This window comes from Schistocerca serialis, chromosome 6 (assembly GCF_023864345.2).
Source record: "Schistocerca serialis cubense isolate TAMUIC-IGC-003099 chromosome 6, iqSchSeri2.2, whole genome shotgun sequence".
NCBI classification, from domain to species: Eukaryota; Metazoa; Arthropoda; class Insecta; order Orthoptera; family Acrididae; genus Schistocerca; species Schistocerca serialis.
Window position 1 is genome coordinate 83855349 of NC_064643.1, and position 144179 is coordinate 83999527.

Here is a 144179-nt window from a genome sequence, read left to right on the forward strand (position 1 = left end):
TAATGTCTTTTCTGTCTTTGGATTCAGCATGGTAGGAAATGATTTGGAGGAGTTGTACATTCCTGTCTATACCAAAAACAGTGTTCAACAAATGATGAACATGAAAGCGGACACGAAGTTTATTCGTGCTTTCTTCCTAGTCGAAGAGACACTAATGGCTATATTTTTGAAAACTATTGAAGCTCTCTTTCGTGTGGTTAAAGATTAGCTAAATTTTGTCTATTCAACTTTCAAGCATAGTAATAAATCTTCTGAAGAATTTACGAAGGCAGCTGCAGTGAGCAGTTTTGTAGAAATTTTGGAAAACCAACTTCAAAGTTCAGAAGAATCAGAACAAACACAAAGACTGTGGATTCGCTTCACGGAAATGGTTGAACTTGTTCGAACGTATATTAGAGCCGAGAGGAGTGCGGACTTTCTCCTCCACCTTCACTGTGTCCATCAAATGCTCCCCATTTTCCACGCGTTTGGTCAGTTAAACTACGCTACATCTGCACAAGTTTACCTACAAGATTCGCTGGAACTTCTCAACTCAATGAGCCCAGAAACGATTTGTTCGTTAATTGTGGTTATTTGACCATCCGACGTTCTGAAAAGCATTGGTCTGGAGTCTGGGGTAACATTACCGTTGAACAGGTTTCGATGACATCCTTGAGTAGCATTGGTGTATTGACTGGAGGCAGAGGAATAACAGCGGCAACTATTGCAACTTGAATCAACTCCATGCCAGTTTGTCCTCAGGTGTGTGAAGCAATGGAAGAATACGCAGGTGTGTGCAGCGTCTCTTCAGAGCAGCACGTGGAGATACGAGAGGCAAGGAAGAAAAGAAGCTGCAAGGACTTGCAAACTTTTATTTCTTGGTTTGAGGAACACAATCTGTTTTCTGAAACACCCGAACTCTCCTCCTTGTCAGAAAGGGTTGAAGCAGATGAAAACATAAACTGTGATGAAGCGTTTGAAACTGGAACACTAGCCTTGAAACAAATTGAGAACAAATCATTCAATGAGATACACTTGAAAAGAACGTCAGCTGTTAAGTTTCTAGCCTCTGTAACCACGTCCATGACAATTAACAACAACACTGCATGTGTGAACCCTAACACTCTCTTACATCGGAGGGTGTGCACAGTACAGACTGATGAGAGGCTTGAAGAAATATTTGAAGTTGAATTATGTGCTCAACCTTCATCCTTGTTCGACGAATGAGGAACGGAAGGAAATCTTCAATGGAGACTGTATTGGTATCAGACTGAAATGAATCATCGATCATCCCAGATTCAGAGAAAGTGTTCTACATCATTGATGGAGTCACCTCCTTTATCCTGTTGTTTGGCAACGCCCAGCTGTCTTCTGATAGATTTGAGAGCTATACACACAAAACATAATTAGTCGTTATGGGCAAACAACTGTTGTTTTTGATGGATACAAGCAAGGAAATACAAAAGATGAAGAACTCGTACCCAGATCACGTTCTACCACTAACATTGAAGTGAAAGTAGAATACTCAGTCCATGTAAATATCAATTAAAGCGAATTTCTAGCTAACGCTAAGAACAAAATCAGCCTGATTTCTCTCCTTGCAGTGCACATGCAAAGAGGTGGCTCACAATTCATCAAGCATCGGGTGATGCTAACTTATTAAGTTTCAATAGCGATTGATGAAGCGAAGAAAGGAATTGAAGCTTGATAAGTTGGTGATGACATGGGCTTACTAGTCTTGTCTGCCAGGAAGTTTCAGTCTATACATTCATTGTTTATTGTTCATGTTTACTGCATCCCCCCCCCCCCCCCTCCAATCAGCGTACTGGCACCAGGGGCTGAATGAGAAGAAGAATGCGATCGAGTGCGGGTGAAAGAAGATTGGCAAACACCTCAGATCAATTACAACAGTACGTCCTGCAGCTCCCCATAGTGTCATGACCTACAGGAATCCCAGGAAAACAGACTGGGAGACGTATAGGAGGGACCTTGACTTAGGCTTATCGGAAATTAAAATCTCGATAAGGAATCCAGTAGAGTTTGAGGAAGTAGCAGAGGCTGTTACCTCTGCCATAGTGACCTCATATCAGGACAACTGCACAGTCACTAAGAAGTGCACAAATAGGAGTGTGCCTTGGTGGAATAACAACTTGGAAATTCAAAGAAAACAGATACAGACACTGTTTAACATTGCGAGACGCAAAGGACAATGGGCTATATATCGTGAGGCCCTTGTCAACTACAACCTTGAAATCAGACAAGCAAAGAAGACATCCTGGAAGGCATTCTGTGAAGATGTGGAAAGCACAGCTGCCCAAGCTAGACTTCACAGAATCCTCGCTAGAATACTAATCAACCCAGGAGGTACGATGAGGAAGGAGGATGGGGAATATACAAAGACAGAACATGATACTTACTGAAACTGCTCTCAAAACTCACTTTCCTCAATATGCTCTGCCGGACAACACAGACCAGAATGTGATCCCAGAGAGACAATGGTTCTCAGGCACTCGATGAGAGGACTGGGGATCGGCCAAGGAGTGTATGGACTTTAATAAAATCCAATTTTCAACCGTTCAAGTCACCTGGCACAGATGGAAATTTTCTAGCTCTCCTGAAACAGGTTATTCAGGGTTAGCTTAGCAGTAGGAATCATTCCCGATGTTTGGAGGGCAGTGAAGGTTGTCCCTACATTTTTATTCAATATTACTACTGAACTCAGTTTATGTAGTTCGAAAATTTTAATAAAATATAGTTACAACATCCAGCCAAATATGCCTGTTTTCTAAAGAAAAACCTCCAAAATTTGTAATTTTAAGGATAATATGATTAAAAATGATATAATTGTATATCATAGTTATTATACAGATAATATTTTTATAATTTAAAATTAAACATTAAAAATGTTGGATAGATATTCATTCTTGATGCGGCATTGTCCAGAGAAGGTTCAGAGTGGGTTTCTCCGTACCACAGGTTTATATGGCCTAGGCCTGTGGAAGCCTCTTTTCCCTTAAAAAGTAGCGCCCCTTGAGAAGGTGGTGAGGTTGTCGTTCCTTCAAGGGCTTATCACTAACGTACCACCGGCCACTAAAATCGCAATTTGCTTTTATAAAACACTATCCTGTATAGAAAAATTAGTTTCATTAGTGATAATGACATATTTATCCCACAAAATCTACCCCCCCCCCCCCCCCATAACTCTAAAACTGTTCACTTTAGCAAGATTATGCATGGGACCATTTTTGTTCGCATTTTGATGTAGATTATTTATCTATATGGTACTTCTTTACCAACTTCACTCCTCCCACCAAACCTGACGCTTAAAATGGTGTAACTTTTTTCCAAACAATGTGTGGACTGATTGGAACAATTTGGAGCTGGAGGGAGACTTTTACCTTGGGTGTTGGGGTTCGGCTCTAGTTGCACCGTACTGCTCTCGCGTACAGCCCTGGGTCTCTGTTAGGCCTACTACGAACACCTGCATGCAGTATATTCTTTACAAGTATCGATATCGTGAGTGGCGAAGGGTACCTTGTATACCTCTACTTACCATTTCCTTTCCCATTCAACTCGCAAATAGTGTGAAGGATAAAAGGCACTCTCTCATATGCGTGTGTACAAGCCCTCCTTCATCTTGTCTTTGTAGACTTTACGGGAAATGTACGTTGGCGGCAGTAGAATCGGTCTGCAGTCAGTTAGAAAATCCATTTCCCTAAATTTTCTCAGTCGCGTTCCCATTTGAGTTCAAGATGTACTTCAGTTAATCGAACTTACCGGTAGTAAATCTGGCGGCTCGCCTCGAAAATGCTTCGATGTATTCCTCTAATCCGACCTGTTGCAAATTCCAAACACTTGAGCATTATTGAAGAATGGATGGTACTAGTGTTCTGTACGTGGTCCCCTTTACAAATGAACCACTCTTTCCTAAAATCCTCCCAACAAACCTATTTCGATCCCTAGCCTTCCCTGCTATTGTCCTTTCGTTCTCGTTCCATTTCAGGTTTCCAATGTTACTTCTAGATATTTAATCGACGCAACTATGTGAGGCAGTCCACTACTAATGCTGTATTCGAACATTTCGAGATTGTTTCCCTTGTCATCTGGATTTCCTTATATTTTTCTATATCTAGAGCAAGCTGCCATTCATGGCGTCAACTGGAAATTTTGTCTAAGTCGTCTTGTACCTTCATACAGTCACTAAACGACGACAGCTTACCGTACACCACAGCATCATCAGCAAACAACCAGAGAATGCTGCCCACCCTGTCCGCCAAATCATTTATGTATATAGATAACAACAGCGATCCTGTCACGCTTCCCTCGAGCACTCCAAACTGTGCCCTTGTCTGTGATGAGCACTCGCCGTCGAGGACAACATACTTAGTTCTGTTATCTAAGAAGCCTTCGCGCCTTTGTCGCATTCTCCGTGTCTTCGCGCCTTCGTTAACGGTTTACTTTGGGACACTGCGTCAAACAGTCTCCAGAAATCTAGGAATAGGGAATCTGTCTGTCGCCCCTCATCCATGGTTTGCAGTATATCACGTGAGATGCTTTCTAAATTCGAGCAGATTTGTGAACAGAAGACGCTCCGTTTCAAGTAAATTTATCATATTCGACTCAGAATACGTTCAGCAATTCTGCAGAAAACCGATATTAAGGATTTTGGTCTGTAATTTTATTGGTCCGTTCTCTTACCCTTCATATATAAAGGAGTGACCGTTTCTTTCCAATCGCTTTGCACTTTGTACTGGGCGAGAAATTCGAGTGCAAGTTAAGTAACGGGCAAATGCCGTAGAATGGAATTCCGTTCAGACCTTGTGACTTCTGTTTTCAACCCTTTCGGTTGCTTCTGTACTCCAGTGAAACCTATTACCCTGTCCCCTATACGGGAACATGTGCAGCGGACAGACGACGATATGTTTGTACGAACCTCCTACATGAATGATTTCTTAAAAGCTAGGTTTAAAACTTCGGGTTTCCCTTTGTTGACTTCTGTTGACACACTAGACTGGTCACTAAGTTCCTGGATAGAAGTCATAGCCCCTGTGCGAGATGTTACATAGGACCAGAATTTTCTCGGATTCTCAGCAAGATCTTTCGCTCATATATGATGGTGGTAGCTGTGTGTCTCGCGCATCGGTGTTCTTACAGATGCACCATTTCAATGCCTGTCGTCATTTGCGAGTTCTGTTTCGTACCGATCGCGCAACAGTCTTTATCAGCAATTTCAGAATTAAATTGCTGCAGATTTCAGTGCCGAGCCATCAGTAAGTGTCAGCATGCGAACCATTAAACGAAACATCATCGATATGGGCTTTCGGAGCCGAAAGCCCACTCGTGTACCCTTGATGAATGCACGACACAAGCTTTACCCCTCGTCTGGGCCCATCAACACTGACATTGGACTGTCGATGACTGGAAACAGGTTGCCTGGTCGGACGAGTCTCGTTTCAAATTGTATCGACCAGATGGAGATGTTCGGGTATGGAGACAGCCACATGAATCCATGCACCCTGCATGTCAGCGGGGGACTGTTCAAGCTGGTGGAGGCTCTGTAATGGCGTGGGGCGTGTGCTTTTGGAGCGATAGCTCTAGATATGACTGACAAGTGACACACACGTAAGCATCCTGTCTGATCACCTGAGTCCATTCATGTCCATTGTGCATTCCGACTGACTTGAGGATTCCGGAAGGACAATGTGACACTCCATACGTTCAGAATTGCTACAGAGTGGCTCCAGGGCTACTCTTCTGAGTTTAAACACTTCTGCTGGCCACCAAACTCCCCAGAGATGAACGTTATTGAGCACATCTGTGATGCCTTACACCATGCTGCAACAACAACAGCAACAAAAACTAATTACATAAGTCACCGGTGATTACGTTGTTTTTCAGCTACTAGCATTGGCCCTTGACACAACATGGTGAAGGCTACAGCTGAAACGAATTTATGAACGTCATTGTCCTCACCTAGTCCATCCACTAGACTGCTACACACATATTTTGTGCTTTATACTATGCATCTACAACAGTGAAATTGAGATATATACATAAAATATGCTTACATAACTCATGAAAACCTTCCCTGAGTCGTCGGTAGTTGGCTCTGAGCACTATGGAACTTAACTGCTGACGTCATCAGTCCCCTAGAACTTAGAACTACTTAAACCTAACTAACCAAAGGACATCACACACATCCATGCCCGAGGCAGGATTCGAACCTACGACCTTAGCGGTCGCACGGTTCCAGACTGTAGCGTCTAGAACCGCTCGGTCACCCCGGCTGGCTGTCGTCGGTAATTCTGCAATAAATTGTAAACGGCTTTATTATTCACTTGGCAGCAGCTAAACGAACTAATTGACTACAGAGCAATAACTATGTGATGGCCATTATATTGCTGTAAGCCCTACACTGTTATTATTATTATTATTATTATTATTATTATTATTACTAAGCATTGGCAGCCTGAAGTCTTCTAATCACTTCCATTTCGGAAGTAAAGAGTCCAGCAATGAAGTGATTTACCAACTACGTATAGTACACATACATAGTTGATTTTAAATGGGGATGCAGTATGTGGATGCTGCTAGAGAGAGGACTGGTGCAGAGAAAACATGTCCTGTAACAATTAACTGCCCTCAATGCGAACAGTGAGCTTTCTTTTCTGAGGACTTAAAGTAACACTCGTGATACTCTGACAGTTGCTTCAAGATTCTATAAAAATGTTCTATCAATTATCTCATTGACTCACTGTTTTGTGGTTTATTAGAAAACCTACAAAATCTTGATACTGTTTATCCGTTATCATTTTAAAAATAAAACTGTTCAACGAAACTTCTATTTCATCCTAAATACATATGTTTTTTGGATGGGGTCCGCCTTTAGCAAATCACAACTATGTTTTTTATCCCAAACATGTTTCACTGCAGTTGCAGCATCATCAGTGGGCTTTTATTTTATGGTTTTTTACCACATGGTGTGGTTTTCCTGATGTGTTATGTTTTTACAGTGCTGCGGTTGGTAAACAGTGGAACACTGACAGTGGCAGCTCAATATATAGAACGTTACAGTGAAGAAGATACGGAAAAAAACATAACAAACTGTGAAAGAAATCGGTCACTGTAAAAATATAACACTTCATCAAAACCACACCATGTGGTAAAAGCCATAAAATAAAAGCTCACTGATGATGCTGCAAAATGTTTGGTATAAAAAACAAAGTTGTGGTTTGCTAAAGGTGAACACCATCCAAACACAAATGTATTGTTAAAGCGAACGCAGATAAAAGAGATTCAATCCCAAGATGATTATTTCGTCCTAAAATTTAGTTAGTTGCTAATGCTGATGGGTACTAGCAGATATGATTGCTCTCAGGGGGTACTGGTGTCGAAAAGGTTGGGAACCACTGCACTAAATAGACGCCCTATTGTAAAAACTGTGCTGCAGATCAGTATAAACGTTAGTATTCGTACTGATGTGAGACCGTATTCAGAGTATCGCTCGCTGGCCGCTTGGGGCGCTGCTATCGATATGGGTCACGAAAACGAGACAGAGTATGGCGACAACGAAATTAAAATCTTTGTTTATATCCCGGAATTTTTAATCAATGTGCTCTTTGAGTCAGATCTCTCATTCATATACTACCGGAGGAGCAAATGCGATGAAACTTAAGGAGGCTGTGTGACGTTATTTCTATGATTACAAAACAGAATCAGATTTATAAAGAAGTTGGCAATACGACTTGCACCATGTATGATCTTGATGCAACGGAGTTGGCGCCACAGCTGGGCCCACTTTTTTTCGATCACATATATTCTATCGGAGGCACATCTGGGACCTTTCTAGCCATGAGAGTACCTCAATATCAAGCAGACAGGCCATAGAGACACGTGCCATGTGTAGACAAGCATTGTCTTGTTGAAATATGATACGACTCTACTGTCCTATGAAATACCTGAGGATGGAGGATGTGGGTGATGTACTATTATGCAATAAGAGTTGTTTAAATCAACTACCATCCATAAACTGAAGTTATATCCGACGACCTTGAAGCCAAAGTAACACAACTGCACCTGCCTAAAACATCGGAAGAATGAGACCTCTTCCTGTGTCGCCACAATACTCATTGACAACGGCCATTCAAGGCAGTGCAGAACGTGATGAACTGTCAGTGTCGTCGTAACTGCCGTCTACTTCACGTCTGCTGTGCAGCGAGCTACGTTAATTTAAGTATTAACTGCATTTTTCTTACTTGTCACTTCCTCTTCCGTGTGTTTTTCCTTTTAGGAAGCTTTAATTTTCGAGTGCTAGTAATAGTGTTCCATAGATTTCGTGTTTGTTTTGAATAGAGTCAGAGAGAGAGCCTTTAGTCAGCCATAGTGCCAGTATTGCTAGTGTTTGTTTTCAATACAGTCCGGAGACAGGTAGTACTATTTTCATTGTTTTCTACAAGAAGTGTCTAGTAACCACAGTTTAGTCAACTATCAGCCGCCTTTAGTGAATTAGCAGTCTAGTTAAAAGTTGAGTAACTCTCTATACAGTAAATTGATTTTTTAGCATGGACAGCATGTGTGATTGCTGTGTACGGACGCAGAAGGAGCTGGCACTGTTCGCGAACAGCTAAACGTGTTGACGGCCGCGGTCAGCCGTCTTTAGGCTGCTGCCTCGGAATGTAGCGGCAGTGGGGAGTCTGGTGCGTCGCATGGTACACCCCAGGTGTTACACGCTTCACCCACGGTCCCTGCCGTCGAGACATCTTCGCGGGTACCGGGCGCGGTTGCTCATGTCGGCACCAATGACTCCTGCCGTCTGGGTTCAGAGGTCATCCTCAGTTCATACAGGCGGTTGGCGGAGTTGGTGAAGGCGGAAAGCCTCGCTCGCGGGGTGGAATCTGAGAACAATATGTAGTGTCGTTCCCAGAACCGATCGCGGTCCTCTGGTTTGGAGCCGAGTGGAAGGCTTAAACTAGAGGCTCAGACGATTCTGCGGAGATCTGGGGTCCAAATTTCTCGACCTCCGCGATCGGGTGGAGAAATGCAGGGTCCCCTTGAATAGGTCAGGCGTGCAATACACGCACGAAGCGGCTACAAGGGTAGCGGAGTACCTGTGGAGTGCACATGTGGGTTTTTTAGGTTAGAGAATTCCCTCCTTAGGCCCAACAAGATGCCTCCTGAGACGCGGCAAGGTAGGAGTAGGCAAAATACAACAGGGAATAACAATATTAATCTGCTAATAGTAAACTGCAGGAGCGTCTATAGAAACGTCCCAGAACTGCTCTCATTAATAAACGGTCACAATGCCCACATAGTACTAGGGACAGAAAGTTGGCTGGAACCAGATGTAAACAGTAATGAAATTCTAAACTCAGATTGGAATGTATACCGCAGAGACAGGCTGGACAGTGAAGGGGGAGGCGTGTTTATAGCGATACGAAGTGCAATAGTATCGAAGAAAATTGACGGAGATCCGAAATCTGAAATAATTTGGGTGAAGGTCATGGTTAAAGCAGGCTCAGACATTGTAATTGGATGTCTCTATAGGCCCCCTGGCTCAGCAGCTGTTGTGGCTGAGCACCCGAAGGATAATTTGGAAAATATTTCGAGTAGATTTCCCCACCACGTTATAGTTCTGGATGGAGATTTTAATTTACGAGATATAGACTAGAAGACTCAAACGTTCATAACGGGTGGCAGGGACAAAGAATCCAGTGAAATTTTTTAAGTGCTTTATCTGAAAACTACCTTGAGCAGTTAAACAGAGAACCGACTCGTGGCGATAACATCTTAGACCTTCTGGTGACAAACAGACCCGAACTATTTGAAACAGTTAACGCAGAACAGGGAATCAGCGATCATAAAGCGGTTACTGCATCGATGATTTCAGCCGTAAATACAAATATTAAAAAAGGTAGGAAGGTTTTTCTGTTTAGGAAAAGTGACAAAAAGCAGATTTCAGAATACCTGACGGCTCAACACAAAAGTTTTATCTCAAATACAGATAGTGTTGAGAATCAGTGGACAAAGTTCAAAACCATCGTACAATATGTGTTAGATGAGTATGTGCCAAGCAAGATCGTAAGAGATGGAAATGACCCACCGAGGTACAACAACCGCGCTAGAAAACTGCTGCGGAAGCAAAGGGAACTTCACAGCAAACAAAAACATAGCCAACGCCTTGCAGACAAACAAAAATTAGGCGAAGCGAAATGTAATGTGAGGAGGGCTATGCGAAGGGCGTTCAATGAATTCGAAAGTAAAGTTCTATGTACTGACTTGGCAGAAAATCCTAAGAAATTTCGGTCTTATGTCAAAGCGGTAGGTGGATCAAAACAAAATGTCCAGACACTCTGTGACCAAAATGGTACTGAAACAGAGGATGACAGACTAAAGGCCGAAATACTAAATGTCTTTTTCCAAAGCTGTTTCTCGGAGGAAAATGGCTCTGAGCACTATGGGACTTAACATCTGAGGTCATCAGTCCCCTAGAACTTAGAACTACTTAAACCTAACTAACCTAAGGACATCACACACATCCATGCCCGAGGCAAGATTCGAACCTGCGACCCTAGCAGTCGCGCGGTTCCAGACTCAAGCGCCTAGAACCGCTCTTCACAGAGGAAGACAGTACTGTAGTTCCTTCTCTAGATTTTCGCACAGATGACAAAATGGTAGATATAGAAATAGACGACAGAGGGATAGAAAAACAATTAAAATCGCTCAAAAGAGGAAAGGCCGCTGGACCTGAAGGGATAACAGTGCTATTTTACACAGAGTACGCGAAGAAACTTGCTCCCCTTCTTGCTGCGGTGTATCGTAGGTCTCTAGAAGAGCGTAGCGCTCGAAAGGATTGGAAAATGGCACAGTTCATCCCCGTTTTCAAGAAGGGACGTCGAACAGATGTGCAGAACTATAACCCTATATCTCTAACGTCGATCAGTTGTAGAATTTTGGAACACGGCTTATGTTCGAGCATAATGACTTTTCTGGAAGCTAGAAATCTACTCTGTAGGAATCAGCATGGGTTTCGAAAAAGACGATCGTGTGAAACCCAGCTCGCGCTATTCGTCCACGAGACTCAGAGGGCCATAGACACGGGTTCCCAGGAAGATGCCGTGTTTCTTGACTTCTGCAAGGCGTTCGATGCAGTTCCCCACAGTCGTTTAATGAACAAAGTAAAAGCATAAGAATTATTAGACCAATTTTGTGATTGGATTGAAGAGTTCCTAGATAACAGAACGCAGCATGTCATTCTCAATGGAGAGAAGTCTTCCGAAGTAAGAGTGATTTCAGGTGTGCCGCAGGGTTGTGTCGTAGGACCGTTGCTATTCACAATATACATAAATGACCTTGTGGATGACATCGGAAGTTCACTGAGGCTTTTTGCGGTTGATGCTGTGGTATATCGAGAGGTTTTAACAATGGAAAATTGTACTGAAATGCAGGAGGATCTGCAGCGAATTGACGCATGGTGCAGGGAATGGCAGTTAAATCTCAATGTAGACAATTCTAATGTGCTGCGAATACATAGAAAGAAAGATCCCATATCATTTAGCTACAATATAGCAGGTCAGCAACTGGAAGCAGTTAATTCCATAAATTATCTAGGAGTACGCATGAGGAGTGATTTAAAATGGAATGATCATATAAAGTTGATCGTCGGTAAAGCAGATGCCAGACTGAGATTCATTGGAAGAATCCTAAGGAAATGCAATCCGAAAACAAAGGAAGTAGGTTACAGTACGCTTGTTCGCCCACTGCTTAAATACTGCTCAGCAGTGTGGGATGCGTACCAGATAGGGTTGATAGAAGAGTTAGAGAAGATCCAACGGAGAGCAGCGCGCTTCGTTACAGGATCATTTAGTAATCGCGAAAGCGTTACGGAGATGATAGATAAACTCCAGTGGAAGACTCTGCAGGAGAGACGCTCAGTAGCTCGGTACGGGCTGTTGTTGAAGTTTCGAGAACATACCTTCACCGGGGAATCAAGCAGTATGTGGCTCCCTCCTACGTATATCTCGCGAAGAGACCATGAGGATAAAATCAGAGAGATTCGAGTCCACACAGAGGCATACCGACAATCCTTCTTTCCACGAACAATACGAGACTGGAATAGAAGCGAGAACCGATAGAAGTACTCAAGGTACCCTCCGCCACACACCGTCAGGTGGCTTGCGGAATATGGATGTAGATGTAGATTGCTGAGCAATATGCGTCGCTATTTATGAGCAGCCCATGCTTCCCAGTCACAGCAACACTCCCAGTGCATCCGTCGTCTCTGTTGTCTTAATGTTAGCCTACGCATGAGACGGTAATTGGGTAGTCAGGCTGATGACAGTCGCCGACCAGTAGTGTGGGATGATGGAGAACTTTGCAGAGAGCCCATTACTCGTTCTCGGGTGACAGGCACTGGTGTGAAAGGGTCACGATGTGGCTGGTCCACAGCACGGCGTTCCTCATTTGTCATGGTTAGACTTGGACAGCCAGAGCACTGACGACGATTAGTCCTGCCCTCATGTGTCACGAGTCCAAAATCAGGCCACTGTCACATCTAAACGGACCACAAATCTGAAAGTTGTACGATTCTGCTAGCTGCCCAAATAAAGACCCACCACGAGACTCTTTTCAAAATCTGTCAGTTGCTGATAACGCTGCCTGACACAACTAGGCGGTATCTCTGTGTCTTCATAGTGATCATTCAGTATCTGATGGTATTTACGCCCCTTGCGTACTTTATTAGGCCTGGTCAGAACGCTAAACGCGCTACCTGCCACAGAGAATTGCAAAGCTAATCATTTGCGTAATCGCCGATGGCGTATACATGTACGGACTTAATGTCTTTTGGTGCTTTACTTTCTCTGTCAGGTAATGTATATTAAGATACGTTAAACTCAGATTGTATTTCTGACTTCGTTATAATATGATAACACATTAATATTACAATAGTAAACGTAGTTATTACTACCGCAGACATATTCGTCTCGTGAGAATCAGCAACTGTATTGTTAATTAAGGTAATTCTCATTTATTGTTCACTCTCAGTAGCAAATTTTTTTAATATCCAAATGTTTCCATAATTCAGGATCATCTTCATCTACGTGCCTGCTCCGAAAATAACATTTAAGTGTCTGGCGGAAGATTCATTGAACCACCTTCACACTAATTCTCTATTATTGTACTCTCGAACACAGCGCGGAAAAAAAACTGCTGTATCTTTCCGTCCGAGCCTTGTGTTCCCTTATTTTATAATGACGATCGTTTCTCCCTTTGTACGTCGGCGCCAACAAAATATCTTCTAATTCGGAGGAGAAATTTGGTGATTGAAATTCCATGAAAAGATCCCATCGCAACGAAAAACGTCTGGTTTTAATGATGTCCAACCTACATCCTGTATTTGTCCGTGACACTCTCTCCCTAATTCTCGATAATACAAACGTGCTGTTCTTCTTGATCTTTCTCGATGCACTCCGTTAATCCTATCTGGTAACAATCCCGCATACTCCAAAAGAGGACAGACAAGCGTAGTTAGGCAGTCTCTTTGGCAGATCTGTTACATTTTTCTAAGTGTCCGCCCAATAAAACGCAGTCTTTGGTTTACCCTCTCCACAACATTTCCGATGCGTTCGTTCCAATTTAAGTTGCTCGTAGGAATTTAGCGCAATTTACGGCCTTTAGATTAGACTGATTTATCGTGGAACCGAAATTTAACGGATTCCTTTTAGCACTCATGTTAATGTCCTCACACTTTTCATTATTTAGAGTCAACTGCCAATTTTCGCACTATACCGATATCTTATCTAAATCGTTTTGCAATTTCCATTGATCTTCTGATGACTTTTCTCGGCGGTAAACGACAGAGTCATTTGCAAACAACTTAAGACTACTGCTCAGATTGTCTCCTAAAATTGTTTATGTAGATAAGGAACAACAGAGGCCCTATAACACTACCTTGGGGAACGTCAGAAATCACTTCTGTTTTTCTCGATGACTTTCCATCAATTACTACGAACTGTGACCTCTCTGACAGGAAACCACGAATCCAGTCATACAACTGAGAAGATATTCCATACCCATGCAATTTGATAACAAACCGCTAGTTTGTTACGATATCAAAAGCCTTCTGGAAATCTGGAAATAGAGCACCAATTCGAAATCCATTGTCGATAGCACTCAGTACTTGGTGTGAGTAAAGAGCCAGCTGTGTTTCCCAAGAACTTTTTCTAAACCCCTGTTGACTATGTATCAACAGACCGTTCTCTTCAAGGTAATTCATTATATTCGAAAGCAATATATGTTCCAAATCCTGCTGCATATCGACGTTAACGATATAGGCCCGCAATTTAGTGGATTACTCCTACTGCGTTTCTTGTGCATTAGTGTGACCTGTGCAACTTTCCAGTTTTTTGGTATACTCGTAGATCTCTCATCGAGCACGCGGTTGTAGACAATTAAGTGTGAAGCTATGCATCAGCATACTATGCTGGCAGCTGAAACAGCCAATCCAGATGATCAATGTGACAGGGCAGGTGTGACGTAAGCAGAACCACGTCACGACTGCAACACTGGTAAACATAGCGACTCTTTATGAAGTATAGATAAACCAACAATATAAACCCAAAAAAATTAATACCAGTTGTTAATAGTTCTCATTACAGAATCAATTAAAGAATGAAGTTATTAACATGATAATTTTAGAGAATTAATGAAATTAATAGACTGCATTGTAACTTGAAATTGTTTATTACATATTAATTATTTGAAAAGAATTCACTAATTCAAGAAGGTAGTAGATAATTAGAATTTTTGAATTTTGGCCACTTAGGCATAACCAGTATAGTTAGTTAGAAGAAACAATCCAGTCTCTGGGAAATGTAATTCATTATGTTGGTTCTAAAATACGTCTTTGTTTCATGTATCATGTCTTGATGATGGAAACATGGGGAATTCGAGCATACATTACTCAGATTAAGTGCACTGATAATCAAGCCTGATGGCCAGTCAGGAACCAGAGACGCTGTTGGCATACGTGCAAACTATGACTGCAATCATCCAGCAATGCAAACGGGTCACCTAAGACGAATAATTTCAGCCGGTGAATAATAGTGCTTCTTCCCAAATAAGAGTGTCAGTGCAGTGATTTATCAAAGAACGACCCTGAGCCGTAAGTGCTTCTTAAACTTCAATGGTGATCAGTCAAACACCATTGCGATGTAAAAAGAAAAAAATTTCTTATGTGGCCGGCCGAAGTGGCCGAGCGGTTTCAGGCGCTACAGTCTGGAACTTCGCGACCGCTAGGGTCGCAGCTTCGAATCCGGCCTGGGAATGGCTGTGTGTGATGTCCTTAGGTTGGTTGGGTTTAAGTAGTTTTAAGTTCTAGGGGACTGATGACCTCAGAAGTTAAGTCCCGTAGTGCTCAGAGCCATTTGAACCATTTTTTCTTATTTGGTTTTATGAAATGTGTAACTTTTGGTAAATTATGCTGCAGGACAGCTAACTAGCCGCTTGAAAACATGGGCTAAACGTTTGTAAAATTTTTCTAGACTTCAGTTAAACAATTTGTAGTACTACGATTTTCGCGAAATAAATTTTAGGTGCTTGATAAATGTTTCAAAAGCTAATGTTTGTTTGTGAGTATACTTGAAGTGTTTTCTGTTATATGTTTTGTTCATACATATTAATGCGATATTTGGAAAGAATTATGGTAGTAAAAATTTGATAAGCATGGTAGTCAAAACACAGACTATGTAAATAACTGGAAGCGAGGAGAGCTGTTTCAATGGGTACAAACGTGGTAAGATTTCATAAACCAGTAAATTTTGCATTTTGAAGATGTCTGTCAAACTAATAAAATTGTATTTGAAGAGAAAAAGGTTGTTTAAAGTAACTGGCATAAAATAAAATGGCTATGGTGTAAAGGCTGCTCCTAAGAATGAAGATACCACCTTTCTAAAGTTTCCAAAATTCCGATTTTGTCTGAACGAAAAAAAATGACAATTCTGAAAACAAAAAAAATGCCGAAGGGGATACGGTTATCTGCAGATAAGAGCGCATTTTATTTTACTTCCAGGTTTGCTACTTGACACAAATGAAGTGAACGTATCGGCGCTGCACTTCGTAAGGAGTAAGGAGAAGGAGCGGGCAGCAGGTTGCCACGCTGGCTAGCGAAGGCGGCTGGCCATCTGGCGCTTTCAGAACAGCAGCATGAGGTGCCGCGCGTTACGTCAGCCTTCTGCCACTCAGACATTAGCAGGAGTCTACAGGTCATAAATACTATCTTTCAGTAATTTTACAATGCCAGGAATCGTTGATATTAATAAATAAATCAATAACTTCGGCATAATCGAAGATATACGATCGTATCCGAACTAGACCGACTGTACGCTCAAGTTACAGACTGTGCGCCATAGTCGGCATTCGTCGATTGAGATGCCTTTTGATTTAATTGTGCGGTAGACCATGTTCTCGTACCGTTAATAGTAAGGTCGTGTACTTGTGAGCCTTACGAGTAATGTGGACGGAGGTAGGCTCCGAGGGCTCGCCGCGAAACAGGCTTGCGAGCCGCCCGAGCATATGGCTTGTCTGGCTCCGGCTGTTGTCGGTACATCAAAGGGATGCGCGGCGAGCTGCGCTAGTGGTGTGGGCGGCAACAAGCATTGACCAGTTGGCTCGCTGCACTCATACAGCTTGCTCTACGTATTATTCTTTTTCTCTGTAGTGGACGTCAGTTTTTCTTTTAAAATGGTGTGGACCGACAATTTTGTCCTTACATTCATAAATACTTATTAACAATATCCTGTGTTGTGGGATGCAACAGACTCCTAATATAAAGTAAAATTTAAAAAAGAAAAGCGAAGCGTGGGATTCGATTACGACAGAACGCCGCGTGGATGTGGCCGAATTAAAAAAAAAAAAATATATGACCAGCTTCTTAGCCACTTACAGGAAAGCCTGCCAGAAGAAAAATGAGCCTGAGAAGCCTGGCGCCAGGGTTGAGGAAGTGGACGCTCCGAACTGGTTCGCTTTCAAAGCCTTTCAATTTCTGCACTGCAAATATCAGCCGGAGAAGACAATCAACACAGATGTAAGTAAAGAACATTAATTTCTGGAAATGTATAAAAAACTATTTACAAACTTAATGGGGTTTGATCCCTTTTGGGTTCTGTCTCCACAGCTGCTTAACTTTTTGTCTTTCTGAGCTTACATTTCGGTCCCTGCTCATTTGTTATTTTTAAATTTTTTTGGTGTTGTTCCCTTATATACTACCAGTCATATCACACCTTACCTAAGATATTTTGCTTACTACCATTTCTGTAGGAATATACCTAGTAACTGCTTATAGTTTTCAAATTTAAGAAAAGTTCTAATTGTGATAAAATTATAGGGTTTGTGGGAAAATCAGTTCTGAACGCCACAGAGGGAAATGTGGCACAAGAAAGACCTCATGGAGCAGGATCCTCCTGTCGCTATGTCCTGTAGCAGCAATTTTTCGAAAGCTGGCACTCGGCAGCCGCTGAGGTGACACCCCTTCATTCCTCATCATGACTCTCCTCCAATGAAACGTTTGTGGCCTTCGATCGAACAAAGAGGATTTACGGATGATTTTAGAATTGTAGCATCCACTTGTACTCTGCCTTCAGGAAACAAAATTGCGACCTCATGACCGCTTTGAGCTCTCACATTTCTTCCCAGTCCATTTTGACATTCCCCCTGAGGTCGGCATTCCATCTTGTGGGGGAGTCATGCTGCTCATACAGGATGATGTTCATAGTCAACCCACATCCCTGACTATCCGTCCTCAAGCTGTTAGCTGTTGCAGTTCACCTTTTCCTTCCTCACCTAACGTTTTCCCTTTGTACCATTTACATCTGTCCATCATTCCATGTTACCAGGGCAGACTTGCTCCAGTTTATTGGGCAGCTACCTCACCCATTTCTGCAGCTTGGTGACTTCAATGCCCACCATCCCCTTTGGGGTTCTCCTAGAACCTGTCAGACAGATGTTCTCTCGGCTGACCTTCTTAATCAACTAAACCTCTTCTGCCTTAACACAGGAGCACCCACATTCCTTTCAGAGTCCTCACACACCTATTCCCATTTGGATCTATCCCTCTGCACTGCCCAACTTGCCCATCGTCTCGAGTGGTCCGTTTTTTCGTACACATACTCTAGCGAGCATTTCCCATGTCTACCCGTTTGGTAACTCCTACCCCACCTGTGTGCACACCCAAATGGCAGCTTACTAAGGCTGACTGGTTGGCTTACTCCTCTCTGGCGACCTTCGACAAATGCGATTTCCTCAGTTGTGATGACCTGGTGGACTATCTTAATAATGTTATCCTTACCACTGCAGAACGTTTCATTCCCCACACTTCCTCTTTATCACGCCATTCTCTGGTCTCTTGGTGGACTGAGGCATGCCACGGCGCAATTCGTGCGTGGAGGCAAGCTCTTCGCATTTTTAAACATCATCTAACGATGGCAAACTGCATTCAGTATAAACAGTGGAGGAGGCTCGGGCGATAACCTTATCGTCTTAGAAATGCCACCTTTACTATGAGGGAGTTAGATTATGCTCTCACTTCACCTCCATCCTCCGCCACCAAGGCCAGACAATGTTGTAGCACCTTTCTCTTGCAGGCAAGCATTTTCTGCTTAATACGTACAACTGCATCTGGTCAGAGGGGACGTTTCCCAGATACTGGCGTGAAGCCACTGTCATACCCATACCCAAGCCTGGTAAGGACAAATATCTTCCTTCTAGCTACCGCCCCATCTCTCTCACCAGCTGTGTTTGCAAGGTGATGGAACATATGACTCATGCCTGGCTGGATTTTGAGCACGCCTTTCTGCAGTTGACCATCTTGTCACTTTGTCCACTCATGTCATGAATGGCTTTCTGTGGAAATCTCAGACTGTGGCCTTGTTTTTCGGTTTGGAGAAAGCCTACAACACTTGCTGGAGGACTGGTATCCTCCATACTCTCTACACGTGGGGTTTATGTGGCTGCATGCCCCATTTCCTTGCGGAATTTTTAAAAGACTGAGTTTTCATGGTCTGTGTGGTTTCTGCCTTGTCAGACACCTTCTTCCAACAAAATGGTGTGCCTCAGGGTTCCATACTGAGCGTCGTCCTCTTTGCTGGCGCCATTAATCCTTCCAAAGGATGTCTCCCACTGGGCATCTCCAACTCCCTTCTTGTTGACGATTTCGCCCTCTATTGCTGATCTCCACGGACTTGTCTCATTGAGCAGCATCTTCAGCGATGTCTCGATCGTGTTCACTCATGGAGCATCGACAATGGCTTTCGTTTTTCCACTGACAAAAACGACTGCATGAATTTCTGGCGGCAAAATTGGTTTCTTCCACCATCTTTACATCGTGGGCCTGTTGCTCTTCCATTCGTTGAAACTACGAAATTCCCGGGGCTCATGCTCGATAGGAAACTCTCTTGGTCCTCTCATGGTCATACCTGGCGGCACACTGTACACGGTCTCTCAGTGTCCTTGGTGTCCTCAATGGTACTTCCTACAGTGCAGATCAAACCATCCTCCTCCATTTTCTACCGGTCCCTTGTTCATTCGAAAATAGATTATGGGTGCTTTGTTTATGCATCTGCGCATCCGTCTCTCTTATTCCATCTCAATACTATCCACCATCTTGGAATCCATTTGGCCACTGGTGCCTTTTACACTAGCCCAGTTGACAGTGTGTATGAAGAAGCTACTGAACTATTGCAGTCCTAATGCTATGACTTTGTCCTCAGCATGCCATATGTCTGCCAAACGTGGCTACCCACCCTCTGCCTCCTTCTTTGACGACTCCTTTGATCATCAGTATGGGGCACATCCCTCTTCTCAGCTACCCTATGGAATTCGCATTCAGATATTGTTCTGGCAGCTTAACTTGAAGCTGCCTGCAACTATCCCAGTGGATGTTAACCCTTCACCACCTTGGGTTCACGTGGCGGCCCTTGTTTACCTTGGCCTTCATTCCTTCCAAAGGATACTACTCCAGCCTCACTCTATCGCCTTCAGTTTCGCTACCTTCGGATAGAAGACACACTGACGTACACTGATGGCTTTCAGACTGTTCATGGTGTTGGGTGTGCCTTCGTCATTGGCGCCGACGATTTTCGGTTCAAAATGGCTCTGAGCACTATGGGACTCAACATCTGAGGTCATCAGCCACCTAGGACTTAGAACTACTTACATCTAACTAACCTAAGGACATCACACATATCCATGCCAGAGGCAGGATTCGAACCTGTGACCGTAGCGGTCGTGCGGTTCCAGACTGAAGCGCCTAGAACCGCTCGGTCACACCGGCCGGTGACGATTTTCGGTATCAGCTTCTGGCACACTGCTCACTATTTACAGCAGAGCTGTATCAGGCCACAGAGTACATCCAGTGACACAGGCTTTTCAATTGTCATCTGCTCAGACTCTCTCATTTATTTATTTATTTATTTATTTATTTATTTCGTATTCCATTAATCCGTATTGTGATAAATCACAAGGATGTGGAATGAGTCATGATTACATACAACAGATATAATACACATATATAAAATGACAAAAATGTACCATAAGATTATGAATAAGTTTGTAGGTTAAAATCAAATCAAAGGTATAGCTCAAGTAATATAAAACAATACCTAAAAAGGAAATATAGTACATTTTCCAAATTAAACAAATAATACACATATATAAAATGACAAAAATGTACCATAAGATTATGAATAAGTTTGTAGGTTAAAATCAAATCAAAGGTATAGCTCAAGTAATATAAAACAATACCTAAAAAGGAAATATAGTACATTTTCCAAATTAAACAGTTAATGTGATCTATAGCAAACAAATTTTTATCAGTATAAAAAATCATTGCTTTATCTGTAGATACTCATCAAGAGAATAGAAGGAATTTACCATTAGGTATTCTCTCAATTTACATTTAAAAGTAGGTAAGACATTAATGTGATCTTTAATACCTGATGGAAGGGAGTTGAAAATTTTTGTGGCTGAATAATGAACACCTTTCTGAACAAGACTTAAATGTTTCAGATCCCTGTGTAGATCATTTTTAGACCTAGTATTATGATCATGACATTCACTATTAGTTTTAAAAAGAGATAGGTTGTTAGAAACAAAAATCATCAAAGAAAATATGAATTGAGAGGTAAGTGTTAATATTTGTAACTTATGAAACAGACTTCTGCAAGAATATCTTGGATGAACACCACTCATGATTCTAACAGCTCTCTTCTGTGCAGTAAATATTTTTTTGGCTAAAGGCTTGTTGCCCCAAAATATTATGCCATACGACATGATAGAATGAAAATAACCAAAGTAGGCAGCTTTAGTAGCGTCCTCATCACCAATGGGGGTGATTACACGCAGAGCATAAGTTGCCACACTGAGCCTTCTATGTAGGTCTAAGATATGCTCAGACCAGTTCAGCTTGCCATCAATTAGAATGCCCAAGAACTTAGATGATTCACAGTGTAGTATATTTTGGTTACCACAGTTTAAGTGGCATACTTCGTTTTCTTGTTGAGATGTGTAAAATTGCATATACTGAGTTTTCTGAATGTTTAGAGTTAGTCCGTTGCACTTAAACCAGTGTAGGATGTCAACGAGTACAGCATTACATTTATTTTCTAGGTCACTGTTAGTTCGACTTTCAAGCAGAATAGTGGTGTCATCGGCAAAAAGAGTAAATTTACACTCGGTGTCTGTGCAAAGTGGGAGATCATTGATGAAGATAAGGAAAAGCAAAGGTCCTAGGATGGACCCCTGAGGCACACCACACTTTAATGTGCCCCAATCAGAAGAAATGGGACTATCATTGGCACCATTAATTATCACCTTCTGTTTTCTGTTTTGCAGATATGATTCTATCCATCTACCAATGCTACCTCGCAAGCCATAAAAATTAGCCTTATGTAAGAGAATGTTGTGGTCCACACAGTCAAAGGCCTTGGACAAGTCACAAAAAATTCCAATAGGTGACATTTTATTATTTATTGACTCTAAAATTTCATTTGTGAGAGAAAAAATAGCCTGCTCAGTTGATCTACCTTTTTGGAAACCAAACTGGTTTCTGTTGAGTATGTTGTGGCTGTTAAGATGTTCTACAATTCTTGTATACATTAGTTTCTCTAATACTTTTGAGAAACTACTTAGTAGTGATATTGGACGGTAATTAGATAAATTAGTTTTGTCACCCTTCTTGAAAAGTGGTTTCACAACAGCAAGCTTTAATCTCTCTGGGACAACACCTTGCTGGATAGACTCATTAAAAATGTGACACAGGACTTGACATATGTGGTCACTACAATGCTTCAGTATTTTTGGTGAAATGTTGTCAATACCAGTGGAACTTTTATTTTTTAAGGCCTTGATGGTATTTTTAACTTCAGTAATTGTAACTCGGGCAATACAAATTGGGTCATACGTGTTAGGGTTAGCTCTGTGTAATAAATGCGTAGCAGCATTTAAGGAACCGTTACAACCTACTTGTTCTGCTGCAGTTATGAAGTGATTGTTGAATATGTTGGAAACTGTTACAGGATTATGAATAACCTCATCCTTATAGCTTATCTCTGTGGTATTAACATTCTTGTTACTCTTGCCACACTCTCTCTTTATAACATTACAAACTGCTTTTATTTTGTTCTCAGATTTATCAATTTCAGACTTAATATACAGGCTCTTGGATTTGTTTATCACCCTTTTTAAAATTTTACAATATAACTTAAAATGAGACCTTTCAAGGGGATCATTTGATACTCTTAGTGAGGCATGTAACTCCCTCTTAGTCCTGCAAGAAATTTTTATACCTCCAGTAATCCATGGTTTACTGGAAGAAACCTCATTGTTCTTTCTGACAGTTTTTTTTGGGAAAGCCATTTCAAATACAGATATAAATTCATTTAAAAAAAGGTTAAATTTATCATTAACATCTGATGTGCTGTACACTGGCTCCCAATCTATCTGTGACAAATAGTCGTTAAAGGCAGACACAGTTTCAGTGTTTATACATCTATAGGACCTATAGGTGTGGGAGAGCAAGCCCCTGTGCGTTGTACACTGCCCATCACTTAGTGCAACGGGTTCAGGAAAACTGTCACTCTCCACGCGCACAGTAGGTGGGCCGCCGGGTCGCGCCTGCGCCACCATCACACACTGTACAGCACGACGTCGTGAGTTTTCTGCCGCCCCTCTTAACCGCCTAATTTACTTTCTCTTAGTCTCGACAGTACGCTTACAAAAACTTGTGCAAAATCAAAAGTAGCGCAAACTACTACAAGGAAACCGACCTTACATCTAGACCATGTGCACAATGCCGAAATCTCATACTGCCTTGAAGATTACGTTTCCTTACAGGAACCAGAGCCTTGTCAGTTCTCTTGAAGGTTTAACGTCAGTCGGAAATACCGTGTGAAAAAGTAATACTTTTCGTTGACTTTTTATGGTTCAAATGCCTCTGAGCACTATGGGACTTAACATCTGAGGTCATCAGTCCCCTAGAACTTAGAACTACTTAAACCTAACCAACCTTAGGACATCACACACATCCATGCCTGAGGCAGGATTCGAACCTGCGGCCGTAGCGGTCGCACTGTTCCAGACTGAAGCACCTAGAACCGCTCGGCCACAAGGCCGGCTGACTTTTTATATCATATATACCTGATGACATGGCAGAAACTGTCATAACAATTAGTAAAAATATTATTTAATTCTGCCCAAGCTGATTTTATTTACAATTGATACTGGTTACGACTGCAGTTTACACAATTCAGGCGTACCTAACATAATGATACTTCCCACACAGACATTCTAATCTGAATATGGATATTTAATTGAAATCGCTCACCACATACAGGTAAAAGTGACATGGGTTCTTTTAGGATCGATTTTGTTACCATCAGTCCTTATTTTCTACACTCAATGACAGAAACGGTCATATCTTTGGCAGAATAAGCCATAACAAAACTATTCCACCTGGGGTGCAAGATCTGTGAGTCTACATCTATGCCTACATCTACACAATTACTGCACAATTCACAACTGAGTGCCTGGTAGAGGGTTCACTGAACCACCTTCAAGCTATTTCTCTACTGTTTCTGTTGACCCATTGTGGATGGGGGACAGTGGCTAGTCAAATATTTACCAAGGAAAATCGCCGAACACCTGCACATTTTGAGAAGTTATTGTATTTCTACATCCAGTTTCGACACCTATCTTCAGGCTCCATATGCACTTCATATTGTCAAGTCTTCGAAGGAAACACTCAATTAATGAATTCAGAGTATCCAGATACTCATAGTGTGCTAGTATACATACATCTGATTGTCGATACATGAAGTGCATATGGGGCCTGAAGATGGCATTATTGAGATGCCGAAACTGCTTGTCTAAATAAAAAACTTTTCAAGACATATGGCTGTTGGCGAATTTTCCTTGTTAAAAATTTCTCTGTTTCACTCTCAAAAAGCACGCAGGAAAAATGAACACTTCAATCTTTCTCTGCGAGCTCTGATTTCTTTTATTTTATCACGATGGCCATTCCTCCCATTTAGGTGGGTGCTAAAAAAATTTGTTTACACGCCGAGGAGAAAGCTGGTGATTGAAATCTCTTCAGGACGTCCTGTCGCAACAAAAAACGCCTGTGTTTTAATGATTGGTGCCCCAATCCATGTATCATATCTGTTGTTGTTTGGCAACAATACGGAATGAGCTGCTCGCCTCCGAACTTTTCTATTTCCTCCATCGATCCTATCACATGCAGATCCCCCAACGTACAGCAATACTCCCGATGAGGACGTATAAGTGCAGTGTAGACAGTCTCGTAAGTAGGACTGTTATATTTTCATAGTGTTACGCCAATAATCGTAGACTTTGCTTTGCTTAACCAGCACCATTATCTATCACATTGTTCCAACTTACGTTATTCATATCTTTAATCCCTAGGTATTTAGTTGAGTTTACAGCCTTTAGAGTTCTGTGATTTGTCATGTAGCTGGAATAAATGGGAATTCTTTTAGTATTCATGTAGATGATTCAACATTTTTCATGATTTAGAGTCAATTGCACCATACAAATATATTGTCTAAAATAATTTTGTGATTCCATTTGATCATCTGATGACATTACATGAGAGTAAATTACAGCATCAGCTGCAAACAATCTAAGAGTGCTACTCAGAATGTCTCCTAAATCATTTATGTAGATCAGGAACAGCAGAAGGCTTGTAACATTTCCATGAGAAACGCCAGATTATATTTCTGTTTTACTCAATGACTTCCCATCAGTTACCATGAACTGTGACCTTCTGGAAGCTTTCTGGGAAAAAAATGGAACAATTTGATATCCCCTGGTAAATAGCACTCATTACTTCGTCAGAATAAAGAACTAGTTGTGCTGCACAAGAATGATATTTTCTGAATTCATGTTGGGTGTTTGTCAGTAAATTGTTTTCTTCGAGGTAACTCACAATTTTTGAACACAGTATGTGTTCTAAAATTCTACTACAAATTGCTGGAGTCTATTTCAGCAGATTAGTCCTGTTTCATTTCTTGGATATTGGTGTGAGGTGTGCAACTTTCTAGTCAGTCAACGAGTGATTGGTTGTATATGATTGCTAAATGTGCAGCTACTGTATCAGAATATGCTGACAGGAACGTGACTGGTATACAATCAGGACTGGAGGCCTTGGCTTGATTAATTGATTTAAGCTGAGATGCTGTACTTCTAAGTTACTCATGTTGGTGAAATACACTCGCACTTCAAGAAGAGTGTAATAATTCCAATTCCAAAGAAAGCAGTGCTAACAGGTGTCAATATCACTGAACTGTCAGTTTTATAAGTCATGATCGCAAAATACTGACACAAATCACTTTCAGAAGAATGGAAAAACTCGTAGAAGTCTACCTCAGGGAAGATGAGTTTGGATTTCTAACATACATAGCAACACGTGAGGTAATACTGATCCTGTGACTTCTCTTAGAAGATAAATTAAGGAAAGGCAATTATATGTGTATAGCATTTGTAGACTCAGAGAAAACTTTTGGTAATATTGACTGGAATACTTTATTTTAATTTGTGAAGGTAGCAGGGAGTAAAATACAGGACGCAAAAGATTATATACAACTTGTACTGAAACCAAATGGCAGTTGCAAGAGTCGAAGGGTTGGCAAGGAAGTGAGACTGGGTTGTAGCCTACCTGCAATGTTGTTCTGTCTGTACATTGAGCAAGCAGTAGAGGAAACCAAATAAGAATTTGGAGAAGGAATTAAAGTTCAGGGAGAAGAAATACAAAACTTTGAGGTTTGCCAACAACATCATAATTCTGTCAGAGACAGAAAAGGACTTTTACGAGCAGTTGCATGGAGTGGATAGTATCTTGAAAAGAGGTTGTAAGATGGACATCAACAACAGTAAAATAATACTACAGGAATGTAGGCAATTAGATCAGGCAATGCTGAGGGAATTAGATTACGGAATGATATACTGAAACAAATATATGAGTTTTGCTATTTAAGCAGTACAGTAATGGCTGAAGTAGAGGATATAAAATGTGGACTGACAATGGCAAGAAAAACATTTCTGAAGAAGAGACATTCGTTAATATTGAATATACATTCAAATGTTAGGAAGTCTTTTCTGAAGGTATTTGTCTGGAGTATAGCATTGTATGGAAGTGAAACAGACAGTACACAGTTCTGACAAGAAGGGAATAGAGGCTTTTGAAATGTGGTGTTACAGAAGAATGGATGTAAGTAGCAGCAGTTAGTTGCTCAAAGATGAAGAGCCTTACACATGATAGAGTAGAATATCAAGCTGTATCAAACCAGTCTTTGGACTGGAGACCTCAACACAACACAACACAACGTGTTCCTTAGATGCCATCTCTGAAATAAGTAGTTGTAAATGGTCCTCTAGACATTTAAAATGCTTCGAATGTTAGTCTAGAAATACAGTTGTCAGTGATTATTAGCTTTATGGAATGATACACTTGTACTTCTTAATGTATTATTTATAATTTTCACATTTCTCCTGTTCCAAATTTATAAATTTCCAGTTGCGCAGTGAAAATCCAAATTTGTGATCTCAAGCTGTTGTACAGTACTGCTTATCTGTGTATGCCTCTTTTGTGTCTTTCAGGGAGGTAGCATTCGCATCCTAAAAATTCATTTCAAGTCTCCACCTCTCTTTTGTTTACTTCTGCCATTAGCCAACTCTGTAAAAAAGAACTATTACTGTGTTTGGTCTGGAGGCTTGCGTGCCACAGCTATACAGATGGCCGTACCGTAGGTGCAACCACAATGGAGGGGTATCTGTTGAGAGGCCAGACAAACCTTGGTTCCTGAAGAGGGGCAGCAGCCTTTTCAGTAATTGCAGGGGCAACAGTCTGCATGATTGACTGATCTGGCCTTGTAACACTAACCAAACCGGCCTTGCTGTGCTGGTACTGCAAACGGCTGAAAGCAAGAGGAAACTACAGCCATAATTTTTCCCGAAGGCATGCAGCCTTACTGTATGGTTAAATGATGATGGCGTCCTCTTGGGTAAAATATTCCGGAGGTAAAATAGTCCCCCATTCGGATCTCCGGGCAGGGACTACTCAGGAGGACATTGTTATCAGGAAAAAGACAACTGGAATTCTACATATCAGAGTGTGGAATGTCAGATCCCTTAATCGGGCAGGTAGGTTAGAAAATTTAAAAAGGTAAATGGATAGGTTAAAGTTAGATATAGTGGGAATTAGTGAAGTTCAGTGGCATGAGGAACAAGGCTTCTGGTCAGGTGAATGCTTCTGGTCAGGTGAATACAGGGTAATAAATACAAAATCAAATAGGGGTAATGCAGGAGTAGGTTTAATAATGAATAAAAAATAGGAATGCAGGTAAGCTACTACAAACAGCATAGTGAACACATTATTGTGGCCAAGATAGATATGAAGCCCATGCCTACCACAGTAGTACAAGTTTATATGCCAACTAGCTCTGCAGATGACGAAGAGATTGATGAAATTTATTTTTTATTTATTTATTTATTTATTTATTGTTCCGTGGGACCAAATTAAGGAGAAGTCTCCATGGTCATGGAACGAGTCAATACATGAAATTATAACACAATATTAGAAACAGATAAAATGAAATATAAAAAAACATATTCAGGTGACAAGTCGTAAGTTTAAATAAAGAAAATCAACAATGTAACACTGGAATTTGCTTAATTTTTTAGCTCTTCCAGGAGCTCCTCGACAGAATAGAAGGAGTGAGCCATGAGGAAACTCTTCAGTTTAGACTTAAAAGAGTTTGGGCTACTGCTAAGATTTTTGAGTTCTTGTGGTAGCTTATTGAAAATGGATGCAGCAGAAAAGTGCACTCCTTTCTGCACAAGAGTCAAGGAAGTGCATTCCACATGCAGATTGGATTTCTGCCTAGTATTAACTGAGTGAAAGCTGCTAACTCTTCAGAATAGGCTAATATTGCTAACAACAAATGACATTAAAGAAAATATATACTGTGAGGGCAATGTCAGAATTCCCAGAATATTGAATAGGGGTCGACAAGAGGTTCTCGAACTTACACCACATATAACTCAAACAGCCCATTTTTGAGCCAAAAATACCCTTTTTGAATCAGAAGAATTAACCCAAAAAATAATACCATGCGACATAAGCATACGAAAATATGCGAAGTAGACTACTTTTCGTGTTGAAGTGTCACTTATTTCAGATACTGTTCTAATGGTAAATAAAGCAGCATTTAGTTTCTGAACAAGATCCTGGGCATGGGCTTTCCACAACAGCTTACTATCTATCCGAACGCCTAGGAACATGAACTGTTCCATCTCGCTTATAATATGCCCATTCTGTCTGATCAAAATATCGGTTCTTGTTGAATTGTGAGTTAGAAACTGTAAAAACTGAGTCTTACTGTGATTTAGCATCAAATTATTTTCCACAATCCACGAACTTATTTCATGAACTGCATTATTTGATATTGTTTCAATATTACACACAAGATCCTTCACTACCAAGCTGGTGTCATCAGCAAACAGAAATATTTTCGAATCACCTGTAATACTAGAAGGCATATCATTTATATAAATAAGAAACAGCAGTGGCCCCAGCACCAACCCTTGGGGAACGCCCCACTTAACAGTGCCCCATTGGGACTGAACATCACTACCACTCTCAATATTGCGGAGAATTGCCTTCTGCTTTCTGTTCTTAAAGTAAGAGGTGAACCAATTGTAAGCTACTCCCCTTACTCCATAATGTTCCAACTTCTGCAGTAATATTTTGTGGTCAACACAGTCAAAAGCCTTCGTTAAATCAAAGAAAACACCTAGTGATCGCAACCTTTTATTTAATCCATCCAAAACCTCACAGAGAAAAGAGAATATAGCATTTTCAGTTGTAAAACCATTTCTAAAATCAAACTGAACATTTGACAGCAAATTATGTGAATTTAAATGCTCCAGTAACCTTGTATATACAACCTTCTCGATAACTTTAGCAAACACCGATGGCATAGAAATAGGTCTAAAATTGTCAACATTATCAATGTCTCCCTTTTTATAAAGTGGCTTCACTACTGAGTACTTTAGTCGGTCAGGAAACCGACCACTTCTAAAGGAAAAGTTACAGATGTGGCTAAGTACTGGGCTAACATACATAGAACAATACTTCAGTATTCTGCTAGATACCCCGTCATATCCATGAGAGTTCTTGACCTTTAGTGATTTAATTATTAACTCAATCTCCCTCTTGTCAGTATCATGGAGGAGCATTTCAGGTAAAAGTCTCGGAACACTTTTTTCTAAGAGGGCTATATGATTCCCTGTTGGGACTAGGTTTCCATTTAGTTCACCTGCTATATTCAGAAAGTGGTTATTAAATACTGTACATATATGTGACTTATCAGTAACATGGACATTCCCACTACGCACTGATTCTACATCCTCGACCTGTCTCTGCAGACCAGCCACTTCCTTTATGACTGACCATATGGTTTTAATTTTATCCTGAGACTTAGCTATTCTATCTGCATACTACATACTTTTTGCCTTCCTAATAACATTTTTAAGCACCTTACAATACTGTTTGTAATGGGCTGCTGCATTTAGATTTTGGCTGTTTCTAACGTTTTGATATAATTGCCACTTTGTTCTACAAGATATTCTTATCCCTCTAGTCAGCCACACAGGCTGTCTGTTTTGAACGTTCTAATGGAAAGCAACTTTCAAAGAGCACGAGAAAATTCTTGAGGATGTAACACCGTAGCTCTAATACTCTACTGATTTATTTTGCTTTTGTTTTATTTAAAATTACATCGTTGAGTATCTGCAAATGTGTTTGATTGAATAGATAACACAAAATTATATACTTCTTTCTTTGTACAAACTTTGATGTCATGGTTTGGTTCTATGCAAAGTAGTGTATCTGTCATTTAAATTCTTTGTCCCATTTGGAGGGAACAAAACTTACTGTATATAATTCTAATTTCTGTGTGGATAATTTCTTGTAGAAATGGTGCAAATTTTCTGTTTTATGTAAAATGTTTGTTTGCTGTTATGTAAACTGCTGATCCTCACTTAGGGCTCATAGTATTCTGTGTATAAGAGGTGTAGTGGTTCCCCTTGGGAACGGTACTGTGTAGCACGTGCAAAATGTGGTTGGCTAGGTAGAAAAGGTGGAACAAGAGTCAGTCGGGGACAAGCTACGAGTCGGGGACAAACTACCATACCGTGCAATTCCATGTAAAAGATGCATATTGTGCTGGTTGCGAGAGAGGCTTTTTCTGCTACTTTTCAATGCCTCGGATGGATGGATAAATAGCTGGAACTATTCTGGAATTTGTATCTATCATCGCCACCAAGAAATGACAGAGTCCAGCAATTCTACCTGAAATTCCACCTACCAACATGCAGTTGCCACCACATTGCACAATCATTGCATCGGAATACTACAATGATGTACAGTGAAGGATCAGCTTAATGGATGTGTTAGTGTGCTCAAATATAAGGTAATTTATATCTGAATTTAAGTACCTACCTTGATTTTTTCCTTATCATAACACCTCTCAGGTTCCTCTCTGTTTGAACTAAAGTGATTACCGAGTGTCCGTACTGAAAGAACATTAAAGACCAGTTTTTTTATATTTTTTTTATTAATGCCTCTTGAACACAGTAAAGAGAAAGTTAAAGTTAATGTGGCAAGAGAGTGAGTTAAAGTTAATGATGCTTGCTGAAAATAATTTTCCTAGTAAAACTGCTTATTAATGTGTTGTTGCCAACTTCAAATTAAAAGTTCTTAAGACTGAGGCTTATAAAGTTTTGCTTAGTAAATGATCACATTACTGCTTGTAAATCGCAGAAGGTAAGTCAGTATTTTACATATATGTTAATTTTGTGTCTCACTGTAGTAAAAGTAGAAAGCTGCAGTTGTGAAACGTTATATACTCATTTTGCTAAGTGTTTGTCTCTCTTGTGTATTAGAAGTGCCTATTAATAGTATAAAAGGATCCACAGTTTGTCTATTGTGTTAATGCTTGGTAACAAGTAACGGAAAGACCACTAATTATAAAAACCATAATTTCTTTAAAGCCTGAAAGTAATAGTGTGTTTCGGTATCTCTTATAATTTTGCAATTAGTTTCTGCTGCTCTAACTGTTAGTTTCAATCTTACCGTAAACATATGTATGTGTCAGAGTTCATTGCACTCACGTGTGACAAAGTATAGGTTGTGTTTATTTGTTAAAATTACTAATAACTATTTTCTTAAACGAGAATGTTAATCATTCTCTTGCCTAGTTAGGCTGGCGACCATTTTCTTTATCAGTTGAACAGTGCAGATAGACAAAATTTGGTTCGTACTGTTCAAATATTTACGTAATTCTGATTTTCACTTACGATAAGACACCTCCATTAGGTACAACACGGTCAACATAACAAAATTCCTCTCAGGGGGTAACACTGGTCTGTTGCTTTATACCATTATTACTCCAAAAAAATAATTCTGATTTGCAAATTGCCTCCAGTCTTGAGGTTATGGTATAGCAGTGGCAGACAGGAGTGTTATAAGAAAAGCATTATATTTAACATCTACTGTATCAGCACTATAAACATCTTGCCACTCTTGTTCCTTGATAAGGTTTACAAAGGTCTCTACAGCAACTGGATCAGCTTTCCTAAACAGCTGATGACTATATTTAACACGTGTTGCAGCACAAAAATCTTTTAGAGTTAAAATTTGTGCATCATGATCTGAAAGGCCATTCACCTTTTTGCTAACAGAATGCCCTTCTAGTAATGAGGAATGAACAAAAATGTTGTCTATGGTTGTTCTGCTGTTCCCTTGCACTCTCGCTGGAAAAAATACGGTTTGCATAAGATTATATGAATTAAGCAGGTCTACCAGCATCCTCTTCCTTGCACAATCACTTATACTATTAATATTGAAGTCACCACATATAACAAACTTTTTGTATTTCCTATAAAGTGAACCAAGAACCTCCTCTAGCTTTAGCAAAAATGTTGTCTAATCAGAGTCTGGGGATCTATAAATAACAACAATTAGAAGTATAGCTCCATTAAATGTAACCACACCTGCACAACATTCAAACACCTTTTCAGTGCAATACTTTGAAACATCAATTGACTCAAATGGGATGCCGTTTTTCACATACATGGCTACTCCCCCACACCGCAAAGAGCTCCTCGAAAAGCTTCCAGCCAACCTGTATCCTGGTAAAGGAAGCCTCTGAATTATCTCCTTATTTAAGAAGTGTTCAGATATACCAATAATTTCAGAGTCAACATCTATAAGCAGTTCACTAACTTTATCTCTAATACCTTGTATATTTTGATGAAATATACTAATTCCCTCATTACTCGGATACCTAAGCTTTGTCAAAAGTGGTTTCTTTGTTAGAGAGACTTCCCTTAAGCAGGAATACCTATCAGCTGACTTCAATCTAAAAAAGGTGCAGCTCTAACACCCACTACCGCAGGAATTTTCCCATGAGTGGTCCCACCAAACTCACCTATGCTGTCACCTATAAGCTTTGCCAACCTCCCCTTCCCATACCTGTTGAGGTGCAGGCCATGTCTAGTGAAACCTGTCCTGCTGATAGACTCCACCGACACCACTGAAATGTGACCCATGCTTTCTGTCATCAGCGCACCCCCAACTCTCATGTTATTACGCCTGACGGCTGTATTAAGATGAGACCCATCGTGATGCTGAAACAGTTCCACGAAATGCACATTCGTGTTGCCAGTCTGAGTGGCTATCTTTTCCAGGTCACCATCTATCTCATACTCCCCATCTCTACCAATACTATTACCAGCCCCACCCACAATCACTACCTGATCCTCTTTAGTAAAATTCCTACATAACCCCCTATGTTAACAGTCACCTGAGCCAATCCTGCATTAGGCTTCACAATGCTGGTGACCTGGTACTCACTCCCCAGCACTTCCTGCAACTGCTGGCCTACACCTCTGCCACGAGAACTACCTAACAGCAGAACCTTCTTCTTCCTCTTCGACTTTGCAACTGTTCTATCCACCGTAACTACTGAGGTCTGCTGCATACTTCCTACATCTACAGCTACTAGAGATTCCTCTCCACTAGACTCTGACAGTTGGTCATATCTATTGTAAACACCAATAGTAAAACTATTTGAAAATCTTCTTCTCCTAGCAGATCTCTTGCCAACAGCCAGCTCCCATTCCCTAACCCCCTTCTCCCTCCTCATCCTATTTAGCTCCTCCTGTGTGTTTTTCAACTGCACCTGAAGGGCACAGATCTTACGCTCCTGCTCCTCTGTCAACTTATTCTTGCTACATAACCTGCAGTTCCAGGAAAGGATCTTACCAGAATGGCCACTGGCTTCCCCACTGCATTCCCCCCAGTGAAAATACTTCGAACTGAAAATATTTCGAATGTATGATGAGATAAAAGAAATTATTCAGATAGTGAAAGGAGACGAAAATTTAATAGTCATGGATGACTGGAACTCAACAGTAGGAAAAGGAAGAGAAGGAAATGTAGTAGGTGAATAAGGAATGGGGGAAAGAAATGAAAGAGGAAGCCGCCTGGTAGAATTTTGCACACAGCATAACTTAATCACAGCTAACACTTGGTTCAAGAATCATGAAAGAAGGTTGTATACATGGAAGAACCCTGGAGATACTACAAGGTATCAGATAGATTATACACTCCTGGAAATTGAAATAAGAACACCGTGAATTCATTGTCCCAGGAAGGGGAAACGTTATTGACACATTCCTGGGGTCAGATACATCACATGATCACACTGACAGAACCACAGGCACATAGGCACAGGCAACAGAGCATGCACAATGTCGGCACTAGTACAGTGTATATCCACCTTTCCCAGCAATGCAGGCTGCTATTCTCCCATGGACACGATCGTAGAGATGCTGGATGTAGTCCTGTGGAACGGCTTGCCATGCCATTTCCACCTGGCGCCTCAGTTGGACCAGCGTTCGTGCTGCACGTGCAGACCGCGTGAGACGACGCTTCATCCAGTCCCAAACATGCTCAATGGGGGACAGATCCGGAGATCTTGCTGGCCAAGGTAGTTGACTTACACCTTCTAGAGCACGTTGGGTGGCACAGGATACATGCGGTCGTGCATTGTCCTGTTGGAACAGCAAGTTCCCTTGCTGGTCTAGGAATGGTAGAACGATGGGTTCGATGACGGTTTGGATGTACCGTGCACTATTCAGTGTCCCCTCGACGATCACCAGTGGTGTACGGCCATGCAGGAGATCGCTCCCCACACCATGATGCTGGGTGTTGGCCCTGTGTGCCTCGGTCGTATGCAGTCCTGATTGTGGCGCTCACCTGCACGGCGCCAAACACGCATACGACCATCATTGGCACCAAGGCAGAAGCGACTCTCATCGCTGAAGACGACACGTCTCCATTCGTCCCTCCATTCACGCCTGTCACGACACCACTGGAGGCGGGCTGCACGATGTTGGGGCGTGAGCGGAAGACGGCCTAACGGTGTGCTGGACCGTAGCCCAGCTTCATGGAGACGGTTGCGAATGGTCCTCGCCGATACCCCAGGAGCAACAGTGTCCCTAATTTGCTGGGAAGTGGCGGTGCGGTCCCCTACGGCACTGCGTAGGATCCTACGGTCTTGGCGTACATCCGTGCGTCGCTGCGGTCCGGTCCCAGGTCGACGGGCACGTGCACCTTCCGCCGACCACTGGCGACAACATCGATGTACTGTGGAGACCTCACGCCCCACGTGTTGAGCAATTCAGCGGTACGTCCACCCGGCCTCCCGCATGCACACTATACGCCCTCGCTCAAAGTCCGTCAACTGCACATACGGTTCACGTCCACGCTGTCGCGGCATGCTACCAGTGTTAAAGACTGCGATGGAGCTCCATATGCCACGGCAAACTGGCTGACACTGACGGTGGCGGTGCACAAATGCTGCGCAGCTAGCGCCATTCGACGGCCAACACCGCGGTTCCTGGTGTGTCCGCTGTGCCGTGCGTGTGATCATTGCTTGTACAGCCCTCTCGCAGTGTCCGGAGCAAGTATGGTGGGTCTGACACACCGGTGTCAATGTGTTCTTTTTTCCATTTCCAGGAGTGTATAATGGTAAGACAGAGATTCAGGAACCAGGTTTTAAATTGTAAGACATTTCCAGGGGGAGATGTGGACTCTGACCACAATCTACTGATTGTGAACTGTAGATGAAAACTGAAAAAACTGCAAAAAGGTGGGAATTTGAGGAGATGGGACCTGGATAAACTGAAAGAACCAGAGGCTGTAGAGAGCTTCAGGGAGAGCATTAGGGAACGACTGACAAGAATGGGGGAAAGAAATACAGTAGAAGAAGAATGGGTAGCTTTGATAGGTGAAATAGTGAAGGTAGCAGAGGATCAAGTAGGTAAAAAGATGAGGGCTAATAGAAATCCTTGGGTAACAGAAAAGATATTGAATTTAATTGATGAAAGGAGAAAATATAAAAATGCAGTAAATGAAGCAGGCAAAAAGGAATACAAATGTCTCAAAAATGAGATCGACAGGAAGTGCAAAATGGCTAAGCAGGGGTAGCTAGAGTACAAATGTAAGGATGTAGAGGCACATATCACTAGTGATAAAATAGATACTGCCTACAGGAAAATTAAAGAGACCTTTGGAGAAAAGAGAACCACTTGCATGAATATCAAGAACTCAGATATAAACCCAGTTCTATGCAAAGAAGGGAAAGCAGAAAGGTGGAAGGAGTATATAGAGGGTCTAAACAAGGGTGATGTTCTTGAGGACAATATTGTAGACATGGAAGAGAATGTAGATGAAGATGAAATAGGAGATATGATACTGTGTGAAGAGTTTGACAGAGCACTGAAAGACCTAAGTAAAAACAAGGCCCCAGGAGTAGACAATATTCCATTAGAACTACTGACAGCCTTGGGAGAACCAGACCTAACAAAACTCTACCATCTAGTGAGCAAGATGTATGAGACCGGCGAAATACTGTCAGACTTCAAGAAGAATGTAATAATTTCAATCCCAAAGAAAGCAGTTATTGAACAGATGTGAAAATTACCGAACTATCAGTTTCATAAGCCACAGCTGCAAAATATTAACATGAATTCTTTACAGACGAATGGAAAAACTGGTAGAAACTGACCTCGGGGAAGATCAGTTTGGATTCCATAGAAATGTTGAAACACGTGAGGCAATACTGACCTTACGACTTATCTTCGAAAATAGATTAAGGAAAGGCAAACCCATGTTTCTAGCATTTGTAGACTTAGAGAAAGCTTTTGACAATATTGACTGGGATACTCTCTTTCAAATTCTGAAGGTGGCAGGGGTAAAACACAGGGAGGGAAAGGCTATTTACAATTTGTACAGAAACCAGATGGCAGTTATAAGAGTCGAGGGGCGTGAAAGGGAAGCAGTGGTTGGGAAGGGAGTAAGATAGGGTTGTAGCCTATCCCCGATGTTATTCAATCTGTATATTGAGCAAGCAGTAAAGGAAACAAAAGAAAAATTTGGAGTTGGAATTAAAATCCATGGAGAAGAAATAAAAACTTTGAGGTTCACCAATGACATTGTAATTCTGTCAGAGACAGCAAAGGACCTGGAAGAGCAGCTGAACGGATGGACTGTGTCTTGAAAGGAGAATATAAGATGAACATCAACAAAAGCAAAACAAGAATAATGGAATGAAGTCGAATTAAATTGGGTGATGCTGTGGGAATTAGATTAGGAAATGAGATGCTTAAAGTAGTAAATGAGTTATGCTATTTGGAGCAAAGTAACTGATGATGGTCGAAGTAGAGAGGATATAAAATGTAGACTGGCAATGGCAAGGAAAGCGTTTCTGAAGAAGAGAAATTTGTTAACATTGAGTATAGATTTAAGTGTCAGGATGTCTTTTCTGAAAGTATTTGTATGGAGTGTAGCCATGTATGGAAGTGAAATGTGGATGATAAATAGTTCTGACAAAAAGAGAATAGAAGCTTTTGAAATGTGGTGCTACAGAAGAATGCTGAAGATTAGATGAGCAGATCACATCACTAATGAGGTACTGAATAGAATTGGGGAGAAGAGGAGTTTGTGGCACAACTTGACTAGAAGAAGGAATTGGTTGGTAGGGCATATTCTGAGGCATCAAGGGATCACCAATTTAGTACTGGAGGCAGTGTGGAGGGTAAAAGTCATAGAGGGAGACCAAGTGAGGAATACACTAAACAGATTCAGAAGGATGTAGGTTGCAGTAGGTACTTTGAGATGAAGAAGCTTGCACAGGATAGAGTAGTATGGAGAGCTGCATCAAACCAGTCTCTGGACTGAACACCACAACAACAACAACAACAACAAATGTCCAAAGACCACTGATCTGTCTGTAAGGGTGAGTTATATTCATGATTTTTTATTGTAGAAAACACATTTTAAAATCAGAGGCATTGGCACATTTGAGTCTTCCTGCTCCCAATCTTGCACGTCATGGCAGACAAATTGTAGTCGAATTATGGGTTTTTTGTGCTGATTTTTTTGTATTGTCTTGTTTACTAATGCCACAGTAAGTGTCTAAGTGGGTCAGGTACTGGAATATTAGTTTAGTTTTTCATACCCTATTTTCTTTAATATTCCGATTTAATTGTGGTGGATGATATCTTGGGAACTGGCATTCTCAGCAGAGATTCTGAACAGCAATGGGTGTGAAACGATGGCTGGTAGCCATGGCGGAGAAACAGATCTGGCAAGTACACTCTTATCACCTATGGGATGCCATCTGGCCTCACTTAGGTGATGATGTTTTCGTTATAGGGTACAAAATTCCTTGTGTGTAAAAATGTTTACCTTGACACAGAAAGTTAATTAAGATCTGGACACTTCTTTCAGATGCATGCTGTAATTACTGTACAATATGGAATTGATAACATGAAGAACTTATGGGCCTACCTATGGATCCTGAACTTAAGAATTCCAAAGGATAATATGTCTGCTTGTGTCTGTGTATGTGCGGATGGATGTGTGTGCGCGCGCGAGAGTGTATACCTGTCCTTTTTTCGCCCTAAGGTAAATCTTTCCACTCCCAGGATTGGAATGACTCCTTACCCTCTCCCTTAAAACCCACATCCTTTCGTCTCTCCCTCTCCTTCCCTCTTTCCTGATGAAGCAACCGTTGGTTGCGAAAGCTTGAATTTTGTGTGTATGTTTGTGTGTCTATCGACCTGCCAGCGCTTTTGTTTGGTAAGTCACATCATCTTTGTTTTTAGATATATTTTTCCCACGTGTAATGTTTCCCTCTATTATATTCATATATAGCAAGTCATTTAGACTTGAATTTGTTGCACTTTAAAAATCACAGTTTAGTAAGCACATGTTAGTAAGGCACTGGTAATTTCATATTAATTGTGCTGCACGATTAGGGGCGTACTAAAACAAGCTGTTAACAGTGGTTGTGCTGGTTTTGGTTTGTTCATGGAGGCATTTTAAGCTGGCTATAATGTTGTTTGCTGGCAAATGATCGTGAGCCCAGCAGCAATTTCACCTTGCCGATCGCAGAAACAGCATTTCCAATCCTTCAGTCGAGCCCACAGTGGTTGAGGCACCAGCAGAGACCTGTGCCATGTCACTTTTTAAGAGTCAGGGGGCTGCTGCAAGATGTGGAGAGAGTAGTTTGCGCCTGTGATAGGGGTTGCTTTTTGACCACCAAAAAGTGAAGCTGTGCGTGCAGCTGATCAAACTCAAGAATCTCATTGTTAAGGTCATAGCCAAATTATGTTATAAAACTAAATCTGTTGCTCTGCCTTTCATTAAATGTGGTTCCCTGTTAATTCATTTCATTAAAGGATGAAAAGATTTGTGATATGAGATTGACTCATATGACATAACTAAAAAATATCTATATTAATTCAAATTATATGGACAATACATGTCATCCAGAAAATATGTAGATATTAGTCATGTTTTGCAAATACTGAAACATCTTATGGATGTCATGACCACACAAATTCACAAGAGCTGTTTATAAAAATACATTACTTTTATAATCAATGACACACAGAACACAAGTTGAGTAACATTGAAAAAACATAAAATATCAACCTTACAATGCTATGTTTAAATTTAGCCGTGTTTGTAAATACTTGAGTAGCTGCCTTGAAACTAAATGACATTTTGCACATTACAGCATAATATTTCAACTTACTAAATAGTTTCTGTGAAAATACGGTATGAGTACTGTGAGAATGCCAATCAAATTTAGAACAAATCTTTGTGTGAGCATGGCATTCTTAAGAACGAGTGTGTATAAACTTGTCAAATCAACAGTTAATTGGTAAGACACAAGACAGCAAAGAAATGGAACAAAATACATGACAATGAACACAAAAATCATTGACATCCAACATGAATGTTTATGTAATGAACACAAATCACTGAATATGAACCTGATATTGTGGTAGTATTATTTTGGGTCATCACATGTGCACTGAGTATAACTTTGTCACGAGTGTAATGGGGTTTCACTGATGCATAACATATCATGGAAGGTAACTGGATCAGTTCATTGCATCACCATCTGGTTGTCATTCACAGTGCTGGTTTCATGCATTAGGTAGATTCTGCCTTTAAAGTGCACAGCAGATCGGTCACCTTTCCAGTCCACCCAAGTATGGTCCACAGAGGGGTGACAGTCACACATCAACTCACTCAGTGATGATGCGGGTGGCATTTTCCCATTGAATCAGTCCATATAAACAGGTGGGTACAACATGCACTCTGTGTTGTTGCTAACATTCATGGTGCTGAGACTGACGCTGGCAATTTATTTGCCAACTCGACTGTAATGTGAAAGTGTGTTGCTAAACAGCTCCCTAGAGCTGAACAGTTGTGGAGACTTGGACAGTCGTTCCTCACTACCCAAGAGTTCATTTGAAAAGGTTGTGCTGATCGATATAGAGTGCAATGGTGGATAGCATCAGGATTTTATTGCTGCGGCAACAGAAATATTGTAAAGGGTAATAGTTATACAGCCCAATAACGTGTTGTGGAATAGACAGGCTAATGAATAAATATCACCAGCATGAGAAAAAGCTAGTTCCTATTGTGGTAATGAACACTCCGTTCATCATGAATTCTTGAAGTTAAATTATTCATATATTTTGCTACAGTGCCAGCATTAACAGTCCTTAGTTGGGATGGGAAAAACTGACCAGTTAAAACTGATATCATTATTTTAGTTCTGGGGAACTGGGGTATTTTACTGTTTGGGAGGTCTTGGTTATAACACGGCCTTTTTTCATTTCTTACTAATATCACAGTAAAGAATGATATACCAGTTTGCCACAGCAACAGTGCTAAATCAGTTGGTTTTTAATTTTTTTAATTGGGTAATGTTTATTTGTAAAACTTTGACTGCTTTGAAATGTTGGATTATTATAGAAATCAGTAAAAGTGACAGGCACAATTTTAATAACAACGCCTAAAGTTAGAAACTAGCAACAAACATAACATAAAAATAGGTACATCATTGCAGAGACAACAATGTACCTGTTGCCATGTGGTGTGGCCTATTAGCTGGCATGTGTGTGAACTACCTCTTGAAGCGGCATCTTTGAAGAAACAGGCACGACTGAGGGGAGGAGAACTGCAACCCCAGGTATGGAAGGCCTCCTCTGGTCGCAAGGTTGGAACGGTGGTGTGGCCAGCAGTGATGGTGGTGATGGTGTTGTCCACCTTCAACATTTTCTCGAGGCCAGAGGCCAGCTGCATGAGGGAGAAAAACGTCTGAGCATTAATGTGCAACCCAGGTGTTAGAGAGCTGTAACGGCAGTGTCAGTCTGGGATTGCAGATTTTCTCTTCTCAAAGTGAAGAATAGAATGTCATCAGCAAAGGCTGCAGCAGTGATTCTGCAGCTGAGTATCTGGGCTCAGATGTGTGACAGCAAAGGCCTAAAACAGTATCTACAGCCAAGTTAAATTGGAAGGGAGAGAAGGGATCACCCTGATGTACCCAACTGGAAACATGGACTCACCAGCACTGCCCACTATTTCCATTGCGCTGCTCTCATAGCTCCCATCAATGTGTTCTGTTAATCCTTCAGGCAGGTTGGTTGCTGGTTGGGACCAAACAGTGAGGTCATCGGTCCCTTCTGATTACGGAAGAATGGGGAAGGAAGTCAGTTGTGCCTTTTCAAAGGAACCATCCCGGTTGCCTGAAGCGATTTAGGGAAATCATGGAAAACCTAAGTCAGGATGGCCAGACATGGGTTTGAACCATATACTCCCAAATGGGAGTTCAGTGTGCTAACCACTGTGCCACCTCACTCGATCCTCATGCAGGCCATGCACTCTAAATTCTGGGTGATGGGTGACATGGTCCAGTGAGTCAAATGCTTCGGAAAAGTTCGGTGACAGATTGGCATTAACTGAGAGCATTGGAAAGAGCATGATCCAAGATAAATGTGTTCTCCATCATCCCATACCGAGCGACAAATGCCCGGTGACACTCATCCACAGCACATACATGCGTGCAAAAATACGAGTTGTCAGCGTCTTTTGAAAGACTGTAGCAAGCACAAAACAAACTGTACTGGGGTGAAAGTCAATGAAGTGATGTCGAGGCAGCCTTGTTGGGTAGCAGTGTTGTTTGGGCATGGAGGGGGGAGGCATCCTCTCTAGAAGGAATACATTTAAGCTCTGCTCCAGTATCTCATGTGGCAGGCAATGGAGCTGCATCAGTGTTACGCTATAAAGGCCAAAATGGCAAACCCTCTGGATGGCAAGGAAGCTGCAACCTCTTCAGTTGTGACTGGCTTCCAGATGTTGTCGAAGTTGACTGGCTTTGATTGCAGCAGGAGATGACCACTGATGGAGCCACTGATGGTGATGATTTATGACTGAGGGCACTAAATAGCAAGGTCATCAGCATCCTTGCATTAATAATACACTGATGAGCATGGCGAAAGTCTATTAAAAATGAGAGTAAAACAGGAAACAAAGTTGCATTCCCCCACAAGAATTGAAAGGCAACCTTGATAAGGTGAGCTTCAGAAAAGCCTGTAGTAAAATCTCAACGACACACAACACAATAACTAGATAAAATCATGGCTAAAATACCAGTAAAGACATGGTTAAAGGGGGGAATAGATGACTGTGGCTGGATGACATCTTGTAAATAGTGACTGACTGACCTGCTCTGTGGCATTAAAATATCACACCCGATATTTTGGCAAGAATTCCAAACACCACACAAAATCTTAAAACATGAACAACATTTGCCTCATTATCATTTAAAACAGAAGGCAAGTCCTGCAGGAGACCCACATAAACCACAATGTCATCATACAAAACACACTCATGTAAAATATGTCATATCAATAGTTGTGTCCTGCATCTATGATATATTGGCGGCTGCTTGTGATGTAAGAGGAAGCCACTTGTCCCACTGTAAAGCCATGTAAAGGCTACTACTTCACACCATCACACATGGAATGTATTTGATTATTCCTCACTTCCAGTCACTGTGCCTCAAACCAATGCATGTCCTCCCTGCGCAAAAATGAGATGACAGTCTGCATGGAGACTGAACAGTCAGCAGGAGGTGGAAGAGAGCAAGCCTCCTTGGCAGCTGCATCAGTGAGTTTTTTTTCCCCAGTAGTAGGGATCTGGTCTTGAGAACCCACATCAGGTGCCAGCAGGCTATGCACTCTAGTGTCTTTCCTCCATAGCTTATCAGGCTAATGCTATGATAATTACTGAGGTTGGCAATGTTAGGAGAGACCCCTGCACTTGCACTGCTGCTATTGGCCATCCTGAGTTGCGCCCTGAGATCCTTCTGATGGCATCCCATACTTTACTTGTGGATGTGGACCTACTGATGGAGTTCAGTGTGTGTGAATTTGGTGCTTATGGGCACTCAATGGCGAGGTCATCACCACCCTTGCACAAGTTAAGAGAAAAGAACACGGAAAAAAATTAAATAAATGTGATCATACACATTAGGACAGTGGGAAATAATAAAAGATGCTATACAGGAGACTTAAACATGAATAAAATGACAAAGGGGTTAAAAGGAAGGCACAGGGAAAAAGGCACAGGAAAATTTCACTGGCTGACCACTTAACAAAATATGGGTGAGACACTCACCCTGTAAACATATTGAAACCATCTCCATACAATTTTGGTAAAAATGTTGGACAATTAACAAAACTTTAAAAGTCTAACCACATTTGTTTGATTTTTACCTAAATTAGGCTGCCAATCTGTTGGCAAATCAGCCATGACCCACTGGTCAGAAAACAAAATGCAGTCTAATAAAATGTGGCTCACAGTGATCTGTACGCCACAAGCACCACACACTGCAGAGTCCTCTCACCGGAACAAGCAGTCATGCATCATAGGGCTGTGACCTGTGCAAAGGTGAGTGAGGGGAATCTCATCCCGTTGACATGGCTGGAAGGAGGTATGTCATTGCCTAGTTGTGAGCTTCAAGACATGGAGCTTATTGTCATTCACTTCCAGCCACTCATCCTCCCACTTGACACACAACTTTGGAACTTGAAAGCAAGGTCATAGCATGCAGAGGGATGGCACACTGAAATACCTGAGGAGCAAGGCATGTTTACTTGGCTGTTAGATCCCTTTGATTTCCCACAATGGCCAGGTGTCCTAGTACCCAGCAGAAAGACACCTCCTTGCCCAGTTGTTGTAGGTGGAGCAGGGCATCATGGATAGTGTGGACTACTTTATCTGCTGGGTACAAACATTTCAGAGAGTGAAGGGCACTCAGAGAATCAGAACAGCCAAGAAATTTAGCACTGGAAGAATATCGCGCCAGCTCCAGTTCCCGTAAGATTGCATAAAATTCTGCATAGTAAAGACTTAAGGTAGGCAGAGCTCGAGGACACCATCCAGGGAAACAACAGAGCAACCAACTGAATCCCCCTGTTTTGACTCATCTGTATGAACAGTGACATAGTCGTGGTGCTCAGATAAAATGTCAGAAAATATCGCATTGAAGAAAAAAAAAAAGGGGGGGGGGGGGGGGAAATGTTTCCCATACCGCATCAAATCTAAAATCACTCTGGGCCTCTCCGGTAACCCGGGCAGCAGATGGTTAAAACCCAGGATTTGGGGTCATACTGACTCCACACCGAGTGACTCCAGCACACACTGCACGTGTATCCCAAACAGTATTGTGGCTCGAGAACAGTTGGAGAAAAGGCAGTCCAGAGATGGATGAGCAACAGTATGGTGTGTGGGAGACGTCAGAGCTGCAAGAATCTTATATGCCTGATGCACTAGAGGGAGCTGCCACTGGATGATAAGTGGCAGTTCCCCCACCTCAGCACACAGCCTGTGTACGGGACTGCTCTTACAAGCACCTGTGGCCAGCCGAGTCCTCTCACAGTGGACAGCATCAATAATCTTCAAATAAGAGGGCCCCACTGACCCATACACCATGCACCAATAATGTAGCTGTGAATGCATGAAAACCCTACAAAACTGGAGGGGGCATGCCCTGTCCACTCCTCAAGACCTGTGGATAAGGCACTTTCAAGATATTCAGTGCCTTCAAGGTTCTGGCTTTCAGGTCTCTTAGGTATGGCTACCATGACAATTTGGAGTCCTAAATGAGGCCCAGAAACCTCACTGACACCAAGTAAATTAAAAATTTGATGAGAATGATTAAAATGAAACACACACACACTTGTCCACAGAAAACTGGAAACCAATCTTTGCAGCCCACTCTTCTAACCACTGGACTGTAAGTTGCAACTGGCAGCTTGCTGTTGCAACACTGTAGGAGGAAAAGAAAACAGCAAAATTGTCCATAAATAAGGAGTACAGTGCAGGACTCCTTACCTTAAACATTATACTGTTTATGGCTACGGCAAAGAGGGTAACACATAAAACATGCCCTGAGGGACATCAGTTGCCTGCTCAAATCAATCTGACAGTGTGTCAGCAAGTCAGGTCCTAAAAAACCGCTTAGACAGGAAAGACTGTATAAAAGATGGGGAGGTGGCCATGAAAGCCCCACTGATGCAGTTGTGTGAGAATACAGTGTCTCAAAGCAGTATCACACACCTTACTGATATCAAAGAATATGGCAATACAGTGATGCTTACGTAGGAAAGCCTGCTGAATAGCCATCTCTAGTAGCATCAGGTTGTCGACAGTGGACTGAAATCTCTGTACTTCACACTGAGAGTGGCTAACAAGTTGCCTGGTCTCTAACAACCAGACTAGACAACAGTTAACCATTCACTCCATGGTCTTTCCTAAGGCGATACTCCAATAAGTAGTGGGACATGTGCAGTTTTTTCCTGGTTCGAGGAGAGGTATCAGAATTGGCCCCCCTTCCACGAGTTGGGAAAGTTGCCTGTCCACCATAAGTGATTAAAACATGCTAGGAGGATTTCCTTTGTCATGCTGGCAGATGTTGAAGCATGCAGTACCAGATTTGGTTGTGACTGGGTGCAGTGTCTCAAGTATCAGTCAGTACCGATTTTAACTCCTACATGGAGAAAAAGGCATGTTGTAGGCCTCAGAACTGTTGGATCTGGAATCCTATTTACCCCTCTCTACAGTCACGTGGTTGAGACAAAATGCTGGATCCTGGCTTACATTGGCAGTAGTTTTTGCAAAATGCTTGGCCAGCATCTGAGCGATGTTTCCAGATATTGTTTGGAGACACCCCTCTTTCAGCACTGCTGTGATTGGTAAATGACTGTGTTCACACAAAATCGTCCAGATGGCTTCCCATACTTCTGTAGAGGAAGTGAAACAATTGATGGAGTTCAGGAACGCTTGCCATGACTGTTTCTTACCCTTCCTAATGGCGCATCAAGCTTTGGTCCTCGTGGCTCGAAAGGCCCTTAGGTTGTCTGCTGTTGATTGGCATTTAAAATGTCGAAGAATCACACACCTGTCCTGGATTGTAAGCAGCACTCATCTGTCCACCAAGGTTCAGGTTTCATTCTATGATGGCCTGAGGACTTCTGGATGGATAGGTCAGTGACATGATTGATCACTCGTGTGATGTGGTCCACTCACCCATGGATGCTGAATGTTTGAACACAGCCATCTGGCTGATGAGCTTCCATTTAGCCTTGCTGACTATCCATTTTGGTGGCTTCTCTTCAGGTAGTGCTCCATCAAGTAGGTGGATACAGAGTGAAAAATGGTCACTGGAATGAAGGTCATCAGTGACCTCCCACTGAACAGAGTCTCCAATGACGGGAGAGGAGAGAGGTCAGTGGCTGAGAATGACCCAGTAGCAGTACAGACATGATTGTGAGCACCTATGTTGAGGATCCACAGCTCATGAGACATCATGAGGCTCTCCGAGACCTGACCCCGAGGGCAAGTAGAGGTGAAGCCCCACAACACATGATGGGCACTGAAGTCTCCCAGGTGGAGAAATGGTTGTTCCAAGAGAGCTGTGAATGCCTCAGAGTGCACATCTAGTGGAAGCAAGTACAGCAAGCAAACAGTAATCCTCTGACAGGCACAAATTTCAACTGCAACTGCTTGTAGGTATGGAGCCAGGGGGAGAGCAGAGGAGCAGTGTGCATTATTGACAATCACTGCAACCCCTCCCTTGGCTCTTTCCCTCAATACATCATCCTTGTGTTATAGCGCATAACCCTGTAGCACAGGGTCATCTGTAATGTGTTTCTTGTGAACACAAGCACAAGGGGCACGTGTGTGCTATGAGTTTCAGTTCCTCCACATGAGTCCTGATCCCATTGCAGTATGGAAGCCATTTTAACAATGGAGGTTCACTCTGTCTGGCAGGGAGGGGGGGGGGGGGGGGATCACTTGAGGACTCAATGGTACCCTCAGGCAAACTTTGATGTCCTTACCAGTGATGGTATGATCTTCCTCAGATTCATCAGACAACAGCAAGGTTGCATGGTCCGACAGCTTCGAAGCGACCACTTCAGCCATTTGGCCTTCGTTCCCAGCTGAATCTCTTCCAATGTCAGCTGTTAAGGTTTGCTGACTATGCAGACATTATGTTCAGAAACATTCAATGCTTCAGCGATAGGGACCACCAGTGCAGACTGGCAGCAACATTTACAGTTACGAGTAGATGTGCACTGCTCAGCAGTCATAGTCTGGGTGCCAACACTGACCTGTACGGGCTGCACCAATACCGAGATGAAAGACTTGATGAAAATTGGTGGCTGAGTGGTCATAAATGCGTTCTTTGCATCAGAGTACGAGATACATTGGGTGACTTTTATTTCCTGAATCTTCTTTTCTTCAGCATAGACGGGACAATCCCTGCTCCCAACAGCATGGGTCTGGGAACAATTAACACACCTGGGTGGTGCAGTGCACTGGAAACCCTGTTCATGTGCTGGGCTGCCACATCAGCCACATGTAGCCTGACCATTACAACCAATAGTGGTGTGACCGAAGCATTGGCACTTCAAGTAGCACATTGGATTTGGGGCATATGATCATACTTTGAGGCAGAGAAATCCTGCTCCAATACAGTCTGGCAACTTTGAAAGATTGACTGTCAGAATAAATTATGCTGACTGATGGAGTTCAGGGAGTCTTACCAAGAGCATACTCTCCCAAATTACTTTCTTTGTCTTTGGATGTGCCATTTGAAAGGTTGCAAGATTCGCATCCATAGGACACAGACTGAATCTGCACATAGCTGCTCTCCTGTCCTTGATGCAGAACAACAATCATTCCATCAAGGCACACATTGTCTCCTAGACATCCCCTCTAACTTTGGGATGGATGCACCAGTGGCATGGTTCACAGCTGTAATGCGATCCACCCAGTTCTGGACACCGTTGCATTACTCAAAAACAACTAACTGCCTGTAAATCATCCAGTTGGCATTTCTAATGAACTGGGTCGGCAGCTTCCTTTCGGGATCTGCTCCATTGGGCAGATGAATCCAGACAGGGTAGTGGCCATGAAGGTTGTCGTCCACTCCCCATTGAGCAGTGTCTGCAAGGACAGGCAAGCAGGAGGAGAGGTCTATGGCTGTAGATAAACCTTTAGTGGTCTTAAAATGTATACCTTGACACCTGTTCATCAATGTAATACCTGCACTGCATGTTAGATCCTCAAGTATCTGACTCTTTAGGCAAGTGGTGTTAGAACCACATAGTGCACTGAGTGTTTTAAAATACCCTATAAGGAGAAGGGACAGACTAGTTCGTCAAGACGATGTGTGTGGATCTCACTGTCAATGGGCTCATGGAGCAGCAGGTACACAGAACACACCATGAGTGCAACATGGGCCAGTATCTAAACAGCAACCACTTGTAGTGTTGTGGTTAAGGGCACAGCTGAGGAGTGGAAAGCGACCTTGACAAATACTGCTACGCCATCTTTTGCCCTGTCACCAGTAAGCTCGTCTTTCCTGCATGGGTGATGGCATACAAGTACAGGTACATTGTAGCATCCAAGTACAGGTACATCAATCTGCTTAAAATGAGGGGTCTGAAGATGAGGCATCAAAATACACGATGTCCTCATCATGAGTCAGACACATGAGAATGATGTTTGATGATGCCCGGGACAGCTTTCGACCTGAATGCTGAGATCTTTTCCCTCAAAGGTGAGGGGGAAAGAGGGTATTGAGAGGCACTCTGCTTTGAGGAAAGTGGGAATTCTGAGGCATTTTCCTTTGGGATGCCTTCCTGATGCTCAATGCGAGAACATTGCTGGTCTCTTCTGTCGTAGCTGCCTATTTCTTGAATTTTGCGTTCCTCCAGACTGGATTTCTCTCAGAGCAGTTAAAACAGACAGCTGGAGACGGATAGTGAGTCCCAGCTTCATGGCCTTCCTCTCCACACTGCCACAGGTCACTTCACCAGTCTCAGTTTCTTCATTATTCCTATGTCCTTTGCTCCACGTCCATTATTCTCTTTAATACCCATTCTTGTTTCAGCTCTGTTACATCCGTTTCCCTAATGTCATGGTGTGTGACTACACCATTGCTGGAGTTAACTGAGTTATGCAACTCAACAATTATGTCACAATCAGCAAATTTTTATGACTTCCTAAGTAGTTCCACCTGCCTTGCACTGTTAGTTTACATCAGTAAATAACTATTTCACAATCACTTGATAGACTTTAAGGTGCCAACACACCCTTCTAAGCCTTTATGAATATAGACAGGGTTTTCAAACATCCCCTTCTTCCTCTTGATCGCTTAAAAAACATTCTGATTATGATTGCTTCAGCCCCATTACCAAACACATTTTGACTATCAGAAGGACTAGCCTCCCTCATTCGTTTGGATGAATAGGTGTGAGTACTCTGGTACAGCCATCATGCTGGGAGGAGGAGAAGATCTCAAGGATTCCATCTTGGTTTCATGAGCAGCTAGGGAAGTAAGGGTCTACTCAGAGAGACCCACTTGCCTCAGTAAGCCTTACACCATTGAGGTGTTGCACTTTCCCCAAATGTTGCCCACTAAATGACTGTTCAACCTCAACAGTGATGTGTATCATCAGTGAACAACATATCTCGAGACAGAGAGCTTTGTCCCATTCTCACAATCGGGGCAGTCAAGCCGAGATCTCTGTTCCCTGGGGTACACAATATTCCTCTGCCTTGCAAACAGAGCCTATGACAACAGAGGACTGGTGGCACTTACTGTTCCCCACTTCAGGAAACCTGGGTTCACAAAACTTGTACCCAGCAAACAAATGCTGATCTCCTGAGGGTCTGATGGAGCCAGAAATAGAGATTAGCTTCTTGGTGAAGAGGCCCACTTGGAAGTACACAAGCCCCAGAGTGTTGGGTGTTATCTAGAAGTCAATATACACAGCTCCCATGATTCCTCCTGAAGGCAACAACGACTCTGGTAAACTATGATCAGTACCACATCCACCTCTCATGGCAGCTTCGAGAACACTGAGGTGGCCAGGTCTTCACCTCCTTCCTCAAGCCTACTGCCTATAGCACATGTGGACTAGGCCTAAGAGGGTGAATGTGGGTCCCCAGCATAGACTGATAACGTTGTCCAAAGCTGAGAAACATGGGGCACAAGCAGGAAGCCCTGTTAGATGCTCCAAAAATGGCAGTGTCAGCAGGTTGTATAGGTTGTGTTATGCTATCCTCTGGTGGAAACACACTGTCCTCTGCCCCAAATGGTTGTAAATTCCTTCAGATGTTCAGAGATGATGCTCCACTGTGATGCCAAAGTCTTGCCGTGCCTACTGGGTGTCTCCTTTGTCTCTTCATCCCTTGAAGTCCCCTATTAGGAAACAAGAGCAGGAAGTGCTGATCCATGAACCTTTGCAAAGGAGCAGCTACACCTCAGGTAATGCACATGCCCTGTCTCTCTGTCTGGATGCCAGGTTGGCCACCACAGGATGGGTATGGTGGCAGATGGTCTAGTCCACTCTTGGTGAGAAGGAGCACAGGCACTCATCACATCTGTGCAAGTGATCTCACCAGCTGCCAAAAGTGGGTCGGTTGGCCAACCAGGATTTGAGATAATTAGGGTGGCACCTCAACAGATGAACCACTTAATGGGCTTTCTTGCCGATTTGTCGCAACCATAAGAGGATAATACGAGGGGTGGTAATCCCCCTAAGACCTGGAACAGTCTTCCATTTGATGTTAAGAAGCACAGAGCTTATCAGTGGGGCACGTGAAGGTGGGAAGACCACCAGAGAGTGAAGAGGCTAAATAGGCCAGGTCCTGTATTGCACATTACTCTGCAAGTAAACATGACATTACCAATGTACTACTATGTGACGCATACACAGAATTGTAGTTGATGTCTATTAGATTCTATACAGAATTTGAGGTTTAATTAGACCCTCTTTTGACCATAATACACCATAGATCACTCAAACAAACTATTATGATGAGTAGCTGGGAGAAATCACAGGTCAGCTTTTTTAGAACAAGGATAGGAGAAATGATCCACAAAATTACCATCCAATATCGCTGGTGTCAATACTTTTCCCATGTGACAACCTGAAATCCATAGATCAAGGAGATTAACTGAGTGTAATATTTCCTGATCTTCAAAAAGCACTTGTCTCACTACAACATTTGTTAAGTAAAGTATGAGCGAATGGGGAATCAAATAAATTTCATGACTTGGTTATTGATTGAGGACTTCTTGGTAGGGAGTGTCTAGCGTGTTATCTACATGTTCGTTTAATAGATACAGATGTAACTTCTGGTGTTTTGCAGATGATCATTTATCTACAGTGAAGTACTTACTGGAAGAAGCTGTGCAAGTATTCATTCTGATCTGGATAAGATTTCAAGGTTGTGCAAAGACTGTTCCTTGCTTTATACGAGCTAACATAAAATTGTACACTTCACTAAAGGCTGAAATAAACTACTTTTTTTTTCTTCTTCTTCTTTTTCTTCTTCTTTTTTTCTTTTTTTCTTTTTTTTTTCAGCTAACCTACATTATATTAATGTCTCTGTACAATAATACTTAACATTTATATCTCCTATCTTGATCAAAGTCAGATTTTAGATGATAATGTACATAGCTGTGCAACAGCTGAAGAAAAAAAAGAAAACAGAATCACCCTTCTCATAATAACTTATACTTTAATTTCATCTCACAGAATGTACAAAATATAAAAGCCACCTAATTGCTATTACACTAATTAAATTTTAATTTGTTACAATTGTTCAGACTTCTTCAGGCCCCATACGGGGGTAATCAGGTGTGGGTGTACGAACATCAGCAGGCTTATTGTCTGATAAGGAGGCAGCACTTTCTACAGAAAGTGTTTCCAACATTTTGCTTGCAACCTCAAGCATCTGTAAACAAAGAAGAATAATGAATTTCTTATCTCTCAGTCTTATCTAGGATTTAATCTATCCTTACACTACCATGCAGTAACCAAACATGTATGAAGCAGTGCAACTTACATACAAACTTTCCTAGTTAATGTTCCCAATGTCCCTCTTTTTCTCTGTTTCAGGACATACAAATGAAGAAAGATATAACTGCATAAGCTTCCACAGCCAGAATCAGTTAACATAAGCCTTTGGGCTATGGAATTGCCTTTTATCGTAAATAACTATCACCAACGTTTTGGTCATTTCTGGGTCAGCCAGTGTATTCTTGTTGTACAGCACCTTATATTTTGGCAAAAATAGTGTGTTGAACATAAAATAAGGTCACAGTCTTAAAAAAAACTAAGGTATTACATGATAGGTTGTGATAGAAGAAGTGCATATCTGCTGTTTTCTATTGTTCCTCACAAAGTGCGCTGTGATTGTTAAACGCTGACAACTGGCGTATGGACTCTCATTTTCCTCATGCTGGACAAAGGCCATGCAGTGGCAGTTAAGTGCTCATAATGATCTGTCTCAAGTTGTTAGTGCAGCCAGCTGAACTCTGATGTCTGACAGCTAGGATGGTGCATGTCTGAGTACATCCTCTCTGTTCATGTTGCTAGGGTGTTTCAATATCTCATTGGCCTCTCTGATCCTGTCTTTTACCATCCCAGAATGCAGCTTTCATTGAATTTTATTTTCGTGCCACAGTCTTCATGACGTTTGCTCACTGCAGATTTGTTGTGCTGCCCAAGTTGAATGTACTGCTCATGCTTCAGTGTATTGATACAGATCTTAAAGTACTGTCTATGTAGATTTCTCCACACTCATAGTCTACATTGTGCAGACCTGCAATCTGCAGACACTTTACCTTGTCCTTGATTGAGCCTAATACATTCTGAATCTTGCAGCTGTTGTAGAGGATGGCCTGGACACCAACTCATGCAGATGTTTACCAATTCTGTTGATGACATTCTTCACATATGGTAAGTGTGCTGCTAGCTTTAATTGGTTGATGTCCAGTCTTTTGTGCATTCTTTTGTTTGGACCAGTCTACATCAGTAAAACCAGTAAGCCTGCAGCAGCAAACATACAGAAGTATGAGTGGTACATTCAACTTTGGCAGCACAACAAATATGCAGTGGCCAAACAGTAGAAGACTGATGCAAGAAAATAAAATTCTTGAAACCTGTGTACTTATCACACACCCAGGGAGTGTGAAATATAGGATATGAGAGGCCATTGAGAAATTAAAACACCCCAGCATGAATAGAGAGGATAGACTCAAGCTTGCACCATCCTGACTGCCAGCAATCAGAGCCTAACAGGGTGCACTAATAACAAGAGATGTTTCCCGCCAGTAGCAACCAATAATATCTTTAGTTTTTAGAACTATGACACAATAGTTTTTAGAACTATGACACAATGTCATGCAAAGCAGAGCAATCTACACAAAATATACGTGACTTTACCATAAAAAATACACCAGCAGACCCAAGAGGAGGCCACTGCAACCATAGCTGAAACACAGGTGACGGTTATTTATAATACGGTGGAGTACCATACACAAAAGGCTTTATGACACAGTCCCATATGCAAAAGACTTTATGTTAAATGAAGATACAGTTTAATGGGAAACAAATGGAAGGGCTTTCATGACGCACGGAAGAAATGCCTTCCCCATTGTCAACAACAGAACATCGGAGCTTTTAAAGCATCACAGTTGAATTTTCCAGCTACAAGAATTTGTCTATAATGCATGGATACACCAAACACACTTTATTATCTGAGCCATTTAATTTTTGGCAACATCAAACATCACAACAGATACATACCAACACGCCAACACGCTCTCTCTCTCTCTCTCTCTCTCTCTCTCTCTCTCTCTCTCTCTCCCCCTCCCCCTCTCTCTCCCCCTCCCTGTCCTTGTCACTGACTGAGACCTACCACAAAACTAACAACCACCTGTCACTTATTAAAGGTTTCAATTGTTTTGTTGGAACAGAAAAATTGGCACCTGTGTCCTTTAACATGTTTTATACAACCACTACTTTCAACACTTATTTCCTCTCAATCAACAGCACCTTCTCATAATTTGTTGAACCACTTAATTTTTTTAAATTTTTTTTTCATTTTTCTTTTTTACAAACAACAGCTACTTGGTCTTTCACTCAGTCTCATATTATCTTACTCTACTATGATTAATACCTAAAATGCTTTACATTTGTGCATTTAAAAACAAAGCAGTAAAAGACAGCACACACACAACTTTTACACTAAAATATAGTACATATTACACCACCACCACCACCACCAACAACAACAACAACAACAACAAAAAACTGTGGCTATGCACACATGCACACATTCGCACACTCACTCACTCATTCACTCTTTGTACAGAAGCTGGGAAGACACAGGAGTGTCTTGGAAATTAAAATCTCATTCACTAAGGCAACCTGAAAAATTTAGCAATGAATTAACTTTTAATATTCATAGTAACTCCCAACACACAAAGTTAATACAGAGAATGCTGACTGAATACAAGCATTATAGTATCGTAGAAGGAGAACAAGAGATGAATACACTAAGATTCAGAAGGATGTAGGTTGCAGTAGTTATTTGGTGATGAAGAGGCTTGCACAGGATAGAGTAGCATGGAGAGCTGTATCATACCAGTCTTTGGACTGAAGACCACAACAACAACAATACAAGTATTATCCAAACAGTAAGTTCCCACACCACATGAGTGAAGGTGTAACATGTGGCTTTTGAGTGGATATTTTGTGTTTACAGTATTGCCACTATTCTGGGTGAATAGCATTCAAGTGTTGGTACATGACAACATTTTTCAGCTCACATAATACAATGGTTACCCGTACTAGGTACATATACAGTTTCATAGCCAAAGCAGTGTAAGTCATCAGCATGTCCACTACAATGAACCCAATGGCCAGTCATCCCCCTTCTTTATTCTGAATTCGGCCAACTGTGGACCTCATGGTAGGCTTCTTGGCTACTCTTATCCTATCTTCCTGGAACCTATTCAGTCTCTCACTTCTTCGCTTTTTCTCCTTCTTAAAAATGTAATGTGTGGACCTCTTTTTTAATGGTTTCTTCAAATGATTTCCCTCCCCCCCTGCATTTTGCTCCTGAATCCTTCTTAGTTTCAATCAGTTCTAGTATAATGCCACTTTCTTGTGGATCTCTTTACACCTCTCCCACCCACTTTGAAGCAGTGGCGGTTCATGCAAAATTTTACCAATTTACTACAATACTACAAAAATAAACAGACTGTGTTGAAATATGTCATGACTCAAAATTGTTGCAATATTAGTTTTACATAATGCAATAGATCAAGTATGTTGCTATGATTTCCATTATTTATTATTATTATTAGTATTATTAATGCTTTAATATGTCATAGATCTTTCACTTCCCCAGTACTACACATATCAGTGTTACTGAAAATAAACAAAGAAAACAAAAAAGTGTATTGCGAACATCAAACCCACATATACAACTCTTTCCATAGACTTAAAGACTAAATTTCCTCATATATTTGCTCTTTTTTACCACTCCCTATAATAGCCTTTTGACTTATAAGGGTAGTAATTGTAGCTAAATTGAACATGTTTATTTTGCACATATAAATTGAACTGTTGAAATATATTAAAATCTTATAATGATCATTTAACACCACAAGAAATTAAAAAAGTACATGATGGTAACACTGGGAATCGAACCTAACCCAGCAAATTGCCAGTTGGTGCCCTTAGCCACTGGGCTACAGTACCAATATGTCAGCTGCTCCTCTAAAATTGCTTGTACTCTATACTTTCACAATAATTTTCATGTATTTTCAACAAACAATATTGACCTGGTTCTGCGGGCAACACAGCACCCTCAGTGCCAGCGGGGATGATATAAGATCAGAGCATGTGTGACTGAAAACAGACATCTGCATCCCTTCTCTGACTATCATAGTGTGGCTGACCATCATTCCAGTACTCGATATTGGTTATACTGGTACTGGTCATCATGGAGGCAGCACCACAAATCATGGTTTTGCCCATTTTATTTGTATACCAACACGCATTGGAAGAGAAATGGCATAATTTTAGTGGGATGTCCAGCTCACATTCGAAACGAATTGGCATAATTTTACCATGATTTACAGCTTACACTTGAAGAGAAATGGCACAATTTTAGTGTGAAATTATAGTGTGCTGTAGCACATGATCACCAGCTGCCACTACTTAAAAGTGAACTTTTAAATGTGTGATATGACAAGGTCTGTTTAAAAAGTTGGTTTTTGTCCATTCTAGCTAGGGGTCGATGAAATTTCAACTGTTGTTTACACATTTAATCCACAATCCTTTTGATGTTCTCATGGATCTCTTCATTTTTTCCTATTCTTTGAAGTTCCACCAGTAGTCTTTTGGGGTCCTGGAATTTTCCTCAGACTCTTCCTTTCCTCCTTTTCAAGTACTTCCATGACTGTTCCTTATTCTAAATAAACAGACACATAAAAACATAAATGCCTTCTGAATTTATAATTGGATTACAGTGCCTGATTTTGGCCTTTAGGATATTGTTCATTTGTTGTACTTGTTCTGTGTTAGTGTCACGCAAGGTCTAATTTTCTGGCTCTTACTTTGACTTCTATCCAGTCCACTGGGTTGGATTCATTCTCTGAGGTATTTAAATTAATCTGTCTTTTAATCTTCCCATATTTTACCTCCAAGTATTTCTATCCTTGCTGTCTATGTTCCATACAATTCCACCTTTTCACATGAGACTTTTAGACCTATTTTTCCAGTGATTTCATGCAAGATTTCCAGTTTCCATCTAACAGGACCAGGTCACTGCTAAAAGCTAAATACCTGATTTCAAAGTTGTTTCCTTTCTACCCAAGGTGTATTTCACTCACTCCTCCCAACTTCAGAGTTCTTCCCAGATTTTCATTATTTTCTTCAGGATGATACTGAAGAGAATTGGGGGTTAATATTTCTCATGCCTGACCCCTGTCTTTATTTCAAAGGTTCTCAGATTTCTCAAAAAATACTTAACTTTTGGGAAGGTGTCTTTCAGGGTTTGTATTACAGTTTCCATCATTTTCCAATAGTCAGAATTCCTCTGAAACCCTAAAAAAGTTTGACCATCAACTGAGTCATACAATCTTTTGGAATCAAAAATTACTATTATATTCTTCCTTCTTATAGCTCAATTCTCAGAATGGACTTGAAGTTGAATATCTGTTCCACCCATGACCTGCCTTTTTGGAAACCAGGCTTTTAGTATCTTTTCAGTTTTCCATGTTTCTTCTATAAGGCGATGTATTCCATCTGCAGCGACTTCCTTTCCAATTTTCCACATTTTTGCTGCAATGCTGTCTTCACCTTGTGCTTTATTATTTTTTAGTTCCGTGATTACATGCTTAATTTTACCAAGGTTTGGAGTCTAAATTACAGTGGATTTGTTTCTGAGAATCCCATCTTTACAGAGGCTCTTCACAGTTTGGCAGCACTATGAAACAGTCAAGAGCTAACTGTTCTCATAATATGCTAACACTCATTTGCCTAAAACACAGACATGGTGGCTGGTTTCTTTGTAGTATCTCTCTGGAGGTCCTGTAAAAGTCACTCGCATTCTTCTTTTTGAACTCTTCCTCCACCTTTTACACATTACTCTTTTAAGGTTGAATAATAAGTACACAGTTTATCCTCCACTCATTTTTGTTTTTCGAACTAACATCTGAAAAGGACAGATGTTCCAGGTAATAGAACATTGTAGATGAAGATACAATTTCTTGCATATAGTGTTGTGTATTAAACTAGATTCTTAACCCGAGATACCGTTAAATGGAGTACTCTTCATTTATGTTATGCAACAGACATGTTTTTCAACACTGTAAATTAAACTCTAGGCAATGGACAATATTATACACAATAATTGGAATAAATAATCTTACATTACTATAGGATATATGGCTACAATGCCATAGTCTGTGAGATCGTGAAATTGGTTGAAAGCTACCTAACACAGTACTAGTAACTTATGTTGAGAAACAAAAATGTTTTACACTGTAAACAACAATGTTATGCAATGGGCAATACTGAACATAGTCCACTATTCAAATATAAAGTATTTCAATCTATATTGTTGAAGATTGTGTGGTGAGGAATATGAAATTCTGTTATGTTTTAATTTTGTGTAGCAGTTTATGTCATTGTGGTGGTTTGTGGGTACATGGCTGGTTGATAGCAACACATGAAGCTTGAAAGTGGCAATGTAGTCAATTGAAATTGAGCATTCAGAACCAGCTGGGGATTTTAAGCTAAATGTTTGTTTATCTGAAGTGCTTCTAATAGGCTTAGTTTTCTTCCTCTGTTGCCTACATGTAGCACTATGCTGTGGATTTGGTATTTGTGTCCTTCCTTCAGCACATGATTGGCACAGGTGGAGTCTGACTTATGCAATCTCCAGCTGTGTTTCTGCACCATCAGCCTAGTTGTTATGGTCCTACCTGTGTGGCCAATATACAATTTGTTGCAATCACTGCAAGTGATTTCGTAAACACCACTGTTAATAATGTTGTATCTGTAATTGGAGAAACAACAAATAACGATTGGTGTGAGTTTCAAATTCTGTTTATTGCCAACAGTTCCACAATACTAACACAACTTGGTGCTTGATCAAGGGCAGTGACTCGGCTGCAGAGTCCAAGTCCGGTATGGTAAACAGTCGTACCACAGTGTAGCATCGTTCCTGGGTGCGACATCGACGTAGCAAGTAGGTAGCCCAACACGAGAGTGCCAGGTGTGGCTGTGTATGCGGCTATATAGGGCAAGTGGCGGAGTAATACGCCTGCCATAACCGAGTCGGCTTGTCGTGTCCTGTTATGATTGGCAGCGCGGCCTCACGTAACTATCTCTCGGGAGGACGCCGGCCGAGGTTGCCATGACATTCGGAGGCATTCAGTGTGTGGGGCCCGCGCCTGCATTGTACAGTTGTTCAATAGGCTATAGATTCTAGTGCTCCTACACAAAATAAAGTTTTTTTAATTGCAGGATTTGAGGATTTTGGCTAATCTTTCCGATAGCTTTGCTTAATATGGGATAGTACACTGGTTGGTTTTAGATATGACTCTTGCTGCAGAGGAGGCATACGCAAAGGGTAACATTTTCTTCTTTGTTCTTTTTATGTAAAATGTTGTTAATTAATTCAGGGGTAAAGCCATTGTTCAATGTAGTACATTTAATTGTGTCTGATTCTGTTTGAAAATTCTGTTTTGACATTGGTATCTACATAAGGCAATATACCATGGAATAGAAGGCAGCACGTTGTGAACATGAGTGTATTACAGAGTCTGTTGAGGTAGGTTTTCTGTAAATTACCGAACTGTGTGTTTTTAGTGGTACCTAGGTGAAGATCTAACAGATTAATGGATTTTTCAACGATCTCAATAGTAAATGGAAATGCCGTGTGGCTAGGGCCTCCTGTCGGGTAGACTGTTCCCCTGGTGCGAGTCTTTTGAGTTGACGCCACTTTGGAGACGTGTGTCAATGGGGATGAAATGAGGATGATAAGGACAACATAACACCCAGTCCCTGAGTGGAAAAAATCTCCGACCCAGCTGGGAATCGAACCTGGGCTGTTAGATATGACATTCCATTGCGCTGACCACTCAGCTGCCACGGGCGGACCAATCTCCATAGTGAACTGTGTGTTTTTGTGTTGTGAGTTCAGATGTTCAAGGAATGTGTTCCAGACCACAGACACAGTACATCTCTTACATATATGTACTAATATTTGATATTATCACTGAGAGGCTCATTATGTAAGAACTGTTTTTCGAAACAGTCCATGAAGATATCTGCTAAAAGAGGACTGAGGGGAGGCTCCACTGCAAAGTTTGTGTTGACCAGTGTCAGATTGAAAATAATTTGTTGTAAACATGTCTGGGTGACCAGTTTTGTGCCTTCTACTTGTAAAAGGTTGATACCTGCCCTTTACAGCAGTTTTGTCAAAAATCAAGGCATTCTTAAACTGGTATGTTTGTAAACAAGCTGCTAACATCAAAAGATACTAGTTTTATGCTATGTGGAACAGGGAGGTCTTTAATTTTGTTAACAGTGTCCATAAAATTAATAATTCCAATCTTTGATTTAAATTTTGTCTTGGTTTTGATACAGAAATGTACTTCTTTGATAATTTTGTAGTTTGGTGTGGTGTAAGTTGGCACAAAAGGTCATAAAGGTTGTCCCTTCTTTGTGTTGTTTAAGAGATTCACCCAGTTCAGGAGCCATTGGGTTCATGTTGTTGAAATACTTAGCTTAATATTCACAAGTTATGCTTTTGCAGGTCTCTGTTAAGTTTTTAATTTCTCTGTTGGTGGTTTTGGTGGGATCTTTGGTGTAGATATGGTAGCAACTGAGTGTGAGAAATTGTTTCACTTTCTTAGCATAATCACTTTTATCTGCTTTTGTGAGAATGTTGTCATTCTGGGTAATTTTCTTCTTTATGTTCTTCAGTGTGTTGTGGTCCACATATTGTGATGTAGGAGTGTCTAACTCAAGCCACTTTTGTATATCATGACTCACTATGTGTTTGGTTGCAATGTCATTGTTTACACTGCATTCTATATCAACTTTTAAAAAATAGAATTGTTTTTCAGAAGGTTTATGGGGAGGAACATATTTGAAACCTTTTACTAGCACTTCCATTTCTTTCATGGAAAGAACTTGTTGTGGTTGGCAGGAGAGCCAACACCGTGTTACTAGAGGAGGCCGAAAGGCACGCGTTTTAGCTCACGCATGCTGGCATGAGGTCTGGAACAGGACAAGGAAATTAGAATTTAGAAGAACGGACGTAGCTGGTGTAACACTCAACTTTAATCCATTAATGATGAACGTCGTTCTTGACGGTATATGATTCACAATATCGATAGTAACTGATAATGGCGCCTTGCTAGGTCGTAGCAAATGACGTAGCTGAAGGCTATGCTAAACTATCATCTTGACAAATGAGAGCGTATTTTGTCAGTGAACCATCGCTAGCAAAGTTGGCTGTACAACTGGGGCGAGTGCTAGGAAGTCTCTCTAGACCTGCCGTGTGGCGGCACTCGATCTGCAATCACTGATAGTGGCGACACACGAGTCCGACATATACTTACGGACCGCGGCCGATTTAAAGGCTACCAGCTAGCAAGTGTGGTGTCTGGCGGTGACACCACAGAACTGTTTCAGATAACTTTTCTACTCATTCCCTAAAGCTGAAGATAGTCTCATAAGCCAAAAACTACTTGGAAATACCACATCGAGGAAATAAAAGGAACACAAATATTCAAAGTGGCTTTGAAAACATATTTACACGACAGGTGCTATTATACTGCAAATGAATATCTGTTAACATAAATTTAAATTATTTCCTTTGGTAAATGAATATCTGTTCAAATAAATTTAAATTATTTCTTTTTTTGTATTATGTATCTCAAACAGCTTTTGTTATCTTTTGTACTATATATTATTAAAATTATTTAATTGGATAGATCAAAAATCTACTTACCAAGTGGTGGCAGAACACACATATAAAAAATTGTCGCGATTTGGACGCTTTTGTAGGCAGTGGCTCCTTCTTTAGGCAGAAGGGTTGAAGGGAAAGGAAGAAGGGTGAAGGAAAAGGAATGGAGAGATCTAGGAAAAAAGGTAGATTTTGGGAAAGTGAACCAGAACTGTGGTTCAGGGGAGACTTACCATACGGGATGAGAAGGAAAGACTGATTGTTGGGGGATGCATCAGACGAGATTTGAAAACCTGAGAGCTTAAAGGAGGAAAAAAGGGTAATATGCAAGATAGAAATTACTACTAAAACATCGTGCATGAGTTAATAAGAGTGAGAATAAGTGCATTGCTCCTAACAGAGGTGGGAGGGGGTGGTGAAAAATAGACGGGAAAGACAATGAAAGATGTAGAAAACAATGAAGTTGCAACCAAGCACACAGTAAGTCATGATATACAAAAATGGCTTGAGTTAGACACTCCTGCATCACAATATGTGGACCACAACACACTGAAGAACATAACGAAGAAAATTACTCAAAATGACAACATTATCACAAAAGCAGATAAAAGTAATTATGTTAAGAAAGTGAAACAATTTCTCACACTCAATTGCTACCATATCTACACCAAAGATCCCACCAAAACCTCCAATAGAGACATTAAAGACTTAACCAAGACCTGCAAAAGTGTAACTTGTGAATATGAAGCTAAGTATTTCAACAACATGAACCCAGTGGCTTGTGAATCTCGTAAACAACACAGCAAAGGCTCACTTTTATGATCTTTTGTGCCAACATATACCAAACCAAACTACAAAATTATCAAAGAAGTACATTTCTGTATCAAAACTGAGACAAATTTAAATCTAAGATTGGCATTATTAATTTCATGGGCATTGTTAACAAAATTAATGACCACCCCATTCCACATAGCATAAAACTAGTATCTTTTGATGTTAGCAGCTTATTTACAAACATAGAAAGTGAAAGAGCACCTTGATATTTTGACAGAACTACTATACAGGGCAGGTATCAGCCTTGTACAAGTAGAAGACACAAAACTGATCACCCAGACATGTTTACAACAAATTATTTTCATTTTGAAGGTACTCAATGCAAACAGATAGTTAGCTTTGCAGTGGGGCCTCGTCTCAGTCCTCTTTTAGCAGAAACTTTCATGGACCATTTCGATAAACAGTTCCTACATAATGAGCCTCTCAGTGATAATATCAAATATTAGTACAGATATGTAGAAGATGTACTGTGTCTGTGGACTGGAACCAAAAGACAATTGGGAATGCATTCCTTGAACATTTAAACTCACAATACGAAAACAACCAGACCCTGGTGTTCCCAAGATTTAATATCACACAAACATGCTGCCTTCTATTTCACGGTATATTGTCTTATGTAGATACCAATGTCAAAACAGAATTTTCCAACAGAATCAGACACAATTAAATGTACTACATTGAACAATGGCTTTACCCCTGAATTAATTAACAACTTTTTACATAAAAAGAACAAAGAAGAATGTCTTACCCTTTGTGCATGCCTCCTCTGCAGCAACAGTCATATCTAAAACCAACCAAGTGTAGTACCCCATATTAAGCAAAGCTGTCTGAAAGATTAGCCAAAATCCTCAAATCCTGCAATTAAAAAAACTTCATTTTATGTAAGAGCACTAGAGTCCATAGCCTACTGAACAGCAAGGACAAAAAAGCTTTATTAAAAGTGGTGTTTACAAAATCACTTGCAATGATTGCAACAAACTGTATATTGGTCACACAGGCAGGACCATAACAACTAGGCTGATGGTACACAAACACAGCTGGAGATTGCATAAGTCAGACTCCACCTGTGCCGAACATTTGCTGAAGGAAGGACACTGTGTTCCACATTTTCTTTTTCCTTTGGTGGGCTTTGAAGTATGCTCAGCTGCAGGTTGGATAATCTACAGAAGGCGGCAAGTCTTTCCCCATCATCATTGGTTCTTACATGTCCTCGGTAGTCTCCCACTATTGTTCTACTTTTATTTTCTCAAATCACTTGGGCAATGAGTTCACTGAGCAACATTTTAACATGGTGAGGAATTTTGCTGCATCGTCAAGTTTCCCAAAAGTTGTCCATTTATTTTCTAGGTTTCTCTGGTAACTTGAGCTGTCGAATTTTTGTTGGGGGCCTGAACACCGATGGAAGGTTATATCTCTTCAGGAGCCAGCTAAAATTCGATAGCTTATGAGGCCTGTGTAGGATGATCTAGGGCTTAGAACGCCTGTAGTGTACAAGATACCATGTCAGTATGGCTGTTGCTACGTCGGCCAAACAGTGCGCACTATGGAGCAACGCCGGACAGAACATGAGAGGTGCTTACGCCTACGCTATCTAGAAAAATCAGCCATGGTAGAACACGCCTTAGAAAATGGACACCAAATTCTATTCGACGAAACATCTGTCGTTATGAGGACGAAGGGATTTTGGGATAGTGTCATAAAAGAAGCTATTGAAATAAAAACGTCTGAAAACACCATCAACAAGGATGGTGGTTTGCAGCTCAGCACAGCCTGGGGCTTGGCCATCGTGAGGTTAAAACGGGTGCGACAGACACGGGATGAAAACATTACTATATATGGTGAGGAAGAGAGCACTAGTGATGTCACAACCAGCAGTGCAGCTATATAACGACGCGGCCACGGCGACACAGCAGTCAGTCTTACCACTTGACAATGACGGAGGAGAGCTCAGTCGAAAGCTCGTGGGATTTTAACCACCTGATGCGCCTGGAAGCCCGAGAAAATTTTATTGAGCTGCAGTATGTCACGCTGCTTACCATCTCCTCCATACAACTTTTGACCAGGATGCTAAGTTTTTTAGAGATTCTGTATTCTGCCATGATCTCCCACAAAGTTTCTCTGTGCACTTAATCGTTGGCTTTCTAAAATGTCGATAATGGGTAATAAATGTCCTTGTTGTATATCAATACTGTTTCATTGATGGTCCTTAAGCAGAATATGCTGTCTATTGTTAATCTATTTTTCAAAAACCATTCTGGTAGTCGCCTGTTATGTCACCAGTAAAGAATGTGAGTCTTCACAATATAATACATGACAGTATTTTGTATGTTGTGACTAGCTGTGAAATTCCCCCTCAGTTCTTCTGATTTCAATTATCTCTGTATTTGTGTATATGGATGATAACCATTGATTCCCTACATTCACCTGTTATTTTTTCATCTCATCTATTCCTCTTTGATGGTGATGTAAAACTGTGGATGGATTCCATTATATTATTTTTGACTACAATGGCCTCATAGAGTCATCACATTTGAGCTATATTTATAACAGGTTTTCTATTATAGATTCTGTACCTTTCTGATTCTATTGGATGTTCATTCAGGTATCTGATCTCTTGAAAAGTCAGTATGTAAATGTTTCCTTGTCTTTAAACAAGATATCTGTATGGTGCAAAAAGTAGCAATGAACCCTAAATAATGAAATATGTAGGATCACCAGATGAGTACTACAAGAAATCCATTAGATTTAGATTAAATGATAAATCACACAAATCCGAAGGGTGTCAATTTAACTAAATACTTAAGAATTACAATTACAAACATTTTAAATTGGAACAATAACACAGATAACGTTATGGGGAAGGCAAACTGAAGACATTGTGTCTAATATGGAGAAGGTAAATATCAGTGGTTATAAACTAGCTGCACATATGAGTAGAGAGAATAAGGTGAGAGGAGGAGTTGCCATATATGTCAAAAGTTTTCACTGTGTAGAAAGCTTAGATACTAAAAATTTTGTCTAAAGCAACATATAAATGCATGTGCCTGTCAACTTAAACTGAAGGAGGGCTCTTTTACAATTGTAACACTATATAGGCCCCTTAAGGAAACTTTCATTTATTCCTGGAAAACTTGGATGCCTTGTTGTGCTATCTGTCAGATAGGGGAAAGCAAATTATTATTATTTGTTAGGTCTTCAATGTTGATTCACTAAAAGAGTGTAATAGGAAGAATGACCTGGAAGTCTTGCTCGGTTCTTTCAATTTGACATCTGTCATTAATTTTCCTACTCGGGTAGTAAAGGACAGCAGCATGTTGATAGATAACACTTTCATAGACCAAGATAGGTTTAAAAACACAAATTCTTGTCCTGTTGAGAACGGCCTATCTAACCATGATGCTCAGCTAGCTACAGTATATGACATAGTTCCATTCAGTAATTCAAAACTACCCTCCAAAGTTGTGAATTCAATTAATGACTCAACAACTAGAAATTTCAGAGACAATCTTCAGCAGTTAGACTGGGATGAGGTGTACAAGAAAACCGATGCTAATTTAAAATATAACTTATTTCATGATACACTTGTAAGAGAATTTGACACTGTTTCCCCAAGAAAGTAGTTAAATCTAATTATAAGAAACCATGCAAAAAACCTTGGCTTACTAAAGAAATAAAAATATCTTGCAACAACAAAAGGGAACTGTATCTAACAACAAGAAAGGGTAATGACCCAGAAACAGCCAAATATTATAAAAACTACTGTGCTACATTAAGAAAGGTTATTAAAAAGTCCAGAAGCATGTGCATCACGTCTGAGATTAATACCTCTGATAACAAAATCAAAACAATTTGGAATATTATTACAAGTGAGACAGGGCAACCAAGAATACAGGATGATGGCATCACCATCAAAGTGAATGAAAAATTGATAAACAACAAGCCGGAAGTCGAAAACATTTTGAATAATCATTTTTTAAATGTTGCAGAGAAAATAGGATCTAAATGTTCATTAGAAGAAGCAAGGCAGTTAATGGAAGAGGCCTTACCCACACCATTTGATATAATTGAAATTCCACCCACCTCTCCTTCTGAAATTAGGAAGATAATAAACTCTCTCAAGAATAAAAGCTCACAAGGAATTGATGGCATTTCCAGCAGGGCAATAAAAGCTTGTTTCCAAGAAATAAGTGGGCTTCTTACCCACATATGTAGCTCTCTGAAGCAGGGTACTTTCCCAGATAGATTGAAGTATGCCATTGTTAAACCACTGCATAAAAAAGGGGATACGTCTGATGTCAACAACTACCGCCCAATCTCTCTTCTGACTGCCTTATCCAAAATTCTTGAAAAAGTAATTTATTGTAGAGTGGCTTCACACCTTTGTAAAAATAAAGTTTTAACAAAATGTCAGTTTGGTTTCCAGAAGGGTATTTCAATGGAAAATGTGATATATATTTTCACTAATGAAACATTAATAGCTCTGAGTAACCGGAAGTCATCCGTTGGGATTTTTTGTGATCTATCACAGGCTTCTGACTGTGTAAATCATGGAATACTTCTAGATAAGCTCAAGTACTGTGGTATGAATGGGACAGTGTTCAAATGGTTTAAATCATACCTAACTGGAAGAGTGCAGAAAGTTGAAATAAACAGTTCACATAATATGCAAAAAACTGATTTCTCAAACTGGGGAACAATCAAGAATGGAGTGCCGCAAGGTTCGGTCTTGGGCCCTCTGCTGTTCTTAATATATATTAATGACTTGCCATTCTATATTCACGAAGACGCAAAGCTGGTACTTTTTGCCGATGATACAAGTGTACCTATCACACCCAACCGACAAGAATTAACTGGTGAAATTGTAAATGATGTTTTTTAGAAAATCATGAAGTGGTTCTCTGCAAATGGGCTCTCATTAAACTTTGACAAAACACAATATATACAGTTCCACACAGTAAATGGAATGACATCATTAATAAATATAGACTTCGATAAGAAATCAGTAGCTAAGGTAGAATATTCAAAATTTCTAGGTGTGTGCATTGATGAGGGGTTGAACTGGGAAAAACACACTGAGGATCTGCTGGAACATTTGAGTTCAGCTACTTATGCTATTAAGGTCATTGCAAATTTTAGCAATATACATCTCAGTAAATTAGCTTACCACACCTTTTTTCATTCTCTGCTTTCGTATGGCATCATATTCTGGGGTAATTCATCATTGAGTAAAAGAGTGTTCATTGCACAAAAGTGTGCAACCAGAATAATTGCTGGAGCTCATCCAAGATCATCCTGCAGACACTTATTTAAAGAGCTAGAGGTCTTCACTGTAGCCTCACAATATATATATTCACTTATGAAATTTGTTATTAACAATCCAAGTGAATTCAAAAGTAATAGCAGTGTACATTGCTACAACACTAGGAGAAAGGATGGTCTTCACTACTCAAGGTTAAATCTAACTTTGGCTCAGAAGGGGGTAAATTATGCTGCCACAAAAGTCTTTGGTCACTTAACTAATAGCATCAAAAGTCTGACAGATAGCCATATTGCATTTAAAAGGAAATTAAAAGAATTTCTTACTGGCAACTCCTTCTACTCTAACTTTGGCTCAGAAGGGGGTAAATTATGCTGCCACGAAAGTCTTTGGTCACTTAACTAATAGCATCAAAAGTCTGACAGATAGCCATATTGCATTTAAAAGGAAATTAAAAGAATTTCTTACTGGCAACTCCTTCTACTCATTAGATGAATTTTTGGGTATAATAAGTGGGTAATTTCCCCAACCCCCACAAAAAAAGTGTCATGTAATATTTTGAGTTATGTAATATCCTGTATAGACACCTTTTATTAACCTGAAATGTTCCACATCATTACGAAGTGTCGTACTCATGATCAATGGAAGAAGTAATAATCTAATCTGGCAGAACACTAAGAAGATGTAATAGGTTTACTTAAGACACTGCCTACAATACACTTTCCCATCCTCAACATAGTGCACAGGCCGTATTTGGTCATAGACATGCGAAGTTGGAGGTGAATTACAGCAGTACCAGCCACAGTCAAGTTCGGGTGTTACGCTTTATGAAATATAACACAGCCATCATAGCATTGTGAGGCAAGCCGGCCTGGCAGGGTGTGGAAACAGTTGACACAGCAATAGACAAGTGGTAGATGCCACAAGCCTTTCCACACAAGGAGCCACTGAAATGTCTAGTACACGATCCACAAGGCATAGTATACCCCAAACAAGAGCAGCTCAATACCTAGCCATTTCTTCTGTTAGTATCACAGCGCTATCATCATCACTCTGCTGCCACCTGGAATGTTGTTTGGGGGGCCACAGTTCAACTCAGGATCAGGGCAATGTGTTCAAAGACCACAGGACTTGGAGATGCTGCCACAATAGCCCAGTATTGGCCCTGGCTGGCAGCCTGCCAGCCATTGACTAGGCAGCAGTGTATTACTGCCATTAAATTACCAGTCTGCCATGTTCTGGACAGTGCACAGTTCATGAACCACGCAAAAACACTTGGGTCGTGCATTGCTGTCCAGCTGACACTGCACTCTGACAGCTTTGTGGAACAACATCATGCACGAGGCCACTGACTGCCACTGCTGCTTCCTGTACTGGGCTAAGGCAGGGTGCCATAATAAAGCATTTGGAACTGCAGCCTGTTTAATTGGCACTGGGAGGTGTCCCTCTCCCCCAATCTCATCTCCACGAGTCTGCTTACAACTGCTATTAGACTACTGTCATCACCTTTCTCAACGTCTAAACCTACTTTACGGTGAGTCAAGAAATTTAATTTTCATGAAAGTGTATTTGTCACAGAAAAAAACTTGATCACAATGCTTTTTGTAACATAAATTTTGTTAAAAGTAAGGATCTGGTGGATTTGTCACACTTTAGAGGTAATGGGGTTATGATTGGTTAGTACCTGTCAGATACACGCAGTGTAACTTGGATGGTCATTCAGTGTCATGTTCAGTCAGTAGCAGTAGTATGATTCCCGTTTAAGCATTACAGATACATGGCTAGACAGTGGCAGGAATTAAAAATGGCTGATGATTAGGTGTAAGAATTAAGTTCATGTAATTCAATTTGTACATTTTGTAATTGCTGGTATTCCAAAATGAGAATGGAGAAGGGCTAGGCATTGGCGGAGTCAGAGTTGCAAGAAGTATCAGAACCAGGGGCTGTACATATATTTTTGAAAAGGGTAGCACGACTGACATCTGGCAATAGGGAGTTATGTGGCCAACTTCGAGTACAGTGAAATATAGATTTGTCAATTGCAAGTTTAACTGTTCCTTTATCTGGTAAGTGAACTGAGTATGTGCAAGCATTTGTGGAGGCCCTTAGGAGGCCCTTAGGACAGATGGACAAATGGTCTTTTAGGGTACCAAGATTAAAATTAATTGGAAAATCAAATGTTAATGCTTATACGGAGGCTCTCAAAGGAGCTGAAACAGTTGAAGAATTTGAAAGGCAGTTATTTAAACATACAGAAGTCAGAACAGTATCAGGCATTTTAGACAATAGTAGGGCATGGTAATAAAGAGGCATGGAGAATTAGTGGAATAATTTGTTGACTGGATAATGAAGATCAATGGTTGTTTGTATGGGTGGGACAGAATGCTGTGGTGAATGAATTAATTTTACATGAAGCTGAGTAGAGGGCGCTTGACACATTTTTAAGAGTCTTGCCTTCATAAATGTCAAGGAAAGTATGATGGTTCCAATTAATTGTGTGCAGCTGTCAGATCAGCAGTAGAATGCAAGGAAATTTGACATGTCAACAGGACTGCAGGTTAAATGGTTTTTTTTTTTTTTTTTTGGTTTCTTTTTTTTTTTTTTTTTTTTTTTTTTTTTTTTTTTTTTTTTTTTTTTTTTTTTGCCAATTTAAGGTGTTATACATGTGGACAGATACAGGTGAGGCATGTGCAGAAGAATTTATAGGATTCCATGTAGTTGTGACTAGGTGTACATGGGTCCTATAAAAAGAATGGGCAAAAATGTCTAGAAGAGCACAAGGGCAATTGCAGAAGGGGGGTAGACTGACACATCAGCTGTTGCGGAACATGCTTTGCTGCCAGAAGATCACCACATTCATTTTGATAGGACTCAAGTACTGGCAGCCGCAAGCAGATACCATGAAAGGTAATAGGAGAGGTCATAGAGATTGTAAAATAACCCAGGTGTTTGAACACGAAGGATAACATGAAACTGAATGACATTTGAATCCCACTAATGAAGAAGATGTGTACCAGTCTTCTACCATGGGGTGCTATAAACAGCAGATGGGAATCAAGAACAGCCAACAGCACTCAGGTATTCAAGACATGTGATGTCACACCACTGTGTGGAGGCACACGTAAATGAAATTTTGCTGCATTCAGCAGCAAGCCAGGTGTGAATCAGAATTCAAAGGAACTACAATCCCTCTTGAAAATGTACTCTGCAGATAGGGACAAAACATTAGGTTTAAATGTGAAATACATTTGACCACAGCATAAGAGCCCAGAACATTTTATTAATTGTGATATTTCCTGATGTGAAAGTGTACATTTTACAAGTGCATGGTGTATCTTGATAACATAATCATGTTTGTGAGTAACATGGAGCAGCACATACAATGCCTAAGAGACGTATTCTTGACATTAAGGGCTATAAGTTTAACACTGAGTACAGAGTAGTGTAATTTTGTACTAGAATAGGTGGCATACTTTGGTTGCATAGTAAATAAGGATAGGGTTAAGACAGACCCAAAGTTAATTACAGCTACATGTGAATTTCCTGTACCTAAGTTAGTGAAGGAACTGCAATCGTTCCTTGGCATTGTGAATTATTATAGAAGGTTCATAAATGGACTTTCAGATATTGCCAATTCATTAGCGCAATTGCTGAAGGAAGGTTCAAGGATAAAAGGAAACATTTTTTATTGATAATTCAACCAGAAATTGACTTGCTCTGATGAAACGTGGCATGTCATTGAAGTGAGAGAATTGATCATTGTGAGATAGTAAATGGGACAATTTCTGAGCTGATGGAGCTGTGGAATTCCATAAGGAGAGACTATATAGTTTCAAAGAAAATTATTGGGTCAGTGCTCTGGGAGGCATGAAATATAATAGTTTACCACTTCATAAAATGGCTGAATAATAACCTTCAATGGAGATACTGGTTCACAATTTAAAAGTTAGATATGTGGGCCATTCTAACAATTTGGAAGGCAAGCTATTAGCATAATCAACTTACACACATTGGTTCATGCTGCTGATTCAATGATTAGTACAACAAACACCTGATCATCGTGATGAAAATATCCAGTTTGCAGCTTATCCATTCTCAGTTTGGCAGAAGCTCGTTGTTCTGTCATAATTTGAATGGAAGAGCTAAGAGCTGATAATTACAAACTTAAAGCCAATAGTAAAAGAAAAGAAAATGATTTCGTTTTTTCTTCTTAGAAAGCTTCCTTCAGATGCTTTGTGTAGATACAGAATGGAAGTATATACTGTTACACACTGTCAAGAGAAACACAATTGTTCATTGTACTTTTCGTGACACCGACAGATTTCAATAACACGGTAGCTTCAAAAATGTATCATTGACAATATGTGTTAGTAGGAGGAGGAGATTAGTGTTTAACGTCCTGTCGACAATGAGGTCATTAGAGACGGAGCTCAAGCTCGGGTGAGGGAAGAATGGGGAAGGAAATCGGCCATGCCCTTTCAAAGGAACCATCCCGGCATTTGCCTGAAGCGATTTAGGGAAATCACGGAAAACCTAAATCAGGATGGCTGGAGATGGGATTGAACCGTCGTCCTCCCGAATGCGAGTCCAGTGTGGTAACCACTGCGCCACCTCGCTCGGTAAAGTGTTAGCATATATTGCATTGTGTAGTATATTGTTGAAGTAATGGGTGGTTTATACGTGTTAGCAACATGACACATAAATGTGGAAGTGTTATTCTAATGATCAAAAGGAAATTAGAAGTTGTCTATATGTTGCAAAGAGTGAATTGGCAATAAAAAATTTTAAGGGTTGTGGGACATGAATACAATACTCAGGAGTAAAGGGGACCACTGAGAGAATATTGGAAGTATTGAGTCAATGACAGGCACATAAAAAAGAAGACTGCAGACTCCTGCTAGCTTGCACACACATAGCTGTACACCTACATTCCTATATTGTGCTGGCTGGAACGACAATGCCAGGATGGCAATTCAGCAGGTGGGGCTGTTAGATGAAGAAATAGACGTGAGGCAGGAGGAGGTGCTGGGACAGATTGCTAGCAGCTTGGAGCAACACAGAGCAGGTGTGTAGGATAGGAATACGGGAGGGAAGGGTGCAGGTACATGGGCTAGGCATGTGACACACAAGCACTGGAGCTGATGAGCTCATGCAGTGGGTGACATGATAGAGGAGGGGGAAACTGTTGGACACAATGTGTGGAGACAGTGGGTTAGCAGAGATTGAAGCCATGAGGATTATGGGAGCAAAAGAAGTGCTGCAAGGATACATCCATACAGTACTGAAAAGCTGGCACTGGAGGGAAGGACCCAGGTGGCACTGGTTGTGAAGCAGCCATTGAATTATAGCATGTGGTCAGCAGTGTGTTGTGCCTCTGGGTTGTGCACTCTGTTGTTGCCCACTTTTTGGCAGTTGGCAGCTGGTTGCTGGTCATGCCCACATAAAATGCTGTGCAGTAATTGCAGCAGAGCTGGTATATAACATGGCTGCTTTGATGTGAGTGCAGCATCTAATGCAATGGGAAAGCCTGTGACAGGACTAGAGTAGGATGTGTTCAGTGAGTGAATCTGACAGGTCTTGAATCTGGTTCTTCCACAGGGATATGAGTCCTACGACATGTGGTTGTGAGTGCAAGTGGCTTAGGGATGGACCACAATGTTGTGTAGGTTGTGTAGGTGGATGACAGATCACTTTAGGAGGGGCTGGAAGTATCGTAGGTAAGATGTTCTTAATTTATGGGGCTGGTGATAGATAATCAGAGACATGGTGAAGGACATGGTTCAGTTGCTCCTGTCCGGGTGGTATTGGGTGACACAGAGTTGCATACTCCTTACAATCTGACTCTTGGTTGGAGGATCAGGGCTGTGTGTGGATGCGATAGGGGAAAATCTGTTTGCAGACTACATGTGGCACCTATTTCTGAAGGAATATGAGAGACCTTCAGCATACTATGCAAGGGAATTCTTGCCACTGCAGATATGCCGTCTGTAGATGGCCAGGCTATATGACAGCAACTTTTTTGTGTGTAAGGGGTGACAGTTCTCAAAATGCAGGTACTATTGGCGGTCAGAGGTGTTGGACACAGGTATGGATGGAGCCATTACAGAGGTGGAGAATAACATCCAGGAAGGCGACATGCTGGGTTGAGGAGGACCACGTGATGTGGATGGGAGAGAAGCGGTTGAGGTTGTGGAGAAATGAGGATAGGGGTCTTGACCCTGTGACCAGATCATGAAGATGTCATCAATGAACCTGAACCAGATAATGTAATATAATGGAACCCCTACAGCCATCTTTACGATGTTATTTATTATACGGTTACAAGTTTCAGTGCTTCAGCGCACTATTTTCAGGCCTTAACTGACACTGGGGGGTTAACACCCCCTGTGTAAATAATACGGATTTTGCAGACTACCTGTAATAGTGATATTGTCTCTCCAACCATCAACTATAGTTGAAAGTTGATGGTTGAAGAGATAACATCGCTGTTACAGGTAGTCTGTGAAAACCAGTTATAGATGTTGGCCAATGATAAAGTGTGTATGCAGATGGTACACCGATGTTTAAAATTAAAGCAACAAACCTCTATTCCCCTGTCTTGTGTCTAATTCATTCTATAATCATAAAAATTGTCAACAGATGTCCATACAATCACGTTCTGCATGAAAAACAGCATTCTGGTCAATGGACAACCACATCAATGATTGCATCAGGGCACATACCAAATGGGGTAGTGTTTGCCGGGTAGTCCCACGTCCACAATCATACTGCAGCATCAGTGACTGTATAAACAATCACTGATGGTGCGGTAGCACAGAGAAGACACCTACCAGACTTCCTGGGGTGGAGCATCGTAAGGAGAATGGAAGCAGGACAGTCGTAAAGTGAGGAAGCCCAATGGCTTAATGTGAATCGTTCTGTTGTTTCTCATATGTGAAAAACAGCACCCCAAAGACCAGGACAGGGCCGACTACATGTGATGTCAGAAAGAGAGGATGATTGTTTGGACATAAGGGCATGACAGTATCGCCTTAGTACTGTATGGCACCTGGCATCTGACCTAGCAGCATCCACTGGACGTGTTGTATCGAGACAAATGGTTTACAGAAGACTTAGGCAGAATGGCCTTTATTGTTGGAGATCTGCTGTATGTGTACCTGTGACATGTCTTCACAGAACTGAATGTCTAGAGTGGAGTCATCAACATACTATCTGGACAGCTGAATAGTGGGCCAATGTTCTTTTCACAGTAGAGTCCCGATTTGGTCTTGAGAGTCACATCTGGAGGGAACATCGAACACGATTTCATGATGTAAACATTATGGAAAGAGACTGACATTGAAGAGGATGCTTAATGTTGTGGGCAGGGATTATGTTGATCACATGAACACCTCTCCATGAAGTTGTATGGGTGAATCAGCACAGTTTAACTGCTGTCAGGTATTGCGGCAAGGTCTTGGAGCCTCATGTGCAGTTGCTGCAAGGTGGGGCGGGCCCAGACTTCATGGACGATAATGATTGACCTCATAGAGCAAGAGAAGTTGATGTTTTCTTGTAAATGGAAGATACTGCACACATGGCGTGGCCAGCTCACTCTCCCAATTTGAAACCCATGGAGCATGTCTGGAGTGCACTAGGGAGACAGGCTGAATCATGTCAGCATCCACCAACCACTCTCCAAGACTTGTGAGCAGGTCTCCAGTAAGACTGGGTGTTATTGTCAGGCCCGTATTGCTGCCAGAGATGGTCGTACCCCATACTGATCACATTAGGCAGTTGTCGGAATGTGTGTGAAAATCTGTTAAGTTGGAAAAAAACAAAGAACACTTTTGTCTACCATTATGCATATTGAAGTTGTTTACATTCTGTATTCTCACCATGTTTCTACTTTACTATCACCTGTTTATACTATTTTGTAGCAAAATATACACAAACTTGCAAAATTTCTGTTTGTTGCTTTAATTTTGTACACCAGTGAATTAACTCCTCAGTATCAGTTAAGGCTTGAAGATGGTGCCCTGAAGCACCAAAACTGGTAGCCATATAATAAATAGCATCACAAGGATGCCTGGAGGTGTTTCAGTTTACTACATAAGAAAATGGCTAAGTCCCTCAGACCTCCAATCACAAGGATGAACGTACACGAACCAGACAAGGTGGTTTGGGGTTTTGGGAGGCTAGATGGCCCATAAATAAGATGGCATACGAGGGTGCCATGGTGATGCCCATAGCTATGTTACAGATTTGTTTATGTATCCTCCCCTCAGTGGATACATAGCTTTGTGTCTTCTCTGTACGCCACACAAACTCATGAGTTGCGGCCTGTGTACCACATCCTAGCCCATTCATCTGTCACAGTTCCCTCCCGCATTCCTATCCTGCACACCTGCTGCTTTGCTCCAAGCCTCTAGCAACCCATCTGCAACACTTCTTCCTGCTTTCCTGCCTCTTTTTGCCTTTATACTTTCCACCCAACACAATCCCTCCCTCCCCTCCACTTACCAAACTGCAATCATTGATTGTCATTCTTATGAACCAGATTTTTTGTAGTGAAGACTTTTATGGCAAAAACTTCTGCAAGTGATTAAATAACAACTCCCACAATCCGGGATTTGAGCAGCTATGTGATACAAATTTAGTGAACGAAGTATACTTGATAGAGGAAGAGAGTGAAGATGAGGTGTATAAGGCGCTCATTATAAAGCACACCACCACACGAAGCGCACTGGTCTGTAATTAGATTATACAGGACAAAGTTTATTTGACCTTATCATTGTTTCAGCTCTCCAGAAATTAAAAACAATTACCAGGAAAAAAAGTGAACAACACAGAAAAAGAAAGAAGGTGAACTGAAAGTGAGTGAGGCAAAATAGTGTGCATTTTATAAGTGTACTTTTGCAAAGAAGTCTTCATTTTACAGTGAGCTTTCGAATATGGCATGTAACATGTTCTCTAAATACAGTAAATAGCAGCTTTCAGTATCCTGATCATTGCAGTCTCAGATATACATTATCCCTTGTAATTGGGAGCTTGCTGTAAACATAATCAGTGAAAAATACTTACATTTAGCAACATTAATCTTTAAATATCTGATGTTCTGATAGCATTCGTGACAATTAAGTGTCCAATAGCAATAAATATCTTTAACAGCAACAATGGACAACAATTACTCATACAATTTCTGACATGTTTGTTAAGAAAGTAAGCAGAAGAAAGGACTCACTTTTTCAGTTATAATCTGCAGGAAATTCAGTATTTTTATGAAGTTACATATAGTATTTTATAGACCATAATATGCTACAGATTATAAGACACACCTTAATTTTCAAGTAGTTTTTTTAAAAAAATAACATTTTTACCCTTTTTATTGTTGTTCTTGTTATGGTCATCAGTCCAGATACTGGTTTGATGCAGCTCTCCATGCTACTCTATCCTCTACAAGCCTCTCCATCTCCAAATAACAGCTGCAACCTAAAACTTTCTGAATCTGCTTAGTGTATTCATCTCATGGTCTCCCCCTATGATTTTTACCCTCCATGTTTTCCTTTAATACTAAACTGGCAATCGCTTTATGCCTCAGAATGTGTCCTACCAACTGATGCCTTCTTTTAGTCAAGTTATGCCACAAACTCCTCTTCTCCCCAATTCTATTCAGTACCTCCTCATTAGTTACACGATCTATCCATTTAATCTTCAGCATTCTTCTGTAGCACCACATTTTGAAAGTTTATATTCTCTTCTTGTCTACACTGTTTTTAGTCCTTGTTTCACTCCCATACATGGCTACACTCCAAACAAAATACTTTCAGAAAGGACTTCCAGGCACTTAAATCTATACTCGATGTTAACAAATTTCTCTTCTTCAGAAACGCTTTCCTTGCCATAGCCAGTTTACATTTTACATCCTCTCTACTTCGACCATCATCAGTTATTTTGCTCCCCAAATAGCAAAACTCATTTACTACTTTAATTGTCTCATTTCCTTATCTAACTCCCTCATCATCACCTGATACTACATTCCATTATCTTCATTTTGCTTTTGTTGACATTCATCTTAAATCCTCCTTTCAAGACACTGTCCAGTCCGTTCAGCTGTGCAGGTCCTTTGCTGTCTGTGACAGAATTACAGTGTCATCAGCAAACCTCAAAGTTTTTATTTCTTCTCCGTGGATTTTAATTCTAGTCCAAATTTTTCTTTTTGTTCTTTTACTGCTTGCTCAATATACAGATTGAACAACATGGGGGATAGGCTACAATCCTGTTTCACTGCCTTCTCAACCACTGTTTTCCATTCATGCCCCACAACTCTTATAATGGCCACTTGGTTTCTGTACAAATTGTAAACAACCTTTCGCTCCCTGTATTTTACACTTTCCACCTTCAGATTTTGAAAGAGAGTATTCCAGTCAACATTGTCAAAAGCTTTCTCCAAGTCTAGAAATGCTAGAAATATAGGTTTGCCTTTCCTTAATCTGTCTTCTGAGATAAGTCGTAGGGTCAGTATTGCCTCATGTGTTCCAACATTTCTAAGGAATCCAAATTGATCTTCCCCGAGGTCGGTTTGTACTAGTTTTTCCATTTGTCTGTAAAGTATTCATGTTAATATTTTGCAATCGTGACTTATTAAACTGATAGTTCAGTAATTTTAACAACTGTCAGCACCTGCTTTCTTTAAACTGGAATTATTATATTCTTCTGTGGGTTATTTCACCTGTCCCATACATCTTGCTCACCAGCTGGAAGAGTTTTGTCATGGCTGGCTCTCCCAAGGCTATCAGTAGTTCTAATGGAATGTTGTATATTCCTGTGACCTTGTTTCAACTTAGGTCTTTCAGTGCTCTGTCAAATTCTTCACATAGTATCATATCTCCCAACTCATCTTCATCTACATCCTCTTCCAGTTCCATAATATTGCTCTCAAGTATGTCTCCCTTGTGTAGACCCCCTATGTACTCCTTCCACCTTTCCGCTTGCTTTTGTTTGCTTATGACTTGATATTCATACAAGTGGTTCTCTTTTCTCCAAAGGCCTGTTTAATTTTCCTGTAGGCAATATCTATCTTACCCCTAGTGTTATGAGCTTCTACATCCTTACATTTGCCCTCTGGTGACCTCATCAGGTGCTTCCTGTGACTGAATGACAGGCTGAGACCGTGTCCCATATTTATGTCTGGACCATGTCTGACATTCCCTACACCATCCACTCCCACTGTGACCGTGTTGGTTGGTCGCCAGATGTTCCATCTTCCGTCCGCGCCCACCTCCACTGTTTTCCCCAGTGGTGGCCGTTTCATGGCGTACCCCTTTATGCCGAGGTACGATGCTGAAATATTGTGTTAGAAAAACGCAGACCACCAGCAGTACACCTGATTCAACAAGATGTCACAAAATCACTGGGAAAGTCTAAGAAATTACATTGCAAGACTCTACAGGGAGGAAATATGCAAGAAGATGAAGTTACTGGAGAAGTTACAACAGTGCAAAGAGAGGATGGTGAGTGTGCCCTTTTTCCTGCTTAGGTGCAGAGAAGATGATGTGGTGTCTTTTTTTGCCAAAACTAAACACCATATAACATCTAAGGCTGCTAACAGAATTCAGCATAGCACCAGTATGGGGCTGGTAAGGGAAAGGATCCGCGATATGCGGCATAGACTGGACGTTACCTCCAGGGATCTGCTTCGACTACACCTGGATTTGGCAAACAACTTAGTACCAGAGGACTGGAACAGGATGGACGGTATGACATGGTCGCTGATGGCATGCATTAAACACAATGCTACAGCTCGACAACAGGCGAAATTTGAGAGCATGAATAAAAAAAGTGCAACAGGCACATGATACTCACAAGGTGGTAAATTTGAGTGGTTGCCCATTAGAAGATGCCACCTTAAAAGTGCTCAGAAGGGGCCTCAACTTTGCAGTCACTCCTAGAAACCTGCCAATCCCCAGCTTCATCAGCTCTGCGGAAATCCCAAGTGTTGCAGAAGAGATTTGGAGAGAGATGTACAGGGCGCTCACCAAAGCCAGACCACCCAAAACAAACATTTCAAGAGATGAGAGGATGGCCTGCAACAGTTTATGGGAAGATGAAAGCATAGTGGTGTTACCAGCAGACAAGTGAAACTCTACTGTCGTACTGTTGAAGACCGCCTATGAGCAGATCAGTCAGCTTTTACAGGAACCTGCTTACAGTCCACTAGAGAATGACCCCACCGATAGAGTGGACAGGAAACCCAGAGCTCTGGTCAAGGAAACAGGATGGTCTGAGAAGGTTGTCAAGTAACTGAAAGCTAAGACACCAGTACATGGATTGCTCAAGGTCCATAAAGAGGGTATACCGTTGCATCCTATTGTAAGCAATATTGGTGCAACCACCTATCCTACAGTCACCCACATTAAGAAGATGTTAGCACCGTATGTGGGAAAGTGCGTCCACCACATCTGTAACTCATCAGACTTCGTGGAACGTTTCAAAAACCTACTAATCTCTAACACAGACATCATGGACACCTTTGATGTTGTGTCTCTGTTCACTAGGATACCACTTCAGGACACAATCGATTAATCAGTGAAAAATTTGGTGGAGCTGTCTTGGACCTTTTCAAGCATGTCTTAACCTCGACCTCTTTCCTATGTGGAGGTCAATTTTATGAACAGACTGAAGGAGTGGCGATGGGTAGTTCCTTATCTCTGGTAGTTGTAAATCTGTTTATGGAGAGATTTGAGGATGAGGCACTTATGACCGCTGCCTACAAGCTGACCTATTTCTTTAGGTACATTGATGACACGTTTGTCATCTGGCCACATGGTCGGAAAAAACTGCATGAGTTTCTTGACCATCTGAACTCGATACACCCCAGCATTAAGTTCACAATGGAACTAGAAAATAATGGTCAACTTCCTTTCCTGGATGTCCTGGTGAAAAGGAAGACAAATGGCACATAAGGCCATAGTGTGTATAGAAAACCTACACACACCGACTTATACCTACAAGCTGAAAGCTGCCATGATCCAGCACAGAAGAATGGAGTGCTGAAAACACTTGTTCACCAAGCCAAAACACTGTCCAACTCAGACAGCTTTGCAGCAAAGTTAGAACACCTACAGGAAGTGTTCGCAGACAATGGATACTCAACAAGGGCCATCCGCAAGGCACTAAACCCCTCCACATGGCCTGATACTGAGGGAGAAGAACAAGATAAAGAGACCAGGATGGTAGCCTTTCTACCATAAGCATGACCTATATCTGCTAAGATCAGCAGAATAATGAAAAAGCACAATATCAAGAGCATGTTCTGCCCAACAAACAAGATCATCAAAGTGTTTCTTGGAATGGTTAAGGATGATCTCGGACTGAGAAAACCTGGTATCTCCCATATACCATATGAATGTAGTATGTCTCACATTGGCCAGACCACCAGGACCGTAGACATAAGATGTAAAGAGCACCAAAGGGATACCAGGCTATGACAAGCCACTAAATCAGCAGTAGCAGAACATTGCTTGGAACTTGAGCACACCATGAATTATGATAAAACCAGGATCTTATCTCAGACCCCCATATTTTGGGATAGTGTCATCACTGAATCAATTGAAATCGAGATTGCAGAGAACTTGATAAACCGGGAAACTGGATACCAATTCGGCATGGTGTGGAACCCGGCTTTGGACCTATTACAAAAACAACGGAAGAAAACACAAGACCAGAAGAATGACAGGGGCACTGGAGAAAGTTGGAACAGTCACCAACAACAAACGCAGCCTGTCAACAGTGTGAGGAATGAGCCTGGCTGGCACGGACCTAGTAGGAAATGCCATGAAATGGCTGCCACCGGGGAAAACAGTGGAGAACGGAAGAAAACACAAGACCAGAAGAATGACAGGGGCACTGGAGGAAGTTGGAACAGTCACCAACAACAAATGCAGCCTGTCAACAGTGTGAGGAATGAGCCTGGCTGGCACGGACCTAGTAGGAAATGCGATGAAATGGCTGCCACCGGGGAAAACAGCGGAGGTGGGCGCGGACGGAAGATGGAACATCTGGCGACCAACCGACATGGTCACAGTGGGAATGGATGGTGTAGGGAATGCCAGACATGGTCCAGATATAAATACGGGGCATGGTCAGCCTGTTGTTCAGTCGCAGAAAGCACCTGATGAAGACGCCAAGGTACGAAATCGAAATATTGTGTTAGAAAAATGCAGACCACCAACAATACACCCGATTCAACAAGATGTCACAAAATCACCAGAAAAGTCTAAGAAATTAAGTTCATTCCAGTTATAAAACAAAAATTATTAATATACTTATGAAATGACTATACGTCATTAATAGCTGGGACCTAGCCTCTGGGGTTGTTTGGCTGCCTGGGCCTGGTATAAGTCTTTCTATCTGGTGCTACTTCAGAGACTTGCACATATTTGTGATGAAGACATTACAAACACCCAGTTGTGAAAAAAATTTGAGTCAGCCAGGAATTGAACCCAGGACCCTGTGATCTACAGGCAGTGATGCTAACTACTTGACCAGCAGCTGCAGACAATGAACATGTGTACAAAACCCATAGTGCTTTTGAGTGGTACCTGCCTGCAGTAGCATTACAGCCATGTGACTTTCAGGTGTTTGCAACAAAAATTTCATTCTGTGCTTCTGAATGCTCACTCCATAGATATTCTTACTCTATGGTCACATCAATACATTGTTTCCTGCGCATATATGAAATGTATTAACTCTGGATGCACGTAGAAGAAGTGCTTCTAGTTCTGTGTTGCTCCATTTCACTACTCCAAATGAATAGGTCAATATTGGTATAGCATAAGTATTATTATTATTATTACTATTACAAAAACCATATTGCTGCTCAGTATAAGGTGCAAGCATGCCATTGTTCATGAGGAGATGGATATCCATAAAAACTGGTGACGAGTCACAGAATACCAAACAATGATCTTCCAAAAATGTCTGTCCATAGTTTTTAGAGTTAAGGCATTAGTGGACACCAGGAATGGTATAAAATGGAAGTCATCATCCCAGTTGGTTATGTTGTCTTCCAGAGGCATTTACATTGCTCCCTTTACCAAAACATCCTAAAAACTGAGGAAATGCTAAACATTTGAAAGTCATAATTCATGCAGCTGCTGTGAGAAACATAGTATTCAGCTACAGTGACAGAAATACCTCTGAACTTTATAAAACTGCTGATAATCTATTCTTTGTTCACCCACAGTCATGGAGGTTTTGAGATAACACTGCCACCTGGTATCAATATAGGAGAACTTTGGATCTGATGTTTATGTAAGCCTGCATAATAGTGACTCCTGGCATCCATTTTCTTAACTATGCAGGATCAGGATACAATTTTAAAACCAATTTGATGAAAGCTATGTGCCTTTTATGAACAACAGTGATTGTGTTTAACTGCTATAGTGAAGGGTTAAGAATGTTTAATTATATCCCCTAGTGTGTAAATTGTTATATTACCCGGTTGGTTGGTGCACACATGTACATTATACGCTGAGATGAACACTGCACTGTTCTTAATATATATTAATGACTTGCCACTCTGTATTCACGAAGATGCAAAGCTGGTACTTTTTGCCGATGATCACACCCAACATACAACAATTAACTGGTGAAATTGTAAACGATGTGTTTCAGAAAATAATTAAGTGGTTCTCTGCAAATGGGCTCTCATAAACTTTGACAAAACACAGTACATACAGTTCCACACAGTAAATGGAATGACACCATTAAAAAATATAGACTTTGATCAGAAATCGGTAGCTAAGGTAGAATATTCAAAATTTCCAGGTGTATGCATTCATGAGGGGTTGAACTGGAAAAACCACGCTGAAGATCTGCTGAAACATTTGAGTTCAGCTACTTATGCTATTAGGGTCATTGCAAATTTTGGGGATATACATCTCAATAAATAAGCTTACCATGCCCATTTTCATTCTCTGCTTTCATATGGCATCATATTCTGGGGTAACTCATCATTGAGTAAAAGAGTGTTCATTGCACAAAAGCGTGTAATCAGAATAATTGCTGGAGCTCATCCCATATCATTCTGCAGACACTTATTTAAAGAGTTTGAGAGCTTCACTGTAGCCTCATAATATATATAATAACTTGTGAAATTTGATATTAACAATATGAATGAATTCAGAAGTAATAGCAGTGTACATGGCTACAACACTAGGAGAAAGGATGATCTTCACTACTCAAGGTTAAATCCAACTTTGCCTCAGAAGGAAGTAAATTATGCTGCCACAAAAGTCTTTGGTCACTTACCTAATAGCATTAAAAGTCTGACAGATAGCCATATAGCATTTAAAGGGAAATTAAAAGAATTTCTTAATGGCAACTCCTTCTACTCATTAGATGAATTTTTGGATATAGTAAGTGGGTAATTTCCCCAACCCCCACAAAAAAACAAACAAAAGAAAAAAATTAAAAATATTAAGTGTCATGTAATATTTTGTGTAGTGTACTATCTTGTATAGACACCTTTTATTAAACTGACACATTCCACATCATTACAAAGTGTCATATTCATGATCTATGGAACAAGTACTAATCTAATCTAATCTAATCATCTAACCCATCTATCTGTGCTAAGTAGCCTGCATTGGGCTGGGATGAAGCAAGTGGCCTGCCTTGCCCTGTGCTAATTAATTCAGAAGTGCTTCTTGTCATGTCTCTTTCAGTCAATCTGAGATTTGTCACCACTGAAATGAACATTATTGAAGTGGTAAAAAAATTAGTTTCTAGCTTTGAAACTTCTTTGCAAAGTTACTGATGTTAAAAATCTACAGAGATTTAAAGAGGACTTCTCATTCAACTGTTTCCAAATCAATTTTGGTACCCCACTCCAAAAAATCCAAACTTTCAAACTGTTTGGACTGATAAAAACTATCATTACAGCTCTAGTTGAGTCATAAGACTGTAGTTTCACCCTTGCTGACACAGGTGGTGCAGAATAGTCAGTTTCAGAATCTGTGGAGGAGTTACTGCTTTTGTCAACAATGAATAACTGATCCTCACTGTTGCTCTTTGTATCTCCATAATCTCTGCCTCAGTGCAACCACAGTTGTCCTTGTTGAACAGATGATGAGAAACACACTGTGATGCAATGCTGATGAACAATAAGACATAAACCTAAGCTGAATGGAACAAAATGAGATCACAACAGACAAAGTACCAAAATAAAACTTAGCTACAGGATAGAAATTCACTGTATGCTTAAACTCATCAACAGAACGCAGGTGCCTCTCACCAACACAGAGGGGTTAGCCAGGGCAGTCTTGGTTGACTTGTCAATAGTGCTGAAGGAAAACCCTGAGTCTGCACTTAATAACAGCACCTGGAGAGAGGAAGGGCATGTTCAGTTAACTTGTCAACAGTAGTCAAAGGGTTAATTCCTTGATACCTGTAACTGTGCATTGCTCAGAAATGTATAGGTGAGCTAAATTGTTCCAACATGTAATTAGTGTAAGAAATGAGGAAGTTCTTGTCAAGTAATATTGTTGCTGGGATGTGCTCTGGGCTGAGTGTAGACAGTTGCACTGCAGATTATTATTTTGTTAATGTGTTAATATAATTATTGACTAGGTTACTAATTTAATTTATACTCATACATCACGATGAATGTCTGGCATCTGAAATAAATACACAAACGATGACTGTCAGAAATAAATATGGCAAGTGAAATGTGAGATGATCAGAGCAAGACAGTGTCAGTATTGAAGTATAGTAAGATGTTGTTACTTTATTTATTTATTTTTATTTATATGAGTATGAGACAATGCAAGAGTGACAAAACATGTTACCATCAGTATGCGAGCACAGTGATTTTGATTGGATTTTGTATTTGCCTGCTCATCCAGATATTAAAATTCAGCAAGATAGCCTTTCATGTCTGCAATTTGCCTTCAGAAACAATGATTTTTAACTGATTCTTCATTTCTACCTGCTCAGTATCAGTAATGGAATTTCTATTTCTGTATAATTATTGACAATTGAGGGTAACATTAACTTGGAAACCTGATTAAGATGTGGAGTGAAGAGCTACAATATAAATTTTATTGGTATTAAAGTAACTATTTTATTGGTTATAGGCCAAAAAATTTTTGGCGTTAATGATGAGATTGTAACTGGACAGTTCTTACTTTCTTCTGTAGGACACCAAATATTACACTGCTGTCTGGTAAGTAATTTAAAGTTACAATGTGTGTGGCCAGAGACGCTGGAGTTGGCAGTCATGAGTGCATGAGGTGTGCTAGTTTGTGTGGAAGTCTGAATGTTGTGTGTGTGTCCTCCTTACTGGCAAAGGCTGTGACCGAAAACTACAGGTGAGTGTCTTTTAATCATGCCTGTCCACAACTTGACATGTGTTCTTTACAGTATATAGCAATATATCTTTTCCTATGTTGTTTAGTATGCTAGATGTCTGTTGTACACAGTCACACAAAACTTTGTAGATTCCTATCGTTCACAAAAAAATTCATCCTTCACAGCCCTCACAAAGATTTCCATCTAGGTCAATTGGCTGAAGAGAACCTCTGTTCAAACATTTTCATGAATCTAGCACTTTTAAAGGAACATTCCTTACACATGCAAGAAATACTATTTAACATTTTCCCATGGTTGATTATCATTATTTCTTGAAAGACTTCATTAAACGTTGTGACGAATATTGAAGTTTCTTGAATACCAGTTGCAGGTACATTAGTATGTTAAGCAAGCTGTCAGCTTCAGGCAAGGCCCTATGAGCCAATATTCTAGGATTGCCTGTAATATAAAAAAATAGACAGGTGACAAAAAATGGATCCATCATAACAAGCCGGAGAGTAAACGGCAGAACATGGAATGGAAATATCCAAATTCACCGTGCAAGAAAAAGTGCAAGACCCAACCATCCTCTGAAAAACTGATGCTCAAAATTTTTTGGAGATGCACAAGGTCCAGTACTGGAACATTATAGGGAAAGGGGCACAACAGTAAATAGTGTACATTACAGTGAGATCCTTACTGCCAGGCTAAAGCCTGTAATTCGAAGCAAATGCCGAGGATTCCTGTCAATTAAGAAAATAGGAACCACTGCTGGAAAGAACTCCAGTGTCTTCACACAGGATATCAAATGACTTTTCACTTAATCCCCAAATAGTCCAATTCCACAGTTTTCTCAAATGAATCCAAGTACCCATACAGCAGTTTTGTCTTTTACTGTGTTAATTTTGCATTTGTAAATGTTTCATTTTCTTTATGAAAGCAGTTGTTTTTCTTCATCTTTCCTGTTTCATCTTTCTTCTGAGTTCATTAACCCTAGCAATATGAGTGAATTTTGCATAACGTGCACTACCAAGAAGGGGTGGGGGGTTGCTTTGTGCTAAAAAAATTCATTAACTGTAATTGACACAACATACTTTTTAAAGGCATGTAGATGTGTAAGAAAGGTCCTGAATCTGAAAATTTGAATATGCCATTTGCTGTTGAAAGTCATGCTCACCACTAATCCTTGAATTTTTGGGTTAAGTTTTTGTGAAAAATTTGAAATAGTTGTGGAATCTGGTATAAGAAATCATTAAAAGCAATAAACATTTTTTTTAAATTTTACAATATGAAGTAACAATATTATGAAAAGGAAAGTTGCTACTCACCATATAGCAGCGATGCTGAGTTGCATATAGCCAACTGAAGCCACACAGAGGCTGCAGTCATGTGTGAGTGAGTTGCGTTTGTGTTAGTGTGTGTGCCATTGTATTAACCTCTGCATTAACTGATAGGATTAATCGGATGACACTCTTCTGCCTGGCATTTAAAACTGATCAGAGAAGGATCAAACAATCTGTCTGTCTGTCTGTCTCTCTCTCTCTCTCTCTCTCTCTCTCTCTCTCTCTCTATCTCTCACACGCACACGCACAATAAAGAGTGGAAACTGCATCCTTACATTTGCGACCAATGAGGTGTAATTATTCTTTATCTTAAAAACCGATTGCTTAGATAAAATGTTTGAACCTTTTGTTACGTTAATCAGGGTCCAAAAAAGAGACCTACTGTACCACTTATTATTCAGTCTCATATTTGCACTATTTATCAGGACGTGTGATAATCCAAGTGCAGGAATGAATGTAGGCCTCCAGCTCAGTGTCTGAAAACTGACACAGCGAAACGTTTTCTCCAAAACCGGAATCAGATCACATTCCTTGCGACGAAAAGGTGACTCTCGGGCCTCATTTCTCTCTAATTGATTGCTCTTCCTAAGTTGTCATTCTTCATTGGTCTTTCACTGACTGCTCTGTAAATGATACTCACTGATATTTCCTCTCCAGTGGGTCATTATGCCTGAGTAGGCCCCAATTGACCACTCATTGATCTGAGACTCATTATGTCGTCATTTCTCAATTGATTGCTCTCACTCATACTCATCCATCAGCTCTCACTCATACTCATCCATCATTCCTCATTCACCTTTCCTTGAGCCTTCTTTGATTATTCTTCATGAAACTGCTCCTGCCTGGCGCTTTTGTTCCTTTCCCTTGCATTGGAATACGTCGTTTAAGTGCGCAGAGAAGACAGTGCCTGAGGTCAACGACGTAATCTGTGTATTCAGAAATGATCGTCTATCCAGACACAGCCATGGTATGTAAGCTTCGATGTTAATTTTCTCTCTATACAGATCGCACTACATATCACTACATCGACGTTGTGTACTGAAGGATAGCCACACTTACTATTTTCGTGGTATAATGTGGCTAGTGGTAGCTACCAGGATATGCTAAAATATGGATCTTAATCATGCATCTGACTCACAGGATCTCACTAGGTTCGTAAGGTTAACTACTACCAAAGCTAATTTCAGTCCCAGTGATAAAATACTAAGTACAAGAGTTTGCGATGGATAGAAATCAGATATTCTGCATTAACACTTGCAACGATTAACTGAAATCCGTCAGTGTATGAGCTGACAACACGGCGACGCACTTCGTTACGCAACGGCAGAACCAAAATATGCCATCAACGTATAGCATTGATAAATGTGGGCTGTCTGATCCGCTGATCCCAGGTAATGCTTTCCCTACCAAAGCTTCAAAGTATCATGCAAACTGATCCAATCAATGGGAACTTTATGTACGTTCACGTAAAATTAAGTATACGATCAACTGTTAAAGACATAATTTAATCTTTACTAAACAGTCGTTGTTAGTAAACGATAACGACTATACGTAATTCTCCTTATGACAAGATCATTGATTAAATCGAATTTTAGCGTCTTAACTCTTTCTCCAAGATTTCAGCCTACCTGAACTAAATGAAATATCTTTCTTTAAATGAATTATTTTTCATAAATCGTAAACCCTTTCCTCTTGCTTAAATCGTTAATGTCTTCCTTCTCGTTGCAAATTAATAAATATAAATTATTATTTCAGTTACCTTGAGGGTTGAGATCTCTTAACTTTGATTCGACACAATGCCAACCTTTTTCTTTACGTACCTGTGGATTCTCTTTAATATTTTGCTATATTGGCAAATTAATCGTCTCTTTAATACTGAACTTTATTTTCAAATATCTTTACAGTAGTAATTCGGAGGTAAATGATTCACGGGAACTCGTTTTTGTAGTTTAAAAAAGAAAATCTCTGTATTTATTGCCTGTTATTATCTAGTGGCTAGATACAAGTCAGCATATCTTGTTAAGAGTGCTGGATAACTACACGAAACCTTACAAGTGGTAACGTAATAATAAAAAAAAATAAAAGGAAATTATATGTCACCACTACTTTTAAACTATGTGACCTTTAAATACACCTCAGGCGTTGACTTTCCGCGAACCCACTAATGTTTAAATAACTAAACACACTACTCTCCTTCTGTAAATAAGAGCAGCTAGCGAGTTCTCTATAAAATGGCTCTTACTTTACCGTTGTAGGACCCTGGTAAAAGATATTAATCGAGATTGCGTATGAAATCTCTGTCAACTTCCGACTGGTTTCAATATCACATTAACAACGAAGACGTCTGTCCTCCTCACAACAAAGATTACGCTTTCATTACATCTATAAAGAGGTTTCCGATATTTATTACATTACACCACCCTCACGCTGAAATCACAAGTTATGCCCTGACAGAAAATCGCAAAGGCACTACGCTTGCTTTCTATTCCACAACCACAATACACCAACGGTAAGCCACTATTCCCTCAGTGCATACGATAATCCTCCTCACAAAATCAAATAATGACTTTCCGTGATATTGCCCCTCCTCTTCCACAAACCAACGGAAAATCTCCAACTAAAAGAGACACTGTACACCTACAAACGCATGGCTATCAAGTGTTCTCAACGTTCGGCCACTGCGTCCACACAAAAGTCAATCTCAGACTTAAATTAATCGTAGCCTCAACTGCTACTACCCACAAAATTCAAAGTTTCGTCACAAGTTTCGTTTCCGCTTTTCCCTGCACATGGTAAGCTTAAACTCAACCCAGATCGGCGAAGCAATTAGTTTCTCCAACAATTCGGCAATATTTTCAAAGTATCTAGTAAAAGAACTTGAGTTGCTTTGAACTCTGCAGAGTCTAAAGCCGTAAAAGACTAACTTTTGAGACCCTCTCATTGCATCTCGCTAATTGAGACAAACTCTTGAGACCAACTTTTGAGACTAACTTTTAAGAGACTAACCACAATCTAACAAATACAGTCGCGACTTCACTGTTGTGAAAATTGTTACCTTCTGAGACTACCGCCCCAAGCGGCGAGTAAGCAATCGCAAAATTAAAGTGTGTTGTTAATCATTTTTCTAGTCGATTAGCGAAATAGATAGTAAATTTTTGTGTTCCAAGCTACACGAAATTCTTAAGAGACATGAGTGGTCATGACATACATGTAAAAACAGTTGAGTCTCGTTAATTCGGTGACATAAGCTACAACTCAATGATTATGAAATACTTTCGAATATGTGGACAGTAGCAGATTACTCCAGTGGAAACAAGAAAATAGGAAGACAAACTTAATGCATGAGACGAATATATTTCTTTTGTTGTCTTCATCAGAGCAGGCACTTTACTTGACACATAACAAGTTTCTAGGGAGCCTAATGTTTCACACAGTCTTACTCTTCACTCGACTTTCTCATATAGAAATACTTTTGTAACTGTAATTACTTTTGTTTCAGAAGTGAATGTGTAGAAGATTCTTTCCGTTTGTGGCTCAGATGCAGCAACAAATATGGAATTGCTTTCTTTGTGTTGGAAAACAGTCTTATTGCTTTTGATCTTTTTTCTTCAGCTACAGTTGTGGTCGCTTATCTGCTGCGTTAAATAATGTAGGATCGTATTCTATTCATGGTAGCTATGTTCCACAGCCACTGATTTGACTGGAAGTGTAATGAAGAAAATTTCACGTTACTGAGTAGATATATGACGCCTTTCTACAAAAGATCGGTTCTCTGCTCTTTACTATCAATTTCTTTTTTCTTAAAAAACACGAAATTCGCCAGTAAATACCAATAGATTACAAGAAAATTGTAAATAAAGTGTTATGTAATGTAGCAGTTTTCGCTTCCTAGGGTCGTTTGCGCGTCGATTCTGTGTTTGTCATATAACCGGTGGCGAGGACATTGAAACTTTCTGAAGGATCCATTGAACCCACCATCAGAAACTTAATCGCAAAGCGAAGCCCAAGATCGTATGTGGATGCTTTTGTAAAAGGATGAGGTACCTCACAGCTAGCACGACGACCAGATACCTGTGTAGTATGTGCACAACTCTGTTGAACGCACTCAGTGGCTTGAAAGAGTACACTGGTCCCACCGGTGGATTTTCTCATACGTAAATAGCCGGGGTCATTAAGCAGCTGGTCTCACCGTCGAATGCTTTGCGCTGCAGGAGATGCTGTGCCTCACTTTCCACGAACAACAGCGTTTGCATCTGAACTGAAACTGTTAAAACGGCGGAGATAGTAAGCCGTTTATTGGCGTGTTACTGCCATGCGGGCCCGACGCACCCTGGGTAACAGGACAGCGAGAAGAGGCCGTGTTAGCTGGACCAGGGAAGCCGCTACTGCCTGTGAGGATCAGGGTGAGCCGCGGTCTGCCACTGTCTGCAGAGGAGGCTCTGGTCCAGGGGAACTGCAGTGTTGAAGCGACTGACGAGTGTCTGGATGACTTGGACAGACATGTTATTTATGTCATGACTGACAGCTTGTTTTATACACGGAAAATATAAGTTAACGCAGATGAGCACGAATAACAATCCTGTAATCTTCGAATACAGTATTATTGGTGGGTTGATAATCACAATCACGTAGATTAAATATCGAGGCGTAATATTCCGAGGTAACATGAAACGAAACAAGTACACAAGATCGGTAGCAGAGAAGGCGAATGGTCGACTCATGTTTATTCGGAGAAATGTAGGGCTGTGTATCTGATCTGCGTACTACACCGCACACAACACTTGTGCGATCAATTCTTGAGCGCTACTCGAGTGCCTAAGATCCCCACCATGTCTTACAGATACTGTATGTGTGGAACCGGTAGGTTCGATCAAGAGGCGAGTGCCAGAGTCATGCTCCATGAACACAAATGGGAATCACTGGAGGGAAGAAAAGGCTCTTCTCGCGAAACGCTATTGCGAAACTTTAGAGAAAAACGCAAAAATTTCTCGTCGCAAAATCAGGAGAGTAACAGAGGAGAGTGTTGACCACCAAACCAAACTCCTTCATAGGTCGTATTGTCAACTCGTGCAGTATGCGGTCTGGCAGTATAGTGCAGTAGCAAAACAGTGTTCGGGCTCGTTGGTCGCTCTTCTTAGATACTGACCGGGCAGTATTTCAGTTTTTTTGCAGCCTGAAATTAAATATTAGGAACATATGTCGCGCAAATCTGGACTCAGGCCAAGAACTTCGACGACACAGATAAATTGGCAATCCCCAAAATCTTGAAAGAGCTGAGTCCGTTACTGAGTAACTTTACATATTACGGCCAATTCATCCCCAAAGCGTCCGATATGGTCTAACATTCGAACTGACTAGGAAAGAAAGACATTAAGTTAGAATGGTCTGCGGCTGTCAGTAAATCTTTCACAACTGAAGTGTTGTTTCAAAAATGTTGCGTACACATCGACGTTTCTGCATTGCCAAATCGTCACGCTCGCAGCAGATTCGTCACAATGCGGCGTCGCTATATTTCCATCCCACTGAAACGCCCAACCAAACAAAACCATTAATTTCTCTACTAATACATTACCAGCCTCCCAACTACACTGCTCGCAAGGTATGCAGGAGACAGTGGTTGTCGTACATGGAAACAAGGAAATAAATTCTTATGTATTCTATGACACGAAATTTCACAGGAGATCAGAAGCCCCTGACTTCACAGTTCAGATCCTGCTCCAACCTCGAAGAAATGACAGAACAACGGTTGCAGACTTGGGTACAATGCTTAACTTATTATCATCTCACATAGATCATCGTCCCACTGCAAAACATGCCAATGGAACAACTTAATCATCTACACATGCACCCCGTTAGCGACTTCAGTCAGTAGGATCAGTATCTTTTCATCTTGATCATACTACCAGCCATATCTCAAACACCTTTAGGCGCTTCAGTCTGGAACCGCGTGACCGCTACGGTCGCAGATTCGAATCCTGCCTCGGGCATGGATGTGTGTGATGTCCTTAGGTTAGTTAGGTTTAAGTAGTTCTAAGTTCTAGGGGACCGATGACCACAGATGTTAAGTCCCATAGTGCTCACAGCTATTTGAACCATTTTTGAATCAAACAACTTTACTATTACATCACATTAAGTAGTTCACGCCACACGAAATTATCTCCTGCTTCCCCTACTACTACACTGCACAATAAGTTTAAAGGATCACTACGTCGAAACTGCGTAAATGCTTCCCACTGCGATGCCTAAATTGGAAATTTGGCGCAAATGTGGATAAGAACTTGCTCTCTAATCGTGCTAAAGCACGGTCACCCTTGAAGTCACCTTCAGGCTCGGCGATTCTTTAAACAGCAAAGGCCGGCCTCTGTGACAGAGCGGTTCTAGGCGATTGAGTCCGGAACCGAGCTGCTGTTACAGTCGCAGGTTCGAATCCTGCCTCAGGCATGGATGTGTGTGATGTCCTTAGGTTAGTTACGTTTAAGTAGTTCTAAGTCTAGGGGACTGATGACCTCAGATATTAAGTCCCATAGTGCTCAGAGCCATTTGAACCATTTTGAAACAGCAAAGTGTTGAGGCACGCAGAAAGAAAGCCACAGCTTAGTAGTTTCAGTGATCTGTCCACAACACCAGCGACTAGCTACCAATCGCTCACGTAAGTCTATCTCTGGCGCTACAAATATTGTCTTTGGCACTGTTTTAATGAACTCCTCCCGAACAGGCCATGAAGGCCCAACGGTACCGACCGGCCGCCGTGTCGTCCTCAGTCCATAGGCGTCACTGGATGCGGATACGTAGGGGCATGTGGTCAGCACACCGCTCTGCCGGTCGTATGTGAGTTTCCAAGACGGGAGCCGCTACTTCTCAGTCAAGTAGTCCTCTGATTGTCTCACAATGGCTGAGTGCAGCCCGCTTGCTAACAGCGCTCGGCATACCGGATGGTCACCCATCCAAGTGTTAGCCCAGCCCGACAGCGCTTAACTCCGGTGATTCGACGGGAACCGGTGTTACAGCTGCGGCACGGCCGATGTCACTGTTTTAATGACTTTGCTTCAATCTGGAGACCACTGACAGCTGTAGCTATACATGAGCCTAGCATAGACTTTCTGCCTTTCCTTGAGCTCTAATTTCCGCCTCGGGATCTCGGATTAGAGGGCTGTCCTTATTACGATCCAAACCGGCAAAGGACAATTTACTCGACTGAAAGAACCGCGCTGCACTCGTATAACAACATAAAATTTGCATTTGCTCGGCAGTCGGGTTGAGCGACGGTTCGTAGCAACTACGGCTCCGATATGAAGAAATTTCATGCGGCCCGAGCAAAAACTGCCCTGCCAAAACTGTTGTATGGCCCGTCCAAACTCCTAGTCCTCTAGTTACAATCATTTTACAATATATCGAACAACACGTTGTGCAAACATATGGTAAAAAATTGCATCAAATTCCCCTGGTTTTCTCTACACATGTCGTAGATAAGATGTTATTACATTAATACAGACATTTTGGTACACGATGAGGCGACGAACAACATTGTAAGGTAAGAAATTTTCATTGGGCCGATTGCAGCTTATCTTTGGGCGTAGATTCCTACATATTTTGTGGTCGAAGCTTATACTAAAATTCACACACAAAATCTTACATTCTATTTTGTTAACGACACTGTAAGGTTTTAATTCTTTACCTTACATCTGTTTACATCAAGCATTATTTCACAATTCAAGTCACGAATAAATGAAAAATAGCTTAATGCTTATAAACAAGTAATAGACCTTTGAAACAAGTAAAGATAAAATATACCTAAATTTGTACTCTCTACTCTGAGCACATTCTTTGTTCGTACCCGCAGAAGCTTCAGGAAGACTCTACCATAACCACAAGTTTACATCTCCCACGAATTTCTCTCTTTCTTAATACTTCTGATAATCCTGAGGCTGTCTGCCTTCTGTTGAATTTTTTTTGTATTTTCTTTCTTTTCTTCCATTAGTTTTCGTTCATTCCCACTTCTTAATATACATCTACAGATTAGATGTTGACATCAAATTGTAATAATTTTAGCGCTGTTACAATTCTGTTCTTCCCTACTTCATTTAGTAATATAAATTCAGTTCTGTTGATAATCTTTTCGACTCCACCCACATTCATATGTACATTCTTACCACGATTCAAGGTAGATGTCCTTCTCTAAACCGTCATTGTGGTTTCCCACAAAATTATGTTTACCATTACTTTTAACAACATTAGCCACCAAGTACTTCTTATATGTTGAACATTACGTTTCCCTACTTCCTTATCGTTATTAACTTCTTTCAGCACTACTGCCGCAGCGTGAGGAATACTTTTAACAACAAACGGTCCCTCAAATAGGTAGAAACACTCTTTCATATCATTATTTAATTTCTTGCTTTTATAATGTCCTCTTCATAGCACATGCTGGTTCCACTAAGCGGAACTCCCTTGTGGTGTTTTAATCATTATGCTGCAAAATTATTACAATACACTTGCGACTCGGAGGTGTTCTACAGCTGTTGTAAGCAGATGAACGCTGGAGAGCAACCTGACCGAGCTTCCCACAAGGGTACCTCACCATCTGATGTGATTAAACGGCTCACAGCCCAGGTAACTGGATCGGCAACACACCTAACGACGGACAATTGGTACATTAGCGTTCCACTGCCCACTGCACTCCTACGCAAGCACGAGATGACTCTGGTTGGAACGGTTAGAGGAGACAAAAAATAAATCCCAAAGACATTCACTGAGACTATCGGCCACGCAGGCTACAGCAACATGTAGGGATTCATAACCAGATCACCTTGGCGTACATTCCCAGAAATAAGACGGTTGTGATTCTTCTCCCCACCTTTCACCGTGATGATCATATAGACGAATCGACTGGGGACAAGAAGAAGCCTGTGGTGATTACCAGCTACAATAAGGCCAATGGCGGTAACGACACCGTCATTCAGTTGTGCGTAACTTTCGACGCAAGCCGAACGTGCAGAAGATGGCCACTCACGATCTTCTTCTCGCTACTCAACGTCCCTGGAATCAGAGGGAAGTCATACCCTTCTGCAACTCGCCTCGGGCAACGCTTACAATCAACAGTTCCTCAAAATCCTCGCCGCCGCCCTTCTTCGAGATCAGCATTACAAGCGCCAGTAGGCATCCAGGTACAGCGCCTCAAGGACATCCTTCCTAGTTCCAGCAGCTACTCCGCCAAAAAGGGCGAAGAAGATTTCAAGGAGTGAGCCGTGCGGCCGCAAGAAGGACAAAAGGACGAGCTACATGTGCAAAACCCGCGCTCAGCACTTATGTCTCGCCCAACATTTGACGTTCCTTCGTGTTATGTATGCATAACTGTGTTCATTGTCAAATGCTATGAAGATAAATAAGTTGTTCAGTGTAAAATGTTATCAAGATACGAAATTTGTTCATTGCAAAATGTTCTAATGCTGTAATAAAGTGTGTACAAGAAACAATACGAAACCAAAAAAGCAGTAAAGCTCTTACACGGAAAATCAATGAGGCGGGTTCAAAAATGGTTCAAACGGCTCTGAGCACTATGGGACTTAACACCTGAGATCATCAGTCCCCTAGAACTTAGAACTACTTAAATCTAACTACTCTAAGGACATCACACCAACCCATGCCCGAGGCGGGATTCGAACCTGCGACCGTAGCGGTCGCCCGGTTCCAGACTGAAGCGCCCAGAGACGCTTGGTCACTGCGGCCGGCAATGAGGCGGGATAGTTGTAGACATCGGAGTGTACAGCATCCCCCACCCCTTCTTTGTGTGGGTGTTATAGTATCCACCTTTCTAACAGAGGGTTAAATAACAGAGTTTTCTAAATTTTATATTCCTTGATTTCCCAATCCAATAACCTGGCTTGTTGTACATTACAAAATATCTTTAAGACTATAATTTACTTTTTCTGTACAATCACAGTTCTCACGCTTACGTGTACTTATTCAATAGCCATAATAATAATCTTTTAATATCTTACTTCCCATTCACACCATCATTTAAATTACTAAACAAATTAGCAATAATTAATGACAGTCGTAATAAGTATGATAACCACAGTTTTGTTTCCAAATTAGGTATTAACTGCCAGATAATTTCATAGTCCATAAGAAGCTGATGTCTTTCGACCACAGACGTAACTACTTGCATCTAGCTACTGTATCAGAGTGTATCTGTCATGCAATAACCATGACTCGCTGTTGAAAGCTGCTACCCGCTGCCGTTTCTTACTTAATATGGGCGTGTTATGAAGCGCTATGCCTCATATTCATTCTTATATTTTTTTTTTTAATAGAATTGCTCTTACAGAGCATGGTGATTCATTTACTTGCGCAACTGGCGAAAATAACAACAGAAAACACGTAACGATACCTTCAATGTAAATGATGACGTTCCTTGAGAATTCATATAAAAAGTTATCCTGAACGGCTTCAGCGTATAGTAAGGAATTGGCATCAGAATGAAAAACAATCTGAGTCAAAAGAAATGTTCAAATGTGTGTGAAATGTTATGGGACTTAACTGGTAAAGTCATCAGTCCCTAGGCCTACACACTACTTAACCTAAATTATCCTAAGGACAAACACACACCCATGCCCGAGGGTGGACTCGAAACTCTGCCGGGACCAACCGCACAGTTAATGACTGCAGCGCCGTAGACCGCTCGGCTAATCTGAGTCACTCCACTTTATTTTCCTTACCCAGATTTGCATAATCACACTAGATCTAACAATAAATATGTGAAAGACGTGAATTGGTAGAATGTAAGACACATCTTGGTAGTGCATGAAAATCGCTAATCATGTGGATAAATGCACAGGATGCGCATTCAGTAACAGAATGTGACTGACTGGCCGACAATGTTATCACAGCTATAGTCCACCTGTAATTTAAGTGAGTCGTATCAACAAGGAGCGGCGCTGTACAATTGCCAACGCTTAATATTCCCCAATTGGAAATTCTAACGGGAATAGCTGTACTTAAAACTACACTCCTGGAAATTGAAATAAGAACACCGTGAATTCATTGTCCCAGGAAGGGGAAACTTTATTGACACATTCCTGGGGTCAGATACATCACATGATCACACTGACAGAACCACAGGCACATAGACACAGGCAACAGAGCATGCACAATGTCGGCACTAGTACAGTGTATATCCACCTTTCGCAGCAATGCAGGCTGCTATTCTCCCATGGAGACGATCGTAGAGATGCTGGATGTAGTCCTGTGGAACGGCTTGCCATGCCATTTCCACCTGGCGCCTCAGTTGGACCAGCGTTCGTGCTGGACGTGCAGACCGCGTGAGACGACGCTTCATCCAGTCCCAAACATGCTCAATGGGGGACAGATCCGGAGATCTTGCTGGCCAGGGTAGTTGACTTACACCTTCTAGAGCACGTTGGGTGGCACGGGATACATGCGGACGTGCATTGTCCTGTTGGAACAGCAAGTTCCCTTGCCGGTCTAGGAATGGTAGAACGATGGGTTCGATGACGGTTTTGATGTACCGTGCACTATTCAGTGTCCCCTCGACGATTACCAGTGGTGTACGGCCAGTGTAGGAGATCGCTCCCCACACCATGATGCCGGGTGTTGGCCCTGTGTGCCTCGGTCGTATGCAGTCCTGATTGTGGCGCTCACCTGCACGGCGCCAAACACGCATACGACCATCATTGGCACCAAGGCAGAAGCGACTCTCATCGCTGAAGACGACACGTCTCCATTCGTCCCTCCATTCACGCCTGTCGCGACACCACTGGGGGCGGGCTGCACGATGTTGGGGCGTGAGCGGAAGACGGCCTAACGGTGTGCGGGACCGTAGCCCAGCTTCATGGAGACGGTTGCGAATGGTCCTCGCCGATACCCCAGGAGCAACAGTGTCCCTAATTTGCTGGGAAGTGGCGGTGCGGTCCCCTACGGCACTGCGTAGGATCCTACGGTCTTGGCGTGCATCCGTGCGTCGCTGCGGTCCGGTCCCAGGTCGACGGGCACGTGCACCTTCCGCCGACCACTGGCGACAACATCGATGTACTGTGGAGACCTCACGCCCCACGTGTTGAGCAATTCGGCGGTACGTCCACCCGGCCTCCCGCATGCCCACTATACGCCCTCGCTCAAAGTCCGTCAACTGCACACACGGTTCACTTCCACGCTGTCGCGGCATGCTACCAGTGTTAAAGACTGCGATGGAGCTCCGTATGCCACGGCAAACTGGCTGACACTGACGGCGGCGGTGCACAAATGCTGCGCAGCTAGCGCCATTCGACGGCCAACACCGCGGTTCCTGGTGTGTCCGCTGTGCCGTGCGTGTGATCATTGCTTGTACAGCCCTCTCGCAGTGTCCGGAGCAAGTATGGTGGGTCTGACACACCGGTGTCAATGTGTTCTTTTTTCCATTTCCAGGAGTGTATATTCACTTCTAGGTCGTCGTTTGTAGAATGATTAGTGCAAATTTTAGAAAACAGTACGTTTCCCGTGTGAAAGGGAAAATGGAATTATTCTTACATTTTACTCAGAACTTTCATTATATATAAAATTTATTTACGGCCTCTTTCTGGTCACGTACTGTGTTGATTGAAAATCATTTCAAAAACCAAGTTTCATGACTTTACCTCAAACTATTCCTAAGCCGTGACGTCTCTTTCTAAGTGATGCTGTAGACATATAGCATTCTCAAAGGGAAAACATCAAATAAGTGAGATGAAACACGTGTTTACCACACAAAATATAAGTTTTCGAATGAACAGCTACAGTTATCCAGAAACTACTTTCATTAAATGTAAAGATCGAATAGAAAGCCATTAACATATATGGTTATATTAAATATTACATGTTGTTTAACGCATCGGCAAGAAGCCAACTGATAATTTCTCGGGGATTGGTAGCAATTTTAGATCGACCCTATTTCAGGCAAAGTTAAATTCATTTTTCGACACACATATTATAGTTAGATGTCAATGAAGGACGAAGGTCACATATTGCTAACGGATGTTGTTAGTTATTCCCATAAACAACTGAAACAAACAGTGTAAAAGAAGCCTTAAATACATCCTGCGTGGCAGTATGCGGGTTTTGCATAACGTGTGCGAGAATCTACAATCCGGTTTAACACTCTGAAATGATTAAAAGCGCTATTCTTGGGCATGCAGTCCGTGTGACGGCTCGGCTTTAATCCTACAAAAACAATAAAATTGATATTGCAGAAGAGACGGCACATGCATAAATGAATGATAGTTGACGATCGCTAAGATCACATCCGCGGAAACGCATCCCTTCGTTCACTTCAAGATGTCGGAGCGCGTCGGAAGTGTTCCTGTCTCTGTGCCCGAGGCGAAGAGGAAGCCGTACTACGTGCCGTGGCACGAGTACGGAAACGTAAGTGATGTGTTGCACACGGTTTCAGGTAAGATCCGTAGCAGTGGAAAGGCACAGATTAGAAGCTACAGAATTCGGATGCAGTGTGCACCGCTCCGCTTTCATAAAACTACTTTAATACGGACTCAGCGACTTTGGAAGTTACATCCAAGGATATTACTGTTTATGAGAGACAAAGATACTGAAACACAATGTAGTCGTTATTTCTTTGCTTAAAATGTGGGTCAATTTGCGTGGTTTTTTGAGCTATGCAGCTCGTAAATAGACGAAATGTAAAAGACGTTATGTATGACTATCAAAATTAGCTTATCGTTAAGACACATTTCGAATCTAAGGATTTAATCACTGTAGCTTCCATTTTGTATCTATTTTGCGTTTCATTAATAATATGTTGAACTGACGTGAACCTACAGCGTGTGCTACTCATCCGTTGTTCGTTCCTGTTGGTAATTCGTTGTCGTACGTCGTAGCGTCTGGTGATAGTACACGGTAGCAATTGAAAGTCTATCTGTTCGGTTTTTTCCGACTATATCTCCATTCACGAAACTGTGGCTAAGAATTGCTGCGAGTGAAAGAAAATATCCACCAATTTCGTTTATGAAACACGGGAAGTTACGAAGAAGCAGTGTTGTTCTTTATCCATTTTCAATTAATTATTCGCCGTGTTCATTTCCTATCATTTTTCACGGGAACTCTTCCAGTAAAAAGGCCGTAGACAGGGTAAGTGCACCTTTACAATTTCTTGTGCATCTTACACGTCAAACTACCGTTGCATATGTGGTTTGTAATCATTGTTCATGTTTATGTCAGCAGACACTGGTTGTAATATTATTTGCATAACATCAGTAATATTACAATTTTCGCAGCAAATATGAGTTAGAAATATATGAAACACTAAAAGTATTTCTTAACTTCAGTTTTATAGATATTCAAGAAGATGGTACATCCAAAAATGGGCCATCCGATCAAGTCTGAACGCAATGGGTTGGGAACCCATATCCACAAACTTAACGTTAACTTTGTAACCATAGCCAGAAATGCGAGCTCACCCTCCCCTCTACCCAATAACGATTAAACGAAAATGCGTTACGGCGATGGATACACATCACATCATCATCTTCCTTTGAAGAATTAGGCTCTTGGCCATTCCAAACTTAACACTCATTTCAGTCTTTCCTCAAGTCCTCCAATAATTCTTTTACCATTCGAATTGTATTTCACGAATTTCTTTGGAAGCTCGAATTCTCATGAGGATTTGTGTCGATTTTTCTCGATTCATTTGATTTTCATGTTGAAAATATTTAACTCTGTTCTTTCATCTCCAATCACGGCTCTGTTCTTTCTTTTTGTGTTCTCCAAAGTTTCATTTACGTAGTGTAACAAGGTAATCACCATGATCCGTCATCATTAATTTCGTTTTGGCCTTTGTTCCACTTCAGCAAGATGTCAACCTTGTACAATATATTTGGCGATGTTAAGGATGGAATTAGTGTACCCCACCTGTACGTGTCTAGTGTAAGCCATGAAATAGTGCGAACGTTTTCAGATGTCTGCGAGTAGTTTATCAGAGGCGTAACGTGCGGACCAGCCCGTTATCCACCTAGTGGGATGTGGAAAACCGCCTAAAAACCACATCCAGGCTGGCCGCCACGCCTTCCCTCGACGCTAATGTACCGGGGGGGGATTCGATCCAGGGCTGGCGCGCCTACCCGAGTCCAGGAAGCAAGGCATTAACTCCCTCGGCTAACCTGGCAGGTCTAACGAAGTAATCACCATCAGTTTATAAAATTTAGTACTGGTTCCTTTTTGCACTTTAGGAGTCAATTTTCTGTTACTGGTCCGAAAGACAGTTTGACTAAACATTTTATTTTCAATATCGTCACCTAAGTAACAGATTTGAAACAATTGTTCTAAAAATGATTATCTAAAAAAGGTTTTTGGCTTACTGGATGTTTTGTTCGGAATGCCATTATTTTCGCTATATAATGTCAAGTCAGGTGGCGGAACATATTCACCTTCTAGAAATAACAGAAAATAATGTTCAACTTCTTTTGTTTTCGGATTTTCGTTTTTCCTCAGTATCTGTTCTACATGAACTGGGCGTTGTCTACTTTGCGTGAATTAACTTTCTTAACAGTTGTACCATCTATCACGTAGACTATGAAAATAAGTCAAAATTCTTTATAAAACCGTTGTTTTATGTACAAGGAACAAATCATCACAAAAGATGCATTTCACTCTGTGTTGATAACAGTTGTATATTACTTGTGATGTTTATGGGAGTTTTTGTTTGTTTCATATATGTGAAAATTAATGAATAATTATATGCAATACCGCGTATTTAGATATATTCGGCATGATCAGTTAAAACTCATTTCCATCTTAACCCTATCCTCTTTTACCTCAGACGGAGCTAATATTTCCTTCTAAACTTCGCAAGGCCAGTAACTGACGTATGTACGTCTTCTCCTGCTTTCTATTCTTGCCTAGAAGATTTCCCATCATTCTTATCTCCCTTACATCTACGCAAAAAAATTGCAGATTCGTCTAGGATGCTGTCTTTCTCACTGTAACTTCATCTTCATTCGCGAATTTCACGTAATCAATAAAAATTTGAATTTTTCCGTGCATTTCGGTTGTCTAATGTTACTTGTAGTTGTCCGTTTTCGGTACAATTATTTTGCATAGTACAAAGCATGATGTCGGATAACCGTAACCACTGTATCATGATGGAAAACAGCGTCTGCGTCACTAAATTTATATATTTATTTAGCGGTTTCGATCGTAAATATATGTAGCGCTGAAACACTAATCACTGTAGCAGAGCCGACCGGCGTGACCGAGCGGTTCTAGGCGCAACAGTCTGGAACCGCGCAACCGCTACGGTCGCAGGTTCGAATCATGACTGGGGCAAGGATGTGTGTGATGTCCTTCGGTTAGTTAGGTTTTAAGTAGTTCTAAGTTCTAGGGGACTGATGATCTCAGAAGTTAAGTCCCATAGTGCTCAGAGCCATTTGAACCATTTGCCACTGTAGCAGAGACCTTTGTCCCAAGCCCCTAAACTTGTATGTCCCTCTTCAAGAAATGTTAATGTCGCTAAGGAAAGTGCAAAATTCAAATGGCTCTGAGCACTATGGGACTTAACATCTGTGGTCATCGGTCCCCTAGAACTTAGAACTACTTAAACCTAACTAACCTAAGGACATCACACACATGCATGCCCGAGGCAGGATTCGAACCTGCGACCGTAGCAGTCGCGCGGTTCCGGACTGCGCGCCTAGAACCGCTAGACCACCGCGGCCGGCAAGGAAAGTGCAACAATTTAACAAAGTAGAAACATGGAAGGATTCGAGTTACCTTTGAAACTTGTTTGGGGGTAGTAAGCGAACACGTAAGGTAGATCCACAAATCACCAACTGAGTTTACAGTGACGTCAACTTGTTTATCGCATTACCGGCTATTAGTTTCGTATCACATAGTACCAATTTTAGTATCTCTCATCGCGTGTGTAATAATGACAGTTAAGGTTTGAGTCAACCTGTGGAGCGAGGACTTGTACTCAACAACATGAACTAAGGTACTCACAAAATTACAAAGAAATCTTCGTACAGGTGATGCTGTCTAAGGCGACAGTGTGAATATATTTTACTATCCTGTCAGCAGTGATTTGAATTATCTCTGTACACGGTAAAGCAGTCAAGACATGAGACCCAAAATACAGGGCGAATCCGAACTCTTGAAGTTCTTGTGAGCAGTTTATGAGTATTTCAGTATAAGGGTTTCTTGGTCACCAGCCCCTCGTTATAGAATAATAATGTAATGATGATTTATTCAACTTTTTACCACATTTACGTATATTTCTTTGAAAGGATCCTCACAATAGTAAAAAACAATGTGATAAGCAATCAACAAAAGATTCGAAACAGAACACTGTAGCGCAAAAACCCTCGGACAGTGCTAAGAGTACAGTGATGTGTTTCTCTGTGGCTGCAGGAACAGTCAGCACGGAGTCGTGGCAGTCTGCCACCGCACTCAGTCAGCCCAGACACGAGAGGAAAGTCGGCCTGTTCTTCGTCAATAAACTTATCCGCACTGCGGTGTATCACTGTGACACTGTCGCAAATCCAAACCCAGGCAGAAACTTAGTGAACCCTACTGAATACAACATGGAGGACGAAGAGTCTAGCGGGCATATTATTATCAACAAAAAATACGATAGATAAATGGTACAAACTTGTTTGCAAACAAGAAACACAGCACATACAGTGGACACTTGCAATGATGGGCATATAATTTCCCTACAATACAGATACAAACAAGAGCGGGAATAGGAAACCAAAAGAAATGCAAGTGCTCGGTAAAAAACATCCAGAACCCGTGGGTCCCTGATTCCAAAATGATGAAAAAATATCCCCGTCAAACCTACGAAATTTTATCGCTGCAGTTCTACTTCACCTACCACGAAGAATCCTGACTTTAGATAATAGTCGAGTGTGAAGTGTATCAGAGTAATACACCTCTTGTAACTGCTATCCAATAGTTGTGAAAGGAGCCATCATGAAGCCATAATGTTTGCGTTCTGATAAAGACGCCTTGCCTTTCCTAATCTCGATACATTACAACACGACTTTCTTTGAAAACAGAAATGTTATTGTACGGGATTTATACGCAGTTTCGAACCCGAACATAAATCAGTTGATTACATTTGACGATCGCTAAGTTTGTAGCTGCAGGAACACCTCTCATCGGTTGGTTCACAATGGCTGAGCGAACCAGCAGTGTTCCAGCTGCTGTTCCAGACGTGAAGAAGCAGGAGCAATACGTGCACTTGCGTCGGTATGGAAACCTAAAGAACACGCCCCACGCAGTGTTACATCAAGTTCGTAGCTGCATTAATTAGAAGTTACAGAACTATAAAGATTCTCGTTGTTTCGCACACAATAAAACTCAATTCGTGTTGCTACAGACTTAACAACATCCACCGTTGTAGGCTGCGATATTATTTATTACAAGACCAATACAATGATGCAAAATTGCGCTTGCTACACTATGCCTCTCTTCTTGTGGTCGAAATCGATGTTGTGTGTCTGGATTGAAAGTGTGTATCGGAGGTAGTGCGAGCTCGTCTTCTCCCTGAGCGGCATCCAAAAATTTCGTATTTACTATTGAGTTAATCGAACAAAAAAGACAGTAACTCAAAAGGTCTCCCCAGCTAATAGTTTATTGTGCCTCGACTATATCGTACTCAAGTAACACCACCTTACCGGAATCTGTGTCTACTTTTCTTGCCAGTGAATCATGGGTTTGAGTGTATTATCGTGACACGAATTAATGATTCATATTTATGTGTGCAGTGAGATGCAACTTAAGTGTCTCGTTTTCTCTGTATAAATTTCAACGTAATACGATTCTTTACGTTGACTTGATATTGACAACAGCCACAGTTTTGATACAAAGTTTCCACACATTTTTGTAAAAGGTGATTTTATTTCCATCAGCATGCATTGCTACCCTCCAACTTCTATATTCAGCTAGACAGCGAACAACGAATTGTTGGAAGCAGATGGTAATTATCTTTTCGATGTATGTTAAATATTAAATTGTTTGACGGAATGGTAAGCTAAGTAGTGAAAATTTTTGTTTATTGTAGTTGTTGTGGTCTTCCGTCCAAAGACTGTTTTGATGCAGCTCTCCATGCTACTCTATCCTGTGCAAGTCTCTTCATCTCCAAGTAACTACTGCAACCTACATTCTTCTGAATGTGCTTAGTGTATTCATGTTTTGGTCTTCCTCTACGATTTTTACTCCTCATGCTTCCTTCCAGTATGAAACTGGTGATCCCTTGCTGCCTCAGAATTTGTCCTACCAAACGATCCCTTCTTCTGGTCAAGTTGTGTCACAAATTTCTCTTCTCCCAAACTCTGTTCAGTACCTCCTCATTAGTTACGTGATCCACCCGTCTAATCTTCAGCATTCTGCTGTAGCATCACATTTCAAAGGCTTGTATTCTCATCCTGTCTAAATGGTTTATCGTGCATGTTTCACTTCCATACATGGCTACACCATGCAAATACTTTCATAACAGACTTCCTGACACTTAAATTTATACTCATTGTTAACGAATTTCTCATCTTCAGAAACATTTTCCTTTTAATTGCCAGTCTACATTTTATATCCTCTCTACTTCGAAAATCATCTTTTATTTTGCTCCCCAAATAGCACAACTCATCTACTACTTTAAGTGTCTCATTTCCTAATCTAATTCCGTCACCATCACCTGATGTAATTTGACAACATTCCATTATGTTCGTTTTACTTCTGTTGATGTTCATCTTATACCTTCCTGTCAACACACTGTCCCTTCCATTTTTGTTTATTGAAAAGAAAATTTCTTTAAAGGTAGCATGGGCTAGAAACTCACAAACTTTGCCATGCACCTTACAAAATGGTGCTCGTAAATAAATCTCGATTAGAAACGTTGAATTCGTTTGGATGTTGAAATACTTTTGTAGCTCAAAACGCAAGAAAGTTCGACGAAGGTGACAAGAAATGTCGATTATTGCTAATGGCAGCGTATGACACTTAACTTCATATTATTTGTGTTCTCGCCATTTAATTTGTAACACAGCGAAAGACCAACACGGCGACTGAGGTTCTGCCTGTGTATCGGCTTCTTCATCTGCTCGTCACACTCAGTAAAAGAATTCTCTGTCTTTAATTGCGTTGTATGGTAATGTTACAAAATGACACGGTTAGAAAAGCAGAAGATTTCAATTCATACAACGGATTGTGGGTGGTTGCGTGCATCGATTTTTGGAATTCTGGTTCGTACAATAATTCGAGTAAAGAGAAACCTGGTACTAGACGTTTGCCTTTGCAAACCGTATTTAAATACTCGACCTCAATTTACACGTGACTCTTCGCATAGTTTTGTCGTCCTGTTGCGTTTCTCTATACATCTTGGACACATATACATAATTTGTAGCTCTGCTGGCACAGAAATAAAAATATATAGCATCACTTCAGAAAATCATATCCGTGATATTATTTAGTAAACTAATAGGAGCTAGGGACATAACTAGATATATGACTGATAAACATTCATTCGAAGAGTTTTATACGTAATCTACAGAATAATCTTAAAAGTTTATCTTAGCACATCGGTGCAAGCATGCTTTATCTTGTTCTTATTAACGATGGTATGTGATGAAATACATTTTTATAATAATTACTGAACTGAACGTTGACAAAAATTTTGATGTGAGTCTTACAATACGTTGACTACTATTGAGAAAATACCGTCGCTTTGGATATAGCATAATACCCCAAACTCATTCCATTTGTGTCTCTGTTCCAGGTCCTAAGTACTGGTGCAGAATGTAGGTCCAGTCTGACGTGCAGTCTGAGCCGTCCCTGAGACCCGCACTCACGTATGTAGTACCAAATGTGGCAGCAGGTAAGGTGCAAGAGAGGCAAGGCGGAGGCGGAACAGCCCGACAGCAGCCGCCGCAGCAGCACCGCGATGTGGTTGAGGCAGAGGGAGGCGAAGAGGAGGAGGAGGTGAGGGAGGGCAAGACCAGCCGTGGCCTGCTGCGGTGGCTGGTGGGCTGCTGCCTCTGCATTAGGCTGCCACGAGGCATCAGGTCCAGGAGGACCATCAGGTGAGACCGGCCTGTTGTGCCGTGTGTTCAGAATTCTTCAGCGTGGAACTTACCATGTAGCACAGCCGAATTCGTGAATGTGCCGTAATTACAGCCCCACACAGTGACCAATAGGGTTGGAGGGAGTGGGGGAGAGGTGTTTGGGCTTATCGAAATTTATGTTCTGAGTATGTGTGTGGGGACTTTAGTATCACTTCTCATGTTTCAGAAATCTGATTGTACGGAAATTGCTCACTCAAGTTCAAAGAATGCCTATGAAGAATGTCGAAATTCCAAATTATAACAGTAACTCAAGTATCAACGAGTTTTGGTTATTTACATGAGATAATCATGAATGTGTTTTAATCAAATAAACATAACTACTTAACAGTTTTTCATGGCAGCTACATGCGTAATTTCTTGTATGAATAATTTGCCCAAAACGATTTTAAATTTATGAATAAATAAAATTAAAAATATTTAATTAATTTCAGAGTTTATCCTGAAGAAGCGCCGACACCTGGCAGTCAGGCTAAGCAACAGAGCCCTGTCGTCAAAATCCTGGTATGTATTGAGAGAAACATGTACAAAACTTACAAAATCTTTGTAAAGACATATAAGATGCTACTACTTGTCCAATAGCCTTTTCATTAATTACATTAGTAGTTAACTGAGTAATGATAGAGAATACTTGGAATCATTTCACCTCAAGGAAAATTGTGATATACAGTTAATTGTACTCATTACAACAGAAGTCTAGTGAAGCTTAATTTAAATAACACTAGCATTAAATAGTAACTCAGTCTGTGTGTTCAGTGTAATCTATGAGTCACAATGCAACCTTGGCTCTACCTGTAAAAGAATTAATACTCTGCGAATAAGCAAATGGTACAAAGTGAAAATTGGGAATTATCATATTTTTATACTTGTCATTCGCTACCACAGATTGTAGTGTGGATAGTTGGAGGTAGGATCCACAGCCCAGGTCTTGTCCGTCAAGTGGAAGCTGAATTGATGGTAATCAGATGGTACCCCATCTAGAAATATTTAGAGAAGGTTTCCAGATTGGTATATGTCTTTAAATTAAGGTCAGCTGTAACACTCGTCAGGAAAATCACCGAATCTGTCCTGTTACACATGCTTAGGCATATGCCCTTGATAATTCCTGCTGGGGTATGTTTCTATCTAATCAAAATTAAAATGATTACAATTTCCCGGTTCTGTCCACTGTTTTCGGAGATTTGTCTTGGTTGTAAACTGTTGCAGTCACTTCTCCATTATCCAAAATCAAGAAACCCCTGGCTACATTAAATCCTCTGGATATTGCATAGGTCAAATTGTACCTGTGTTAGCTGTTGGCTGGTAACATCCAAATTGATATGTTCTCATATGGTAATCGGAAATGCTACATTTTTAGAACACAAGAACTTGCGTTAGACGTTGGGATTTCCTACAGATAACGACGGACTGGGATGTTACGTACTAGGATACAATGTGAAAAATTCCTGTATTTATTCCTCTATATCGCACGTTGATACATACAGAACAGTCGTCAAACGATTATGAATGAGACGTAATCAACATAAAATTTCTCAAGTATCATGCCTTTCTCACTTTACCTGACGTGTTGATATACACATTGTTGATACGTTGGTAAAAGGGTGTGTGAGTACTGACCATTTCGATTAGTTACAGATACAAGAAGAAGTGTTAAAATAAACATACAGTCTTTCTCATTCAAGTCTTCATATATTAGCAGTTGGAAGCATAGATGCAACTTTATGAATTGTTGAATAACAAACAAAGTCCATAATATTGTTGCCAAGCAGTATACAAACTGAACTTAGCGGTAACGTTTTAATTGGAGGATAATAACAGTCTACAGTGTGATTCCACGACGATACTACAAAGTCTCAGGATTGATAGAAAAAGGTAAAAGTGTCAACGTAACGAAAGCGGCCATGGTCAGGAAACGACTTAATTGAAAGTTATAAGCGAAAATTGCTCCGGTGTGTCTGGCAGTCGCCTTTGTGCTCTAGGCCCTTCGTTGTTCGCACTTGCGGAGGATTTAGAATGTATCGAAAAAAGCAAAATGGTTCATTAAATATGGACTCTAACGTGCATACCTGCAGAACTATGAGCAGTTGTTAACTTTTGCAACTGTGGAATACATGTCTTCTACTAAGCAACAACTCATAGCTCATTAGGTATGCGTTTTAGAGCCCATGTTTGCTGGATATTTTTGTTGTTTTGGTTCATACTACCTTATCCCAAAACACGAAAACCAAAGAATTTGCAGTAGAAGTGATCCACTGTCAGAGCTATCAAAACAATATTCGATCGTTTCTGGTCGAGGGTCCCATGCGTTGCATTGATTTATTTATCCCTCTCCGTCACCCCTGAAAGTTTGTAAGATCATCACGGACCAACCCCGTGTAGCTCGCATTCTCTGTGTGTTCTTCATTCACGCCATCATTTACAACAATGATCTAACGCTCAGTATAGGGAGACGTTTCTATTTAAACGGACCTAGCATTTCGTTACCCCTATACTGACTGCAGTGTCTTCATCTGTTGCAGGACGGAAGTGTAGACGAGATGAATAACAGAAGATCGGAAAATGGGATTTCCTTTTGGAATACAAATACTGACAACTCTTTGTTTTGATAGGTATATGTTTCATTGACTGGGAAAGTAATCCTGAATTAATCTAACTGTGTTTTCCAGTTGCAGGAAACCTACTCGAAAGAGAAGCAAGAGCTGGTGTCTGCCTGGGTGCTGAAGCATTTCGGAAGCGCCCAGGACCTCTGCAGATGGATGGAGGAGCCGCACGAAGAAGCCGACAATTCACAAGTGGCAGAGGTAACGTATTGCAAAAGCTTTAGCTATGCAAGCAGTGGTGAGTAGAAGAATAACATAAATAATAATTCATATATACTAGGCCCAGTAATGTGGTTATATATCAAAGATTAAATCGATGTGTCTCAATCTGATGTGCAATTGAAATTGTGATGTGTGTGTTTACACCCTTAATTTACAGAATCAGAATATTTGATAAGAAACTAAGCGATTCAAAATAAGTTTGTTTACAGATTTTGTTCCATTTGTTGTCTAGCTATGCTTACTTATTTCAGTATTTAAATGTCAGCCATGTGCCTACCGCAGGATGTCCCTGTAATAGGAAATAACCAAAACAAAAACAGCACTTATTAACCCTCCCCACTAACGCCCCAAAATACAAATAACTGTTCTAACATGTCTCACATTTAAACAATGTATCAGGGGTTCTGAAGACTGGAGATTGTTATCAGTTAAACTGTCGTGGAGCCAAAGTGTTTCAAAAATGAAGACTGTGGAAAGTCATAAATTACCAGTAGACGTAATCGGATAGGTATTTTTCATACAAGAGAATAGAATATTTTGAGTTACAGAAATGCACCTGTAATAACAGAACCGCAACAGTTGTTGATGATTCAGGTTCTTGGATCAAAAATACAAATTAAATCCAAGTTCTTGTCCGTGACTGCCAAACGACTTACTTTGAATATTATTCCAAACTTTCATTAACAGATTTGTTCTGTGAGAAAGGCCCACTGAAAGTACATTTTCATTTATTACTAGCAAAACCGGTTTTTTTAACTGCCTCGTTAAATGAAATGGATTTTAGTCAATTTTTCACGGAAAATGTTTGCAACTGTTTAGGGGACAGTGTCAAATGACCCCTACTGTGATGTCAGGAGAACAAGCTGTGTCAGGTGTCGTAGGTTTGGTGGGTCAGCTCTGCCTGTCGTCGTAAACGTTAGCAAACCCAAATTTTTTCTACGGAATGCAGCAGCAAAAGGACGCCTTTTGAGTGTTACATACGAGCTGTCTGTGTATTCAATTAAACATGGATTCCTTCAGAACTACAGTGAGATAGGAAAATGTAATATAGTTAATCAAAATATCCACGGGTGTGCTGCCGGTCTATAGTGTCCAACGGGCACAATATTTCGGCGATCATACATGTCGCCATCATCAGGTGAACTGACGGACTGAGCTCCTGTGAACGTGCCGGCACTGAGATCCGTACTCTATGGCTGCTCAGAGGGAACTGGGTTCGGTCGCGGCAGCGGCCGATGTAAATAATCTCCGCCCGCGGCGCGCTCCCTCCGCCGTCCGCGCCCCGCGCCACGGTCGGGCGGTGGAACAGATTGCGACGGCGTCTGAGATGACGTCGGTGTGATGGCTCTGTCCGCCGTGGTCGTCACAACTATGAAGGGTAACCAGCCGCAAAGTGAAAAATAATACAAAAAATACCAGGTCGCGAGAACTGTGGAATTCGACCACGCTACAAACGTTAGGAGAGAGAAGTGATACGTTGCAAGTGACATGAGGATCGGAGGAATTTATTTTGTAAACCTGGAAAATTAGACATTACTCACACTGTTGTACGACTTAAGCCCCTTAGCGTTAGTTTGTTACTGTAAGGGTTTTAAATGGTAGCCGTTGAAATCGTATCGTATGTGATGTAACTGCTCAGTAGGCGAAAGTGTTTCAGTAAGAAAATCGAAAGTTGTCAAACACACAGAGTCCCCCTGATACTTGAAGCGTAAATATCTCAAGTTAGTAGAGTGGCACAGCTTTCTCGCTGGGAAAAGTGTGTTATTCAATGCCTCTGAGGTATGATGAAGGTACTATACTACTGAACTTATAAAAAAATATTACGTTATCGATTATCAACTAATCGTCATGACACTGATCTTCAAATGTGGGCGTTGCAACTGAGCAGAAAAGCAAAGTTAAAGTATTTCAAGGCAAGCCCCAAATCAGTATTCAATTTTAAACAGACACACGCAATTCTGTCATGGAGAATAACAGAGCTTATAACTAGAAACTATATAAGCGACAAAAAGTATCTCGAGAGTACTTTTTACAATTTTAGGGATATACTGTCTTCCAAAGGGTTAAAAAATCATCCATTTTGCAATCATTGTCGTCAGTTACTCAGAGTTTTACGACTCAGCTCAGAGCCTATGCGGCCTGCTAACGGATTATGCTGTTTCCATTCCTTTAAAAGAAACTAATGGAGAGTTTGCAGCGAAGATTCGAGAACCTCTTGTATAAAGCCCCAAATGTTTTCGTCACAACATCGAAATTTGATAAACTAACGTCTGATCACATCAAAAGACATCTGACAGAAGAAAAAATTTGTCAAGCTTTTCCTTGCAGGTTATCATTACTGTAATGATTTCGCATTATCAGAAAGAGTTACCAATTATTTTCAATTGATATCTTACACATGTGTGAATTGGTAAACAAAGACAAAAAACATGAATTCCAAAAGTAAAATATCATTTGGAAACATAAAGCGAAGCTAAATAAGGCAAAGAATTAGAAGCATAATGAAGATGTACGTATTTCAATTAGATACGTTGAGAATACTCCTACAGCACTTTTGTGTAACATATTTCATAAAAATGGCGTTTAGGATGAAGCTTTATTACATGTCGATGGATATGGAAAGAGAGTGTCTCTAATTGACGTTGTAACGGAAGTTTTAATTTCTCCAAATTTATTGATAGTGGTGCGATAGTTTGTTGAAAAATTCAGTTTATACCAGAGAAAAGTTAATACAGTTCTATGTGGACACACACTTTTTTCTTCACAATGCACCAAATTACATTTGGGTTGTGTGAAAATGGGCAAAAACGGAAAAAAATGTGTATTGCAATATGTGGGCCAGTTTACGTACCCACCAAATATCATCAAGAACATTTATTTACATCTGGGATAGTTCCCTTGTTAGGCAGCGAGTCAATATTTTCGCAATCTCCAAGCATGTTATATTTTGTCGACTGGACAAAAATGCATGTGTGCTCACCTCACACACCCTGAGGTTTGTAAAATGCAGATTCATTAAGCTTCGTTTTCCGCTGGTTTTCTGTCCACCTTGTGACGCCTGACAGCAGTTAGATGTGGGAAGCAATTAATTTGAGGATTCTTTCGAGCTATGCACGTACCGAAATGCTGATTTACGTAATATTTTTGATAAATATGCTGCTGGGTGTTTCATATTTTTGAACCCCCTTTAAAATACTACAAAACGCAGCAAGTTACAATCTTTATGTAATTTTGGAATAAATTTGATTTTGCATGTGCATGTGTGTGTGTGTGTGTGTGTGTGTGTGTGTGTGTGTGTGTGTGTGTGTATGCACTCGTGCGTGAGTTTAGAAATTTTCTCCACAAAATTAGGTGCCTACTTTGTAAAAGAGATACCACGTACAAGGAGTACGTTTTAAATATACTTTCCTTATTCATTGAAACTACGAATACTTTCAGACTGGTTGCCTTATTTTCATACTACACAATAATGGGAGTAGTATAAGACAGCATGTGACATATTTGTAAGGGATGTCAAGACTCGCTGCTGTGTGATATTCATTGCTGTTTCCTTCTCCTTCCCTACAGATCTGTTTCGACTAAACTGTCCTACTATAACAAAAAAATGTATAATGAGAGTAACGTCACCCACATTGTAGAACAGGTCACTTGTTAATGGCAGTTAAGTCGAAACAAATGTGTAGCCAAAGGGAAAAAAATAAAAATTATCATCATACAGCAGCAAGTCCGGACATTGCTTATAAAAAATAATTCTCACAGGTATTCTGTCTCACAAAAGTAACTCCACTGGTCACGACGGATCAGTAACCAACCAATGTGATGTACATGAGACTCGCAGACTTACGTCTCCACATCAGGACTTCCAATACTATGAAAGGCGTACGGACAATTCCTCGACTTAGCGAGCTCCTAGAAGTTTTACGAAAATGTTTAAGCTTTCAGTAAGTTAACCACAGGAAAAGAGTGTAAGCATATTCTTGATTATTTCCTGCCCTCAACTAACAGCAGTCTTTAGTAAAAGCCATCAGCCATTAGTTTAGTACGGTAGCCCCAACTACAACCCCTGTAGAAGGATTATGGTAAGAACAGCCCGTCATCCCCAGTCTGCACAAATTCACCCTCCCCAGACACCATAAATTGGATCCTGCGTTCGTAGTATGCATGCAGACACACATTGTGGAGTCCTCCTCTCTTGGCGACAGTTAAAGTTATTCATAAGGGTAAACAAAACACTGAGATTAAAAACCCAAATAACATGTAAGTAGGAAGACTACCATAACAGCAGGTAATGAGTCAACAAAGTGATAAAATATTATGATGGGACACTTTAATGAAAAGCCCAATTAAATTCTCAGGAATGCTCAATGTACAATATGATGATAATGTAAAATTAAGATAAAGAAAGATGGCTCTGGTAGCATTAAAGACCAACATATCATTGATTGAAACATCCAGATAATCAGGGAGATAAAATACTTATAACTCTCAACGCCTTAAATATAACGAAAGAACAACTGTAAATATGTGGAAATAAGTTAGCTAATTCAGAATGAATTGTATATCTTACTAATAACAAACAAACAATAATACAAACAATCAATCCCACAATCTGGACCAAAACACGAAACCAGGCTCTGCCTGTCACAAAAAAAAAAGAAGGAGTAAGATATTGGTTGAGCTGCCCCATCTGGTAGCAACTTGAAAGCGTACTTTTCCAGGATTACAGATGAAAAAGTCAGCGGTTTTTAAAGCAGAAGAGGACCATTCGTACCAAAGGTGTACAAACGAACTCCAAGCTTCATGGCGTAATACTTTGAGTCTACTACCGGGAAGGAACAAATCCGACCCACATTTCTCTAACAATCAGACATCAGGGAAAGTCGTCAAAAAGAAACCACTAACCCCGGTGGCAACTGTAGGCAGAAACCCATCACTGTTAGGAGTGCAAGCGTATCTTTGGATCATTTAGGCCTGCAGCTGCATTCTAAGAGAAGTCAGAGGGACTTGCATACTCCGCATCGAGAAATATTAAGTTGAAAACGAAACAAAATTATTACAGAGGTACGATAAAAATGAAATATTTGGGAAAATTTGGAAAACACGAGGGATTTACAATTTGTTGGACTACCAAAACATCACAATCCTGGTTTTCAAGGTACACATAATCAGGACGAAAACGTTATTGACAATGTAGACTATAAGTTCTATGATAAAAAGGAAGCCATGAATATCAGCAAGAATATATCAATGTTTGCAACAGATTTCTCTGTAATAAAAACGTTTATCAACACAGTACTGAATTTTTCTAGCGAATCAAATAACTGTCAATACTCACATTTTGCTGCGGGAGGCGGCTACAGCCTGTTCAATGTTCATGCGGCTATCTCATCTGTGAGAACAACAGCCATAGTCCAGAGAAAATAGAGCAATTTTGGGACCTCCTAGAGAAGGAGAAGGCGAAACTAACTACGAAGAATATTAAGATTTTCGTCGACGACTGTAAGCTGACGTCGAATAGAAGCAAATTATGAAAACGTCCTACGCAGGGAAGGAGCAACACATTTTGAATTTGATTTTGTCGAACTGTTTAGTTTAATATCAAACGCAAACTAAGTAAGGAGGAGACACGGCGTCCACTTGGAAAATCGCACGATGAAAAATCGTCCTCATGCCCCATTCTAGGAATGCGATGAAGGAAATCAACAATATTGAAGTCCAGAGAGGTACCAAGTATCATTCTGATAATTAGCTCTCCAGGATAAAACTACCAACAGCTGGAAAGAACAAATGCGGAAATGATGTGGAAAAATTAGAAAACAGTTAACAGGTATTGGGAGAGTGCCATCAGCAACCAACATTTCAGTCTAAGAATTGGACAGGCAGTACAGTAAAGTACATTAGACAGTGCAAGAAGCAGCTAAGGTTTCAATCTTGAAAGGTCGCAAACGGAAACTTAGATTGTGCAACTAGACGTGGAACCAAAATTACGCACATAGATCACATTCGTTGAAAAAATGAATCTCGCTGGAGGAACATGAAGATTTTAACTCATTTTGTAAAAGTCGGAAGCACACAGCCCCTCTGATTCGACTCGTAACGCAATTATTTTAGAAATAACAGATGGAGCGTATTGATCAGGATATGCTAAAGAACAATTTCAGGGATTTCAAACAAATTTTTAAGTCGAAGCTGAAAGTGTATCAACGCCCAGTTTAGTGCTTCAGAGAAAAAAAATGGAACGCTGATCGTGAACAAAAAATCTAATAGGCTAATACTCTAATACCTTGCCAGCGTGTTTAAGAAAACTGCGTAATAGGAATGAACTAAAAGGGAAATTACTCATACGACAAACCACTCGAATAGCGACAAAGCCGCATCCACATATCTAAGACAGATATTAAACAAAACATGGATGGCCTAACGAATAATATAGCAGCAAGAAGGGAATCAATTGTTGCAGAGTTCCTGAAGCTGGCGAATGAAGATATTCTGAAGATACCAGCTGAACTCTTTGAGGAGATACAGAGATCTGGTCGGGTATCCTCTGTCTGGCTGTCGGCCCTACTCCGCCATCTCCATAAAATGGTGGCTCGAAAGGTGATCAGCCGTTGAAGGCATATTACATTAGTATCTGTTCTATGGGAGATGATCTCGTAAACACTACAGAACTGAATTGAAGATTATATTAATAAACAGACTAATGAGTAACAGGCTAATATCAGGAAAGGACGACCTGCCTAGAGCAGATTTTCAACTTCACAAACATTATCAGGCATACGAGTAAAATGTCTGTTAGGTACTCGTTTTTTTATCTGTATGTTGGAAAAGGTCATTCGAGAATGGAGCTAAAAGGATGGGAATGAATAATTGTTCAAACTAGGACCCAAACACAGCCATTTTTTTTCAACAACATTAACTCACCAATCACTAAGATTCATCAGCTAACAGAGATAGCTGAGAAAGTAAGATTACAGGTTCCCTTTGAGAAGACAGAATACATTACAAATTTGCTGTGCTGGTACTGCGAACGGCTGAAAGCAAGGGGAAACTACAGCCGTAATTTTTCCCGAGGACATGCAGCTTTACTGTATGATTAAATGATGATGGCGTCCTCTTGGGTAAAATATTCCGGAGGTAAAATAGTCCCCCATTCGGATCTCCGGGCAGGAACTACTCAAGAGGACGTCCTTATCAGGAGAAAGAAAACTGGCATTCTACGGATCGGAACGTGGAATGTCAGATCCCTTAATCGGGCAGGTAGGTTAGAAAATTTAAAAAGGGAAATGGATAGGTTAAAGTTAGATATAGTGGGAATTAGTGAAGTTCGGTGGCAGGAGGAACAAGACTTTTGGTCAGGTGATTACAGGGTTATAAATCCAAAATCAAATAGGGGTAATGCAGGAGTAGGTTTAATAATGAACAAAAAAATAGGAGTGCGGGTTAGCTACTACAAACAGCATAGTGAACGAATCAATGTGGCCAAGATAGACACAAAGCCTATGCCTACTACAGTAGTACAAGTTTATATGCCAACTAGCTCGGCAGATGATGAAGAAATTGATGAAATGTATGACGAGATAAAAGAAATTATTCAGGTAGTGAAGGGAGACGAAAATTTAATAGTCATGGGTGACTGGAGTTCGTCAGTAGGAAAAGGGAGAGAAGGAAACATAGTAGGTGAATATGGATTGGGGGGAAGAAATGAAAGACGAAGCTGCCTGATAGAATTTTGCACAGAGCATAACTTAATCATAGCTAACACTTGGTTCAAGAATCATAAAAGAAGGTTGTACACCTGGAAGAATCCTGGAGATACTAAAAGGTATCAGATAGATTATATAATGGTAAGACACAGATTTAGGAACCAGGTTTTAAATTGTAAGACATTTCCAGGGTCAGATGTGGATTCTGACCACAATCTATTGGTTATGAACCGCAGATTGAAACTGAAGGAACTGCAAAAAGGTGGGAATTTAAGGAGATGGGACCTGGATAAACTGAAAGAACGAGAGGTTGTAGAGAGTTTCAGGGAGAGCATAAGGGAACAATTGACAGGAATGGGGGAAAGAAATACAGTAGAAGAAGAATGGGTAGCTCTGAGGGATGAAGTAGTGAAGGCAGCAGAGGATCAAGTAGGTAAAAATACGAGGGCTAATAGAAATCCTTGGGTAACAGAAGAAATATTGAATTTAATTGATGAAAGGAGAAAATATAAAAATGCCGTAAATGAAGCAGGCAAAAAGGAATACAGACGTCTAAAAAATGAGATCGACAGGAAGTGCAAAATGGCTAAGCAGGGATGGCTAGAGGACAAATGTAAGGATGTAGAGGCTTGTCTCACTAGGGGTATGATAGATACTGCCTACAGGAAAATTAAAGAGACCTTTGGAGAGAAGAGAACCACTTGTATGAATTTCAAGAGCTCGGATGGCAAACCAGTTCTTAGCAAAGAAGGGAAGGCAGAAAGGTGGAAGGAGTATATAGAGGGTTTATACAGGGGCGATGTACTTGAGGACAATATTATGGAAATGGAAGAGGATGTAGATGAAGATGAAATGGGAGATAAGATACTGCGTGAAGAGTTTGACAGAGCACTGAAAGACCTGAGTCGAAACAAGGCCCCGGGAGTAGACAACATTCCATTAGAACTACTGATGGCCTTGGGAGAGCCAGTCATGACAAAACTCTACCATCTGGTGAGCAAGATGTATGAGACAGGCGAAATACCCACAGACTTCAAGAAGAATATAATAATTCCAATCCCAAAGAAAGCAGGTGTTGACAGATGTGAAAATTACTGAACTATCAGTTTAATAAGTCACAGCTGCAAAATACTAACGCGAATTCGTTACAGACAAATGGAAAAACTGGTAGAAGCGGACCTCGGGGAAGATCAGTTTGGATTCCGTAGAAATGTTGGAACACGTGAGGCAATACTAACCTTACGACTTATCTTAGAAGAAAGATTAAGAAAAGGCAAACCTACGTTTCTAGCATTTGTAGACTTAGAGAAAGCTTTTGACAACGTTAACTGGAATACTCTCTTTCAAATTCTGAAGGTGGCAGGGGTAAAATACGGGGAGCGAAAGGCTATTTACAATTTGTACAGAAACCAGATGGCAGTTATAAGAGTCGAGGGGCATGAAAGGGAAGCAGTGGTTGGGAAAGGAGTGAGACAGGGTTGTAGCCTCTCCCCGATGTTATTCAATCTGTATATTGAGCAAGCAGTAAAGGAAACAAAAGAAAAATTCGGAGTAGGTATCAAAATTCATGGAGAAGAAATAAAAACTTTGAGGTTCGCCGATGACATTGTAATTCTGTCAGAGACAGCAAAGCACTTGGAAGAGCAGTTGAACGGAATGGACAGTGTCTTGAAAGGAGGATATAAGATGAACATCAACAAAAGCAAAACGAGGATAATGGAATGTAGTCGAATTAAATCGGGTGATGCTGAGGGGATTAGATTAGGAAATGAGACACTTAAAGTAGTAAAGGAGTCTTGCTATTTAGGGAGCAAAATAACTGATGATGGTCGAAGTAGAGAGGATATAAAATGTAGACTGGCAATGGCAAAGAAATTGTTTCTGAAGAAGAGAAATTTGTTAACATCGAGTATAGATTTAAGTGTCAGGAAGTCGTTTCTGAAAGTATTTGTATGGAGTGTAGCCATGTATGGAAGTGAAACATGGACGATAACCAGTTTGGACAAGAAGAGAATAGAAGCTTTCGAAATGTGGTGCTACAGAAGAATGCTGAAGATAAGGTGGGTAGATCACGTAAATAATGAGGAGGTATTGAATAGGATTGGGGAGAAGAGAAGTTTGTGGCACAACTTGACTATAAGAAGGGATCGGTTGGTAGGACATGTTTTGAGGCATCAAGGGATCACAAATTTAGCATTGGAGGGCAGCGTGGAGGGTAAAAATCGTAGAGGGAGACCAAGAGATGAATACAGTAAGCAGATTCAGAAGGATGTAGGTTGCAGTGGGTACTGGGAGATGAAGAAGCTTGTACAGGATAGAGTAGCATGGAGAGCTGCATCAAACCAGTCTCAGGACTGAAGACCACAACAACAACAACAAGCTATAATAGTGCGTGTAAAAAAGACACATATACAAAGTTTATATTCGCACATTATAAACAGCATAATATGAGTTATGGGATGTGGGTTTCTAATTGTCAGTGCTAGCAGCAGTAGGCATGAGTGAAAGGAATAGAGAAGGGAGGGATTTATTTGACACTTCCCTTTACTGCTCACGCTGAGAACGTGGCCTGTTTAAGTTCCAAACTTACAGAGCCCAACGTACATCTGGGTATTCGAAAACAGTTGCTACAAAAATGTCTTCCCTGAAAATAAAACCACAGTCATATGAACAAGCCCGAACACTTAATTTGTTTTGGTTGGATGGTACCTGGCTAGATCCCGAAGAATGTAAACCTAATTAGAGTGGCTGCATGGAAATGCATTAACATGTGCAATCTTCCTAGCCGAATGAAGGCTGACTTCAATAGGCTATCACCAGGGGCCTTTGCTACTATTACACGACATTTAGCGTACAAAGGCTGATTAAAAGACGCTGGTGTTATGCTATATCCATTGCTGGTCCCTTTTGTGGCAGCTTGAAGAAGAGCCGTATAACCTGGTGACGGATTTAAAGAAGCCAAGTTGATGAATGAAAGAGGAACTATAGAGGACGTTTGGAACTCTCTCGTCACCGCTAAATGTGCACATGTTTACCTGCAAGATTCGCTGGATCTTCACAACAGAATGAGACCAGAAAACGACTTGTTCGTTAACTCTGATTATTTCACGATCCGAAGTACTTGAAAATTTTGATGTGTAGTCTGGAGAGACATAACCAGTGAACCGGATTCGATGAGATCCTCGAATAGCATTTGTGGATTGACCGGGGGCAGAGGAATAACAGCGAAAACTATTGCAACTTGAATTTAGTCCATGCCAGCTTGTTCTCGGTTTTGAGAAGCAAGGGAAGAATATGCAGGTGTGTGCAGCATCTCTTCAGAGCTGAACGTGGAGCTACGGAAGGCAAGGCAGAAAAGAAACTGCAAGGACTTGCAAACTTTTATTTCTTGGAATGAGGAACACAATCCGTTTTCTAAAACACCCGAACTCCCTCCGTCATCGGCAGAGGTTGTAGCAGTTGAGAACGTGAACTCTGATAAAGCACTTGAAGTTGAAACACTAGCCTTGAAAGAGATTGAGAACCATACATTCAATGAGATACACTTGAAAAGAAAGTTAGCTGTTAAATCTCTATCCGCTATAGCCAAGTTTATTACAACTAACTACAACACTATGTGTGAACCCTAACACTCTCTTATATCAGATGGTGTGCACAGTAAGGAATGATGAGAGACTTGAAGAAATATTTCGCTCCGAATTATGTGCTTATCCTCCATCGTTCTACGACGAATCTGGCTTAATGAGGAAGGGAAGCAAGTCTTCAATGGTGGCTGGCTTGATTCCAGATCCAAATGAATCATGTATCACACCACATTCAGAGTAAGTGTCCTACGTCATTGATGGAGGTCACCTCCTTCATTGTGATGTCTGGTGACACCCAGCTACCTACAGACAGGTTTCAAGCAGTACGCAGATTACATAATTACTCATTATGGGCAAGCAACTTTTTTACTTTATGGATACAAGCAAGGAAACACAAAAGATGAAGAACACTTACGCCGATCACGTTCAACCACTAAGATTGATGTGATAGTAGAAGATCCATCCATGTAAATGTCAATCAAAGAGAACTTCTAGCTAACGCTAAAAGCAAAATGGGCCTTATTTCCCTCCTTACTGGGAACTTGCAAAGAGATGGTTCACAGTTCATCAAGCATCGGATGATGATGACTTATTAATAGTTTTAAAACGATAGATGAAGCTATGAAAGGATTTGAATCTTGTGTGATTGGTGATGACACAGACCCGTTGACTGTCCACGTACCGTCACAGAACAAACTGAAAAGGGTGGTACCAAAGAAAGACAATCAGCAGCAAAAAGTGTACACTATTTCTGACGTTCGGCGACGCACTGTGGATATGAAAGGCATACCCTTAGCAACACACGCCTTCACAGGAAGAGACACTGTGTCAACTATCTACAACAATGGGAAAACTGCGTTGTACATAAAAGTGCTAGCCAACAACGCTCTTCGCAAGAAACGTCTGATCTAGATTGTTTTCACTACCAGTGTTACTTGTAGGCTGTTGTTGAAGTTGGCTGCCCTTTCACCTCCCACCTTCCCCCTCCCCCTTCAGCAGCTTTCAGGCAGCATTCGTTCAGAATCTACCACCCTACCAGGTGCAGTAGTGGCTGAATGAGAACAATACGCTCGAGTGCGGGTGGAAGAAGATTGGCGAACACCTGAGAGTATTTACAACAGTTCGTCCTGCAGCTGCCTGGGAATTACTGTCCCTCGTAGCGTGTGCTTGCAAAGACGTATGCGTCCGTAACTGCGAGTGCAGAAAGAGGGGTCTAAACTGAATTTGTGGTAGTTGTTCAGCCCTAGGATATGATAACAGGGACACGAATATCATACATGAAGATGTAGATGAGGTACTGAATACTGATGAATACATTAATTTTAGGTCGCATTTAACACTCTACATTTTTATTCAATATTACTCCTGAACTCGGTTCCTGAACTTCAAAAATTTGAGTAAAATATGGTTGCAATATACAATCAAATACGCCTATTTCTAAAGAAACACCTCCAAAAGCCTCAGTTTTAAAAACGTTATGATTAAAAGTGGTATAATTATATAACATAATTATTATACACATCATATTTTCATAATTTAAAATCATTTATCCTGAAGAGATACTCATACATAATGTGGCATTGTCCAGAGAAAGTTCAGAATGGGTTTCTCCGTACCACAGGTTTATATGGCCTAGGCCTGTGGAAGCCTCTTTTCCCTTAAAAAGTAGCGCCCCTTGAGAAAGTGGTGAGGTCGTTCCTTCAAGGGCTTATCACTAACATACCACCGGCCACTAAACTTACGATTTACTTTTAGAAAGCAGAAGAATATTTGAAAAATTAGTTTCGTTAGTGACAATGTCATATGTATACAAAAACATGTAGAAAGTACGAAACATTTTTACTTTTGAATCCCTATGTAACTCTGGAACCGTTCAGTTTAACAAGAATGTGCACATTGCTATAATTGTTCACAATTTAATGTAGATTAAATTGCGAAATATTTAAGAAAAACTGATAAAAACTACTACTTTACCAACTTCTCCGCCCCTTCCCCCAAACCCGACACTTAAAATGATGCTACCAAACAATATGTGGACTCTATGAAACACTCTGGAGCTGGAAGGAGACTTTCACTTTGTATGCTGAGGTTTTGGGTGTAATTGCACCGTACTATTTCCTCGCACAGTCCTGGGCCACTATTAGGCCCACTACGAACATCTACATGCAGTAAATACTCCGCAAGCCACGATATCGTGAGTGGCGGAAGGTACCTTGTATACCTCTATTTGCCATATCCTTTCCCGTTCAACTTGCAAACAGGGCGGCACGTAAGAGCCGCTCTCTCGTATGTGTGTATACAAGCCCTCCTTGTTCTTGTCTTTATAAGCCCTACGGGAAATGTACGTTGGCGACAGTAGAATCGGTCCGCAGACAGTTTGAAAACCCGGTTTCATAAATTTTCTCAGTCGCGTTCTAAATTGAATTCGAGAATCACTTCAGTTAATGAAACCCACCAGCAATAAACCTCGAAAATGCTTGGATGTCTTCCTCTAATCCAACGTGTTGCGAATTCCAAACACTTGAGCAATACTGAAGGATGGGTGGCACTAGTGTTCTGTACGTGGTCCCATTTACAAATGAACCACTCTTTACTAAAATCCTCCCAAAAAACCTATTTCGATCGTTAGGCCTCCCTGTTATTGTCCTTCCGTTCTCTTTCCCGTTATTGATTTGCAATGTTACTTCTAGATATTTAATCGAGGCGACTGTGTGAGGCAGTCCACTACTAATGCTGTATTCGAACATTACGAGATTGTTTCCCTTGTCATCTGGATTTCCTTACACTATTCTATAGTTAGAGCAAGCTGCCATTCATGGCACCAACTGGAAATTTTGTCTAAGTGGTCTTGTACCTTCATACAGTCTCTAAACTACGACAGCTTACCGTACACCACAGCATCATCAGCAAACAACCGGAGATTGCTGCCTACCCTGTCCGCCAAATCATTTATGTATATAGATAACAATAGCGGTCCTGTCACGCTTCCCTCGAGCTCTGCAAACGGTGCCCTTGTCTGTGATGAGCACTCGCCGTCGAGGACAACATACTGAGTTCTTTTATTTAAGAATCCTTCGAACGCTCTCGCATTCTCTGTATCTTCGAACTTTCTTTAACAGTTTGCAATGGGGCACTGTGTCATGTTGTTTCCGGAAATCTACTAATATGGGATCTGTCTGTCGCCCCTCATCCATGGTTTGCAGTATATCACGAGAGAAAATGGCAACGTGAGCTTTGCACTTGCGATGCTTTCTAAATTCGAGCAGATTTGTGAACAGAAGACGCTCCGTTTCAAGTAATTTATATATATATATATATATATATATATATATATATATATATATATATATATATATTCGACTGAGAATCCTGTAGCAAACGCATGTTATGGATATTGATCTGTAATTTTATGGGTCCTTTCACATTTCTTATAAAAAGGAGTCACCTCCGTTTGTTTCCAGTCGCTTGGGACTTTGCACTGGGTGAGAAACTGGAGATAAATGTATGTTAAGTAAGGGCCAGATGCCGTAGGAACTCTGTGTAAAATCGAACTGGGACTCCTTTCAGACCTTGTGACTTCTTTGTTTTCAACCCTTTCAGTTGCTTCTGTACATCAGCGAAGCCTATTACTCTGTCCTCTCTACGGGAACTTGTGCGACGGTCAGACTACGATAGGTTTGTACGATCCTCCTGGGCGAATTTTTTTTTTTTTTTTTTCATTTATTGAATTTCAATTCCCCCCGAAGGGGGCGGGCTGGCAGCAGCTTAGTACGCCGCTCTTCAGCCGACAGATTTTGTGACAAAGATCAAGAGAAACAAATAATAAAAAACAGGCGATAAAATCGGAGACTTAGAGAGTAACAAGGCGAAAAGAAATCGTGGAACTTAAAACAACAACACAGGGATGATGACGCTAATAAAAATACATACGAAGTAGACAGGGAAAACAATAGACAATTAAAAAAAAACACGGCGACAGTCTGGATTCTGTTCGCAAAGGAAATAAAATTCACACCGAGCGACAGCATGGTTTCTGTTCGCAACACGAGAAAGACAAACAACACTGAATAGTCACTGGAACACTGCACTAAAACGTTGGCAAATTTGACACCACAGTCGAGAGCAGGTGGGGGGAAACTGGACAGAAGATGGGAAAACAAAAAAGGGGGGGAAAGGAGAGTAAAAACGAAGGGGGGAGCCGGGAAAGGAGCTGAAGTAGGATGAGGACCCATAAGAGGGGTGGGGGGCAGACGCGACAGGGAGTGGGGTAGGCAGAGGAGGGGAATACAAAAGGACTGGGGGGGAGAAGGGAGGTAGGGAGAGGTTTAGTGAGGAGGAAAAACAGGACGGGAGGGGGGGGGGGGGGAAGAGGGAGCCCAGGGAAAGGACAGAGGAAAGGAGGGGGATTGAGGATCAGAGTTGATAGGAAGGATAAATGGAGGGAGAGAGGGCATCATCCGGGAGGGGGAGTTGACGGAAGCCACCTTGGGAAAGGAGATGTAGGGTGTAGAGATGGAGGGTAGGGGGGACACAACGGTGAAGACGTGGCAGGGGGCGGGGACGGGATAGGAGAGGAGCAACCAAGGGGTGAGGGGGTTCAAGACGGCGGGAGGTGTAGAGGATGCGGATATGTTCGAGGAATAGGAGCAGATGGGGGAAAGGAATGAGATCATAGAGGATCCGCGTGGGGGACGGGAGGCGGATACGGAAGGCGAGGCGGAGTGCATGACGCTGAAGGATCTGGAGGGACTGATAGAATTTGGGGGGGGCAGATATCCAGGCAGGACTGGCATAACAGAGGATGGGACGAATGAAGGATTTGTAGGTGTGGAGGATGGTAGAGGGGTGCAACCCCCATGTCCGGCCAGAGAGGAGTTTGAGGAGTCGGAGGCGGTTGTGGGCTTTGGATTGGATGGAGCGGAGATGAGGTATCCAGGTGAGGTGACGGTCAATGGTGAGGCCAAGGTAGGTGAGGGTGGGGGTGAGGCGGACAGGATGTGCGCAGACAGTAAGGGAGAAATCCAGGAGCCGGAAGGAGCGAGTGGTACGACCTACGATGATTGCCTGGGTCTTGGAAGGATTGAGTTTCAGGAGCCATTGGTTACACCATGCAGCAAAAAGGTCAAGGTGATTCTGGAGAAGGCGTTGGGACCATTGGAGAGTAGGAGCGAGGGCGAGGAATGCGGTGTCATCAGCATATTGCAAGAGGTGTACTGGAGGGGGGGGGTTGGGACATATCTGCCGTGTACAGGAGGTAGAGGAGAGGGGAGAGGACAGAGCCCTGGGGCACACCGGCGGAGGGGTAGAAGGTGTGGGAAGTGGCATGATGGACGGTAACATAGGAGGGGCGGTGGGAGAGGAAGGAGGCCACCAGACGGATGTAGTTGATAGGAAGGGCGTAGGTTTGGAGTTTAAACAGGAGACCGGGATGCCAGACACGGTCGTAGGCCTTTTTGAGGTCAAGCGAGACAAAAATGGCGGAGCGACGGGAGTTAAGCTGGAGGGAGAGGAGATGAGTGAGGCGGAGGAGTTGGTCATCAGCAGAGAAGGAGGGTCGAAAGCCACATTGGGTGTTTGGGAGGAGGTGGTTTTGGTGGAGGTGGAAATGGATGCGCCGGGAAAGGATGGATTCCAAGAGCTTGCTGAACACCGATGTGAGACAGATAGGACGATAGGAAGAGGCATCAGATGGAGGCTTATTGGGTTTGGAGAACATCAGGATACGGGAGGTTTTCCACAGGTCGGGATAGAAGCCAGTGGCAAGGATGACATTGTAGAGGGTGGCAAGGAGGGAAAGGAAGGAGGGAGGGCAGTGTTTGAGGTGGCGGTAGGTAACGCAGTCGTGGCCGGGAGCAGTGTTGCGTTTAGTGCGGAGTGTGAGGCTGATGTCCTGTGTAGTGATGGGAGTGTTAAGTGCAGAAGGTGGGGTGTGGCCCAAGTACTGGAAGCTAGGAGCAAGGGGAGGAACAGAAGTATTCGTACGGTCCATGACATCAGGGAAGAGGGAATAATCAAAGTGGGGATCATCTGGGATGGAAAAAACATCAGAGAGGTGGGAGGCAAAGTGGTTGGCCTTACTGAGGTTGTAAGGAAAGGGGCGGTCATTAAGAAGGAGAGGGTACTGGGGGGTGGGGCGGTTCCCAGTAAGGCGGTGGAAAGCAGACCAATACTTGGAAGAGTTGATGGGGAGTGTGGTGTTGAGTCGTGTACATGTCTGGCGCCAGGCTCGGCGTTTCTTCACAACAAGCAGGTTGCGGATGTGTCGCTGTAATTGCCGGTGGCGGGTAAGTGTATCCCGGTCACGAGTGTGGAGAAAAGAGCGGTAGAGGCGGCGGGACTCTCGAAGGAGAAGGACGGCCTGTGGAGGCAGGGCGGGGCGGTGAGGGTGGATGGCTTTGGTGGGGATATGGGTGGCGACGGCGTCAGACAATGTCTGGTGCAGGAAGGCAGCAGCGCGAGCGATGTCATCAGGAGACTGGAGGGTAAGGTCGTGGCCATCAACCCGGGTGTGAATGGAATCCCAGTAGGCATCCCAGTTGGCACGGGAGAAATCATGGACAAGTTTAGGAGGGACGTCAGGGCGAGGAGCGTGGCGGGGATGGCGACCGTGAGAGATAGTGAGGAGGACAGGAGCATGGTCACTGCCAATGAGGTCAAGGACATCTGCGGTGATGCGCCCAAGGAGGTTTGGAGAGGCAAGGACCACATCAGGAGTGGTGTTGGATTCGGGCCAGGTGTGCTGAGGCAGGGGAACCAGGTCTCCCTGGAGAGTGGTGAGAAACTGATGCCACCGCTGGAGGTCGGCAGGATCACGGCTGTGGATATTGAGGTCGGCGGCAATCACGTAGGTGGAGAAGGTGCGGTCAATGTGGGCCAGGAAATCGTACGGGATAGGGGTGCGAGGGCGGACATAAATGGTGGCACAGGTGATGGTAAGGGTGGGGAAGAAGAGGCTGAGGGTGAGATGCTCGGCAGGATTGTTAAGGAGATGTTGGGGCCGGACAGGGAGGTGCTTGAGGTGGCCTATAGCAACTCCGCCACGCGCGAGAGGGTACGGGTTATCGGTGCGGTGTAGAGTGTAAGGAGCCGTGGAGACAGAGAGACGGGGTTGAAGGAAGGTTTCATTTAGGACGAAGGCATCCACGCGGTGCTGACGTAGGGTGTGGAGGAAGAGGAGTTTGTGGGTGGGCAGGGAGCGAATGTTGTGGTACAGGATACGGTACGGTTGTTGTGCCATGGGAGTGGAGAGTTAGACAAGGGTGGTGAGGGGGGTGAAGGTGAAGTGGGCCTGGTTGTGGGAGTATGTGGCATAGGTGGTAAGATGGAAGATGGAACGGGCAGCGAGGGCGATTTGGGAAAGAGTGTGTGAGCGCTGGAAGGGGTGGATGTTTTGGAGCACAATGGTGGTGAAACGAATGATGTCCTCAGCAGTAGGGGGAGGGCGGAGCGAGTTGTTGGGGTGGATGGGGTCATCAACAGGACGGACAGGCACGGTGAGCTCAGGGGTTACTGGTGGAGGTTTCGCTTTACACTTCGAGGAGTAGGTAGGATGTGGTTCATTGCAAGTGTTGCAGGAGGGGGGAGAGGTGAGGTTGGGGCAATGCTTGAGGAAGTGGGAAGCTTTGCAGTGGGGACAAGTAGGGGGGTTCCTGCAGGCAGAGGTAACGTGGTCGTTGTAGGTGAGACAGCGTTGGCAGCGGTAGGATTGGACGGGGGAACGGGAGGGGTCCACCTTATGGCGCTGATTGTAGATGAGGGCTCCCTCGGTGAGGAGGCGGTCAATGGAGGAGGAGGATTCGGTGAATATCCGCATGAGAAAAGTCGGCCCGGCATCATTGAAGATGCGACGGGCCGAGCGGATTTCAATGTCGGGCCGGGAGTTGAGTTCCGCCAACACCTCAGCCTCCGTGATCACGGGGCTAAGCTTCGTGATCACAGCAGTGAAGGTTGGCGGACGCCGGGGAGATTGAGGCTGACGGGGAGAGGACGGGGTGTGGTAGGGGGTGAGGGTTGCACGTTGGCCAAATTGGATACGGGGGATGCGGGAGAGGGGATCGGTGTGGAGGGAAGGACTGGGGGATTTGATGAGGACCGAGTCCTTGCGTGGAATCAGTTGGGAGATGGGAGCATTGGGGTAGTATTTCCGGATGGCGAGGGTGAGGGAGCGGGCATCAAGGAATTGAGGGTCAGGATTGGAGAGGACAAAGGTGTGGGTGGCAGGCGGGGCGGGTGCGGGGGTCGGAGCCGCGTCCATGGGGGTGGGTGGGTCACGGGGGCTGGGGGTTTTTTTGGAGGAGACTGCAGGGGAAGGGTCAGCATTCCGGCGCTTAGAAGGTTTCGTGGGCACGACCGGGTGGAGAGGGGGCAGGGGTACGGGTTGCAGGGGGAGATGGCGGGGGGCAGGACCACCCTGAGCAGCGGATGACGCAGACGGAGGGGGCGTGGGTGTCACTGAGACTGTGGAACGTCGAGCAGAGATCCGTGCTGGCTTGGAGCCTGTCGGAGGCGGTGCGGGGAGCGGCGGAAAGTCAGTAGCTGTCGATGGGGCGACAGTGATAGGGGAGGAGGAGTTGGGGGTGGTTACAAGCGAAAGTGGTGCAGGGGTGGGGTGGACAGGGAGAGAAGGAAGGACGGGAAGTGGGGTGGAGGAGGAGCTCCATGTGATGGTGGTTGGAGCAGCGGAGGGAGAGGTAAAAATGATAGTGGTGGTGGTGGTGGGTTGGGACATGGCGGCGGCGCGCTAGAAGGGCGGCGGCGGCGACCGGCAGGCGGTGGCGGCGGCGGCGAGCCCCGGCAGACGGGGACGGCGGCGGCGGCGGCGGCGGCGGCGGCGGCGGCGAGGACCGGAAGGCGGCCAAACGGCGGCGCAGACGACGACGGCGGCGACCAGCGGGCGGCGGCGGCGGCGGCGGCGGCGGCGAGCACCGGCGGCGAGGACCGGAAGGCGGCGACCAAGCGGCGGCGGCGACGGCAAGCAGACGACACGGCGGGAATCTTCCACGTCGAAGGTGCACCCTGAGAGTAGCCCAGGCAGTAATACTCTTCGATGAAGAAGAGAGGGAATCCAACCCTCGAATGCCTGGGCGAATGATTTCTTAAACGCTAAGTTTAAAACTTCGGCTTTACTTTCATTGACTTACGTAGCAAGTTTTCCACACTAGACTGGTAACAAAGTGGTAGGTAGGTGTCTTAGCCCCGTAGAGAGATTTTACGTGCGACTAGAACTTTCTCGGGTTCTCGGTAAGATCTTTCGCTAGGTGATGATGGTGGTTTTATGTTTTCCGCATCGGTCTTCTTACAGATGCACGATTTTACTGTCTGTCATCGTTTGACGGACGCAGTGACACTAGCGCTCCAAGCGGTGAGAACGCAGACAGCCAGGTGCGTCTTGGCGATAACGTTGGTTCTTACTTATTTTCTATTCCATTAACGAAACGGTTGTTATACTTTTGTGTTCCCTACGTTAGTAAATTACCTAAAGACATGAATTATAGTGACACTCGTGTGAAACCTACCGATTTACGTTAATTCAATAACATAAGCTACAACTTATCTGTAAAGATGTACGTTCAAGTACGTACATATATGCAGCTTACTCCGCTAAACACAAGGGAATATAAACGTGTGTTTCGAGCATGTGAAGTCCATATTTCTCATGTTGTCTGTTGTTATTTTTCATAAATACTTTCCTTGACACTTAAACAAGTTCATGGAGTCAAACGATTCGCCTATTCTTAAACTTCACTCGTCTCTCTAACACGCGAATAATATTGTAAATCAAGTTATTTTTGTTTCAAAAACGAACGTGTTGATGTTCCTTGCCGTTTGTGGTTCAAATTTAGCAAGATGTGTGGAACCGGTTCCTTCCTTATTGGGAAACAGTTCTATTGCTTTTGATGATTTATTATCACGTCTGAGGCGTTTTATCTCAAGCTACAGCTGTGGTGGCGTATTTCGTACATTAAGTAATGTAGGTGCAATCATGATCCAAATTCATTGATTTGGCCTGAAGTGTGGTGGACAAAATTCGAGTTTTTAGTGTAGACATATAATGTCATTATGTTCAGGGTCAGGTCTTCTGGTATTTGCTAACAGTTTTTTGTTATTAAAGGAAAACATTATTCGGTAAATATTTGTACGGTACAACAGAAGTGTAAATAAACAATTCTGTGTTGTACCGTATGGTACCTTCCAGGGTCCTTAGGAAACTAAAGAATGACAAACGTGGTGTGATTTTGTAGTTAGTCGGCCGGAGTGGCCGTGCGGTTCTAGGCGCTACAGTCTGGAACCGAGCGACTGCTACGGTCGCAGGTTTGAATCCTGCCTCGGGCAATGATGTGTGTGATGTCCTTAGGTTAGTTAGGTTTCATTAGTTCTAAGTTCTAGGCGACTGATGACTTCAGAAGCTAAGCCGCATAGTGGTCAGAGCCATTTTCTTTGTAGTTATTGTCGCTTTTTATGGTAGTTAAGTTTCCCAACCTGGGGGTAATTGCCCCTGAGGGACAAAATGAAATTTTCTGAGGGATGAAAACAGAAAGGGTTAGATTGTGTTCGTCACGATATTGAATTATTTATAAAATTATTTCTATTATTATCACTGAATTGTTTATGACTCTTTGCCGCACCTGTTGTACTTTGTGCGAGTCGACTGAGGTTCTGCAGTGGTTTCGTTTTGCAGGCTGCTTGCCACGCACGTGAACTCAACACACAAATGACGAACAAGCGATTCTAAGTTCAGGCAGAATCCAACACAATAATACAAGTGTTAAATTGATAATTATTAATGCTGCTAAATGCCAATGCAGGTGAAGTTTTGTTATTCCCAAAATAAAATTTAATTCAGTTCGTATAATTAGAAAGTATCCAGCTAACTTTCCAAATTAAAAGAAACGAAGCTGTAAATGCACCTCTATTATATCGGAAACAGCGTCATTTGAGACTGCAGTTTAGTGAGCTAGAGTCATCTGACGATATTTTTCATTAAAAAGGTCGCTTCATATGAAAATAATTAATTTATTTTCTCTCAATCAATATTTTTCAAGTTGAAGTTGGATTGATTTACAATTACTTTCATCAAAAAATTTAAACTGGAATATGCGTAGTAGGTTAAGATTTTTCTGAAGCACTAGCGTAATAACATGCGAATCGCCTCCCAAAGGCTGCTCAACTCACAAAAGCGACGTATACTGGATGGCTTCGAGTTTTGATCCCAGTATGAGAGAGAACTAACGACATAAATCAGCCACAAACTCACGAAAAAGACTCGCCAAGTGTCAGCTACGCAGTGCGCAGACGACGCAAACGCGAGTCTCACTCAGAAACAGTGAAAGGAGCGTGACGCTGCAGCAGTGCGCCGCAGACAGACTTTCGAAAGAGACACGAACCGCCGCTAAGGTGTGCTCGCCCCAAAATGCACTACTGACTACCTGCTCTGACATAGTTCTCCAAATTACCGCAAGAGGAGAGAAAAATCACAGGGTTGCCACTGTGACAACTGAAAATCTCCCTCTTTGTTGCTGCATGTAGCGAAAGCTTGCAGAATAATCTTCCCCAGTACTTGTGTTTTCTGTCAACAAACTAAAAGTAGCCAGTGTCCTGGCCCTCACCTTACGATTGGCGGCATGATGTCTGGGCGTATAAATGCAGTTCGCTTCCCATACCGTTCACAGAAACATAGCGGTGTTCACTTGTCCCCTTCACCGAGTGAGGTAGCGCAGTGGTTAGACACTGGACTCGCATTCAGGGAGGACGACGGTTCAATCCCGCGTCCGGCCATCCTGATTTAGGTTTTCCGTGATTTCCCTAAATCGCTCCAGGCAAATGCCGGGATGGTTCCTTTCAAAGGGCACGGCCAACTTCCTTCCCCGTCCTTCCCTAATCTGATGAGACCGATGACCTCGCTGTCTGGTCTCTTTCCCCAAAACAACCCAACCCAACTTGTCCCCTTCCGCTTTTAGGGCAACCTGTGAGCTTTTATTGAAACTCTCTGACGATCTCCTGTGACTTTCACAGCTTTAAAAGAATCTTTTGAAGTACTCTGGCCTAAGAGGCACTCACAGTGGCTCACTCACACGACCACTGTCCATGGGAACTCCTGGTGGTAAACCTCTCGGATTTCTGCCATTGTCTTCCCAACACGTAAAACCTGCAGGTGGTACGTCTCGCCACATTCCAGCAGCTGGGAGAAACAGGAGCTAAAATGCTAGAAACCACAGACCCTGCTCTTCCACTTATATGTATATGTATATTGTCACTTCGTGACTTGTGACAAACTAGTACTGCCACACTATTTAAAAAGATTTTAATACTAATTACATAGTTTTTCACGTACTAGCATCGGCCCTTGGCTCAATATGGTGAAGGCTACACCTTCTGAAAGGTATTGATCATTACTTTGTGCTTTATACCATTCATCTATGAGAGTAAAATTGAGATATATACTTAAAATATGCTTAAATATCGCATGAAAAACCTCCGAGTTGTAGATAGTTTCGCAATAAACTCTAAAAGGCTTCATTATTCATTTGGCAGCAGCTAAAGGAACTAATTGACAACGCAACAATTATTACAGATATGACCATTATATTGCTGTAAGGCCTACACTCTACTGTTATTACTATTATTATTACTAAACACTGTCAGCCTGAATTATGCTAATCGCTTTCATTTCTGAAGTAAAAGAGTCCAGCAATGAAGGATTTACAAACTATGTATAGTTGATTTGAAATAGGGATGCAGTATGTGGGTGAAGCCATGTGCTGCTAGGGAGAGGACTGCTGCAGAGAAACCATGCCTTGTAACAAGTGACTACCCTCAATGTGAGTAGTTGGCTTTCTTCTCTGAGAGGGACTTTAGGTAGCAATCGTGACGCTCTGTCAGCTGCTCCACCATTCTATTAAAAATGTTCTAGCAGTTATCTCATTGAATCAATAATTTGTGGTTTAATGGAACATCTACAAAATCTAAATAATGTTTATTTTTTTATCATTTTAAAAATAAAACTGTTCAAAACAAGTTCTGTTTCGTTCTAAAATTTGGTCAGTTGCTAATGCTGATGGGTACTAGCAGATATGTAATTGCTCTCAGGGGGTACTGGTCCCAGAAACCACTGCACTAAATAGACGCTCTATTGTAAAAACAGTGCTGCAGAGCACTATAAACGTTAGTACCCTCACTCATCCGGTGTCGTATTCAGAGTGTTGCTTACTGGCCGCTTAGTGCGCTGCTATCGGTGTGGGTCACGAAAACGAGAAGGAGTCTGTTACGGCAATGCAATTGTGGGCCGTCAGTATGAATATTTGGGTGCCTTGTTGGTCGTTCCTGCCGAGTCTAAATTAATTACTACGTGGTGCTCAAAGAGCGAGGTTTAAATGTCAGTCAGTTCCTTTAAAAGGCCCCCTGATAGAAGTAAATATCTAGCTTCGCTGCATTGGTTTGGAGCATTTATCAGTGATTAATTCAATCATTCCATGCAAGGGTAAAATCTTCGGCGGTAATCCGGTAGGATACCGCCCTTCGATTGACCATTCGGTTTAATCGAAGCGTTAGGTATTGCAGGTGCCAGCCAGCAGTCCAACCAGCCAGCCAGCAGTCCAGCCAGCCAGCAGCAGCAGCAGCAGCAGCGGTCCCGGTTCCGGCCCCGGTCCCAGTCTGCAGCAGCGGTCCAGCCGGCAGCAGCCCGCCAGTCCTCCTGCGGCAGCAGCAGCAGCAGCAGCGGTCCAGCCAGCAACAGCGGTCCAGCCAGCAGCAGCAGCAGCAGCAGCAGCAGCAGCCGCCGCCCCGGCCCCGTCCGCGGCAGCAGCAACAGCAGCAGCTGAGGCGTTCCTGCCCCCCGCCGTCGCCGTCGCCGTCGCCGTCCTGACCCTGGTCTTCGGCCGTCTTCGTCTTCATCCGTCTTTGTCTTCGTCTTCGTCTGTCCCCAGTTTGTGTCCTTTCCTTTTCGTTCTGTTCGTTATTGTTTCTCCCTGTCGTCATGTCCGCCCCCACCACCACCGCCACCGCTACCACCACCGCCATCGTTTATACTTCCCCTTCGGCCGCCTCCACCACTATAACATGGTGTGCCCAGTCCCACCCCCCTCCTTCCATCCCTCCTCTTCTCAATCTCCCTTCGCCCTCGCTCTTTGTCGCCCCCTCTCCAGCTTCTTCCTCCTGCTCCTCTCGATCTGATCCTTTCCCCCCACTCCCCCAGCCTGTCACTGCAGCTCCGGCTCGGGTGGTGGCCCGTCGGGCCACTGTCCATGCCCAACTCTCCCCGTCGCCTTCGCCATCACCGCCGCCACCGTCACCGTCGCCGTCACCGTCACCGTCACCATCTCCGGCGCTGCCTGCTGCGTCCACTCTGGGACTTGTCCCTTCCCACCACCTCCCTATAGCTCCCGTCCCTCATGCCACCACCCGCCCTTCTGCCGCCGTTAAGCGCCCTAGTGGCACCACCACCTCCTCCGCCCCCAAAAAGGCCCCGCCCCGTCCTCCTTCCCCCCCCCCAGGGTGCCATGGATGTCTCCCCACCTGGCCCTGCTCCCTCCGCCTCTTCCTCCTCCTCCTCCTCCTCCCCCCCCCCCTTTTTCTACAAATACCTCCTCTCTCGTTCCGATCCTTCCCTTCTTGAGGCCTGGAATCTCTCCCTCCTCCTCCGTCAACACTTCCCTGGTGCACCCATCTCTCTCCTCACTCCCAGACGGGATTCCGTTCTCATCTCCTCCCCCAGCTCCACCCTCCATACTGACATCCTCTCCCGCCTCCCCATCACCCATTTTGGCCCCAATGCCTCCCTCACCCCTGCTCCTTCCCCATCTCCTACCCGCCAACCCCAACCCCCACATCACCCGCCGACCCTCACCGCCGTGATCACTCGGCTCAGTCCGTCGATCACGGAGGAGGAGGTGTTGGCGGAGCTCAAGGCGCATCCCATGCTGGAGGTGCGGGCAGTCTGCCGCATTTTCAACTCGGCCGGCCCCACCCGCCTTATGCGGGTTATCTCCAAGGACGCCCCCTGCATTGACTGTCTCCTGAAGGAGGGTGCCCTCCTCTTCCACCAGCGTTACAGGGTCGACCCCTCCTGTTCCCCTCCTCAGTCCCTGCGCTGCCAGAGGTGTCTGCGCTATAACGAGCACCCCACAGCTGAGTGCCGCGAGGCCCCCACCTGCCCGCATTGTAGGCAAGCGCACTTCCTCAGGCAGTGCCTTAACCTCCAATCCCCTCCTTCCTGTAATACCTGCAATCTTCCCCATCCCACCTACTCCCAAAAGTGTAAAGCCCGACCCCCTCCGACCACTCCTGAACTCACCATCCCTGTCCGTCCTCTGGACGCCCCCACCCCTCCTGGAAATTCCCTTCGTACCCCCCCACCGCTGAAGACATCATCCAGTTCCTCACCATCGTCCTCCAGAATGTCCATCCCTTTCAGGGCCCCACACCCTCCAACAGGTGTCCCTCACTGCCCGTTCCATTTTCCACCTCAAAATGTCCGCCAGCTACTCCAACAACCAGGCCCATTTCACCTTCTCCCGCCTTGACACCCTCGTCTAAATCCCTGTCATGGCGCGACAGCAACGTATCCTTTTCAACAACATCCGCTCCCTACCCGCCAACAAGAACCTCTTCCTGCACACCCTTGCCACCCACCGCGTGGATGCCTTCCTCCTTAATGAAACCCTCCTCCAACCCCACCACACCATCCACACTTCACCCTATCTCCTCCACCGCTCCGATAATCCCCTCCCAATTGCGCGTGGCGGAGTAGCCATTGGTCACCACTGCCAGATCCCCGTTCGGCTCCAACCTCTCCTTCCCGACCCCACCGAACACCTGATCCTTCGTCTCTTCTTCCCCGGACTTACCGTTACCTGTGCCACCATCTATGTCCGCCCCAACACTCCTATTCCCTTCGACTTCCTCTCCCATGTCGACCGTACCTTCTCCTCCTATGTGATCGCCGCCGACCTCAACATCCATAGTCGTTCCGCTGCCCAGTTACGGCGGTGGCATCGGTTCCTCTCCACCCTTCAAGGCGACCTCGTCCCCATCCCCCAGCACACCGGTCCCGAATCCAACTCCACTCCCGATGTTATTCTCTCCTCCCCGAACCTCCATGGTCGCATAACGGTGGATGTCCTGGAGCCTATTGGTAGTGACCGTCTCCCTGTCCTCCTCACCGTTTCAGATGGACGTCGCCCCCGACCTGACCCTCGTAATGACCCTCCCCCTAAGTACGTCCATGACTATTCCCGTGCCGACTGGAATGCCTACCAGGATACCCTCTCCACCCAGGTTGATAGCCACCCTTTCACCTACCACCACCCCGATGATGTCACCCATGCTGCCTCCTTTCTCCAGCAGACCTTGTCTGAGGCCGTGGAGGCCCACGTCCCTACTGTCGCCATCCACCCCCACCGTCCTACCTACCCCCACAGGCCGTCCTCCTCCTCCGTGAATCCCACCATCTCTACCGTGCCTTCCTCCACACGTGTGACCCGGACACGCTACGATGCCACCGGCAACTCCAGCAACACATTCGTAATTTGCTCGCGGCTAAAAACGCCGGGACTGGCGACAGACATGCACCCGTTTAAATACTACTCTACCTATCAACTCGTCCAAGTTCTGGTCAGCCTTCCGTCGCCTTACCGGAACTGAGTCCTCCCCCTATTATCCTCTTCTCCATGATGATCATCCCTTCCCTGACGCCCTTAGTAAGGCCAATCACTTTGCCTCCTACCTGTCCGATGTGTTTTCCATCCCCGATGATCCCCAGTTTGATTACACCCTCTTCCCGGATATCCGCGATCGAACTGACACCTCTGTCCCTATCCTCGCTCCTGGTTTCCAGTACTCGGACCACATTGCACACACGGAACTCAATACCCCTATCACTACACAGGATCTCATTGCTACACTCCGCACAAAACGTAACACCGCTCCTGGTCATGATCGTGTCACCTACCGTCACCTTCGTGAAGCTCCTGTCTCTTTTCTCTCCACCCTGGCCAGGCTCTACAATGTAGTCCTGTCCACCAGTTACTACCCCGACCTGTGGAAAACCTCCCGTATCCTCATGTTCCTTAAACCTGGCAAACCGCCGTCCGCCATCTCCTCCTACCATCCCATCAGCCTTACCTCGGTCTTCAACAAGGTCCTGGAATCTATCCTCACCCGACGCATCCACCAGCATCTCCGCCAGCACCGCCTCCTTCCCGTTACCCAGTGTGGCTTTCGGCCGTCCTTCTCTTCTGACGACCTTCCCCTTCTCCTCACTCATCTCCTTTCCGAGCAGCTTAATTCCCGTCGCTCCGCAATCTTCCTCTCCCTGGACCTCGAACGTGCCTATGACCGCGTATGGCAGTCCGCTCTCCTCTTCAAGCTCCAAACTTTCGCCCTTCCCATTAACTATGTCCGTCTGATCAGCTCCTTTCTCTCCCACCGTCCTTCCTATGTCACCATCCATAACACAAATTCCTACACCTTTTTCCCCTCTGCCAGTGTGCCCCAAGGCTCCGTCCTCTCCCCCCTTCTGTACCTTTTGTACACGGCGGACATGTCACCGCCGTCAGCCCCCGTCCACCTTCTCCAGTTTGCCGATGACACCGCCTTCCTTGCCCTTGCCTCCACCCTAAAGCGCTCCCAACACCTTCTCCAATCTCATCTTGACCGGTTCACCACTTGGTGCAACCAGTGGTTGCTCAAGGTCAATCCCTCCAAAACCCAGGCGATCATTGTAGGCAAAACCACCCCTTCCTTCCGCCTCCTTGATTTCTATCTCACCATCTATGGCCGTCCTATCACCCTCACTCCCACCCTTAAGTACCTTGGCGTCACCCTCGACCGTCGCCTCTCCTGGACTCCTCACCTCCGAACAATCCAAGCCAAGGCACGCTCCTGACTCCGTCTCCTCAAGCTCCTCTCCGGCTGTACGTGGGGTCTGGACCCCTCCACCATCCTCCACACCTATAAGTCCCTCATCCGCCCTATCCTTTGTTATGCCCATCCGGCTTGGATCTCTGCCCCCCCTACCTTTTATAAATCCCTCCAAATCCTTGAACATCATGCTCTCCGCCACGCCTATTGCATCTGTCTCCCCTCCCCCACGCGGATCCTGTACGATCTCATCCCCTTCCCCCACCTCCTCCTTTTCCTTGAAAGGATACGGATCCTGTACACCACCCGCAAACTCGATCCTCCTCACCCGTTGCATGGGGGCTTAATTATATACAATGCAAATATTTTGGGTAGCTGTAAGTCCGATTACGCTGTGTCTCGTAAACGGTTGGCCCTGACTAGTTTTAGTACGCAATCTGACTGCATAGAACAACAACAATGAATGAAATGAAAATTTCCTGTTAACACAATTAATTAATTAAGTCCCCAGCAACTATAAAACCTACGAAACCAAAGCACAAGTGTAGCTGTTCTGTGTGTGGAAGTGTGATTCAATGTACACATCTGGCACGGTTCTTCTTCACTAAGACAAGAAATTTTAAATATCATTTATACTGAAGTAACTAAAAAATAGAAATACTATAACTGCGTAAGGAAAGCAGAATTACACTCTAATACAAGAACACAAGCCAGATGCTTTGTTGACTGAACCTGTAATGGTGCATTATTTAAGACATTGAGATAATAAAAAGAAAAGGAAAATTTTTTTTCTTTTACCTTCATATATTGACGAAAAGCACTCTAATCATTACAATATTTCCACACTGACTCGTTACTATCACATCTCAACAAGAACTTTTCAGTATCACATCTCAGCAAGCACTGCCTACTACGAGTTCTCGACCAGCACTTTTCACTAGCACATCTCAACAAGCACTGACTACTACGAGTTCTCCCGAAGCACTGACTACCACGAGTTCTCCCCAAGCACTGCCTGTGGAGGCGGCTGAATAATACTCTTTGGCGCAATCTCTGGCGCAGTGGCTCAGTGTAGCCACCTTTCATATGCCCCTCCTCCACGGGCCAGAATTTGATGGTATTTTTGCCAGCATTGGTGGTGAAAGTACCACCAAATTCGTCCACAAAAATACAGACAAAAATAAAAGATAATATTAATACGTAACTATCACATAATTAGATAAAATTTTGGCTTTGCACTGACCTTTCAATAACCTAATATATAAAATACAGTAAGCAATACAAATTCTTTTATACATGTGACTTTACATAATAGTTTACACAATACACAAAAAATCAGTTTATACAAATGTTCACATAAAATGATTTTAATGATTCAAAAAAAAACAAGTAGTTGATAGTTCCAGCAGTAGCACCCAGCAATGGTCAACAGGTGCAAATACCAACAAGTGACATCATTTTAGTAGAGGCAGTTCATCAGTGGCACCCAGCAATGTTGAACAGGTGCAGACACCAACAAGTGACATCATTTCAGTAGAAGCAGTCCATCAGTGGCACCCAGTAATGTTGAGCAGGTGCAAACACCAACAAGTGACATCATGTCAATAGAAGCAGTTCCATCAGTGGCACCCAGCAATGTTGAACAGGTGCAGACACCAACAAGTGACATCATTTCAGTAGAAGCAGTCCATCAGTGGCACCCAGCAATGTTGAAAAGGTACACACAGCAACAAGTCACATTATTTCAGTAAAAACAGTCCATCAGTGACACCCAGTAATGTTGAGCAGGTACACACAGCAACAAGTGACATTATTTCAGTAGAAGCAGTCCATCAGTGGCACCCAGCAATGTTGAACAGGTGCACACAGCAACAGGTCACATTATTTCAGTAAAAACAGTCCATCAGTGACACCCAGCAATGTTGAGCAGGTACACACAGCAACAAGTGACATCATTTCAGTAGAAGCAGTCCATCAGTGGCACCCAGTAATGTTGAGCAGGTGCAGACACCAACAAGTGGCTTCATTTCAGTAGAAGCAGTCCATCATTGGCACCCAGCAATGTTGAACAGGTGCAGACACCAACAAGTGACTTCATTTCAGTAGAAGCAGTTCATCAGTGGCACCCAGCAATGTTGAGCAGGTGCAGACAGCAAGAATCAACGTCATTTCAGTAGAAGCAGTTCCATCTGTGGCACCCAGCAATGTTGAACAGGTGCAGACACCAACAAGTGACATTATGTCAGTAGAAGCAGTTCATTAGTGGCACCCAGCAATGTTGAGTAGGTGCAGACACCAACAAGTGACATTATTTCAGTAGAAGCAGTCCATCAGTGGCACCCAGTAAAGATGAGCAGGTCCAGAGAGCAGTCCATAATATTCCCTATCACTGATCACACTGTTCATCAGAGTTTATAAGCAGAAATTAAACATGTCCTAGTGGCACCAATTATGTAGAAAAAGTGCAAGTAACAGTCCATAATACTCACTATCGTAATCATACAGTTTATTGGCAGAAATTAATCATTTCTAAGTGGCACCCATTATGTTGAAAAAGTGCAGGTAACAGTCCATAATATTCACTATCCTAATCACACAGTTCATCAGCAGAAATTAATCATTTCTAAATGGCACCCATTATGTTGAAAAAGTGCAGGTAACAGTCCATAATATTCACCATCACTAATCAGACAGTTCAGGCATGAACAATAGTTTGAATACACATACAAATGCTTTTACACACTAAACATATAAATTCTAATAAACACACAAATGATATCAGATAATTGTCATATTAACTATTACAAATACTCAAATATCAGTAAACCTATAATATTTATGGGTGTCAGTGCAAGCCACAACAAACAAGTAAAATAATATTCAGGAGATAGGTCGGTACCTTTTTTTTTGGGATTAGGAAAGGAAAACACACAAAACACACTCACTCATCTTTCATCCACATTAAGTACTACTGTGTAATTGAATAGTGTTAACTGTGTAAATGCAATTCTGTCAAAATTTGGTGTTCATCATGTGTATCAAGTAGTAGTGGCAGCAATGTATAACAGTCAATAATAGTTAAGTCAAAGTCATAGTCATCATGTCAAGACCAATGTTTGCCAAGCCAGATCAAAATGTACGGTTGCTGAACAACTGTCAGTGAGCCAAGATATGCAATTACTTCCTCTCTCCAAAAAATTAAAATATGTACTGCTTAGTGATTTAACAAAGTGTGTGTAGACAATCTTCCTTCCACTTTAGTGTTCTAGTCTGCTATCTTCATCCTCCTTGTTCCATATAGACCAACAAAAAAAAAAAAAAAAAATATACACCTCACTTACTTTACCTCTTATACACCAAAACTCCAATAATCATCAGCATCACATAATCACAATACTTCAATAATACCTCTTACGTCGATACATATAAATCTTATCATCAATATCATTTACCTTACCTCTTGTCCACAAAAACTCCAATAATCATCAACTTCAATAATCTCAATACCT